General features: G+C 45.8%; 3 protein-coding genes across 3 annotated transcripts; 1 reads left to right on the top strand and 2 right to left on the bottom strand.

Moving 5' to 3' along the window:
* Positions 1 to 6522: 6522 nt before the first annotated feature.
* Positions 6523 to 26851, bottom strand: ZC3H12D (zinc finger CCCH-type containing 12D; the record flags this gene model as incomplete). The annotated part of the gene is made up of 5 exons (XM_080700146.1): positions 6523 to 7250; positions 8867 to 8973; positions 13082 to 13316; positions 15741 to 15880; positions 26538 to 26851. 5 exons carry the CDS (start codon positions 26849 to 26851, stop codon positions 6523 to 6525), a joined length of 1524 nt encoding a protein of 507 aa, XP_080556272.1.
* A 26754-nt stretch (positions 26852 to 53605) lies between these two features.
* On the bottom strand, positions 53606 to 84160 carry PPIL4 (peptidylprolyl isomerase like 4; the record flags this gene model as incomplete). The annotated part of the gene is made up of 13 exons (XM_080700309.1): positions 53606 to 53863; positions 57164 to 57311; positions 62544 to 62640; positions 64458 to 64569; positions 67654 to 67720; positions 70312 to 70436; positions 74734 to 74850; positions 75635 to 75731; positions 77176 to 77318; positions 80692 to 80809; positions 81386 to 81450; positions 81536 to 81603; positions 84091 to 84160. The coding sequence occupies 13 exons, from the start codon at positions 84158 to 84160 to the stop codon at positions 53606 to 53608; spliced, it is 1485 nt and encodes a 494-aa protein (XP_080556435.1).
* Positions 84161 to 85968: 1808 nt separating this feature from the next.
* On the top strand, positions 85969 to 104401 carry GINM1 (glycosylated integral membrane protein 1; the record flags this gene model as incomplete). The annotated part of the gene is made up of 8 exons (XM_080700470.1): positions 85969 to 86085; positions 92499 to 92558; positions 93377 to 93473; positions 95283 to 95434; positions 97145 to 97301; positions 99170 to 99300; positions 101863 to 102026; positions 104290 to 104401. 8 exons carry the CDS (start codon positions 85969 to 85971, stop codon positions 104399 to 104401), a joined length of 990 nt encoding a protein of 329 aa, XP_080556596.1.
* Positions 104402 to 108508: the final 4107 nt, after the last annotated feature.

Consider the following 108508-nt stretch of genomic DNA (forward strand, 5'->3'; position numbering starts at 1 on the left):
ATGTATGTTTTATTTTTGTTCACGACACCATTGTTTAGCAAGAGGTCCCCACTCACCCACGTTACTAATGTTATCAATTTCAGAAGATTTAGAAAAACAGGAGAAACCAAACTGTAGGAAGAGTCACCTATTCATGGCCTGAGAGCCCAGCAGCTATACTCTGGTCATCTTTCGGTGAATTTCCTTTGGTTCTTTTCTACAAACATAATTGTAACAGATCAGATGGTATTATTTTTTAAATAAAGTAACCTACCTTTCTCCTTTACAGTACAACGTGGCTTTAATGGCTCACAATGTCCACGGTCCCGGAGGCCGTGGGTGGATGCCCTCCCTAGAAAAGCCACTGCGGCGGCCACAGTGGACCCAGCGCTCGCCCCTCATTCCTCCCGTTGGGTTTTCACCAATGCTTCGCTCTGGGCCACCACAGCTGGACTCCGTGAGTGTCTCTCTAAGTACGTCGACCCCGTGCACATCAGCCCCCCCGCCATGCCTTCCTGCCCCGGGGAGTTAGGGTGCCAGTTGGCTCATCGGGGTCAATTAAAGGGAGCAGCAAGGACACCCAGGCTCCTCTCTGGGGACAGGGGTCCCCAGGGCTCGGATGGCGGGCAGACTTCCCTGAGGATGAGGAGGTGGGGGGGGCACCATACTGAGAAGGGTGGAGCTGGGTTATGATGGAGCCAGTGGACTGACAAGCGACTATGAGGCTGGAGCTCTGAGGACAGGAAGCCCAGCCTGAGAGAAAGGGGCCCTAGGGGGCAGAAGCCCCACAGGGAGAAGACCCTCAACCCCTTCCCACGCTGCCTGCTCCTCGCTTATGGGAAATTGCCTCTCTGAGGAATGGCGGGGCCACAGCCTGCCTCCTGGAGCTCAGTATGGCTTGTCGCGTACACTATAATCAAATGCAAGTTTGACTGCAGGCAACGTCGAAACTATCATGGTTTGCTAATCTTATCTGAGTAATCACTCCTAACAGCTGTAGGTGCTGAACACACTCCAGCCTCGTTAGTCAGCATCTGTCAGTCGGTCAGTGTCAGAGTCGGTACGTGTCAGTGAATCAGTATCAGTTAGCATCTGTCAGTCAGATAGTGAGAGCCAGTGATAATCAGCGTCAGTCAGTGAACTGGTGACTGTCATATTTGATGTCAGTGAATCAGTGTCAGTATAGTCAATATCAGTCAGTATACTCAATGCATCAGTGTCAGTCAATCAATGTCATCAGTGAACTGGTGACAGTCAGTCATAATGTCAGTGAATCAGTGTCAGTCACATCAGTGTCAGTGCATCGGTGTCAGTCATAATCAGTGTCAGTCAGTGAATTGGTGACAGTCATAACTGATGTCAGTGAGTCAGTGTCAGTCATAATCAAGGTCAGTCAGTGATTTGGTGACAGTCATAATGTCAGTGAATCAGTGTCAGTCATAATCAATGCCGGCCAGTGAATTGGTGACAGTCACATCAATGTGGGTCAGCGCATCAGTGTCAGTTATAATCAATGTCAGTCAGTACATCGGTGTCAGTCAGTCATAATTAGTGTTGGTCAGTGCATCGGTGTCAGTCAATCAACGCTAGTTGTCATCAGTCGTTATCAGTGAATCAAGGTCAGTCAGCATCTGCCCGTCAGTCAGTCAGTGAATCAGTCTGTCAGTCAGTCATTATCAGTGTCAGCAAGCTAGTCAGTGTCAGTCAGTGTCAGTCCCTCCGTGTCGGTCAGTCAGCCAGTGTCTGTTGGTCTGTCAGTCAGTAGCAGTCATGCCTGGCAGTCACTGCCAGCCAGGTGGTCAGGAGCGCGGCATTCGGCTGGCTTGTGAGCCGGTGCTTGTTGATTTCTCACTCACTTGCCCAGCAACTTCACTGATTCTGAGAGTTGGGATGGGTGTGTCATTCCTCCACGGGGTGTCCCCAGGAGCTGAGCTGTGCCAGGCCCCAGCCGCCAGACTGAACTGCGGTGATTCCCAGAACTTCCAGGGCCCCAGGGTGCTGGTTCGGAAGGAGTGAAAGGGAACAGGGTGCACCTTGGGCTCGAAGGAGCCTCTTCCTGCCCCACAGGGCTTTCTGGTAGTGTTCACCAACGTGCTCCTCTGGCCCCAGGCCCGGGACTGGCACCACACCAGATGTTACCTCAGGCCCTGGAGCGGCAGACTCCTCCGCCTTCCTCCCACGAAGGTGGCATTGTCTGCGGATGGGCAGACTCCAGGTTTCCCCACACAGCTGCTCCTTTCTCAGACAGGACCAGCACTGAAGGTGGAGGAGGGCCAGCCATTCTGAGCCTTGGCTCCATCCCCAGGATGGAACATGTTGTGGGCAAGTGTTTGGTCTGCCTGAACAATGTCCCCCTTTCTTTGGGGACACTACTCCTGTCCCCTCAAGCCACCCACCCAGTGGGTTTGTGCAGGGGCTCACAATACAGTCTAGACCCTCTTCCTAGCCAGAGGTGGGTGTGAGACCCAGGCTGGGTGGACGGTGATTGGGCCATGGGGTGGGCACATGACCGAAGCCTGCCTATTAGAACCATTCCCCAGGACTTTTCTGAGGCTGCCTCTTGACTCCTTTGGCTGGAAGGATATATTATGTTTAAGCCTTCGGGCAGAATGGCCCTCATTGTGTTGAAGAAAGCTTCAGAGACAATAAACAGAAGGAAACAGGTGCAGAAGGAAACTAACAAGAGATGCCTGACAGGGTTTCCAGCCTCTAATTCCGGTCAACCCACAGCTGCTTCCATCCCTGGCCCCCTGCCATTTGGTTTTGTGGTCTATAGTTTTAGCCAAAGAACCTTGCCTCATTCAAGCAGTACAGCTTATACCTGCTGCTCTTCCCATGCGGAAGTGGAGGGACCAGTGTGTGGTTTGCCCAAGCCCCTGGACTTCTGTCCTTTCTCTCTTGCATGAGAAATGAGCAGGACAGCTCAGGGGTCCCTTCAGTCCTCAGGTGCCCCCAGGGCAGCCCCTCAGGTGGAGGCCTGGGAGACAGCAACTGCCCCGACACTCACAGCCTTTTCTAGCTCTAAGGTGTGTGTGTCTTGGGCTCTGGCTTCTTTCATTCAACGTCTTGCTATGAACACACTCTAGATATTGTGACTGTCCTCTTGGGTGTCTTGGTAACTCCTTGCAGGGCTGGCTTCATAGGCGTGTGACCCGGGCAGTCACGCAGGACCTTGCACTTTACAAGAATCTCATGGTGGTGTATTCCTGTAATCCCAGTACTTGGGAGGGTGAGACAGGAGGATCACAGGTTCAAAGGCAGCCTCAGCAACTTAGTGAGAACTTGTCTCAAAAAAAAAAAAATGGGGGTAGCCAGGCATGGTGGTGCACACTTGTAATCTCTGCGCTTGGGAGGCAGAGACAGGAGGATCGCACAGGTTCGAAGCCAGCTGCGCTGGCTTAAGAGACCCTGTTTCCAAATAAAAATATAAAATAGGTCTGGGAGTGTAGCCTGGAGGTAGAAGGCCTTCCAGGAACCCCAGTACCACCAAAAAAAAAAAAAAATGGGGGTATATCTTAGAGGTAGAATGCCTCTGGGTTCAATCTGAAGGAGAAAGAGAAGGAGGAAGAAGAGGAGGAGGAGGAAGAGGAGGAGGAGGAGGAAGAGAAAGCATGGGAGAAGGAGGAAGAGGAGGAGGAGGAAGAGGAGGAGGAGGAAGAGGAGGAGGAGGAAGAGGAGGAAGAGGAGGGGGAAGAGGAGGAGGAGGAAGAGAAAGCACAGGAGGAGGAGGAGGAAGAGGAGGAGGAGGAGGAGGAAGAGAAAGCACAGGAGAAGGAGGAAGAGGAGGAGGAAGAGGAGGAGGAGGAAGAGAAAGCACAGGAGGAGGAAGAGGAAGAGGAGGAGGAGGAGGGGGAAGAGGAGGAGGAGCCCGTGCTTGGTCTAATGCTCTCCTGTCACTACCTTGGAATTCTTAATCATTCTGAGCAAAGGCCCCTGCATTTTACCACTGCCCAGGGCCCCACAGATTATGTAGGGTCCTGGCTCCATCAGTCGCTCGTGGTGGGATCTGTGAGTGGGTGAGCTGCTTCAGCTCCTGGGGCCTTTCCTATTCCTTAGTGCCCCCCACTTCTTTCTCCCCTCCATCTCCTGAGGTGGCCTTTTCTCCCAGAAGCCAGCAGCACCTGTGGCCCCCTCCAGAGGGTGCCCAAGCCGGAGCCACCAGCTCATTGTTCTCCATCTGAGTGCTACGCAAACCCAAAGCTGGGGTTCGTGTGATTTGGAGCATGCCAAAGTGAGGCTCTTCTTGCTTCTACCCCTGGACCCCCAGTATCCTGAGATCTGGCCTCGAACCATCCAGACAGGGGCCCCGGGAAAGCTGAGCCGCAAACACGGACAGCCTGGGCTTGACGGGAGCAGCGGAACTCTGCTTTGATGAGACTGAGTCTCAGATCTGCAGAAACGAAGGAAAACCCAGGGGTCAGGAGAGCAGCCCGTGTCTCTGGGAACAGCCTGACAGCCAGCAAGGGCCCGGGCCTGCCTGCCAAGGGCCACCGCTTCTGGGGCAGGTGAGGACTTTAGCCTCTCAACCTGCTCACTGGGGGGCTGGGGGTGACGGTCACCGCAGCTGAGGAAACGGCCGCTCCGGTCCACACCCACAGTGCTGACCCTGAAAGAAGCGGAGGAGGGAAAGGCTCTGGGAGAAACTCACAGTTTGAAGACAGAGTCCAGGTGTGGCAAAAAGTGATTTATTCTGGGCGCACAGTAACGGCTGTGCAGGGAGGAACGTTCCATTTACCCGGCCATCATGGTTTCGTGTCACAAAGACATACTGAGACTTCGGAAAAACTCCAAAGGGGCTTACACTGGGAATGTGCTGCTGCTTCAGATTCTTTTGTCTTATTCACAGTGAACCAAAGAAAATAGCTTTACAGCTTACGAAAACTCAAACGTGCCCTCCAAGGAAGCAGATTAAACTTTTCCAACTGTCAGCGAGCGGATGCTGCGATTCCCCAGCAGGAGACAGAGCCAGAGAAGCCAAAGCAGCTCTCACAGCGCAAGTCCTGTCAGGAGACAGAGGGAAACTGCAGCTGAAACTGGGAGGGCGGGCCCTGGAGGCTGGGTCTGGAGGCTGGGTCTGGAGGCTGGGCCTGGAGGCTGGGCCCTCTGCAAGACAGAGGGCCCAGGCAGCCACCTGCACTGTGCCCACTGGGAAAGGAGGCAGGAGCTGGTCTGGCTGAAGCGGTTCCAGGAATGGGGAGGCTGTCTGTTTATTTGGGGGGTTGTACACGCTAAGTAAGTACTCTACACTGAGCTACACTCCTAGCCCTTTTAATCTTCTGTTTTGAGACAGGGTCTCACAAGGCTGGCCTCAACCTGTGATCCTCCTGCCGCAGCCTACCTAGAATCTGGTTAAAAGAGGAAGATGTCATAGGAAAGCATAACATCGCCTTATGGCCAAGGGGTGGCGTTTACCATGAATCGGAGGGCTCGTCATAGCCTAGGAATAAACTGGAAAGAGCTTCCCCATGCACTTGCCAGGGACTAGGCTTCCACCAAACGCACCTCGTGGGCTCCCTGCATGGCTAAGTAACCAGATGGGCACGTGCCCTCCAAAGATGGCAGGGCCCCTGAGGATGCGGGTCTCTGCTCTGCCTCCACTTCTCATTTCTTGTCTCTTACAAATGGATGGGCCCCTTCTCCCTCCAGAGTGGGAGCTGTCTGCAAGAAGTCACCCTGGTGGAAAGTAAGACAGACCTCAAGAGCCCAGCTCTGCGCTGACCCACCTGGAGGTTTCTGGGCAAATGAACCCCGAACCACTGGCACCAGTTTACTATACGATGTGGCTCAGAAAGGCTTGTTCTGGAAACTCCTATGATGGATGGCCAAAATAAAAGAGAGGTTGAACCCTCAACCCTGAGCAAAGCGGCGTGTACAAGAGGTATGCAGTATGCACACGTGCGTGTGGTATCTGGGCGGTGTGACGCATGAGGAAGGTGAGGGCCCTGTGATCAGGATCGAGTGTGCCCGCCACACCCACCGCTCAGATGGAGCACAAAGCCCCGCACACTGGCTGGGTCCCCTTGGGGTGAGGTAACACAAAGACTCTGACAGCAACCCCCCCCCCAGGCCACCTCCTACATATTGCAAATGTACTTGATGCAAAGAAATTCAGGATCACTTGCCAGCCCCTTTCAGACTTTTGACTATGACCTCCAGTTAAGTGTCCATGACTTCCGAAGGTACACAGACACACACATCTGAACACAGGAGTCCGCACTGGCCTGAGTGGGGCATGCTCTGATATCGCCCATGCTGCTGTGTGGGTGACCATGTGGGTTGCCACTTGCAGCTGGACACAGACGACTTTGTTTGGACACAGCCTTGGTGCTGCAGTAAGACTGGCAGTCTCCCGAGCACAGCAGAAACCACACCCTCCACGCAGCAGGCCCCGCCTCCTGGGGTCACCAAGGGCCAGTGGACGAGGCAGGCTCTTGTTCAAAGAAAAGGAGGTCCCCTGGCGGCTGACTCAAGCCCACCACCCAGGTTGCCAGGCGACTGGCCATTCCTGGCAGGGGTGCGAGTTGGCCTCTAGGGGTTTCCCAGCTACACCGCAGCCCTCTGGGATCTCTGAAGGAGAAGAATGATCCTGGCCAGGTCGGAGGCTGCAGGAAACAAGGCCATCAGGCTGTCCACCTGGTCTGGAGGGAAGATGCTTCCCAGCACCCTGCGCGCCTGGGCTTGGGTGTCCGGCTCGCTGTCAGCATCTCCAGGAGCAGACCCTGAAGGTCCCCCCAAGGTGCCCTCGCCCCAAGCTGGCTCCGTGCAGGCTGAGAGACCCAGAAAGGGGTCAGAGCTGGGCTGGCCGGCCCACGGGTCATCCGGAGGTCTGTGCTGGGAAGGCAGGTCGCCACTCGGGTCCCTGGACTGCAGGCTCTGCTGCCTCGGGAGGCCTTGCGGGCCAGGCCCCAGCGCCCCGAGGTAGGGAGGCTTTGGGGTGGCAGTGTTGTCTGTGCCTGAGGGCGACGAGGCGCCGGGTGCCCACGTGGGCAGCTGGGACGCAAGGCTGCAGGCAGGGTTGTCACTGAGGGCCAGCCGTGAGAAGCTGGCACGCAGGGCGGCCAGGGGTGCCGCCCGCTGCAGGCTGTGCGCCTCAGGCACCGGCTGGGCCGCAGCGGGACGGGCCCAGGTGCCCAGCGGCCTTGGCTCCTCGGCGCCCCCGCCCGGCCAGGCCAGCGTCTTAGCACGGAGCTCATCGGCCACGGCCAGCTGCCTGCGGCGCGGTCTCTCCGGGTGGTAGAACTTGCACTTGACGCCATAGGTGCACTTCTTGCCTACAGGGAGCAGGGGCCAGTGTGAGACCTGGAGTGTGCAGAGCCTGCGGGTCCCACCAGGGCCCGCCCCACCCCTCTCCCAGTTCAGAGTCCTCCTCGGAGGTCTCCAGGCCGCTCTGGACTCTGCCGCCCTGACCCCCAGGAAGGTCTCAGGCTCCAGGAAGTGCCCTGGGGCGCAAGAGAGATGGCACAGTAACCCCCAAGGTTGACAGAGTGCGTGTCAGTCCAGGACTCCCCTGACCAGGGTCTGAGACCAACGCCCTAGATCTGATTAACTTCAGCCTGTAATTTACCAGGGACCCTGTAGATAGGGCTGACCTTGGGTGATGGGGAAGCTGGCTGGGACTGAGCCTCCAGCGCCCCCTCAGTCTCCACTGCTGTCCACACCCCTCATGGTGACCACTGCCCTCCCCCTACCCGCTTTTCTAACAGGTGAAGAAATAACTTATCATTTAAACCCAGACTCTGTGTCTGTGTGTGTGTGTGTGTGTGTGTGTGTGTGTGTGTGTGTGTGTATGTGAGAGAGAGAGAGAGAGAGAGAAGGAGAGAGAGAGAAAGAAATTTAAACACAGGGGCATTCTACCTCCAACTTATACCCCCGTCCTTGAGAGAGAGACACTTAAACACAGGGGCATTCTTCCTCCAACTTATACCCCCGTCCTTTTCTTATTTTTGTTTTCGGACAGGGTCTTACTAGGTTGCTGAGTGTCTCACTACATTGCTGAGGCTGGTCTTGAACCTGTGATCCTCCTAGCTCCGCCTCCCAAGTACTGAGATTACAGGCAGGCATGTGCTACCCCACCTGACTTAAACCCAGCCACTGTAGAAAGTAAAATGGGGAAAGATGGGCCAATCTGAATGTCTGTATGGTTCCACCTAATTCTAACCACAAGAAATTATTTTTAAAGGTCATCAAGGTCTTATTTGGCTTCTGCAAACACAGAAATCAAGACCTGGTGACATTAAATAACTTGCTACAGCAGGTTAGCAAAATTGCTGGCTAGGAGGTGGGTGGGCTGGCTAGAAGGTGCAATGATAAAAATCACTGCCTTTTTTTTTTTTTTTTTTTTGTCTTGGTGGTATTGGGGATGGAACCCAGGGGCCTTCTACCTCCAGGACCTTCTACCTCCCAGACCTATTTTATATTTTTTATTTGGAAATAGGGTCTCTTAAGCCAGCGAAGGCTGGCTTTGAACCTGTTCAATCCTCCTGTCTCCACCTCCCAAGCACAGGGATTATAAGCCTGCGCCACCACGCCCAGCAAATCACTGCCTCTTAATGAATAGCAAGGACCAAAGCCCAAAAGGGGAGGGCCTGGGGGACAGTCTGGCAGGAGTAGATGTGAGGCCCGGGTGGGTGAGGATGCTGAGAACCAGAGCAGGCATGGCCCCGGCCTCTCCTCCAGCCCGCAGAAGCTCCAGGCAAAGGCCCCAAGAGTCATTTCATCCCTACAACGCCCCGTCTGGAAGCTGCAGTCCAGGGGCTGGGTCACCACTGCAGGGTCACACAGCTGGTAAAGGGCGGAACTTGGGCAGGAACCCAGGCTGCCGACTATGCCCCTGTGTGCCCCACGCCCGTCCTGGAACAGAACCCAAGGGCCCGGGGCGGTTACCCACCGTAGGGGCAGTGCTGCCAGGACCGCTCTGGGGTCCTCGGCCTCCTGCTCAGGAAGTTGCTGAGGGTGGGTCCACGGCGGCCCAGGGGGTCATCAGGAGGCATGAACCTAGGAAATAAGCACAGGTGAGTGGCTGCCGCCAGCCAGGGCTCACCACTGGCATCTTTGGTGGGGGGGGGGGGGTTGCCCCGAGCCATCCAGCCAACACCAGTTGCCATGGGCTCTCCACTAGGGGTCACCATCGCTTTTTTTTTTTTTTTTTGGCACAGGTGATTGAACCCAAGGATATTCTACCTAAAAGCTACACACCCAGCCCTTTTTATTTTTAAATTTTGAAACAGGGTTTCACTAAGTTGCCAAGGCTGGCCTCAAACCAGCAATCCTCCTGTCTCAGCCTCCCAAGGACTAGGATTAAAGGCAGGTGCCACCACATGTCGTACCCTCCCTTCAGTGAGCCCACAAAGAGCACAGCACAGCTGGGCTCCCTAATGTGGTCCAAGCCAGCAGGCTCAGAATCACCTAGCAACACGTTAAAAGTGCAGCCTTGCCGGGCGTGGTGGCGCACGCTTGTAATCCCCACCTTGGGAGGCAGAGACAGGAGGATCGCGAAGGTTCGAAGCCAACTGCGCGCGCTGGCTTAGGAGACCCTGTTTCCAAATAAAAATGCAAAAATAGGTCTGGGAGTGTAGCCTGGAGGTAGAAGGGCTTCCAGGAACCCCAGTACCACCAAAAAAAAAAAAAAAAAGTGCAGCCTTGGGCAGACATGGTAGCACACGCCTGTAACCCCAGTACGTGGGAAGCTGAAACAGGAAGATCACAGGCAATTTAGAAAACCCCGTTTCAATTTTTTAAAAACGGCGGAGGTGTAACACTGAGTTAGAATGTTCCTTGGGTCCATCCTCAGTACCAAAAGCAAACAAACAAAATTGCATGGCTTTGGGCTTCACACAGTACCTGCTTAATCAAATTTTGAAGTTGTTCAGGAATCTGCATTTTTAGCAACTTTTTTTTTTTTTTGGGTGGTACTGGGGATGGAACCCTTCTACCTCTGGGCTATACTCCCAGACCTATTTTATATTTTATTTGAAAACAGGGTCTCTTAAGCCAGCGAGGCTGGCTTCGAACCTGTGAGATCCTCCTGTTTCAGCCTCCCAAGCACAGAAATTACAAGTGTGCGCCAACACGCCCGGCTTAGCAACAATTTTTATCTAGGAAAACGGAAGCATAATTACTCACGGATCCCCCTACCCCGGTTAGGAACCTCCAGGGGATTAACAGAAGCTTGGAAGCAGAGCTGAGCCAGGCATAGTGGCGCACACTTGTAATCTCAGTACTTGGGAGGCGGAGACAGGAAGATTGCAGGTTTGTAGCCAGCCTCAGCTACTTAGTGAGGCCCTCTATAACTCACTGAGACCCTGTTTTAAAATAATAGACTGGGTGTGGTGGTGCACGCTCAGAATCCCAGTATTCGGGAAGCGGAGGATCACAGTTCATGGACAGCCTCAGCTACTTAGCAAGGCCCTTCGCAACTCAGTGAGACCCTGTTTCAAAAAATAAAAAGACTAAAAAATAGGGCCGGGGTGTAGCTCAGAGATACAATGTCCCTGGGTTCTATCCCCCAGTACCTCAAAAAAAAAAAAAAAAAAAGCAGAGTTGTGTGAGCAAGTTGGAGTTGGAGCTTACGCCCCTTTCCCTCCTGTGTCCAACTCTGCTGGGGGCAGGTGCAGGCGAAGGGGCAGTGATGACATTGTCTAAAACACTGAAAGGTGAAGAAGCAGATCCCAGAGCTGGCTGCACACAGAGCCTCGCGCCCTCGGCCCCTGCTCTGCAAACCCCTGGGGCTCTGGGCTGGGGCTCAGCTTCCTGGGCCAGCCCAACTCTGCACCTGTGACTCTGTGAGCCCTGCCCGCCCTCCTCCTCCCTGGCATGGAGCCTTCGCAAGAAAGGGATCACATGCTCTGGGCTCAAAGGGCAGAACAAGATTCTTCAGGAAGAAAACTCCTGTTTAGTTTCACCTTTTTATGTATGTATGTATGTATGTATGTATGTATGTATGTATGTATTGTGGTACTGGGGGTGGAACCTAAGGGCTTTCTATCCCTGGGCTATACTCCCAGACCTATTTTCTATTTTATTTGGAAACAGGGTCTCCCTAAGTTGCTGAGAGCCTCACTAAGTAGCTGAGGCTGGCTTTGAACCTGTGCAGTCCTCCTGTCTCAGCCTCCCAAGTACAGGGATTACAAGCGTGCGCCACCACGCCCGGCTTAGAGATTTATCTTTTTAAATGAATACTTTTGCTTTAGGAGATCCTTCCCGAATGAGCAAGTGCCCCTGGAGGGCTATGATTCTAAATGGGGAAGGGGTTATTTTATGGGTTGCTGTCCCTCACCCCCAAAAAAGTCAGAGTCTCACTGAGGTTCTGCCCTGCAGAGAGCTGGGCAATCCCTGGCCCAGCACAGCCTCTGTGGCCTGGCTTCCAGCTGCACGGACAGCTCCTCAGAACTGGCCCCTGACCAAAAATCCCGGGAGCCAGCCACTGCGGTTATTAAAAGCTCCCCAAAGCTTCCCCTCTTGCTCTCTCAGGACGAGGCATTGTGCCAAGAGGGCCCTGTGGACGTGCCCTCGCTCACAGGCAGGCGGGCCGGCCACTGCTGCAGAAGGACTTGGCTTGGGCCCTGGTGTCACCAGGCCAGCCGTCAGTCAGAGATGTGCCAGATTCCTCCAAGCCAGAGCTGGACAGGGAGTCACTCTGACTCTCTAGGGAGGCTGCTGCAGGGTGGCGGCGGCCCAGCATCTACCCTGGTCTCCGCCTCCTCAGCTGCAGGTGCAGGTGGCAGAGCACACAGTGTACCCTAAGGGCACCATGTTCTGGTCTAGCCTGGGAGTAACAGTTGCGGTATACCCTAAGGGCACCTTGTTCTAAGAGGTCTAGCCTGGGAGTAACGGCCACGGTATACCCTAAGGGCACCATGTTCTGGTCTAGCCTGGGAGTAACAGCCGTGGTACACCCAAAGGGCACCATGTTCTGGTTGGGCCTGAGAGTAATGGGCACCCACCTCTGAGGCAGGATGGCTCTAATCCTCACAGTGACCTTGCAGGTAGTACTAGTTACCCTTTTCAAGGTGAAGTCCAGCTCCCTCTCCACACCCACCTGAGCTGAGAGTAGGGCCCCGCTGGGGACCTCACCTGCTGAGCCCGAGGCCCCACCCTTCCATTGCTCTGACTGCCTCCCTGGCTGGAGGCAGGGGCAGCTCTGTGGTGGGCAGGTAGCTCTCCGTCTCCCCTCTCCCTCCTTGCACAGGGCCGCAGCCATCACTGGTTCATCCTGGAACACTCCATTTCCTGTGCCACCATGTGTCTGGCATGCCAGGGACTTGGCAGGTAAACGGAGTCCCTGTCCTACAGAGTTGGGCCGCGTGTCTTAAGCCACATACCAAAGGCCAGTTGGGTAGCCCAGGATAAGGGCTGAGCTTTCATTGCCTGGCACAGAAATGGAAGTGGGGGTGGTGTCCCAGCTTGCTGTGGGCCATGCCCTCGAGTCCCCAGACCCGCGTCCTCTGTGCCAGCCCCCGTGTCTGCCTGGCAGCCGCACAGTGAACGAGCTCTTTTTTCCTCCCTGCCTGCAATGGTCTGGATCTGGGATGTCTCACCCAGATACTCCTGCACTGACAACCCAGCACTGTTCAGAGGTCAAGCAATTGAATCAGAGGGCTCTGACCTCAGCCTTGGACTAACCCAGGGACGGTCATAATCTAGGGTGTCTCCCCGGGCACGTGGCTGCAGGAGGCGGAGCTGAGCAGCCTCCTTGGGCCTGCCACCGTGCATTCTGCCTTGACGCCAGCCAGCAATGCATTGAACCTCTGAAACCATGAACCACGCAAACCTTGCCTCCTCTAAGTTGTCCTTGTCTGGTCCTGTCTGAGAGCAACAGAAAGCTGACTACCACCACCTCGGCGTGGCTGAGGGCCTCGCCCCGTGCCTCTGGTCATCTTTGTGCCCTTCCGTCCTGGTACCCCTCCCCACTACAACTGCGCAGTACAAGGCTGACCTGACCCAGGAGACCAATCTAGGAGCTGGGTCAAAAAAAAACTGCCCTGTGAGGGGAAGGAAGGGGAGGCCCAGAGGGACAAGGCCCAGGCGGCCGGGCCGCTGAGTGGGTGGCCAGGCCGCCCCGTCCACGGGAGCCCCGCTTTCCGCCGTCGGCGGCCCCCCGTACCTGTCGTTGACAAAGGAGAACATGAGCAGCCTCTGCTCGATGAACCGCTTCCACTCGGGGTTCTCGCTCTGCAGGTCGCGGTAGTGGTCATTGGAGACGATGACGCCGTCCTTCTCGTAGGCCAGCTTCACGATGTAGCGGTCGTCGTAGCAGGCCACGCGCCTGCCGCCCAGCTTGCGGGACGGCGTGAACACCAGCACCGCCTGCTGCTCCAGGCGCTCCAGCACGTGCTGCTCTGGGCGCACGCAGAGCGCGGCGCTCAGGGAGGCCCAGCCCGCACCGGCCAGCCCGCCCACCCAACCGACCACCAAAAAGAGGGCCTGCACAGGACGCCGCGACCTTGGCTCCTCTGGATTACTGGTCCGTTGTCTTTGTTTCATTAATTTGAAGAAGCAACCCAACTATCTATCAGGAATCCTTCACCAGTGAGTAATGTGTGATGCACAGCCTGCCCCGACTGAGACTTCCCTTCCTTCTTCTTTTATTTCTTATTTCTGCGGGTGTATATGTGTGTGTGTGATCGTGTGATTTGTTAATAAACAGATGCTTTTATTATGTAGTCAAATGTATTCATCTTTCCACCATAGGGCACCCCCTGGAGCTTGGTGTTTTTTTTGGGGGGGGGTTGGGTTTTTTTTTTTATGGTACTGGGAATGGAACCCAGGGGCCTTCTACCTCCGGGCTACACTCCCAGACCTATTTTATATTTTATTTGGAAACAGGGTCTCTTAAACCAGCTGAGGCTGGCTTCGAACCTGCGAGATCCTCCTGTCTCAGCCTCCCAAGCGCTAGGATTACAAGCGTGCGCCACCACGCCCAGCTCCCCTGTAGCTTGTTTAAAAATTCTTTCCCTACCCCCCAAAATTTTTCTACTTTTTTTTTTTTGTAGTACCCAGGGGCATTCTACCTCTGAGCTACACCCCAGCCCTATTTTTTTATTGTGTGTGTGTGTGTGTGTGTGTGTGTGTGTGTGTTGCTGTGGGTGGAATTCAGGGGCTTTTCTACCTCCAGGCTATACTCCCAGACCTATTTTATACTTTATTTGGAAACAGGGTCTCACTAAGTTGCTGAGATCCTCGCTCAGTAGCTGAGGCTGGCTTCGAACCTGTGTGATCCTCCTGTCTCAGCCTCCCAAGCGTGGGGATTACAAGCATGTACCTCCACACCTGGCTTTATTATTTATTTTGAAACAGGCTCTCACTAAGTTCTGGAGGGCCTCAGTAAGTAGATGAGGCTGGCCTTGAACTTGCAACCCTCCTGTCTCAGCTTCCCAAGTACTGGTATTTCGAGCGTGCGCCACCTACACCTGGCTTAATTTTTCTACTCTTTGTTCACATTATATTTCAATATTACCCAAGTGGGCGTGGCGACACACACCTGTAATCCAGTACTTGGGAGGCTGAGACAGGAAGACTGCAGGTTTGTGGCCAGCCTCAGCAACTTAGCAAGGCCTTTCACAAATTAGTGAGACCCTGTTTCAAAATAATGGGTAACAGGAAGAACTCTAGATGGAGATTCTATAGATGAGCAAATAAGGTGACCACACTGAGGGGATGGGAGGGGGAAGAGGGAAACTCTCTAAAGCACATGATGTACTTTAACATATCAAAGTTAATCACTAAGCCAAGCATGAGAAGGAGGGAGGAGGGGGAGAGAAAGAGGTGGGAAATGGGTAAGGGCTAATTGGGTGACCTGTACATGTATCCACCATCTTTTATCTCATTAAGATGTATAACTAAAATGCACCAATAAAATATAAAAAAGTATAGCTGGGCGCTTTTAATCCCCGCACCTGGGAGGCTGAGACAGGAGGATCGCGCAGGTTCAAAGCCAGCCTCAGCTGGCTTAAAAAACACTGTTTCCAAATAAAATATAAAATAGGTCTGACCATGAGCCTGGAGGTAGAAGGCCCCTGGATTCCATTACCAGTACCACCAAAAAATAAAAAAATTAAAAATTAAAAATATAAAAATTAAAAATTAAAAAATAAGCCGGGTGTGGTGACACACGCTTGTGATCCCAGCATTTGGGAGGCTGAGACAGGAGGATCGCAGTTCACAGACAGCCTCAGCTACTTAGTGAGGCCCTCTGCAACTCAGTGAGACCCTGTTTCAAAATAAAGAAAAAAAAAATAGGGCAGGGGATGTAGCTCAGAGGTCAAATGCCCCTGGGTTCCATCCCCAGACCCACAAAAATATTTTTATTAATATATCACTAATATATATTTATATATATTTGGAACCTAATTATTTGCATTAAAAGATAATTTAGTGAGGCATGGCGGTGCATGTCTGTAAGCCTGGTGCTAAAGAGGCTGAGACATCTCAGGTTCAAAGCCAGTCTCAGCAACTTAACAAGACCCTCAGCAACTTAGTGAGACTCCGTTTCAAAATAAAAAATAAAAAGGGCTGGAGGTGCAGCTCAGAAGCAGAGTCCCCTGGGTTCAATCCCCAGTACCAAAGAAAAGAAAAAGGAAACGGAGAATCTATTCAACAGCTATTGGTTGAGCACCTCCTTTGGGTCTGGAGCTGGGGCCGCTGCTAGATGCAGGGTGCTGAACAGTCACAGCAAGTGTTCTGTGGAGCTGTCAGTGCGTGAGGCGGACAGACACCACTAACCCGGGAGCGATGGACAGCTGAGTGGGCCCGCTCCAGCATACCTCTGATAGGGGTGTCGGATCGAGATGGCTCTTTCCTCCAGGATGGGACAAAAACCTTGATGTAGGTGTGTCCTCGGTCCCTGAACCAGTCCACAGCCAGCTGGATTCCTCGGCAAGAGAAGGCTTCTTTATTTCCATGGCTACAATGGGAAGACAAAGAAATCTGAGAAGACACAGGAAGGGGTCCTTAGAGTGATTTTCTTTGGGAAAATCCTGGCTCTCAATCTCCTAACCAGGAGGAAACCAGGACACCTGTGCTTTAAAGACACGCATTCTGCCAGACGTGGTGGCAGCATGCCTGTAATCACAGTACTCAGGGAGGCCGAGGCAGGGGGTCTCAGGTTCAAGGCCAGCCTCAGCAACTTGGTAAGACCCCCTGTTTAAACTTTTTAAAAGAAGCCAGGCGTGGTGGCACACGCTTGTAATCCCAGCACTTGGGAGTCTGAGACAGGAGGATTGTGCAGGTTCGAAGCCAGCCTCAGCTACTTAGTGAGGCTCTCAGCAACTTAGTGAGACCCTGTTTCCAAATAAAGTATAAAATAGGGTCTGGGAGTGTAGCCTGGGGGTAAAAAGCCTCTGGGTTCAATCTCCAGTAACACACACACACACACACACACACACACACACACACTAAAAAGATATAGCTCAGAGGTAGAATGTCCCTGGGTTCATCCCTAGTATCAAAGAAGAAAAAAGGTATATTCTTTACACAAATGATAGCCTGTAACTAGAACCAGTCGGCTTGTGATAAAGATGTACAGGTTCTCTGGCTCCAAGGAGAAACTTGGAAAATTCCAAGCATTAATTGACCAGATCCTCTCTTTAAATGAAGCTAATAGGGATCAATATAAAATGGATGAGAGAAGCCACATGCACAATTACTCTCTCCCTGAGAGATGGTTATAAATGCATCGCTTATTGGATTTCCCAAAGCCAATGCTACACGCATCCCACTGGAGACAGCAACAAGGCAGCTGGGAAGAGCAGCGTGGGGGCAGGCAGGGGGCTTGGGGACAGGCAGGGCCTCGCTGGGCTCCCTGGAGAGTTTCTTCCTTCCTCCTAGAGGAATGAGAAGCCATGGGAGGGCTTTAAGATCGGAAGCAGCTGTGCTGTGATGATGTGACGTGGTCCAATGTAAGTTTCACAAGGCTCAAACCGGCAGACATAGGACGGATAAAGCAGAAGGACACAGCAGGTGTCGGCGTGGGTAAGAAGCTGCCAATCGGCGGCCACAGCACTAAGCTGCGGGGCTGATGGGGACCCGAGCAGCGAACGAGGGCATCAGAAGGCAGACTCCCAGAGCCCCGCTCTCACTGGATAAGGGGCGGCAGAAAGAAGGCACGAGGCTGCTCCAGCTCTCGGGTATACCTGGCTGTTCACTGACACGGAATTCTGGACGGGAAGGGAAGCTCAGCTCACGTCTGGTTTTGGATAGACATTGGGCAGGAGGCTTTGTGAGCATTGCATGGGGATACTCGGTGAGCTGCGCGGTTCAGAGGAGCGGTCTGAGAGGCAAGCCAGTCGACTGTTTAGCCATCGTGGGCATCACAACATGGACACGATTGTCCAGAGAGGATGCCATGCGAGGCTGGGGCTTGGGGGAGCTGCGAGCCGCAGCTGGTAGAGAGGACAGTCCTAAGGCAGAGCCAGAAAGGATCAGAGACAGAGAAGGCCCAGCCCAGCGGGAAGCAAAGGGACAGAGGCTCTCTGAGGGACCGGTGCTGGAGGCAGAGACCAGCCAGTAGATCTGAGATGTGGGACAGTCACTGGCCTCAGGATCCCATCCATCCACCCCTCCCACCCACTGTGCTCCCTTCAGCTTTACCCCACCAAGCACCTCTCTCCTCTCTTACTCTTTGTCCTAGCTCTTCCTCCCCTTTCCGCCCATTTGCTCCTCCTTCTTCAGATCTCTACTGCATCTTTTTTTTTTTTTTTTTTTAAGACAGGTTATGTGGCCCAGGCTGGCCTCAAACTCCTGGGCTCAAGTGGTCCCTGGCCTCAGTCTCCTGGTAGCTGGGACCACAGGTGCCACTGCACCCTCGCTTCCTCAGGAGGGTGCCCCAATGTTAGCTCCTCTCTCACAAGCTGTCCCAGCACCGCACGCATTCCCCGGCACTCAGGAACGTTGGTCCTTACCCGGGGATGAAGCTCCCTCCCTGCCACTGAGTTCCCCATGTCTTCCTAAACACTGACAAGGGCTCCATGAGGAGATCAGAAGAAACAGCCTAGTCAGCAGCTGGGGCAGGGCTGTGGACTGGAAAGACCCTGACACAGGCGTTCTAGGGACAGGAGGAGAGAGGACAGTGCTCTGTGGCTGGCAGAGGAGACAGGCAGGGACAGGTTCCAGAGAGCCCAGGGTCCTAAGAGGCCTGATAGGAAGCAGCCAGCCCACTTCCGGAAGACAACCATGCTAAGTTTTCTCACCATGCTTGTCTTTTGCATGTGCACTTTCTGCCTAGCTTCTAGCGGGGGCTGGGGACAGTTGTGGGTTTATAAAGAGAGAAGGAAGTCTTTGGGATGCTAATCAGTGGCCTGGTGGTACTCGCCTGAAATCCCAGTACTTGGAAGGCTGAGACGGGAGGATCGCAAGTTTGAGGACAACTGGGACGCTCAGCAATCTAGCAAGACTGTTTCAAATCAGAAACACAAAAGGGGCAGAGGATGGAGCTCAAAGGTAGAATGCCCCTGGGTTCAATCCCAGTACCCCCAAAAAAACAAAAACAGAAACAAACAAACAAAAAAAAACAAGTAGTTCTGGAAGGCAGGCTCTGTGAGGGGGAGAGAGCCTTCAGAACTCCTTCAGCTCAGTCCCCGTGAGCTGGGGGCCAGCTGCCTGCTCCAGTGCTGTTCCGGGTTTAGAGAAGACGTCCCTCTGGCCATGGAGCCTGCGCCAGGAGGCTTGCACAAACAGCTAACAGATAACACCAACAGGATGTCTGTGGGACAAGGAAGAGGAGGTGAAAGGCTGGTCTCCTGCACCCAGCAGAAGCTGAAAGAGGAAAAGAGATCGGGACAGTGGGAGGTCGTTCCCCAGGTCCTGAGTCCGCAGCTCCAGCCTTGTTCCTACAACCTGTTCCTGGAGGGTTGTCTGAGGCCTAGAGCTGGGCCAAAAGGCACCTTCCAGGGGGAGAGCACTCAGCACGGCTCCCCAACGGCCAAATGGGACCAGCGACCTTTCTGAGTCACCGGCCACCCTCGCAGCAGAGCCCAGGGAGGCCCAAGAGCCCCGGTCTCAGCCAACACCAGGTCTCCAAGTCCCCACGGGCTTCTTGGAGAGGAGCTGAGGGAGGGAGAACATGAAGCCTGAGTTGCCCAGAAGACAAGACTTGGAGATACCACCACGCAGATCCTGGCAGAGGTCAGGGTGCCCCCCACCCTGCCTAAAAACTGGGGAAGAAGTTGTAGCCATCAGAAAATGAGGAGCATTTTCTATGTACCTTGAAGCAGGGCAGTGGATGATAAACCCATGCACACTTTGAGTGCAGCAGTCCATGCCCAGTCCTTTCTCAACAAAACACCACTAACATTATTATTATTATTATTATTATTATTATTTTATCAGTAGCAGTATTAGTATTAGTCGCACTAGGGATTGAACCCAGTGGTCTTCTGTCTCTGAGCCACACCCCCAGCCCTATTTTATTATTTTGAAACAGGGTCTTGCAAAGTTGCTGAGACTGGTCTTGACCTGTGATCCTCCTGTTTCTGCCTCCCAAATATTAGGATTCCAGGTATCTGCTACCACACCCAACTATGATTATTTTAAAAGTTACTGCTCAGCCAGTCCTGGTGGCATACATCTATAATCCCGGTATTTGAGAGGCTCAGACAGGAGAATCGCAGGTTTGAGCCCAGTCTCAACAACTTAGTAAGACTCTCAGCAATCTAGTGAGACTCTTTTTCAAAAAAATAAAATAAAATAAAAGGGCTGGGGGTATAGCTTGGAAATATTCCTGAGTTTGATCCCCAGTACCATAAAAAATATATGAATATATTTCTCAGTTCATCTCTTTCCTGTGACTCTTCATGTATCTGAAGCACTATCTAGACCAACTCTCCCTCAAGGTCGCTTTGGTGGGTGTGTGGCTAGCAGTGTGCCGTGCAGACATTTAGTGTGAGGGAGAGGGGGAAACTGAGCCCAGCAGAGCTCCCGGCCAGGAGCTGAGGCACAGACACGAGTCGCCTGGGGTTCACCCTGCAGTGAAACACAGAGCCCAGGGCTTCCAGTCCTTGGACATTCTGCCAGTGCCACATTGACGGACAACAAGCCTGTGTGCCGGCCTGTCTGCCAGGACACTTGGCACAGCTCTTCTTATTTATTATAGCAGCCTCAGAGGAAGTGACCTGCACCCCATTTTACCCTCGAGGGAACTGAAACAAAGAAACGTGCCTAGCTCTGTGACCTAGTGGCAAACCTCCAGGCTGGACTGTTGACTGCAAACTCTCCCTCCCTCGGCCCCGGACCCTGGGATCCAGGGAGAAGCGCCTTTGAAGCCGGGAGTTATCTGTGGTTGAAATGCTCCTGCTCAAGCTGGGCGCATGCCTGGAATCCAGTACTTGGGAGGCTGAGACAGGAGGTTCCAGGCCAGCCTCAGCAACTTGGCGAGACTCTCAACAAAATACTGAGAACGGTTTCAATTAAAAAAAAAAAAAGTGGGGATGGGGTGTAGCATGAAAGGTAGAATGAAAGGTAGAATGCCTCTGGACCCACTACCAAAAATAAATAAATAATGCCTCTGCTGGGTGTCACAGAATAATAATAATTATTATTATAATAATTATTATAATAATTATAATAATAATAATTATTATTATCACTATTATTTGCAGTACTGGGGATGGAACCGAGGGACATTCTACCTCCAAGCTACATCCCCAGACCTATTTTATATTCTGTATTTTGAAACAGGGTCTCACTGAGTTGCATAGGGCCTCACTAAGTAGCTGAGATCCTCCAGTCTCAGCCTCCTGAATGCTGGGATTACAAGCATGCGCCACCACGCCTGGCTTGTCACAGAATTATTAACTAGCACTGAAAACCAGCAAACAAAGAGACAGGCCCTGGGAAGAGGAAATAGGGGCTCAGAGGTTTTGAATATTGAGAGAGTAGAAAAGGGAAGCAGGTTGGTGGCTCAGGCAGATCTTGCCCCTTGACAATGGTCTGCAGGAGAGAGGGTGTTCTCCTTTTACAGAACCAGACAATCACATCACACATCACTGTGTCCATTACAAATGCCCAGGAAGCCCCTGCAGAAGTTAGGGGCTTGCAAAACACCCCCATGGGGCGGGGCGGGGTGGCACACGCTTGTAATCCCAGGCTTGGGAAGCTGAGATAGGAGGATCGCACGGGTTCAAAGCCAGCCTCAGCAACTTAGTGAGACCCTATTTCCAAATAAATATAAAATAGGTCTGGGAGTATAGCCTGGAGGTAGAAAAGCCCCTGGGTTTCACCCCCAGTACCACAATAAACAAACACCCCCATGCAGAGCAAGGTCATGTGTCTATCTCAGAGGTCTGAGATATACAGAAACAGCACCATTTTTACTCTGTTTCTTATGTGGGTCTGAGTCACCAGGAGATCTCTCCCCAGCTGGAGGAAGGAGGGAGGGTACTCAGGGGCTTCCCGGGGTCCGAGCCTCGTAGCAGAACAAGAGGGTGCAGACCTAGTTAGGAGCCCAGGGCTAAAGCTGGTCGGAGAAGATTCAGGGTTCAGAAGTCAGGCTGACCCCCGCTGGGACAGACCTGATGAAGACAGGTGCAGTTTTAGCCTGAACCCTCTCTGCTGAATTCTTCCGTCCTGGAAGGAGAGATTCCCACGGTGGGTGACACTGCCCCTGGGGTCACACTCAAATGATCCGGCCGTGATCGCCCCTGATGCAGTTAGAGGTGTTGAATAAAAAACGGGGGAGGGGGGTTGTAGAAGCACCCACAGGCGTACTGAGTAATTTTATTTTTTCTGAAATGGTGGCATTAAGTTTGGGGACCTGTGCAAGAAGCCAGAGTCTGCCAGATTTTCTGAGTTCAAAAATATAAACAACAGCCAGGCGTGGTGGCGCACGCTTGTAATCCCCGCGCTTGGGAGGCTGAGACAGGAAGATCACACAGGTTCGAAGCCAGCCTCAGCAACTTAGTGAGACCCTGTTTCCAAAATAAAATATAAATGGGTCTGGGAGTATAGCCCGGAGGTAGAAAGCCTCTGGGTTCCACCCCTAGTACCACCAAATATATATATATATATATGAACAACTACTCAAACAGAAAGTTCACTAAACCCCCAAAAGAGACATAGTCACATAGTTGAATGAAACCCTCCTCTGGGGCAGTAAGAGGATGTGAAATTATCAGGTGGCTTCCCCCCACACTCACTATTTCAAATCCCACCTTTTCTAGATTTGCCTACAGAATGTACAACAGGCCAGGCACTTGTGAGCCACTAACACACACACACACACACACACACACACACACACACACACACACACACACCCCAGCTACTGAGAATTCCCATTCTTCTGAACACCATGACACAGCTTTTAACAGGCTCTCAAGGAAAGCTGTCTCCTCTTTTAAAAGTTGCTGGAAGCCAGGCGTGGTGGCGCATACCTGTAATCCCAGCATTTGAGAGACTAAGACCGGAGGATCTCGGTTCACAGACAGCCTCAGCTACTTAGTAAGGTCCTCTGCAACTCAGTGAGACCCTGTTTCAAAATAAAGAATAAAACACAGGGCTGGGGGTATAGCTCAGAGGTAAAATGCATCTGGGTTACATCCCCACTACCACACACACACAAAAAAGTTATTGACATTTTTCTGAAGGCCAGATGTCTTGTAATTCAGGTATTCAGCTGAGTGACCTAAGCTGACCTGTCTGTCTGTCTCTCTCTCTCTGTCTTATATAAGCAAGCAAGTGTGCGCGCGCGCGCACACACACACACACACACACACACACACACACACACACACACACGCTTTTATGTACAGGGTCTGTACCTGGGCCTCTATCTCGGGGCTGCTAGTCCATCAGTCACCACCCAGAGTGCCCATGGCACGCGAGGGACTGGCATTGCTGGCAGCGGGAGCAGGTCCTAGCCCCAAGGCCTGCAGGGCCCCGGTGGGGCAGGGGGACCTTGCACACACTGTCTGTGGTGCCAGGCCCAGGGCTCATCCTGCTCCCGATCCTCCTGGCCAGCACAGGCAGGCCCTGGCCCAGGACAAGGGCCTATGGGGTCAGTGTCCCTTGCCCTGTGGCCAAGCAGGGAAAGCCATAGTGTGGGAACTATTGGAGGTAATGGTGGCATTGCAAAACGCACTGAATCCAGAGCCCGCACCTACTGCTCTGGGACCTTGGGAGAGTCGGTCACTGTCTCTGAACCTCTGAAGAAAAAGAAAAATCCCTTTATGAGAAAAATGTACTTATGTCTTTCTAGCTCAAGTAAAATAATCACCTGGAATCTTAGCATGTCAGAGATGAAAAGGCCAATGTGTTAATTATCCAATAACTTAACTGTGTCAACAGGACTCAAAAAAATCAGGTGCAGCCGGGCATTGTAGGCACACTTGTTATACCAGTACTTGGGAGGCTGAGACAGGAGGGTTGCAGGTTCAAAGTCAGACTCAGCAACTTAGCAAGGCTCTCAGCAACTTAGTAAAAACCTCTTTCAAAATAAAAAATAAAAATAAAAATAGGGCTGGGGATGTAGCCTAGAGGTAGAATGGGTTCAATCTCCAGCAACACACACACACACACACACACACACACACACACACACACAGTTACGTACTTACCAAGGCCACATAACCAGTCTGCTGAAAAGCCAGAGATAACACTGTTTTGCAGGTGTGACCTAGGGACAGACTTCTCGGGTGTGACTTAGGGACATCCCTGGAGGACACAGTAGACCTCACCGTGGGAGGTGGGCAGGGAATGGAACCCAACCCCAGACCCTCACTCCCTGCCAGAATGCGCCTTTGAAAGGAGCAAATTAAATTCCACAACCAAGCCGGGTGCGGTGGCGCACGCTTGTCATCCCCGCGCTTGGGAGGTGGAGACAGGAGGATCGCGCAGGTTCAAAGCCAGCCGTGCTGGCTTAAGAGACCCTGTTTCCAAAATAAAAAAAGTATAAAAATGGGTCTGGGAGTGTAGCCTGGGGGTAGGAGGGTTTCCAGGAACCCCAGTACCACCAATAAAATAAAATAAAATAAAATAAAAAATAAATTCCACAATCAAGTGGTTGTTGTGTAATGTCTTTTTTCTAAGTGCTGGGTCCCGGGCGCGGGGAGAAGTAATGTTCGCGTTTGGGTAGCGCGTGTGCATCGGTGTGCGCCGAGGGCACTGAGCTGCTTTGTGGACAGCAAGCGTGTAAAGGCATTTGGGCTCTGACACATTCTTCGCAGCAAGTCAGGGTGATGGTTTCCGTTTACACCCCACACAGGTAGAACACGCAAGGAGTACAGAGATCGCACTTGGGGGTGCTGGGGTGGAGGCAGTGGGACACACGGAGGTCCCCGGACTCTTCACCGCCTTGTGCAAACACGGGATGTGGTTTAGGTCTGAATTCCAGACAGCAACAGAGACTTTCATCAAAAGAAAGCCCTCCACCTCCACTCTATGACAAGACTGCTCAAAAATATTCTCTGGTCTCCAGAGACAATGCTGACACTCTCCTGTAGCCCCTGAGTTAGTCTTGTTACATTACAGCTATTCTGCTGTTCCAGTCTGGACCGATGGGGTTCATGTGATCCTCAGGCTGGGGAAGTCTTTGATTTATGCAAAGTCATCTTATATTCAAAGTCTCCTTAGCCAGGCGCAATGGCCACGCCTGTAATCCCAGCTACTCTGGAGGCTGAGGCAGGAGGATTGCAAGTTCATGGACAGTTGGGCAATTTAGCAAGAACTTCTCTCAAAATAAATTGTCTTAAAGTGGAGGACAGAAGTCATCTACAGCGGTACATGCCTGCATTCCCAGTACTTAGGAGGCTGAGATAATGAGGATTACGGGTTTGAGGCCAACCTCAGCAACCTAGCAGGACTGTTTCAGAAATAAATAAACAAATAAAAAGGGCTAGGGGTGTGGCTCAGAGGTAGAATGCACCTGGTTCAATCTCCAGTATCACACAAAAAAATAAAATAATAAAATAAAATGGGGCCGGGGCTGTAGGTTAGAGATAGAATGCCCGTGGGTTCTTTTCCAGTACCACACAAAAACATCAGGGGCCGGGAGTGTGGCTCAGTGGCAGAGCGCTCACCTAGCATGTGCAGGGATATGAGCTCAATATTCAGCGCCCACACCCCCAAGCCTTCTGTTATTCTTTTTTCTTAGTACAGAGAATCAAAGCCAGGGGCGTTCTACCTCTGAGCCATACCGCCAGCCCTATTTTAATTTTTATTCTGAAACAGGGTCTCATTAAGTCACAGAGGGCCTCACTAAGTAGCTGAAGCTGGCTATGAACCTGCGATCCTCCTGTCTCAGCCTCCCAAGTCCTGAGATTACAAGTATGTACCACCAAACCCACTAATCATGACTAGACAGGAGAAAGAAGCCTCTTTCAAATCATTCAGAGGCCAGCCTCTCCCAGACCTTCAAGGACTCTACTGGATTTGAAAATCCCTTCAACACCCCAGAGATCTTAAACTGGACAGGATTTTCTAAACTCCCTTGCCTGGTGCCTACAGGAGACTGGCTCAGAATGTCAGAGCAACCCTGTGGATCAGCTCCTAAGTCCCAGGAGGAGGTGGAGGAGGTTCCATAGCTTCTAGATATAACCAAGGCCAGGGAGACCCCAGGGCCAGCCCTGAGGCCAGGCCGCGGGGGCTGGATTATTCCAAGTTTCTTTCCTGCATTGCTAAGTCCAGTGTCAGCCCGAATCCCCAGGGAAACTCAGGGCCGCCTGTTGACGTGTTTGGAGCCACAGACAGCTGCTTTTCTGAGCTCACCCTTAACTCCGCTTTTCAAAAGGGAAGCGCGGCTGTGAGTGAGCGATTTCCTATGGCTCTGCCCTTTGCCTGCCTGCAACTGAGCCAAGCGGGAGACGAATCCGCTCGCTCTAGCGTCCCACCACACCCGGGCGGAGTGTGGGAGGCTGAGACTCAGCGGAGCTCTGCCACGCCATCAGGGCAAACCTGCGGGGCACGATGCCCGCACCCCTGGAGCAGATCAAGATGCCAAGACACAAATAGGAATCCAGTTGTAGCTGCGGCTTAAGGGGGAGGGGAGGACCACAAACCCCTCCCAAGTTTACAAGGGAACTGCAACTTCACCCCCAGCCATCCACCAACAGGGGGCTTCCCATGTGATTCAAGGACTCTCCCCTTCTGTGTCTCCACCCCCAGGGAGACAAAGGAAAGACCCAGTGTCCTCTTTTCCAAAAGAGGAACCAAGTACTTTTGTTTTCCCGACTCCCACAGCTGGTTAGGGACGGAGCCTGGAGAAGAAGCCACAGCTGCCAACCCCTGACCCTGGGCTCCTCGCTGTCACTGCCTCCCCAGGGAGACGCTCCCTCCCCAGGGAGATAGCTCCCACGTGTTGGACCCGTGTTCTGCACCAGGTACTGTCCTCAGCACACTGCGCAGCCCCGGTTCTCACACCACCCTCGCGGAAGGGTTGATCCCAGTATTACAGATGAGAAAACCAGGCTCCGAGAAGGGCAGTGACTTGCTTAGGGCCACACAGCTGCTAAGAGGCAAACGGGGACGCAAAGCCTTACTCACTGGCCCCAGAGCTCTCTAGTCCAAACTCCAGTTCTCAGGCACCACCCCCCCCCCCGAAGCTATAGGATGAAGGAAAGCAGGACAGCTACCTCATTGCCACGTTGCTGCCGTCGATCACTATGGGCCGCAGGGAACTGGCCAGGTCGCCGCAGTCCTCTTCCAGGGCTGGCCCCAGGCTCCGCTGGGCAGAGTCCGGGACCCCACAGGATCCTCTGGAAACGAGCAGGGGCTCAGCACTGCTGGCTGGGCCCTGTGGGGTCCCAGGGCGGCTGCCCATCTGGATCAGCTCCTGCAGCACATCGTTGACCAGGGCATCGTCGCCCAGCTTGCCCAGCACCCTGACCACGTCCTCCCGGCTGTAACCCAGTTTCTGGAAGAACTCCATCTTGCTCGGGCGCTCCATGCCGATCCAGCCAGCACCTGCCACGAGTCCTGCACCCAGCTTCTTGCTGGCAGGGCCCCGCAGGCATGAGCTAAAAAGAAAAGGTATCCATCAGGTATCTGGGGGGTGGCTGGCAGCCAGGCTGCAGGTGACTTGGGGCCAGCTGTGTGTACGCTCCCTCCCTCCTGCTCTCTCTCTCAGGAAACCATGCCGAGCCCTTGGGGATTTTCGGTTGCTCAGTGTGGTTGGGGAGCCGCAGATGCAATCACACAGCTTTTACTATGCATTCTCCAAAGCCTTTGCCCCAGCAAGGCAGGGGCCGAGCAGGGCACCCAGCACTCAGAGTAGGCAAGGAAATATCCCAGAGACTCTGTTAAGGACTGACTAGTGTCCACCCAGGTCTCCGAGTTGAAGCCTTAGCCCGAGCAACTCAGAGTGAGACGGTGTTTGGAGACAGGGCCTTTGACATGAGGTCATTAGGGTGGGCCCGCATCCAAAGACTGGTGTCCTTACAAGAAGAGGGAATGTGGACGCAGACTCACACAGAGGGACAAGACGCAGGGAGAAAGGTGGTCGAGGACAGAAGCCTCCAAGAAACCAATCACGTGAACACCTGGCTCTGAACTTCCGGCCTCCAGCACTGGGGGCTAACCCTGGGTCTCCATCGTGTATGCTCCCAGCTAAGGCGCTCTGCATGGCAGCCCTGGCAGATGAACACAGGGGACACTGCTTCCAGATCTACTTCCAGAAAGGCAGTATTCCCATCTGAATCCAGCTCTGTGCTCTGGTCCAACTGTCATTCATACCACTCTGAGCCTTGGAAACAGAAGGTCCTAACCCAGATTTGATGCTTCTCCACCATGCATCCCTGTCTGGCCTACACTTCGGGGGTGATGGAGAAGGGCCTGCAGCCTGAGTTTTCAAAAAGGAGAAGATGCAAGTGTGATGGTGCCCACCTGTAATCCCAATACTCGGGAGGCTGAGCTAGGAAGATTTAAGTTTAAGGACAGCTTCAACAAGTAACGAGACTCATCAACCCAGTGAGACCCTGTTTCAAAAAATAGGGGCTGGGCATGTAGCTTGGAGGTAGAATGCCTCTGGGTTCAAGAAGGAGAAGGAGAAGAAGGAGAAGGAGAAGAAGAAGAAGAGGAAGAAGAAGAGGAAAAAAGAAGAGGAAGAGGAAGAGGGAGAGGAGGAGGAGGAGGAGGAGGAGAAAACGAAGACGACTAAGCCAACAGAGACACTCTAGACAGACTGGCTCTCTTTTCTATCCGCAAAGCTTTGTATCTTTCAAAAACATCTTTAAAATATGGACATAATCATGAAAACACATTTACTGTGAAAACTCAAACAATGCACAAGTATAATGAATAAGACACACCCACCCCAGCCCCCTCCTAGTGATCTGTTTGCAGCTCGGCAGTGCATTCCTTACTTGCATATTAATGAAGGCATACAAACCTGTTTTCAGGGCTGTTGATTGATTTGTACATAAATGATGCCATACTACGCATAAAAACAATTTCCTTTTTTACAAAAACGCATTTTGGATTTTCTGTGTGTGCGTGTGTGATAGTAGAGATTAAACCAAGGACATTATATCACTGAGCTACACCCCTATCCCTATTTTATTCTTTTTTTTTTTTTTAAACAGTGTCTCACTGTTGCGAAGGGCCTCGCTAAGTAGCTGAGGCTGTCGGCAAACCTCGATCCTCTGGTCTCCGCCTCCCGAATGCTGGGATTATGAGCGTGTGCCCCCACGCCCAGCTATTCTTTTATTTTGAAGGAGGGTCCCACCAAGTTGCTGAGGTCCTCACTAAGTTGCTGAGGCTGGTCTCAAACTTTCCGCCCTCCTGTTGCAGCCTCCCAAGTACTGTGGTTGTGGGTGTGTACCACCATGCCCATGGCACTTTGGAAATCTTTCCAGGCGAGGTTTACCTGTTCGGCTGCTCCTGCCTCCCCAGCATCCACAACGGCACCCAGCACAGTTGGATTCCGATGTGTACTTGTTGACTAAAGAATAAATGTCTGGATGGGTTAATGAGTGGTGTTCTCCAGGGTTTAACCCTATGCTAAACAGGGCCAAGCAGGTTTTCAGAATCCTCTCCCATTAAAGATTCCTGCACCCCTTCCCCTTCTCAGTGTTGCAGGTCTCCATCTGTAGATCCTCTTCTCCTCTCTGAATCCTTTGCAGCCTTGGCACCTCTGTGGTAGGCATCTCTGACTTTGTATTCCTTGCAGGCCTCTCCCTGTAGCGCTGGAGCCAGGACCGAGCCGACAGTGTCAGGGGTTGGCCTGAGAAGGGCGTTTCGTGGCTGACCTCTGGACAGAGCGTCTGCCTGCAGCCCCGCTAGCTCACAACCCTCTCCACCTCGGCCGGTTTAGACACGGAACCTGCCCCCAGGGTCACCAGTCCCGTCTCACCACCAAGTCCAAAAGCATCTCCACAGCCCTGTCTTACATGACGTCTCTGGCCCTTCCACACTTGGACCACTCCCTGACTTGTTTCAAATTAAAAAATGATGCCTGGTGTGGTGGTGCACGCTTGTAATCTCAGTTCTTGGGAGGCTGAGACAGGAGAAATGCAGGTACATGGCCAGCCTCAACTACTTAGTGAGGCCCTCTGCGACTTAGGAAGACCTTGTTTCAAAATAAAGAATAAAAGCCGGGCGTGGTGGCGCACGCTTGTAATCCCAGCATTTAGGAGGCTGAGACAGGAGGATCTGGGTTCGTGGCCAACCTCAGCCACTACTTAGTGGAGCCCTCCGCAACTTAGTGAGAACTGTTTCAAAATAAAGAATAAAAAATAGGGGTGGGGTGCGTGGCTCATAGGTAGAATGCCCCTGAGTTCAATCCTCAGTACCACCAAAAAATTAAAAAATTAAAGAATGAGCTGCCCCCAACTTGAAACACTCTGCCCCCACAGGCTGTAGGATTTGGCCTCATTCTCCTCTGTGGCTCTGCGCTCTCCTCGTGTGCTGGGTCCTGCCCGGGCCCCCCACCAGCCGCTCTGTTCCAATGGGCCCCACAACTGCACATCTGGCTCAGACCTCCTGCTAAGCACCAGGCTCGCACAGTTCCAGATCCATGATACACGCCACCACGCTGCAAGAGCGTGCCGGGGACACAGCGCTGGCCTTCAGCCAACACTTGTTGACCTGTGCTCCTGGGGGGCCCGGGAGACACCAGACGTTTTCAGGGAGTTCATGAGGTAAAAGCTGTTTTTATAAGCCGGACCTGGTGGCACACACATGGAATCCCAGCACTTGAGAGGCTGAGACAGGAGGATTACAGGTTCAAGGACAACCTCAGCAACTTAGTGAGACTCTCATCAACCTAGCAAGCCCCTGTTTCAAAATAAAAAATAAAACATAAAGCACAGAGGTAGAATGCCTACTGGATTCTTTCCCTACTACCACTAAATAAATAAATGCAAATATTTAAAAATTAGTTTGTTTGTTTGTTTTTCAGTACCAGGGATGGAACCAGGAGCATTCTACCTCCAAGTTATACCCCCAGCCCTATTTTTTATTATTATTTATTTTTTTGTGTAGGTGTTTTTTTTTTTTTTTTTTTTTTGGTGGTACTGGGGTTCCTGGAAGCCCTTCTACCTCCGGGCTACACTCCCAGACCTATTTTTTACATTTTCATTTTGGAAACAGGGTCTCCTAAACCAGCGCGCGCGGCTGGCTTCAAACCTGCGCGATCCTCCTGTCTCTGCCTCCCAAGCGCGGGGATTACAAGCGTGCGCCACCACGCCCAGCTATTATTATTTATTTTGAAACACAGTCTTACTGAGTTGCAAAGGACCTCCCTAAGTAGCTGAGGGTGTCCTCAAACTGCGATCCTCCTGTCTCAGCTTCCCAAATGCAGGGATTACAAGCGTGTGCCACCACACCTGGTTAGTTTTAGGTTTTAATGAAGTCTATCTCCTTCTCTCTTTTGTAGTACTGGAGTTTGAACCCAGGGGCATTCTGCCTCCAAACTATGCCCCAAGTCCTTTTTATTTTTTGTTTTGAAAGAGGGTCTCCCTGGGCTGCTGAGAGTTTCACTAAGTTGTCGACCCTGTCCTGGAACCTCCGGTCTCAGCCTCCCAAGTACTGGGATCACAGGTGTGCGCCACCATGCCCGCCTAATGAAGTGCATTTCAATAGATATAGCCTTCATTAACAAAAGCTCTTCGAGGTTCTTTTTTTTTCTTTGCACTTTTTACTTTATTAAATATTCAAGTACACATGGATGCTCCCTTTGGAGGAGACTAAAGGACAGTTCAGAGAAGTGACTGTACTATCATTTCTTTTTAAAACAAACTGTTTCAGTCAGGCAAGGTGGCACAGGCCTGTAATCCCAGGACTTGGGAGGCTGAGACAGACAGAAGGATCATAGGTTCAAGGTCAATCTCAGCAGCCTAGTGAGGCCCTTTGCAACTTAGAGAGACCCGGTTTCAAAATAAAAATATAAAATAGGGCTGGGGAAGTTGCTCAGAGGTAGAATGCCCCTGGGTTCCATTCTCCAGCACCATAAACACACAGATTGTCTCTGCGTAAGGGAGGACAGGGCGCTTTACCTTTCTATTTTTATCACTTCAAAGTCTAAACAACTGCCCCTCAGTTGTCTTCCTCAGACTTGACTGGAAGCACATCGGCACAGAAGGTTGGCAACAGCTCTCCATGCGGGGCTGGGAGCTGGCGCCAGGTCAAAGGTCAGCGCCTTCCCACTTTCCTCCTTGTGACTGCCAGCTGCGCCAGTCCAGAGCTGCAGGGGCCCAGCAGGATGGAAGCAATGGAGGGGCCGGGAGGACTTCACAGGTGGACACAAGAATCAGATCAGGACTGCTTCTTTGTGGAGAGGAGAAAAGTGATATCCCAAAGAGGCTACCCAGGACTGCCTGATTACGAGGAGCTTCCATGGAAACCCCAGCCTCCCTCGTGCTCACTTTGCAGACAAGGACCCTGAGGAAGAGAGGCTTTGGTGACTTACCAGGGTCCCACAGCCAGCAGGTGGAGCCTCTGCCAGCTCCTTGGAAATTTACGACTCCAGGGCCGCTGGGAGTCAGACGCAGTGATGAGAAGGTTCTGGGGCCAGCTTCTCAGCGGGACCGCAGAAGCTTTGGGTTCAGCTCAGACTTCTAAGCTCTCAGCTTTGGGTTCAGCTCAGACTTCTAAGCTCTCAGTGGACTTGTCAGATTTTCAGGAAGTCACAGAGAAGCAAAGGTTTCAGCCCACAGGACTCGTGTGTTAGCCTGTGCTTTTTTTAAAATTTCTCTTTTCCTTCTTTGTTTTTAATTAAGGCAATTTTTAATTTTTAAAATTTTCTTAAATTGTGACAAAATATAACATAAAACATACCATTTTGAGCTGGGCATAGTGGCGCACGCTTGTAATCCCAGTACATGGGAGGCTGAGACAAGAGGATCGCGGTTTGTTGACAGCCTCAGCTACTTAGTGAGGCTCTCTGCAACTCATTGAGACCATTTTAAAATAAAGAATAAAAAACAGGGCTGGGGGGATAGCTCAGAGATAGAATGCCCGTGTGTTCAACCCCCAGTAATGAAAAATAAAACACACACAAAAAAACACATACCATTTTAACCACTTACGTTTTCATTTTTGTGTTTTGTTTGCTTGCTTGCAAAATTTTTGGTACTGGGGATTAAACCCAGGGGCACTCAACCTCTGAGATACACCTTCAGCCTCTTACAGTTTTTTGGTTTTGTTTTGTTTTTGAAATACTAGAGATGAAACCCAGGGGCATTCTGAATCTGAGCTACACCCCCAGCCCTATTTTTTATTCTTTATTTTAAAACAGAGTCTCACTGAGTTGCAAAGGGCCTCACTAAGTGGCTGAGGCTGTCCTCAAACCGTGATCCTCTTGTCTCAGCATCCCAAATGCTGAGGTTATAAGGGTGCACCACCACGTCTGCCCCCTTTTAGTTTTCATTTTGAAACAGGGTCTCACTAAATTGGTAAGGCTGTCATGGAACCTGCGATCTTCCTGTCTTCATCTCCCATTATAACCACTCTGTGTGTGTGTGTGTGTGTGTGTGTGTGTGTGTGTGTGTGTGTGTAGCTTCAGATTGTACCTAGGGACAGTCTACCTTCCTGCCCTATTTTATTTTTTGGAAACAGGGTCTCAATAAGTTGCTGAGATGCTGGGCATGGTGGCTGAGACAGGAGGATTGTGGTTTGCAGACAGCCTCAGCTACTTAGGCCCTTTGCAATGCAGTGAGACCCTGTTTCAAAATAAAGAATAAAAGAAATAGGGCTGGGGTTATAGCTTGGAGGTAGAATGCCCCTGGGTTCCATCCCCAGACCCACAAAAAAAAAGAAAGAAGAAGGAAAGAAAGAAAGAAAGAAAGAAAGAAAGGAAGGAAGAAATAGGGCTGGAGGTAGAATTGGAGGTAGAATCATTGGAGGTAGAATGCCCCTGGGTTCCATCCCCTGTACGTTGCTGAGAAACTTGCTGCGTTGCTGAGAGCTGGCTTCAAACCTGCAATCCTCCTGTCTCCGCCTCCCAAGTACTGGGATTACAGATGCTCACCACCATGCCTGGCTCATTATAACCACTTTTAAGTGTACAGTTCCTCAGCATTAAGTGCATTTACATGTTGGACAACTACCACCACCATCCATCTCCAGAACTCTTCTCATCTCACAAAAGCAAAACTCAGTACCCATTAAATAGCAACTCCCCACTCCCCTTCCACCAGGCCCTGTCATCCATCATTTGACTATCTCAATGAATGTGACCACTCAAGATACCATGTGACTAGAATCATATAGCCTTTGCCTTTTTATCAGAGTTTATTCCACTTAGGGCAATATCTTCAAGGTTCATTCACGTTGTGGCATGTGTTAGACTCGCCTTTCTCTTTGAGGTCCAGTGGGCATCCAAGCCACACATTGTATGGATCTGTTCACCCGCCAGTGGGTACCTGGGCTCTTTCACCTCTTGGCTGCTGTTAATGATGTGGCTGTGTAGCAAGGATCCAAGGGCTTTATTACAAATATACTCTCCCTTTGAAGAGGGAAGTACTAAGAGACAGCACTATTCAGCCTGTCTCTCTCCTCTCTCCTCTCTCCCCTCTCCCCTCTCCTCTCCCTTCTCCCTTCTTCTCTCTCTCTCTCTCTCTCTCTCTCTCTCTCTCTCTCTCTCTCTCTCTGAATTATACTTGTATATCTAACTGGGAGCACTCTGTAGGCACTGCATGAACCATAGAATGATATTCTGTGCAAGTGCTGCCTTGTGAATTTGCTGCTATTTTAGTTTTGTCTTTACTATAAAATTGTAGCACTAAACAATCCTTGCTGTTAAGAGGCTTTGTTTAGAAAGAATTATGTGAAATATAAAGTTGCTTTCATGATAAACTATGGCGTGGCTGTGAACACGGCTGTGCTGGCCAGGCCTTCTTGTTTCTCTCAGAACTGTCCCCTGCTCTTCTGTGCAGCCCCGGGCACTCAGGAGCGTGCACTCAGGCATCTCATCAGCAACCCAGAGCGATTCCACGATATTCTACACCCCGACCAGCCAGGGGGCAGGTGTTGCCCTCCAGGGTGCCATCATCTGGCCTGGAGAAAAGTCTATAATTTTGGGGGGCAGAGCTGAGGTTTCTAATGGCTGCAGAGAGTTGCCTCAAGTTGTCTTTGTAGATTAAGACTTAGTTCCGTTTCCTCAATGGCCTGCTTGAAGCCCACAGAGCCCTCTTCTAGAAGGACTCTTCAGAAGGAGAGCGTGTGGGGCTGCTGCCAACACGTCCTGATCTGCACTGGGCCAGAAAACCAGATGCCTAGGAAACAGAGTCCAGACCAAAAGACGCTCCCATGAGGACAGGGACGGAGCAAGATGAATTCTGTTCCTTCTGATTTCGTAACATTAGAACTCCTGCCAACAGTTTTTTCATCTGTAGGAAATTAGAGATTCTTATCTTATCTTTCATTTGTTTGTTTGTTTGTTTGGTGGTACTGGGGTTCCTGGAAACCCTTCTACCTCCAATCTACACTCCCAGACCTATTTTATATTTTATTTGGAAACAGGGTCTCTTAAGCCAGCGCAGCTGGCTTCGAACCTGCGTGATCCTCCTGTCTCCGCCTCCCAAGCGCGGGGATTACAAGTGTGCGCCACCACGCCCGGCTGTTTTGTTTTTATAATTTGCTCACTTAGAATAATTTCGGGTTTTAAAGTTGGGCAGAGTGGTGCATCGCTGTAATCCCAGTACCTGGGAAGCGGAGACAGGAGGAGTGCAGGTTCAAGGCCAGCCTCAGCAACTTAGCGAGGCCTTCTGCAACTGAGTGAGACCTCGTTTCTAAATAAAAAGTAAAATAGGGCTGAGGGTGTAGCTCAGAGATAGAATGCCCCTGGGTTCAATCCCTAGTACCACACATACACAAAAAGGATGAGGCTTGAGAAGTCAAATAGTTGTCCAGGGCTGCTCTCCAGACTGCCCTGTCCTGCCTCAGGTTCAGGCCTCTCCTCCCCCCTTGGCTGACGTCTGCCATGTTGACTGACAGCCAGGCACACGCACTCACCAGCACTGTGTGTCCTTCTGGGCCTCAGTCCTCGCACTGGATGCTGGCCCGGCACCCGCAGCCTTCATGGGGACGTCCTCTGACCCGTGAGGGGCCAGGCCCCAGCGGCTCCTGTCGTCTGCAGAGGACAGCCAGCCTGGGCCACACCACTGCTAGAAGCCACTGCATGCCAACGCTCCGCTTCCCACGTGGCAAGTCGCGTTCAACTGCAAAGGTAGCTAGGCTTTAGGTTAAAAAAAAAAAAAGAAGAAGAAGGAAGAAAAAAACAATCGAATGAGGAAGGAGAACTCGAAGTTCTCCTCTGCATGAGTCACAGAATCAAGTTCAAAAACCACATGCAAAGCAAACTCTCCTGAGGTGGCGTGTGCCCTCCCGCTCCCACCACCGGAAAGTGAGGAGGGTCCAGAGGAAGAGATCTGAGGTGGGAGTTCCCGCTCCCGCCTCCAGTGGGGAGGACAGCTGATCCTAGATGCTCCTAGAGAAGGTTGGCGCCCACAGCTGAAAGAGAGGATGGCTTGCAGGAGGGATGGTGTCCGGGCAACAGAGAGAACTGAGGTGGCTGCGGGGTGTAGGGGGACATGGGCACACAGGAGGACTCTGTCCCTTCACAAAGGCAGGAGTCTCCAATTACCCAGAAGCTGGGCGTGGGGGCGCCCTTCTGTAACTCTAGTTAGTACTTGGGAGGCTGAGACAGGAGGATCACAAGTTTCTGGCCAACCTCAGCACCTTAGTGAGGCTCTCTACAACCTAGTCAGAACTGTTTCAAAATAAAAAATGGGGCTGGTGCGTAGCTAGAGGTAGAATATCCCTAGGTTCAATCTCTAGTACCACCAAGAAGGGAGGGAAGGAGGGAGGGAGCGAGGAGGAAGAGGCAGAGGCTGGCCTCACACTTTAAACCCTCCTGTTGCAGCCTCCGAAGTACTGGGATTGTAGGCACGTGCCACCACATCCAGATTTCTTTGGGTAGTTTCTTTCAAACTCTGAGTGAACCACATCTTTTTAAGTTCAGGGTAATAACCTAATTAGAAATCCTTTGAGGGGAATGCCAAGCACCACAGTGCTGTATGCGTAATAAAGGATAAACCTGAAAAATGAAATTTAAGAATCCCAATTTGTATTGAGTGCCAAGGGAACAGCGCTTTTGCACAGGACAGGGGTGAAGTGAAGAGGGACAAACTGTTCTCAGAAAAGATGGTGTAAAGCCAGACGTGGTGGCGCATATTTGTAATTCCTGTACTTGAGAGGCTGAGAGAGAAGGGTCACAGGCTCAAAGCTGGCCTCAGCAGGTTAGTGATATTCTTGGCAAGACCCTGTTTTGAAATAAAAAAGGGTTAGGGGTATAGGTAGAAGGTAGAATCCCCCTGGGTTCAATTCCAGTGCCAAAAATAAATAGGAAAAGATGCCAGGTGTGGCGGCACATGCCCATTATCCTAGTACTTGGGAGGCGGAGACAGGAAGCTCCACAGGTCCAGGTCAGCAGATAGTAACTTAGGGAGATCCTGTTTCAAAATAACAAAATAGGGCTGGGGGCATAGTTCATAGGTGTAGTACCCCTGGGTTCAATTTCTAATACCACAGCTGGGCATGGTGGCAAGGACTATCACCCCAGTACTTGGGAGGCTGAGACAGGAAGATCACAGGTTTGAAGCCAGTTTCAGCAACTTAGAAGGCTTTCAGTAACCTAGGGAGACTGTTTCCAAATAACAAAATTGGGTCAGGGGTGTGGTTTAACGATAGAATGCCTCTGGGTTTAATCCTCAGTACCACAAAAAAAAAAAAAAAAGAAGGAAGGAAGGAAGGAGGGGAGGGAGGAAGGGAGAAAGTGAGGGAGGAAAGAAGGAAGGAAGGAAGGAAGGAAGGAAGGAAGGAAGGAAGGAAGGAAGGAAAAGAAAGATCATACAGTCTTTAGAGTGTTTGGCTTAGAGAACTTTGGATTCTCCTACAGCAAAAATGATTCAGCTGTATGACCCAGTGAAGTTGAAAGAACTAAGTCAGTGCTTGGGCTACTTGTTGAACAAGGTGGCCAGGGGCGACAATTTTAGTTGCTGTCGCAGCTGCCCCCTGGCTGTGGTGACTAGCCTCGGACCCGCCTGCCTGGGCCCGCCTGCCTGGAGTGCTAGTGAGTGCTGAGAGGGACAGCCAGCCCAGCCCGCCTCTTCTGCCCTGTGCAATCCTGGCACAGTTCTGCCCGGGGCTACTTCTGCCTCCTCTGCCCTTGCGGTGAGACTGAGGTTGGTGTGTTCAGGAAGTGGGCCGGAGGTGCTGAGACTGTGGATGCACACAGACCCTCCACGGAGGAAGGCACAGGTGCACAGATGCACACCAAGCACCCTGGGGCCCTGGAAGCCATGGGTGGGCTTTTGCCAGCAACCCCCAAGCCCCACATTGCTGTCTACTCCTATCCACAGTGAATGTGTTTTTTTTTTAATCATTTGTTCCCCCAATTAGCTAAAACAGAGTATAGCTCTGTGCAGTGGTGACAAGAACACGTACAGTTTCAACACTAACTCATTGCTGTCAGTCCTCCACAGATGTGGAGGGACAGTTGTAATATGTGAACCCAGGGGCATTCTACCTCTGAGCTATACCTCCAGTCCTATTTTATTTTTATGTGGAAACAGGGTCTCACTAGGTTGATAAGAGTCTCACTACTTGCTGAGACTGTCCTCACATGTGCAATCCTCCTGTCTCAGCCTCCCAAGTACAGGGATTACAGCCATGTGCCACCATGACCTTAAAAAGGCTTAAAATCTTTTAGAAAAGCATCTTCACAAACCAGACGTGGTTGTATACACTTGTAATCCAGTGTTTGGGGAGGCTGAGAAGGAAGATCATAGGTTCAAGGCCAGCCTTAGCACCTTTAGTGAGGCCCTCAGCAACTTAATGAGACCTTGTTTCTAAGTAAAAAATAAAAATAGTGTTGGTAGTGTAGCTAAGAGGTAGAATGCCTTTGGGTTCAATCCTCAGTAACACACAAACACACACCATTTTCACTTAAATAAAATTATTCATTAGAATGAGCTTTCACACACAGGCTGTTTTGTTAAGGTTTTGTGATAGAATTATTTCCACTTCTAGACCAGCATGAAGCCACCAGCCTGGAAAAATTGTTACGTAGTGCTCAATCTGATAAACAGGCCCTGGTACAGGGAGGGGCCCAACCTTCCAAAGATGGGCCAACCTCGAAGACTCTCAGACCTGCTTACCAAGCATGGTAAGTAAGTGATGACATCCCAGGGCACTTCTATCTTAGGAAGACGGAGGTGGGATAGAGTGACCTGCAGCAGTTAGCCAGGAGCACACCAAAGTTGGAAGCATCCCAAAGGGCTCACTCCTGACGCAGCCCCACCTCCATCTTGCCTTTGGACCCCAGCCTGCAGTACGGTGAGACTTTTCTGTGGTTGGCTTGTACTAAGGCAGCCTTAGGGAGCACCTGCCCTCGGCGCCTAGAGGCGACCATTCAGTCCTGCTGCACAGGGGAAGACAGGAAGAGGGGCTGGCAGCAGGGGAGCCTGAGGCGGTGCGGCCTACGCCACACGGCATCTGGGACAGGGAGCAGGGCATCTGGGCAGGCCTGAGAACCCAGCACGTCCATGGTGAAGTCTATAAGGTTGTTTCCCATAAGCACCAGTGAGGAGGAAAGGCCACAGATAAGTGGTTTGGGTCTGTTCTCAGAGAGAATGGTGCAGAACACCCATGTAATAATGAAACATCCTTGAAGTTAAAAATACACACTGCCATCTGCGGAGACTGCAGCAGGCCTGGGGCCGCTTCTGCTGAGGCACGCCTTGCTTGCCATTATGTTGAGTTGAATCACAAGCCGACTGTCCCCAGGGCGCTGGCAGGCAGGCCCACTGCTACTGGGCCCAACAACACAGCAAAGACCCCTAACCAGGCAGCTCCTTTGGCTCTGCTTATACCAAACCAAAGAAGTTCTACTAGAAGCATGTCCGCCACACCCATTCCAAAGACATTCCGACTGCTTTCTATAAGGAAAAATGAGTGATCAGCAAAGACTGCATGACTTTTTGAAGTTTTTATTGTCATGACCATTCTATGTTCCAGCACCGCATCAACTTACGTATCAAATGCAGAAGGTCTCGGTTTGTTTATCATCTCTTTTGGGAAGCTGACTTTGATGTGAAGCCGGATTGGGGGTTCTGTGAGGAATCACATTCATTGCTGTCCAAGGAATTTGGTGAAGGTCCTCCACAACACTCCCAGCGCCACCTCCTTCCTTGGGAATACGCCCAAATCTATTGCCCAAACCCCAGCGTCTGGGTCTTACACTCAAGAGCGCCTGTCCTCATTTCCCCTTGCCTTTTGGCCCTCATCACAGGACTCCCTCTGCGTCCTGCTAATGCCCCTTTCACTTGGCTCTTGACTTCAGTGTTATTTATTTATCTTTTGTGGTACTGGGGGTGGAACCCAGGGGCCTTCTACCTCCGGACTATACTCCCAGACCTATTTTATATTTTATTTGGAAACAGGGTCTCACTAAGTTGCTGAGAGCCTAAGTAGCTGAGGCTGGCTTCGAACCTGCGCGATCCTCCTGTCTCAGCCTCCCAAGTGCGGGGTTTACAAGCGCGCCACCATGCCCAGCAACTTCAGTGCTCTGACTCAGGTTCCAGGCTCTTTGCACCTGACCAAGGAAACAACATGCAACTCACCTGCTTTTTCAGGAACCAGCAGTTACTGTGGTTTGTTCTAGATTCACAGCAACAAAACAACACTTGTATAACTTCTCTTTTTACATAAACCCTCAAGCTAGTATGTTACTACATAAGCAACCTCCTGTGCGCCAGCTTCCTGATGTTCTAGACAATGTAAATAACAGCTTACTTTTTTGTTCTACTGGGGATCAAACCCAGGCCTCACTTCTTCTAGACAAGTGATATACTACTGAGCTACATTCACAGCCCAAGTAATACCTGTGTGTTGTGCGTGTGTGTGTGTGTGTGTGTGTGTGTGTGTGTATCTCTGTGTGTGTGTGTCTGTCTAGTGATTGAACCCAGAGGCATTCTAACCTCTGAGCTACACCTTCAACCCTATTTTATTGTTTTGAAACATGGTCTAAGTTGAAGAGAGCTTCACTAAGTTGTCGAGGCTGGCTGTGAACCTGTGATCCTCCTATCTCAGCCTCCCATGTATTGGGATTACAGGTGTGCAGCTCAACACAGCTTTTCAATTGCACACGAACTATCACTCAAAACTCCTACTTACCTGTTTATTCAAAGAGAGGAAAACATAAAATTGTTAATTGTTGGCAGTGTTCCTCTTCGTAGTCCTGTGTGGGTAAAATAAGTAAGAATAAAAATTGTCCCATTAGCAAGAATAACTAAGGCTACTTGCTTTAAAAAGAGACAATTCTGAAAATGAAGGGGATCTCCACATTCTACCATTTAACAACAGGAAGCACAAGCCTCTCTCAGATTTCCCATCAAAACACGGTTTCACGGCAACAGCCACCGAAAGGTAAGGCTTTCATGATTTCCATTTAACTCTCATGTATTCTTTGTGACTCAACCTAAGTGGGTAAGAAATGTCAAAATTGACATTAAATTTTGTATGATGAGTGGAAAACAAAGATGAACTGTATCTTCCAATAGTGAAAAATACCATGTTGTTTTTATACTGGGAATTGAACCTCCGAGTTCTACATCCTAGCTACACCCTTAGCTCTGTTTTATTTTTATTCTGCAACAGGGGCTTGCTAAGTTGCTGAACAAGAACCTGCAATTCTCAAACCTACGATCCTCCTCTCTCAACCTCCAAGTACTGAGATTACAGGCATGTACTACCACACCCAGCCAAATGCAATCAATTTATTTAAAGCATTTGTAAAAGCATGATGACTGAATATATATAAAGTTTCTCTCTTGTTTCATTTTTAATAGTTTTGACCAATTTTTTTTTTTTTTTTTTGGTGGTACTGGGGGTGGAACCCAGGGCCTTTCTACCTCTGGGCTATATTCCCAGACATATTTTACATTTTATTTGAAAACAGGGTCTCACTAAGTTGCTGAGGCTGGCTTTGAACCTGTGCAATCCTCCTGTCTCAGCCTTCCAAGTGCAGGGATTATAACCCTGCAACACCACGCCCGGCTCGGACCAAAATCTTTGAAAATTCAACTGTTAAGAAAGATTAACTTGGGCAGAGTGGCGTGTGCCTGTGATCCCAGTACTTGGGAGGTTTGGGACATGAAAATAGCAGGTTCGCACCCAACCTCAGCGACTCAGTGAGGCCTGTTTCAAAATAAAAACAGGATTTGGGCGTAGTGGGGCACACTTGTATCCCAGCACACGAAAGGCTGAGACAGGAGGATTGCGGTTCGCAGCCAGCCTCAGCGACTTAGTGAGGCCCTCCACAACTTAGTGAGACCCTGCTTCAAAATAAAAAAATAAAAAGTAGGGCTGGGGGTGTAGCTCGGAGGTAGATGCCCCTGGATTCCATCCCCAGTGACACACACACACACACACACACACACACACACACACACACACACACAGTAAGCTGAAACTATACAGTGAAGTTTTAATTAATAAGTAATTTTAGGCTCAAATAACTATTTTTAATACACATACAAATCTGACTAACCACAGCTCACTCATTTTTTTTTTTCAGCTTTAGTAAAAGTCAGTAGGGCCAGGCATGGTGGCACACGCATGTAATCCCAGCATTCAAGAGGTGGAGACTGGAGGATCGCAGTTCGTGGACAGCCTCAGCTACTTAGTGAGGCTCTTCGCAACTCAGTGAGACGCTGTTTCAAAAATAAAAAGACTAAAAAATAGGGCTGAGGGTGTAGCTTGGAAGTACAGTGCCCCTGGGTTCCATCCCCAGTACTGCAAAAAAAAAAAAAAAAAAGAAAAAGTCAGTATGACAGAGGGCAAGGTAGTACACACCTGTAATCCCAGAGTCTTGGGAGGCTGAGGCAGGATGATCTCAAGTTCCAGGCCAGCCTGGGCAACTCCATGAGACCTTGTTTCAAAATAAAAACTAAACCAGGCATGGTGGTACGTGCTTGTAATCCCAGTGCTTGGGAGGCTGAGACAGGATAGGAAGATTGCAGGTTTGTGGCCAGCATCAGCAATTTAGTGAGGCCCTCCTCAACTTAGTGAGACCATTTCAAAATAAAAAATAAAATAGGGTCAGGAGTGTATCTCAAAGGTGGACTACTCCTGAGTTCAATCCTTAGTACCACACACACAAATAAAATAAACAAAAAGGGCTGAGGATGTAACTCAGTGGTAGTGCCCCCTAAATTCAATCCCTATTGTCCTCCCCAAAAATTGTCAGTAGGAGTTATTACTGAATTTGCTTTTAAGAGTTCACCTGGAAGCCACGCATGATGGCTCATGGTTGCAATCCCAGTACTTGGGAGGCTGAGACAAGAGGATCGTAGGTTTACAGCCAGCCTCAGGAATTTAGTGAGGCCCTCTGTAACTTAGTGGGACTCTGTTTAAAAAAAAAAAAAAAAAAAAAAAAGGAGCTTCCGGGAAGATGGCGACCGAGAAAAGCGGGGCTTAAGAGCCCCGCTAACAACAAATCTCCATTACCACAAAATTAGCGCCTTTCATAGCCAGAAAACACCATCACCAGTGAAACAAAAAATCACCAGGCTCCAGAGAGAAAACGGACTGAGAACAGAGCCACAGAGGAGATACACCGGCCTCGCGCCCGAGGACGCGGCAGACGCGGCAGCAGCGCCATACTGCCGGAGGCACCGGCGAATTCACGGGACAGCTACAGCAAGCCGAGGTGAGCCACTGCGGAATAGCTAGGCGGGATTTCTCCGCGCAGAGAGCACCTAAAGCTCCCAGTGGCCGAGCTCAGCACACGCTGCAGGGATTCAGAGTAGAAATCAAAATCAAGAAGAAAAACGCCAGCCCCATAGCCGAGGGCGTAGCAGCGGCGCCATATTGCCACCGGCAGCAGCAGCAGCGAATTCAGCGAGGCCAGTACAGCTACATCTGCGTACTTAAGAACAGTGAGTCAAATTGCGGGCCACAGAGGAGAAATCCCAGTACTGTACTCCCTGGGACTTGACCCAGTGGGGGAGGGGCGGTGGCAGAGATATCACACCATAGGAGAACGTGCAACCTGGCACCCCCTACAGTCTAAAGCAGCCTCTATCGACTCTCTGGGTCGGAGACTCTGTGATAAAACCCAGTAAAGGAGTAGTGGGGTCCGAGATACTACTGACTCGAGATCCAGAACACCTTAAGGGAAGTCATAGTGACCCAAGGGAAGAACCCAGAGAAGGCACAAACATCGGAAATCATGGGAAAGAGGAATAATACTGGAGCAATTAATGCCCACAACCCCACAACATCAGAACCCGATAAAACTGAAAATCAGAGATTTCTAGAAGATCAAATCAGGAAAATAACTGTAGAAATAATAGAGGTGCTTCGAAAAGAACTCAGAGAGAGCCAAAAAGAGATAAAGGATGCAATTAATGAAGTAAAGGCCTCAATTCAAAGCACAAACGACCGATTAGAACACATGGAGAACAGAATCTCTCTCTTAGAAGATGAGCAATCCAAAAATGAACTCATAGTTTCTAATCTAGAAAAAAATATCCAACAGCAGGAATCTGATATTGAAGAAATATGGGCCCATTTTAAGAGAGCTAACCTAAGAATCATTGGAATAGAGGAGGGAAAAGAAAGTGAAACCAAAGGGATCAACAATCTCTTCAAGGAAGTAATAGCAGAAAATTTTCCAAACATAGAGCAAGAGGTTGATACAAAGGTCCAGGAAACTTATAGAACTCCCTTTAGACAGGATCGGAGAAGAGGATCCCCACGCCACATAATTGTCAAAATGACCAATGTGGAAGCCAAGCAGAGAATCTTAAAGGCAACAAAAACAAAGGGCCAAGTGACATTCAGAGGCAAACCAATTAGAATCACTCCAGACTTCCCAAACCAAGTCATGAGAGCCAGAAGGGCTTGGAGTAACATATTCCAAACTCTGAAAGAAAACAACTTCCAGCCCAAAATTTCCTACCCAGCAAAACTTTCTATCAAATTAGATGGAAAAATAAGAAGCTTTCATGACAAACAGAAACTGAAGGAATTTATGTCTTCAAAACCAGCACTAGAGAAAATACACAAAGAGATTAACTACAAAGAAGAAATAGGTAACACACACCAGAACCAGAGAAACAAGAGTTTCCATCCAACAGACAATTAAGATTGGTTATCTGTGGAGATTCATTATTTATGTTAGTCTTTTACCCATCTCTAAATGGTATTGTTTGCCTTTATTGTTGTTAATTTTTAGGATTTCTAGTTGGAATATTAATATACCTTCAGATATAGCAATTGGAAATATTTTATCCCATTCTATTAGTAACTGTTAACTCTGTTTACATTGTCTTTGGATATACAATTTTTTTATTGTTTTATTTTTTAGGGAGTCTGTATACTCCTCTGTTGCCTGTGTCATTGAAATCATAACCAAGAAATCACTGCCAATTTCAATGTTGTGAGGTTTTATGACCCAGATTTTCTCCTAAAAGTTTATAGTCTTAAGAGTTGTATTTAGGTCTATTATCTATTTTGAGTTAATATTTGTATATGGGATTAGGTAAGGGTCCAATTTTATTCTTTTCCATGTAATTATTATTTTTTAACAATATTTAGTTAAAAGATTATCATTTCCACCACCAAATGTTCTTGGAAACCTTGTCAAAAATAACTTGACAATATAGGGAAGAATTTAGCTCTAGGCTTTTATTTAACTCCAATGGTTTATATATCTGCCTTTAGAATAGTACTACACTGTTTCAATTATTGTAGCTTTATATGGTTTGAAATCAGAAAATATATATCTTCTAGCTTTGTTCTTTTTCAAGATCGTTTTGGGTACCTAGACTCCATATTCCATATTAGGATAGATTTTTTTCTGAAAAATAAATATATAAATATATGATAGTTCCACCTAAAAAATAGAAAAAAATATTCTCTGGTAAGAAAGAAAGCAAAAAGAAATATTGAAATGTTATCTTTAAGTCATCAAAAGCTTGGTATCAGACAAATGAAACTGTTATGTGAGATTATCATTTTTAATTTTAGATAAATTGCCATAATACTAGATGTCAACTACTAAGCCAAGCATGGGAGGGAGGGATAGGGAGAGAATGGGGTGGGGATTGGGTGGGGGCTGACTGGGAAAAGTGTGCATGTATGTTTACAAAAGTATGTAACCTACTATGATATATGAATACAGTGCACCAATTAAAAAAAAAAAAAGTGCTGGGAGAGGTAGAATGCTCCTGGGTTCAATCCCCAGTACCACACCAAAACAAAAAAAAAAAAGAAAAAAGAAAGACAGACAGATAGACAGACAGAAAGAAAGACAGAAAGAAGGAAAGAGAGAAAGAAAGAAGAGTTCACCAAGAGGCAGGCTTTGTAGCTCAGAAGCAGAGTACACGAGGCTCTGGGTTCAATCCCCAGCACCAAAGGAAAAACAGTAAGAGTTCACCTAAAATCTGGAGAAAACCAAAATGAAGAAACAGGAAACATGGTCAGTTTGCCCGAGATATTAGCACTGGTAACACAGAGATGCCCTGTGTCTGATCAGAGGCACCTGATGGACACGACACGGTGATTAGATGTCATCGCCATTAAAACCACTTTCTAAATTATGCAACTCAAGAGTTTTCATAGACACATCTTGTTGAAACCAGTTTCTCATGATTTGCAATTAAGGACATGTTTTCTTTGAAATGCCAGTTCAGAGTTTCTGCTTTGACCTTTCTCACTGAATGTGAAATTGAAGTTCCAGCTGTCCGTAGGTTATTTCTTCTCACTGCTCTTTCAGTCTTTCAGACCCCATTTTATAATCTTCTATATGGGCAATACTTACTATTTCTATATTCAGGTTGAGAGTTCATCTAATGAAGATTTTTTTTCTATGGATGGCCAAAAATTACCTACAACAGTGAAGAGATATCTGCGTTGAGCAGTATGGCAAGCTGGATATGCTAAACTCTAACCGCTAACCCCACCCGATACAACATCAAAATGTCAAGTAAATTACAGCAACTATAATTTTAAATGCCCTGATGAGATTGTCAGACAAGGAAATTGCTCAAAAACCAACAAATACATTAACCAGTGGTGAGCAAACCACCTGCCAGGGTGGCCCTGCGTGTGGGCTGGCGTCTGAGGCCCCAGGTCTCGGTGATGAGAGATGATGACAGAGATGAGGCTTTGGGCCTGGAAGAGCTGGGGAGTGACTGTGACTCCCTCACATACAGCCAGGAGGGCAGGAGGGATCAGCACAAAGACTAGGCTAGAAAAACACATGTGTAGGCCCTAACTCTGCAACGACAGGGGTGGTGAGGGGAGGCCGTACTAACAGACACGTTTCCCTTAGCATTTTGTCAACTCTCACTGGGGCTGATTCAAAAGTATACCCTGAGCCAGACTTGGAGGTGCACACCTGCAATCCCAGTACCCGGGGAAAGCAGGTAAGTCTGTCTGTAACACTTCAATTGCATGTGAATCTATAATTATCTTCAAAATTAAAAATTTAATTAACAAAAAAAGCAGGAAAAAGTCACATTACATCCAAAAGAATGCTATGTAGAATGATAACAAATTTCTCCCTGAAAATAACAAGATTTGAGACAGTCAAAGCCCTGTGAGGTGTTGTGAAATAGTGCATAAGGTGGGGTGGTGCATCTAAAATTCTCAGGATTTGGGAGGCTAAGACAGGGGGATTGCAGGTCAGATACCAGCCTCAGCAATTCAGTGAGACCCTGATTCAAAATAAAAATAAAAAGTCTGAGAGCGTAGATCAGATGTAGAATGCCTCTGGGTTCAATCGTCAATACCAAACAAACTTAAATTGAGCAACAAATATACCATGTATGGTAACTTTTGAAATAAATATTATGTTTTCAGGAGGGCGTGGTAGCTCACGCTTGTAATCCCCGCGCTTGGGAGGCGGAGACAGGAGGATCGTGGTTCACAGACAGCCTCAGCTATTTAGTGAGGCCCTCCGCAACTTAGTGAGACCCTGTTTCAAAATAAAGATTATAAAATAGGGTAAGGGGTGTAGCTCGGAGGTCAAATGCCTCTGCGTTCCATCCCCAGACGCCCCCCCCCAAAAAAAAGGAACATTACCACAAATTCAAATATACTACTAAACATTAAAATGGCCAGGTCTGGTGGTACATGCTTGTAAAACCAGTACTTGGGAGACGGAGGCAGGAGGATTGCAGGTTTGCTGTCAGCCCCAGCTACTTAGTGAGCCCCAATTTCAAAATAAGGAATAAAAAATCAGGCTGGGGGTATAGCTTGGAGGTAGAATGCCCTGAGTTCAATCCCCAGTACCACACACACAAAAAAAATTTAAATGCACTAAACTTATTAGTTTAGATTAAAAACGAATCCAGCTTTGCTATTTATTTATTGTGTACTGGGGATAGAACCCAGGGGCTTTTCACCTCTGGGCTATACTCCCAGACCCATTTTTTATATTTTATTTGGAAACAGGTCTCACTAACTTGCTCAGAGCCTCACTCAGTAGCTGAGGCTGGCTTGGAACCTGCACAATCTTCATGTCTCAGCCTCCCAAGTACTGGGATTACAAACCTGCGCCACTACGCCCAACTCTATCTGCTGTTTATAAGACACACTAAAACATAGGATACTCATCAATAATGTAAATATGAAGCCAGGAGTGGTGGCACACACTTGTGACCCCATTACTTAGGAGGCTGAGACAAGAGGATTATAAATGTAAGGCTGGCCTCAGCAATTGAGAGAGGCCCTCAGCAACTTAGCAACACCCATTTCAAAATAAAACAACAGAATAAGAACAGAGGTGTAAGTCAGATATAAAGTGTTCCTGGGTTCAGTCCCAGTGTCAGACACATGCATACACAGAAAGCAGCCATTTACCACAGAACATTCTTAAAAGATACTAAAATAAAGGGAAAACCTAAAGTTTATTAGGAAAATTCAAAGAACTAAATGGAGAGATACACTAGTTTAACGAACGGAAAGATTCAGTATTATATTCTTTTCCTTCAAAATGATGTACTCTTTCGATGCTAATGCAACTAAAGTCCTAACAATTATTATTATTATTATTATTATTATTATTATTATTATTATTATTTGTGTGTGTGGGGGGTCTGGGGATGGAACCCAGGGGCATTTGACCTCCAAGCTACATCCCCTGCCATATATATATATATATATATATATATATATATATATATATATATATATATATTTTTTTTTTTTTTTTTTTTTTTTTTTTTTTTTGGTGGTACTGGGGTTCCTGGAAGCCCTTCTACCTCTGGGCTACACTCTCAGACCTATTTTATATTTTTATTTGGAAACAGGGTCTCGTAAGCCAGCAAGGCTGGCTTCGAACCTGCGCAATCCTCCTGTCTCCGCCTCCCAAGTACGGGAATTACAAGCGTGCGCCACCATGCCCGGCCTCTATTTTTTTATTCTTTATTTTGAAACAGGGTCTCACTAAGTAGCAGAGGGCCTAGCCAAGTAGCCAAGGCTGTCCGTGAACCAAGATCTTCCGGTCTCAGCCTCCTGAATGCTGGGACCACAAGTGTGTGACACCACACCTGGCTAAAAAGTCCTAACAATTATTTGGGAAACTTGACAAGTTGGTTCCAAAGTGGTAAAGAACATGCTGGGCGAGGTGGCACACGCTTGTAATCCCAGCATTTGGGAGGCTTAGACTTGAGGATCGTGGTTTGAGGGCAGCCTCAGCTACTTAGTGAGGCCCTCTGCAGCTCAGTGAGACCGGTTTCATTTTTTTTTAATTTAATTTTTTTGGTGCATTGTAATCATACATCACATTGGAATACAAGACTTGAGGGGATATACAAACACACATCATCCAATTAGCCCTCATCCAATCCCCATCCCATTCCCTCCCCCTCCCTCGATCCCATGCTTGACTGGTGATTAACTTTGATACAATTGTTTAAGTACCTCCTGAGTTTTAAAGAGGTTCCACCCTCCTCTATCCCATACCCTCTGATTGGTCACCTTAATTGCTTCGCTATGGGGCCTTTTCTATAACTCAACTTCTTCCTGTTACCCCTTTCCTTCTAGTTATTGTTAATTTGGGGAAGTATCTGGTTTTTATTTTCTGTGATATTTCTCTGAGCATGCCGCATTGCAAGTACCGATCCCACTCTTGACGGCCTCAGTAGTGGCCTGGCCACCCAGTGGACTGATCCAGACCTCGCTGGCTCCAGCACCGGCCTTGCCTCATGGGAGGCTCTGAATCTGACCTTGCTGGCCCCTGCACCAGCCTAACCCCTTGGCTGGCTCCGATCCCGGCCTCGGTGGCCCCAGCACCGGCCTTGCCTCAAGGCAGGATCCATCCCAGCCTCGCTGACCCTGGCATTGGCCTAACTCCTTGGCAGTCTCCTATCCTGGCCTTGGAGGCCCCAGCACCGGCCTTGCCTCATGGCAGGCTCCTATCCTGGCCTCGGAGGCTCCAGCACCGGCCATGCCTCATGGCAGGCTCTAATGCTGTCCGCTGGCCCCAGCACCGGCCTAACCCCTTGGTAGGCTGCGATCCCAGCCTTGGAGGCCCCAGCACCGGCCTTGCCTCACGGCACACTCTGATCCCAGCCTCGCTGGCCCCAGCACCAGCCTAACCCCCTCGGCATGCTCCGGGCCTCAGAGGCCCCAGCACCGGCCTTGCCTCACGGCAGGCTCTGATGCCGGCTGCTGGCTCTGGCACCAGCCTAACCAACCTTATTTTTTGGAGATATTACACCAAACATCGAATGCTACCGTTGCACATGCTTAGGAACACTGGACAACATTCAGAGTGGAAAAAGAGCTTGGGAAAGATCTGAAATGGTGAAGGCAGTGGCAATGGCAGTGGCCAGTACTCAGGGGAGGCAGTGATCTGATGCATTACACCTGGAACCTTTGAAGTAATAACCCCAGAGGCAGAATGCTACCACCACGCACTCTTGGGAACATGAGACCCGGTTTCAAAAGAAAGACTAAAAAATAGGGCAGGGAGTATAGCTCGGAGGTCAAATGCCCCTAGGTTCCACCCCCAGACCTGCAAAAAAAAAAAAAAAAAAAAAAGTGGCAAAGAACCAAGAGCCAGTCCTAACAAACAAATGAAAGGACTTGTTTAAATATAAAGGCTTTTTACAAAGCTACGGAAATGTATGTATTTGATATTGATTGGCCTTGGAAAAGACAATAAAACCAATGAAATAGAGAACCTATGAAATAAAATCTGCACATACACAGAAACTTAAATCAGAATTATAAATCAATAGAGAATGAGCTAATCTTTTAATGAGCTTTGATAACTGGTTATAGCCATACATTAAAAAAGACCTAAAGGGTGAATTTGTACCATATACACATACACAATTCCATATGGATTAAAGATTTATATGTAAAAAATTAAAACTTCATAATTTTTAGAATATAGACTATCTTTATTACCTCAGAATAGGTCTTTTTTTTTTCTTTTTAGTGGTGGTGCTAGAGATCGACCTCATTCATGCGAAGAAAGCATTCGTATAGCACTGAGCTATACTTCCAACTCTAGTATATTTCCTAAACAGAATACAAAAGCACAAAACACAGAGGGAAAGTCCAATAGATGTGCCACTAAATTATATATTTTGTGTCTGAAATTATAACCAATCAGCTGGGCGTGGTGGTGCACGCTTGTAATCTCTGCACTTGAGAGGCGGAGACAGGAAAATCGTGCAAGTTCAAAGCCCCTTGCTGGCTTAAGAGACCCTGTTTCCAAATTAAAATATAAAATAGGTCTGGAAGTGTAGCCCGGAGGTAGAAAGGATGGAAATCCCCAGTACCACCAAAAAAATAAATAAAATAAAATAAAATTATAACCAATCAAACAATCTAGACCTAACTTCTCATGTACAGAAAATAGAGGCTAGAGGTCATCATGAAGATTCCTTCAAATAATTCCAGAATGTAGAAATTAGAAACTAATACTGGGGTGGAGGTGGGGACAGGATAGGGTAGGAATCAATCAGTGGAAACAGACCGTAAATGATAAAGGTGACGGAATGCATGAACATACTGCAGATGTCCCCACAAGCAGAAGAAAGCATGATGTGTTAAGAGGAGACATGGGAGCCTGGCGTGGTGGCGCATGCTTGTAATCCCAGCATTCAGGAGGCTGAGACTGGAGGATCACGGCTCATGAACAGCCTCAGCTACTTAGCGAGGCCCTCTGCAACTCAGTGAGACCCTGTTTCAAAAAGGGCAGGGGGTATAGCTCATCCCAGACTGCAAAAAAAGAAAAAAGAGGAGACACCGAAGACAGAAAAAGACCCAAACGAAACTTCTAAGGGCTAGAGATGCCATGTCTGAGGTAAGCATGTGCTAGGGGGAGGAAAATGAAAAAAGATCCTTTTCTCAGGGGAAAAGATGAACAAACACGAGGACGCAGCAATGGGGACTACCTAGCATGCTGGGCCTGGGGCGCAGTGGAGATCCCAGCACTTGGGAAGCTAAGACAGGAGGACCGCAGGCTGTGGCCAGCCTCAGCAATTAAGTGAGGCTTCAGCAACCTAGTGAGACCCGTTTCAAAATAAGAAATAAAATCGGTCTGAGGGTGGAGCTCAGAGGTAGAATGCCTCTTGTTTCAATTCCCAGCACCACAAAAATAAATAAAATAATTAATTAAATAAATAGAAAATGACCTAACATAAAAAAGAGAAAAAAAGGGACTAAACAATGGTTGTGAGCAGAGCAACTCCAGCATCCTAACACACATGTCAGCGGAGCCCAGGAGGGGCGTGAGGAGTGAGCAGGCCAGAAGGTCAGACAAGCAGAAATGAAGAAATGATAGCAAACCTCCAAATCTGATGAAAACATGAGCCCACAAATAAATAGCAGCAGAGGATCATGAAAAAACAGTGAGCACATTATATATAACCTCAAAGCAATTTTATAAAAAAAAATATATATATATATTATATATTATATATATAATGCTCAAATCCAGTGATGTAGAGACACCTTAAGAACAGCCTGAGAAAAAGAAAACATGACACTTACATAGAAAAGAACAAAGAAGCTGGGTGTGGTGGCGCAAGCTTGTCATCCCAGCACTTGGGACGCCGAGACCGGAGGATCACGGTTCGCAGACAGCTTCAGCTACTTAGTGAGGCCCTCCACAACTCAGTGAGACCCTGTTTCAAAATAAAGAATAAAAAATAGGGCAGGGGCTGTAGCTCGGAGGTAGAATGCCCCTGGGTTCAATCTCCAGTATTGCAAAAAAAATAAAGAAAAGGACAAAGATAGGAATAATAGTAGTCTTCTTGCTAGAAATCATACTAAGATACCACACCACTTTAACATCAACTAGACTGATTAAATTTTAAGCCTGGAATTAGCAAGTGTTAGAAATGTGAAATGAAGATAACAGAGTGAAACGTAATGCTGACGGGAATCACGGACACAGCCACTTGAGCCAGTCATCTGGCACGATCCTGTACGGGGAGAGATACTCAAATGGCATGGCCAGCAGTCCTACTCCCAGACAGAGGATGTTCATAGCAGCATTGCTGGCAAGAGCTAAAACCAAAACAAGCAAACAAGTCCCAAATGTCCATCAACAGAGGAATAGATAAATTGCAGTATATTCCTACAATACTCTAGAGCAATAAAAATAAATGGCTCTTTAAAAATGCTAAGCTAAAAAAGAAAGTCACAGAAGTAAACATACTTTATGTCATTTATATAAAGTTCAAAAACATATAAAATTAAGACTTCATTTAGGGATATATATGTATGTTGTAAAGCTCTAACAAGAAGAGAATGACAAACATGAAACTCAGATAATAATTACTTGGAGGGAGAGGGCAAATATGGGACTCCTAAAATGTGGGTAATATTCAATTTCTTAAGCTGGTTTATGGGTATACAGATATTTATATTTATTATTCCTTATACCTTATATATACATGTTCATAGATCTCAGAAGAGTAAAAATATGAAAGACAATGAAAATGACTTTTATAACAATAACATGAGTATTAAAAAAAGCATACACAGAAAATGTTCAATTCTTTACCTTTCAGTGCCCTATATCAGTATTAATCTAAAAGGGCTTTCATCCTAATAAAAAAAATAACGAGCAGGTTCTTTAGCTGCTCTGACATAAAATCCGAGCGTCTGCCCTCCTGGGACTCTAAGCTGGCTAAACCTGTTAGCCGCTCATTTCTGATTCCTCCTTTCACCTGTGCTTCGATTTGTCTTTGTCTCTGGATTTCCTTGGACTCCGGCTTCGGTCTCTCCTTGCGCTCCTTTCTCTCTCGTAAGGCTCCGTGTGGTGTGTGGACTTGTGGCCAGTGCTGTGGCGGCCATCCCTTTCTCGAGATCTGCTGCGACTGCGACTTCGGTTCCGAGGTCGGTCTCTCTTGTCACTCCTTTGTTTCTCCCAACAGCTTTCTTCTTCTTCATAGTGACCAAATCCCATTTCCCTGTAGATATCCTGGCAAATGAATGCAGAAGACTTAAGCCAGCTAGTAAAGAAATGGGTGCTCTTAATAAGACCTAGCAAAATCCACCATTGGCAAACTGTTTTTTTGGTTTTTTTTTCAGTACTGGGGATGGAACCCAGGGCATTCTACCTCCGAGCTACACCCCCAGCCCTATTTTTTATTCTTTATTTTGAAATAGGATCTAAGTTTCACAGGGCCTCACTAAGTAGCTGAGGCTGTCTACGAACAGTAATCCTCCGGTCTCAGCCTCCCAAATGCTGGGATTACAAGTTTGCACCACCACGCCCGGCTTGGCAAACTGTTTTTAATGGCTCAAATTTGTCAAGTATCTTATACAGTAAAAAGCAAAATACTTCATAAAAAGATTTAACCACCTTTCTTAGCCATCTCATTGCTTTGGATCTACTATTTTAGTTGAAATGTAGGATCAGATCCACAAACATGGAACTAAAACAGCCCGAGTGAAACGAGAATGAGTCTTTAAAAGTAATATGGCAAGATCAAAAGTTATGGTTAAGCCGGGCGTGGTGGCGCACGCTTGTAATCCCAGCATTCAGGAGGCTGAGACCGGAGGATCGTGGTTCGTGGACAGCCTCAACTACATAGTGAGGCCCTCTGCAACTCAGTGAGACCCAGTTTCAAAATAAAGAATAGAAAAAATAGGACAGGGGGTGTAGCTTGGAGGTCAAATGCCCCTGGGGTCCACCTCCAGACCCACAAAAAAATTAAAAAATTAAAAAAAATAAAGTTATGGTGATGTATGGTCATATTTCCTCTTTCCCTTCCTCCACTCCCCAAAAATGTGTCCCATTCATGAATCTGCTACTAAAATTTCCATTAAGGATGAGAGCCACTAGGCCCAGATTTATTTTATTTTTTATTTTGAAAAAGGCCTCCAAAGCCGGGCATGGTAATGCATGCTTGTAATCCCAGCATTCAGGAGGCTGAGACCAGAGAATCGCGGTTCACGGACAGCCTCAGCTACTTACTGAGGCCCTCTGCAACTCAGTGAGACCTGGTTTCAAAATAAAGAATAAAAAATAGGGCAGGGGGTGTAGCTCGGAGGTTGAATGCCCCTGGGTTCTATTCCCAGACTCGAAAAAAAAAAAAAAAAAAAAAAGAAAGAAAGAAAAAGGCCTCCACCTGTGAGCCATCTGTCTCAGCCTCCCAAGTACTGGGATTGCAGACATGTGACACCACACCCAACTCCTGACAGCACATTCTCTACTCTGCCTGCCGCACCACACTTCTCCATCCCCGTCTCGCCTGTGGTTGTCTCCCTGCTTCCCTAGCCTATGAAATCCCCATCCCCAGGGCGCAGCTCAAATGTCTTCTGTGTGATAAAAAAAAAGCAAGGCACTGTGCTGTAACTTGTTTTCAACAGAGCCAAAACACAGGTTAGAAAAGATTTCTTCTCTTCCTCATCAATTTTCTCCAGAGGATTTTCATTATCATTTTTAAAAATTTGCTTTTCGGAGTCAGGAATGGTGGCGCATGCCTATAATCCTAGTCCTTGGGAGGCAAGAACAGGGGCACTGCAGGTTCGAGGCTGAGACCCCAGTGAGCAACTCATTGAGACCCTCAGCGGTTGAGCAAGACCACGTCTCAACATCAACAAAGGCTGTGAGTGGAGCTCAGAGAAGAACACCCGGGTTCAAGCTGAGGGTGGCGGTGCACGCCTGCAACCCAATATTTGGGATAGAGTAGGATCCTCTTGAGACAGGAAGATAGGGGCTTTGAGAATAGCCTCAGCAACATACAGAGACTCTCGGCAACTTAGTAAGACCCTGTTTCCAAATAAAAAAGCTTGGAGTGCAGCTTTAAGGTAGAATGCCCCTTGGTTCAATTTCCAGTACCACAAAAACAAACAAACAAAAGAAAAAAAATTAAACCTCTAGTTCAATCCCTAGTACCAAACCAAAGAAAACATAAAAGTATTGTTCAAAAGAAAGTTAGGAGCTGGGCATGGTAGTGCGCACTTGTAATCCCAGCATTTGGGAGGTTGAGACAGGAGGATCATGGTTCGCAGACAGCCTCAGCTACTTAGTGAGGCCTCTGCAACTCAGTGCGACTCCGTGTCAAAATAAAGAATTAAAAATAGGGCTGGGATGTCGCTCAGAGGTAAAATGCCCCTGAATTTCATCCCTAGTACCGCAAAAAAATAAAAAGAATGTTGGGATGATCAATATTTAGTGCTGTTTTCATTCTTTCTTACATACAGGATGAAGGGGAATTAATATTTTATAGGCCATAAACCTCCAGGTCTGTAACTGCTGTACATTAAGAAACCTACTAATAGGCTGGGCGTGGTGGCGCACGCTTGTAATCCCAGCGCTTGGGAGGCCGAGACAGGAGGATCGCACAGGTTCAAAGCCAGCCTCAGCTACTGAGCGAGGTTCTCAGCAACTTAGTGAGACCCTGTTTCCAAATAAAATATAAAATAGGTCTGGGAGTGTATCCCAGAGGTAGAAGGCCCCTGGGTTCCATCCCCAGTACTGCACACACAAAAAAGAAAAAAGAAAAGAAAAAAAGAAAAAAAAAAGAAACTTACTGATAAATTAAGCTAACAACTGGGAAGGACTTTTTAACATAGCCACACTAATTTTTTTGTGTCTTTTTTTTTCTTTTTTGATACTGAGGATTGAACCAATGGGCATTCTACCTCTGAGCTATAACCCCAGCCCTTTTTATTTTTTATTTGGAAACCGGGTCTCACTAAGTTGCTGAGCCCCACCTTAAACCTGCAATCTTCCTATCTCAGCCTCCCAAGTACTGGAAGTTACAGGTATGTGCTATGACTCCCACCTTTTTTACTTTTGATTTTGAAAGAGGGTCTCACCAAGTTGCAAAGGCTGGCCTCAAAACTGTTATCCTGCCAGGTGTGGTGGTACACACTTGTAATCACAGTACTTGGAAGGCTGAGACAGGAGGATCCCAGGTTCTAGGCCAGCCTCAGGAACTTGGTAAGACCCTGTTTCCAAATAAAAAAATGAAATAGGGCTGGGGGTGTAGCTCTGAGGTAGAATTCTCTGGGTTCTGCCCCTAAAACCTCAAAATTAAAAAGAAAAAAAAAAAGGAAAAAACTGTAATCCTCCTGTCTCATCTTCCCAAATATTGGAATTACAGGTGTATGCCATGATACCTGGCTCCATTCTACATTTTAAAACTAGGAACTACATACGTATCCCTGTTTGGAAATACCCATACCACCCAAATTATACCACTAAGATATAACTTATAAGCGGATAAAACATTTATTTCTCCAATCTAAGCCTGGACGTCGGAGGCACCTGGTTGGCATTTCTGACAGGCATGTAGTCCTCCTCTTCCTTCTCTTCGGAGCAGTGCCGGGTCTTCCTCTTGTGTTTTCTACTTGTGTGCGAGTGACTTGATTTTGAGTCTTCCGCCTGCTCATCTAATATAAGATCATATTTTGCACTGCAGCACTTAGTTAAGGACACATACGAGAAATGACAGGGAACACATCCAAATATAAGACTCTGCAACTTAGCAAGACTGTTTCCAAACAAAAAATAAAAGAAGACTCGGAGCGTAGCTCAAAGGTAGAATGCCTCTGGGTTCAATCCCCAACACCACACAAAAAAGAAAGAGAGAGAGAGAGAGAGAGAGAGAGAGAGAGAGAGAGAGAGAGAGAGAGAGAGAAAGAGAAAGAGAGAGAGAGAGAGAGAGAGAGAGAGAGAGAGAGAGAAAAGAGAAAATATAAAACTATACAACCTATTCTGAAAATAATCTCAACTTTTAGAATGGATTTTGAGGAAGGCTGACATGAGCTAGAATATTACTTATCAAAAAGGAAGCTCATAGCAGGGCAAAGTGTGCATGCTTGTAATCCCAGCATTCGGGAGGCTGACAGGAGGATCATGGTTCGAGGACAGCCTCAGCTACTTAGTGAGGCCCTCTGAGACTCAGTGAGACTGTTACAAAATAAAGAATAAAAATAGAACTGGGGGTGTAGCCTGGTGAGAGGGGGGAGAGAGAAGAAAAAAGAAAGAAAGAAAGAGAGAGAGAAAGAGAGAAAGAAAGGAAAGGATGAAGTAAAAACAGGGCTCAGGGTGCAGCTAAGAGGCAGAATGGAATCCTGGTTTCCATACCCAGTACCAAAAAGGAAAAAGAAGCCCCTGAGGACGTGGAACCCACAGGAGCTACTCCAGCTGCACACAGGGCTAACACAAAACTGACACACGTCCCTCAGAACTAGTCTCATGTCCGCTTTCACAAAGGCACAGAGCTCGAGGCTTTTCTCTAGGATATCTCATGTCTATACAAGATAATATAGGAACAGACGACCTCTTCCAGCCTCCAGCCTTCCAAGTGGATGAGGATGGCCGGCCGGCCCTACCATGCCATTACTGCTTCCGGCTTCATTACTGTGCCATGTTGCATCTGGAACAAATCCTCTCAGATCCAAGTCCAATCGCCCTTGCCAGTGACTGCATCTACTGTGTGCTTAGCAAACGCTGCTGCCTCTGTCCAAAGTGCTCTGCAGCAGTGTTCTTTAAACTGAAGGTTGACCGGGCGTGGTGGCACACGCTTGCAATCCCTGCACTTGGGAGGCTGAGACTGGAGAATCGCACAGGTTTGAAGCCAGCCTCCGCTACTTAGTGAGGCTCTCAGCAACTTAGTGAGATCCTGTTTCCAAATAAAATATAAAATAGGTCTGGGAGTATAGCCCGGAAATAGATTGCCCCTGGGTTCCATTCCCAGTATCACAAAAAATAAATAAAATAAAATAAACTGAAGGTTGTAATCCAACAATGGGGTATAAAATCCATGGGTCACAACCACCATTTTTAGAAGTAACATTATAATAAAAAAAGAGAATGTAATGGCATCTAATAAAAATGCTGTTTTATGAAATTTTTTTTTCAACTGCACTGTAGAAATGATTGTATAATACTAGGTTAAGACACATTCTTTCTTTCTTTTTTTTTTTTTTTTTTGGTGGTACTGGGGTTCCTGGAAGCCCTTCTACCTCCGGGCTATACTCCCAGACCTATTTTTACATTTTTATTTGGAAACAGGGTCTCCTAAGCCAGCGCGCGCGGCTGGCTTCGAACCTGCGTGATCCTCCTGTCTCTGCCTCCCAAGCGTGGGGATTACAAGCGTGCACCACCACGCCCGGCTAGACACATTCTTTCTGCCAGGCACAGAGGCACACACCTGTAAGCCTACCCACTCAGGCGGCTAAGGAAAGTTTGTAAGTTGGAGGCCAGCCTCAGCAACTTAGTGTGATCTTGTCTCAAAATTAAAAAAAAAAAAAAAAGGACTGGGATATAGCTCAGTAGTAGGGCACTTGCCCAGCAAGTGTGAGGCTCTGGGTTCCATCCTAGGACCTATACACCAAAAAATATATAATCTGAATCAAAGTTAAAGAAAACAGCATCCAGAGCACAAGTCTATAATGCCAGTATTTGGGAGACTGAGACACAAGGATCGCAGGTTCTATACACAAAAATAATATACAAAAATAAAGCTGGGCATGGTGGTGCACACTTGTAATTCCAGCATTCAGGAGGCCGAGACAGGAGGATCACAGCTCACAGCCAGCCTTAGCTATTTAGTGAGGCCCTTCTCAACTCAGTAAGACCCTGTTTCAAAATAAATAATTAAAAACAGGGCTGGTGGTGTAGCTCAGAGGTCAAATGACCCTGGGTTAGATCCCCATTACCCCCCCACCATATATATATATATTTTATATATATGTAAAATATATATATTATATATACACACACACACACACACAAAAAAAAAAAAATAGCAGGGTGTGGTGGTGTACACTTGTAATCCCAGCATTTGGGAGGCTGAGACAGGAGGATCGAGGTCCGCAGACAGCCTCACTTAGTGAGCGTCTCTGCAACTTAGTGAGACCCTGTTTCAAAATAAAGAATAAAATAGGACTGGGAATATAGCTCAGAGGTAGAATGCCCCTGGGTTCCATCCCCAGTACCTCAATATATATATATATATATGTATGTATGTATGTATGTATGTATGTATGTATGTATATATATACACACACACACACAAAATGGATCAAAGTTAAAGAAAACAGTGTCCAAAGCACAAGCCTATAATCCCAGTACTTGGTAGGCGGAGACAGAAGGATTGCAGGTTCAGGGCCAGATTCAACAATTTAGCAAGATCCTTGGCAATTTAGTGAGACCGTTTCAGAATTAAAACCTAAACTGGGCTGGAGGAGGCTGAGGGTGGTGATGCACGCCTGTAATCCCAATATTTGGGAAGCTAAAACTGGAAGATTGCGAGTTTGAGGCCAGCCTCAGCGCTTAGCAAGACCCTGTTTCAGAATAAAAAGTAAAATAGGGCTTGAGTATAGCTCAAAGGCAGAATGCCCCTGGCTTCAGTGTCCGGTACCACAAAAGTGAGAAAATACTTTATTACCCATTATACTACCAACACACTTGTTCCTTGCGTACCCTCTCTCTTCCACTTAACCACTAAAACCAACACTTTCAGATGTCAAATCTCTCCAAACTCCTTTGTATAAAACACAAATTCGTGATCATACTGATCTGTTTTCTCCAATTTCTTCCCCCCAAATCTAAACTTCCTTTTCCTACCATTTTTCTTTTTATTAATAATTTAATCTATAGCACTGTCTCTTTCTCAAGACCTGTACTGTATATTCCCAGCCTCTGACTTAAGACGACCTACCTACACTCTACGCTGTTACCCTCCAATCCCCTCCCTTGCTGTAAGTAACAAATATATGATGCAACAGAGACTGGGTTTATAAGTATCTTAGATTTTATAAACTCAAGTTCTGTCCTTCTGCTATTCCACCTGAGAATAAAAATGCCTCACCAACATGAAATCTATCAACTAACGAGCACACAAAGACTATCTACGGGTGAGACTCATGAATTTCCTCTTCCTTGTTCAGTACTTTGCCAGTCACTTGATAATGATTAACAGTGGTTTGCACCAGGACATGTCTGTCTTCTCTGAGAAGGCAGAAGATACACTGTTCAATACTAGGAATGTATAGCCATATAACCAAAATTAAACAAAATTTAAAATGTAGCTCCTAGCCCATGCTCACAGGCCACATGTGGTCAAGAGCCAAACTGTGTGAGGGAAACAGAGTGCATTTTTATCACTGCAGAAAGTGCTATTAAGCAGTATGGGAGGTTGATTTTCAAATATGCCCAGTTTCCCTTCTTATCTCTTAATAATGTATACTCTTGAATTTAAGACATTTTAATGCTACAAATTTTAAACATCTTAACACATGCATATCTCCTTTTTGGGTGAGCTACCTCCCAAGGGAAGACACCTTCCTTGAGTTACACTCCATAACTGTTATTCCAGCTACAATTATTAGTGATTAGCCCTAATAGAGCTTCAAATATATGGTAAATGAATCTCAAGTATATTCCGTCCGCACCTTTTACTGTTTTGAGCTCTTAATCACAGGCCCACTAATGTTCTCTCTTCAGACCCAGTCTCGGCTCGCTGGTCTGTCTGCCTGTGAAAGCCTCTTCTGTGCTGAGGTTGTCAGTAGCCTTCAGACTTCTTTTTACCTCTATCACCTCACAATGCTACATGCATTGCAGACAGTAGCACACTGGAAAGCGTGAACACGTAAAAGTCAACCCGATAGTCATCTCTCCTTGACAAGTACTTGGAAGAGAACTGTTTACACAGCACAGGAAGAGAAAATTCCTGACACAACAAAACTAGGAAACAAAGACACCATTTACCAGAAACAATCACAGAAGACCCAGCCTTTGTAATGTGTGGAGTGATCGGTTTATAATGGGAAAAATCAGTGTACAAACTAAGATGACATAACGTGAACAATATGTCTCAGTGCTTTTTATTTGTCTCAACCTAAACTTGAAAGAACCTGAATTAAATGGACTTCTTTTTAATTCTGTAAAACTTAACTCCTAGCTTGGAGCAGCAGCGCATGCCTGTAATTCTAGTACTTGAGTGGCTAAGGCAGGAGGATCGCAGGTTCAAGGACAATGCATGGTAGTAACTTGTCAAGACCCTGTTTCAAATTAAAAAGTAAAAAAGACTGAGTGTGTAGCTCAGAGGCAGAACAGGCCTGAGTTCAAGACCCAGCACCTCACACACTCGTACACAAGCCTACTCCTGCGTTCGACAGGGGTTCACTAATGGTTGCTAAAACAACGAACTATGCAGAAAGAAGCAATGAACTTGTGTGTGTAAAACAAAACAAAACAAAAAAACCTATAGGATTATATTATCTGGATGAGGAGGTTAATTATAAAAGAATGATTAGCACAAACAATTTAGACTAACAATAAATTTCTGTTTATGAGGAATTTAAGCATTGCAATTATATTCACAAAATTAAGACTTTACCTCTAGATCTTCTGACAATATAAGCAGGAAACTACTTAACCTAAGAGTAGGAAGGAAAAAAATTTAGGATAATGATTTCTTTTGAATTTAACTTTCTCCATATAATAAGGTAGAATGAAGAAGCCAAGAATATATAATATACTAAAACTAGATAAACAATAAACTGAGTTATTTCTTCACAATCTGTATTCAAGAACCTTGCCTTCTACAGACTTCATGACATTGTATGGACATAAGAGTGCTTTATGCATGATTGATGGTCAGTACACATTATGAACTGATTCTTGTTAAGGATACTCCTGTTTGGGCTTCACTTTATCTTTCAGAACCAAATTGGATGGTTTGTTCTGTTCCTTTTCATACTCCTTGAAATCACTCTTGGTGTACTTCCCACCTAAGGAAAAAGAGGTTAGTGAGAAAATCAGTCACCTAACTAATCAAGAACAGTGCTTATTTTATAAAAGACATACTTTAAGAGCTATCTTACAAATGGCATCTACTGGGAGATGGGAGACAGAAAAAGGCTGAGGGAAGAACAAAGGAACATTGGTAATTCAATCTCCACTATTGTTTTAACTGCAATGACGTGTGTCTATTCTGCTAAGCAGCCCTATGCTGCCACCTAACGATACATATGGATATTACAACATCCAATTTCAAATAACTGACCTACAAATTGACCATTTGTTTGAGCAAAGCCATTAAATCCAAGAGAACACATCAAGTCCAAGGAAAAGCTGAAGCTCTGAGTTCTGAGTTTGAAAACTGAAAGATTCAGTGGAACTTAGAAGGGATGAGGCTGTAAAGACTTCCGCTCTCTCAGCAAAGCGCCAGGCAGACAGAAGACACGAGAATGTGGACAGAAGTTCACTAGAGAAAGCCAGGCCTGGCGGCACACACCTGTGATCCTAGTACTTGGAAGTCTGAGACAGGAGGATGGCTGGTTTGTAGCCAGCCTCAGCCAGCAACTTAGGGAGGCCATCTGAGACCATGTTTCAAATACAAAATAAAAGCGATCTGAGGGGGCAGCTGAGTGGTAGAATGCCCCTGGGTTCAATCCTCGGTGCCATACCAAAAGTGGGAGGCAATAGGTTATAGTGAGAGGCTCTAAATTCAAATTTGGACTCTAGTGCTCTTGAGGTCCTAGGTAAGACACAACACATCTCTGCAACTCCTTCTGTTCATTCAGAAAGTAAAAATAGCGCCAATATCTCACACTGCTGGTCACATCGTTAAAATTGAGGGAGAGCATTCAGCACTGCAAATAGTGTGTACTATACTTTTTTTTTTTTTTGGTGGTACTGCGGATGGAACTCAGAGGCTTCCTACCTCCAGCCTATACTCCCAGACATATTTTATATTTTATTTGGAAACAGGGTCTCATTAAGTTACTGAGAGCCTCACTAAGTAGCTGAGGCTGGCTTCGAACCTGTGCTATCCTCCTGTCTCCGCCTCCCAAGCACAGAGATTACAAGCGTGCGCCACCACGCCCGGCTTATACATTTCATTTTTAAAATGAGAACCACCATTGGGTGTGGTGGCGCACACTTGTAATTCCAGAAAAAAAAAAAAGGAAAGAAAAGAACAGCTGGGCATGGTGACACATGCTTGTAATCCCAGTATTCGAGAGGCTAAGACTGGAGGATCGTGGTTTGTGGACAGTCTCAGCTAATTAGTGAGGCCCTCTACAGCTTAGTGAGACTCGGTTTCAAATAAAAAATAAAAAATAGGGCAGGGGGTGTAGCTCGGAGGTCGAATGCCCCTGGGTTCCATCCGCAAAAAAAGAAAAAGAAAAAAAATACAAAGAAATTCACTTAAAAGTCATCGTGTAAATAAACTACGCCGAAACAACTTAGGAAAGTAGCATCAGGTCTCGGGGGATGCGCTGGTAATGAGACAGGACTGAAAGGGAATAAATGAGACTAGAATTAAGATCTGCCTAAAATATCAGTGTCTGTCACTCTCGGTAAATCGTGTCACAAGATTATGCCACATAAAATTAGAGTAATACTGTTTCATACATTTGAAACAATGGTAAAATCACATTACATACACACCTCTACCTTAGATACTAGCTAGGAGCTTTGTAAAATGATCTGTGGCAGGCGTGCCATATATAGTCAACATTCTCCTAATTAACAGCACGAAGCCAAGATCTAAGAATACAAACATGCAAAGCAGAACAGAAGGACAGACAGACGAACAACAAACCTTTCCCTTTCCACTTGACCTTGGCCACAGACTGGCTGAAATCCACGTGTATCCTTCTGTCATCTATGAGCACGTTGTCCATTTTGAAGAAAGCTTTCTCACAATCTTCTTCCTAGTAGGAATTACAAAAACTCAGTAAAGTGTTTTGGAAAAGGTTTCTGTAGCTAGAATACTGAAAACAGAAAAAGCTCATTTTTACTGAAATGTTGGAATACTTATACACTAGATAAGGTTAAATGGTTTACATCTACTATCTCATTTAACTCTGGTAACAACCCTATAAGTACTATTACTAGTTCTATTTTCTCAATAAAAAAATAGAATTTTAAAAAGACATATAAGTTGCCAAAGGTAACATGGTCGAGTAGAGTTGAAGCCACGACTTTGAATCAAGGCAGTGTGATGTGGTAGACATAAATGTCCTTTTTTTTTTTTGGTACTGGGTACTGAACTCAGGGCCATTCTACCTCTGGACTATACCCCCAGCCCCGTTTGTTTGTTTATTATTGTTTGTTTATTTTTGTGGTACTGAGGATGGAACCCAGGGGCATTCTACCTCCGATCTACACCCCAACCCTATTTTGTTTTTTATTTATTTATTTTGTGGTACTAGGGATGGCACCCAAGGGCATTCTACCTCCGATCTATACCCCCAGCCCTGTATTTTTTTTTATTCTTTATTTTGAAACAGGGTCTCACCGAGTTGCAAAAGTGCCTCACTAAGTAGCTGAGGCTGTTCATTAACCACCATCCTCCTGTCTCAGCCTCTCCAATGCTGGGATTACAAGCATGTGCCACCACACCTGTTTCCCTTTTTATTTTGAAACAGGGTCTCGCTAAATTGGTGAGGCTAGTCTCGAACCTGCAATCCTCCTGTCTTAGCTTCCCAAGTACTAGAATTACAGGCATTATGCCCAACTGACATAAATATTATTTATATAAGTCCACACTTCTTTTTACTCAAAACCCAAAACTACTGTAGCCTGAAAAGCACAGGTATTTTCTTAAATTTGGTGTGAAAAGTCAACTGGCAGCAACACCTCACCTAATGGAGGCCACAGCCTTCTTAATTCAGTTAGTGTGAATATTGACTTGCTCCACTACAGAAATATTTCTGTGATTAACTGTGGAATGCTGGTCTAGAAAAGCATTATATAAGCCACAGATATAATATGTATTTTATATCCATACAACCAAGTTCATTTAAAAATTCCAGAAAATCTTAAATTTAGAAGTACAACTACTGCCAAAGCATTTGGATAATGGACTGAACTTTTCCTGTTAAAAACTTGAAAAAAAATTTTTTTTTTTTTTTTGGTGGTACTGGGGTTCCTGGAAGCCCTTCTACCTCCAGGCTACACTCCCAGACCTATTTTATACATTTTTTTATTTTTGGAAACAGGGTCTCCTAAGCCAGCACGGCTGGCTTCAAACCTGCGCGATCCTCCTGTCTCCACCTCCCAAGTACGGGGATTACAAGCGTGCGCCACCACACCTGGCAAAAAACTTGAAAAATTTTAAATCTCAGCCAGACACTGTGGCATACACCTACAATCCCAGGCTAACAAAGGAGGATCTCAGTTTGAGGCCAGTGCATGGTAATTTAGCGAGACCCTGTTTCCAAATAAAAAATAAAAAAGAAGCCAGGCGTGGTGACACACACCTATAATCCCAATACTTGGGAGACTAAGATAGGAGGATCACATGTTTGAGACCAGCCTCAGAAACTTTGTGAGATTCTCCAACCTAGTAAGACCCTGTTTCAAAACAAATGAACAAACAAACAAAGGGCTAGGAGTGTAGTTTAGAGGTAGAACTCCCAGTAACACACACACAATAAACAATAATTAAAGCCAGACGTGGTGGCGCACGCTTGTAATCCCAGCATTCAAGAGGTTGAGACAGGAGGATCAGAGTTCATGGACAGCCTCAGCTACTTAGTGAGGTCTTTTGCAACTCAGTGAGACCCTGTTTCAAAAATAAAGAATAAAAAATAGGGCTGGGGGTGTCGCTTGGGGGTAGAATGCCCTTGGGTTCCATCCCCAGTACCGGAAAAAAATGTGTGTGTGTGTGTATAATAAACAAGGGAGCCTGGCGTGGTAGTGCATACTTGTAATCCCAGCATTTGGGAGGATCACGGTTTGCAGACAACCTCAGCTACTTAGTGAGGACCTCTGCAACTCAGTGAGATCCTATTTCAGAATAAAGGATAAAAAATAAAACCAGGCATGGTGGCGCACGCTTGGGAGGCAGACACCGGAGAATTGTGGTTCCCAGACAGCCTCAACTACTTAGTGAGGCCCTCCACAACTTAGTGAGAGCCTGTTTCAAAGTAAACCAGTGTTACAATGTAGATATTAATCTAGGCTCTGTCATTGTCTAGCTGTTATATACTTGATAGTTTAGTCCTTACTTTTCTTTCTATTTCTCAATTATATCTCCACCTAAATAGTCTGTGAAACACTTTACCTAAAGCTGGGAGTGGTGGCACATGCTTGTAATTGATCCCAGAACCTGGGAGGTAGAGACAGGAGGCTGAGCAGGGTCACGTCATCCTCAGCAATTCACTGAGGTCCTCCACAATCTAGTGAGACTGTTTCAAAATAAAAAATAAAATAAGGCTAGGGATATAGCTGAGAGGAAGAACACCTAGGTTCAATCTCCAGTACCCCCTACACATAAACACACACACACACATATGTATGATTAGGGCTTCTCCCCTAGCCCTTTTTTTGTTTGTTTTAAAACAGGGCCTTGCTAGGTTGAACAATCTCATAAAGTTCTGAGGCTGATCAAACATGTGACCCTCCTGCCTTAGCTTCCCAAGGACTGGGATTAAAGGTGTATGTCACCATACCTGGCTTACTTTTTACTTTTTTATTTTATACACACACATATGTGTGTGTGTATATGTATATATGTAATACAAACATATATATGTGTGTGTATAAAATAAAAATTTAAAAAATAAGCCATATATATGTTCAATCAGACTGTATCTAAACCTATAGTAAGAGAATATATGTTAACATCAATAAATGCTATATTTATCTTCTATTTGAATACAATAAAACTAATTCTCTTGGTGCCTAAAATAAGTACAATACTAGAAACCAGAAAGAATTCTGTAATTTTTCACCCTTAATACCACACAAAAATAAAATAAATACCAAACTTAATACACATTATAACATACCTTTTCAAATTCAATAAAAGCATAACAGAGGGACTCTCCTGTCTTCCAATCCCGGATAACTTCACAACTAAAAGAAAAATTGAAAAAGTGACTTTCAAAACAGAAAACACCCAGTCTCACTTTTCAAAACTGCAGAAGAAAGCCAGGCATGGTGGAGCACGCTTGCAATCCCAGTTCTTAGGCTGAGACAGGAGGATCGCAGGTTTGAGACCAGCCTCAGCTACTTGGTGAGGCCCTCTGCAACTTAGCGAGACCATTTCAAAATAAAGAATAAAAAGCTGGACTCGGGGTATAACTCGGAAGTAGAATGTCCCTGAGTTCAAACCCCAGTACCACACACACACACACACACACACACACACACACACACACACACACACGATTAAAAACAAAACAAAGCCGGGCGTGGTGGCGCACGCTTGTAATCCCCACACTTGGGAGGCGGAGACAGGAGGATCGCGCAGGTTCGAAGCCAGCCGCGCTGGCTTAAGAGACCCTGTTTCCAAGTAAAAAAAAAATATAAAATAGGTCTGGGAGTGTAGCCCGGAAGTAGAAGGGTTTCCAGGAACCCCAGTACCCCCAAAAACAAAACAAACAAACAAAAGACAAGAACTGAAGAAGAAAATGAGCCAGTATTAAACAGCAAAATTCAACAGAACCATGCTTCCCCAGATTTCTTGGATAACAATTCTTTTCAAAGATAATTCACTAACATAATAACTAAATTATCTAAATTCTGCGCTAAGTGCCCTATCCAGGCCTATAGTCTTAAAGTTCCTAAGCACTGAAGGAAGAATTAAAATAAAATAATTTAGTTTTCCTTTTATTTTGGTGGGGGACAGGTACTGGGGACTGGAGCCAGGGGCATTCTTATCTCTAAGCTACACCTCAGCCCTTTTTTTTTGTGGTGCTGGGGGCAGAAGCCAGGGGCTTTCTCCAGGCTATACTCCCAGACCTTTTTTATATTTTTATTTGGAAACAGGGTCTCACTAAGTTGCTGAGAGCCTCACTAAGTAGCTGAGGCTGGCTTCGAACCCATGTGATCCTCCTGTCTCAGCCTCCCAAGCACGGGGATTATAAGCATGCACCACCACGCCTGGCTCACCTCAGCCCTTTTTATTTTTTATTTTGAAATAGAGTCTTCTAAGTTGAGGGCCTCACTAATGCTGCCCTAGAACCTGAGATCATAGGATTATAGGCATGCACCACCACGCCCAGCAACTTTTCCTTTAACAAAAACAAACTGCTGCTAAAGTTTCTTTACATTATAATGGGTTTCAAATCTAAACAGAGATGAATTATATCTAATGTTAAAAAATTCTGTAAGAACAATGCATGTACATGCATACATGTATAAATGTTTAGTAAGTCTATGCTTTGAATATTAATAAAAACCAAGATCAAATTTAATACTCTAAGTATAGCTACTACACAGAATTAATCTACCTTATAATAACCAAGTGAGAGGGCCAAAAGCTGGAGATGGAAGCACCTGGCTTGTCTCTATGTCATGTATTGTGTTAAAAACATGAAAGAGCCGGGCGTGGTGGCGCACGCTTGTAATCCCTGCGCTTGGGAGGCGGAGACAGGAGGATCGCGCAGGTTCGAAGGCAGCCGCGCTGGCTTAAGAGACCCTGTTTCCAAATTTAAAAAAATATAAAAATAGGTTTGAGAGTGTAGCCCAGAGGTAGAAGGGCTTCCAGGAACCCCAGTACCGCAAAAAAAAAAAAAAAAAAAATACATGAAAGAACATTCTAAACATATTATCTTCCTACCTTCCTGCTTATTCCTTCCCTTCCTTCCGGGGGCATCCTGCCTCCAAGCGACACCCAGCCTGTTTTTGTTTTGTTTTTGTTTTTGTGGTACTGGGGATGGAGCCCAGGGGCATTCTAACTGAGCTACACCCCTCACATCTATTTTTTTTTTTTTTTGAAACCGAGTCTCGTTAAGTTGCTGAGGCTGGCTGCAAACGCAGACCCTCCTCAGCCTCCCGCGTGCCGGGACTGCAAGTGCGCACCGCCTCGCCCGGCTCGCAACACACTTTTCAATCAGTTACAAGGAGTTCCCTTTCTTATAGAAATACTATTCTTAGAGAATTTTACATTAGTAATGGAGGGGAAATTAACCAAAAGAAAAATTCTGTAAAACAAATTGACATAGATTGTTGGTAATTTTAAGGAGAAAAATTAATAAAAATTACTCATAGACATATATTTATAAATATATATACTCATATATATACACACACATACACAATGACAAAGTCTGGATTAATATATATATATATATATGTATATGTATATGTATATATGTATATATGTATATATACATACACACACTATATCTTCTTCATCTTTTTCCTTTTTTATTTTGAAGCAGGGTCTCACTAAATTGCTGAGGCTGGCCTTCAACCTGTGATCCTCTAGTCTCAGCCTCCTAAGTACTGGAATTACAGGCATGTGGCATTGTGCCTGGCTCACCCAAATATTTCTTCTGTATATATTCTTTTCCTTCTGACTGTTCAAATACTCATTTGTAAAAATTTACCAGTATAAAATACAACCAAAGTTCACAGATTCACCAAAAATGCCATTAGAAAAATCACCAACTAAAACCTAGATTTTTCTACATTTCTCTTTTACTAATTCTAGGGATTACCTTCTTATTGGCCCAAATCTTGAGAATATTATTTCCAGATCCTCATCTGTGGTCACTGGATTCAATTTACACACAAACAACACATTTTCTGGAGGTTTAATATCTGCATCGGGTAAGTCTCCCACCTAAATTATAAACAAAAAGAGCATATGAATTCCTTTACTTAGTTTCCATCCTAAATACCTACCCAGCACACTGACTCCTCCAAAAGATCTAAACTTATACTGTAAACTAAAGGCTCAGGAAGAGAAATCTAAATAATATTCCAAGATTTGAAACTCAATCATTCCTGGTATTAACTACTAATAGCTAATATTTGAAGCTCCCCTCAAAATAATTGAAGAGAATGATAAAGAAGATATAGCAAAAGCTTTAAACACTGGTAATTTGTAGTTCTATACTATTTTTTCCCTAAGTTTGAAATTATCTGAGAGCAAAAAGTTTAGAAAATATGTTAATTCCCACTATTGTGTACAATCATAAGACACTAATTTTATTTCATTTTTGTGTACTGGGATTACAAGTGTGTGCCACTATGCCTGCAAAACGCACTAGCTTTGTGTGTGTGGTACTAGAGATTGAGCCAAGAGGCAGTCTAACTCCAAAATATGTGTGTGTGTGTGTGTGTGTGTGTGTGTGTGTGTGTATACACACACACATACATATATATATAATTTTTGCAGTACTGGGGATGGAACCCACGGGCATTCTACCTCCAAGCTATACCCCTGGCCCTATTTTTTATTCTTAATTTTGAAACGGGGTCTCACTAAGTTGCAGAGGGCCTCACTAAGTACCTGAAGCTAGCTGTAAACATGCAATTCTCCTGTTTCAGCCTCCCAAGTACTGGGATTATAGCGCGTGCCACCACACTCGGCTACGATGTACTAATATTTTTAAATTATAAAAAAAGAAATACCAAGCCAAAACAAAATAAAAGTTAACCTGTTTTTTAAATTCTGGCATAAACTTTATTTTTACTGTTGAAATGTCTGATAGTAATCTAATAATCTTTCTCTTATTAATTACTGGTTCATTTTGCCAGTTGCTCATAAGATCTTTTTGTTTTGGGGGGTTTGTTTAGTACTAGAGATTGAACCCAGGGTTGTTATGCCACTGAGCTATATCCCTGGCCCTCTTTATTTTTTATTTTGAGACAAGGTCTTGCAAAATTGCCAAGGCTGGCCTTGAATTTGCAATCCTCCTGCCTCAGCCTCAGAGTGGCTGAGATTATAGGTATTCAACACAATACCTGACAAGAAATCTTTAAGTCCAGTAATTTTCTTAGAATTTGTCATGGTATTTCTTGTTCTGAGTCAATACTCTTAGATAAAGTGTGCTCAGTAAAATGTCTTGTTTCAATGTTTTAATTCCACTAATGTTTTCTGAAAGCTATAGCCTTTAGTAATATTTGCTAATTCACTCTGATAATACTAATATGTTTGTTTATATATATATATATAAATATATTTATTTATTTAGTAGTACTGAGGATGGAACCCAGGGGTATTCAACTCCGAGCTACATACCCAGCCCTATTTTTTATTCTTTATTTTGAAACAGGGTCTCACTGAGTTGCAAAAGGCCTCACTAAGTAGCTGAGGCTGTCCTCAAACAGCAATCCTCCATATCAGCCTCCCAAATACTGGAATTATAAGCATGCACCACCACGCCCAAATTTATTTTTTTATTTTTTATTTATTTTTGTGGTACTAAGGATTAATCTCAGGGGCATTCTGCTATGCACCCAGCCTATTTTAATTCTTTCTTTCTTTTTTTTTTTTTTTTTTTGCAGTACTAAGGATTGAACTCAGGGGCATTTTACCTCTGAGCTACACCCCCCCCAGTCCCTATTTTTATTCTTTCCCGTTTTTTGGTGGTACTGGGCTGGGGATGGAACCCAGGGGCCTTCTACCTCCGGGCTACACTCCCAGACCTATTTTATATATTTTTTAAAATTTGGAAACAGGGTCTCTTAAGCCAGCAGAGGCTGGCTTTGAACCTGCATGATCCTCCTGTTTCAGCCTCCCAAGTGCAGGGATTACAATCATGCGCCACCACGCCTGGCTTTTTATTCTTTATTTTGAAACAGGGTTTCACTAAGTTGTGGAGGGCCAAAGTAGTTGAGGCTGGCCACAAACCTGCCATGCTCCTATCTCAGTCTCCCTAGTACTAGGATTACAAGCATGCACCATCACAGCCGGCCTTTTATTCTTTATTTTGAAACAGGGTCGCACTAAGTTGCAGAGGGCCTTACTAAATAGCTGAGGCTGGCTGTGAACCTGTGATCCTCCTGTCTTAGCCTCCCAAGTACTGGGATTATAAGTGTCTGCCACCATGCCTGGCCCAATATAGGTTTTTTTTTTTTTAATTTTGGTGGTGGTACTGGGGTTCCTGGAAGCCCTCCTACCTCCGGGATACACTCCCACGGGCTACACTCCCAGACCTATTTTTTAACTTTTTTATGTGGAAACAGGGTCTCTTAAGCCAGCGTGGCTGGCTCCAAACCAGCGCGATCCTCCTGTCTCCGCCACCTAAGCACAGGGATTACAAGCGTGCGCCACCACGCCCAGCCTATATAGGTTTTAAAACAGACCATAAATTGAGTATGGTGGCACGCACTTGTAATCCCAGGACTTAGGAGACTGAGACAGGAGGTTCACAGGTTTGAAGGCAGCCTGAGCAATTCAGCAAGACTTCTAGGAACCTAGAGAGACCCTGTTTCAAAATGAAAAACTAAAAATAAGAGTGGGGTTGTAGCTTGGAGGTAGAATACCCCTGGGTTTAATCTGTAGTACCACAAAAACAAAACAGACCACAAGTTTGAATGCTCTATTATATACGATAATATTAAAAACATAGCTATATTCCTTTCATTTAGTGTTTATTGGTCACCAACTATGTAATAGGTATACCTATTCTACAAAAGCAAGAAATGGAAAAAACGCTTGTGTATCAATTATCATCTCCTAAATAACAATTACACATAATACAATATAATTATGTCTATATACATTTTACATGTTTATGTATCTACACACACACACACACACACACACACACCAGTACTGAGGATCAATGTTAGGAATGTTCTACTTCCAACCTATACCACTAGCCTTATTTCTATCTTTCTTTCTTTCTTTCTTTCTTTCTTTCTTTCTTTCTTTCTTTCTTTCTTTCTTTATTATTTATTTATTTATTTACTTATTTATGGTACTGGGGATTAAACCTGGCGCATTCTACCTCTGAGCTACACCCCTAGCCCTATTTTATTTTTATTTTGAAACACAGTCTTGTTAGGTCAAAGAGAGTCTCACTACTTGCTGAGGCTGTCCCTGAACTTGTAATCCTCCTGTCTCAGCCTGCCAAGTACTAGGATTGCAAGCATGCACCACCACGCCTGGCTTATTTTTTTTCAGTGTGAAGCAGGGTTTCACAAAATTGCTAAGCCTGGCCTTGAACAAGTTCGTGATCTTCCTGTCTCAGCCTCCTAAGTACTAAGATCACACAAACATGTGCCACTATACTTGGCTTCTAGGTATATTTCAACTGATACACAAAACATACAATTTGTACATTCAAAGGAGTATATTTTAGAGTGCTCAATTTCTATATAGGTTTAATTCTACTCTTCAACTACTATTCTACCATTTAATATCAATATTTCAGTATACAATTATATTTGAGTGATACAATGAAGAACATTTTGTGTGTGTGGTACTGGGGATGGAACCTGGGGATGGAACCCAGGGGCATTCTACCTCCGAGCTACACCCCCAGCCCTATTTTTTATTCTTTATTTTGAAACAGGGTCTCACTGAGGTACAGAGGGCCTCACTAAGTTGCTTTGCTGAGGCTGGCTGAGAACCTTTGATCCTCCTGTCTTAGACCCCCAAGTATTGATATGACATGTGTGTGCCACCATGCCTGGCTTAGAATTATTTTTAATACACATAAAATTTAGTCAATTAACACTCTTTAAACTGAGGTGAATAGTCATGAGTAGTGGCACATGGCTATAATCCCAGTACTTGGGAGGTTAAGACAGAAGGATCACAAGCTTGATGTTATTCTCAGAACTTAGCAAGACACTACTTCAAAATAAAAAAATAAATAGGTCTGGGTATAGTTCAGAGGTAGAATGCCCCTGGGTTCAATCCTCAGCCCCCTCCCCCAAAGTGAGATGAATACTGAACAACTGAAATTCATCTTATATTTATAAATCTTTATTTCTTTAAGAAGGCACTGGGATTATAATAATAGTAGAACCAAATTTATTTATTTTTGTATGTGCTATTATGTCATACAAAATAACCAGAGAAAGATTCCTAAATTTTTAATATTTAAGAGCCAAAAATAAACTCACAATAAGTATCTATTAAATATATTGCATAACTATTTGAACAGAGATAACTGTCTTACCATCTCTAGAAGAATAGCTTGAGTTTTGGCCTCTTTTTCAGCCTTTATTTCTTCTACTTCTTCAGCTGACCTTCCTTTAAAATCATCAATCTCTTCGTCTGCACCTATTCGACCACTCTGTAAGGCAGGAGTCATTAATACATTTAAAAAGCAAAAAATTTGATAATAATAGAAGACATGCTTTATTTACAACCCTCTAAAATTAATTTAATTCTTTAATATTAGATCTGGGCTTCTGATTTATTAGAAAATCAAAATAAACATTTATATGGCCACTAATAGAGAAGATCTTAGAATTAAGCACCAATACCAACCATAAAGATAAATTTGGCTTTGAGGAATCCCCATAAACAAAAATGAAGAAAAAAAAACTCCCAAGGTGGCATTCAAAATAAGCTTCTAGAGCTTCTAGAGCTAAAGCTGTTCTGGTGGAAAAAAGATTAAAAACAGGAAGTTAGGGAAGTGAAAAGACAGTCAGAAAAAAGACATCTCTGTGGAAGAAAAAAGTACTCTTGTCCTACTGTAGTTTATCAAGTAGGATAATCATTATGAAGAAATAAGTCTTAGCAGACTAGCATGCTACGCCATGTGCTATTTATTATGTCATAGAAAACAATCCAGAGAAAGACTCCTAACTACATTTTTAAAATTTAAGAGCCAAAAATAGGCAACTCAATTCATACACACATTCAATCACACACAACTCAATTCATACACACATGCAATCACACACAATTCATACACACATTCAATCACACACAACTCAATTCATACACACATGCAATCACACACAACTCAATTCATACACACATGCAATCGCACGCAACTCAATTCATACACACATGCAATCACACACAACTCGATTCATACACACATTCAATCACATGCCGGCTCCACTTACATCTAACTGCTCCTTTGTGGGTTCTGGAGACCGGTCAGGGATTAATAAATCAGGAGGGTCATCGAATGGATCATCTAAAATCACCGTGTGGTTTATCCTTACAAAATAAGTACAAGTCAAATGTTACATTTGATTTACTTCAGAATCCATACTATATTTTCATAGATTATACCAATTTAGGAATCTCTATTGCCCCAACCCCCCATTATACAAGGATATCATTAATGCACAGTCCACTTTCACAATGAGTGCTGCTGCTTTTCATCCTTTGATATATTTATTATTCTGCATTACTTTAAGATGTAAAGTAAAAGCCGGGCATGGCAACACAGGCTTGTAATCCCACTACGTGGGAGGCTGAGACAGGACTGCAGGTTTGTCACTAGCCTCAGCAACTTAGTGAGGCCCTCTGAAACTTAGGGAGACCCTGTTTCAAAATAAAGCATAAAACCAGGCGTGGTGGCGCACACTTGTAATCCCAGCATTTGGGAGGCTGAGACCGGAAGATCACAGTTCGCAGACAGCCTCAGCTACTTAGTGAAGCCCTCCATAACTTAGTAAGACCCTGTTCCAAAAAATAAAGAATAAAAATAGGGCAGGAGCTGTAGCTTGGAAGTCAAATGCCCCTGGGTTCAATCTCTAGACCTGCAAAATAAATAAATAAATATATATATATAATAAAAACAGCCGGGCTTGGTGTCATACCCTTGTAATCCCTGTACTTGGGAGGCTGAGACAGGACGATCACAGGTTCATGGAGAGCCTCAGCTACTGAGTGAGGCCTCTGAAATTTAGTGAGACCTGTTTTAAAGTATAAAATAAAAAATAGGGCTGGGAGTATAGCTTGAGAGTAGAATGTCCTTGGGCTCAATCCCCAGTATTGAAAAAAATCCACATTTAAAAAACAAAAAGAAGCCGGGCGTGGTGGGTGGCACATGCTTGTAATCCCAGCATTTGGGAAACTGAGACCGGAGGATCGCAGTTCGCGGGCAGCCTCAGCTACTTAGTGAGGCCCTCCGCAACCCAGTGAGACCCTGTTTCAAAAATAAAAAATAAAAAATTGGGCAGGGGGTGTAGCTCAGAGGTCAAATGCCTCTGAGTTTCATCCCCAGACCCACCAAAAAAAAAAAGAAAAAAGATTAAAAAATTCTTCCCAATAGAAGCACAACTGTAATCCCAGAACTTGGGAGGCTGAGAAAGGATTGCAGGTTCGAGAACAGCCTCAGCAAAGTAGTGAGACACTCAGCAACCTGGCAATACCCTGTTTCAAGCCAAAAACAATAAAAAAGGATAGAGGAATGGCTCAGAGGTAGAATGCCCCTAGGGTCACTCCCCAATACCACAAAAATATAATAATTAGTACAAGCACAAAAATATAAAAGACCTTTTATATAACAATCTCATAGTTCTGTATTAATTCACATTTCTGAATTAAACAGAACCCAGTCCTTTGCACACCAGTCCTGTTTAAGACACTACATGTTAATCATCACAGCATTAAAACACGCGGGTACATTTAAGATGGTAAATTGTAATCACACCTGATATCTTGATATGGTACGAAATCCTTGTCAACAAAGGTCTCATTAATTTTCTTAACTATGTCCATGCCTTCCGTCACCTCGCCAAACACTGTGTGAACACCATCAAGGTAATCGAGATTTTCTCCTGTAGTAATAAGAAACTATAGAGAAAGACACACAATAAATATAAAAAATCATCACTTATGATAAAAAAAGTACAAAAGGACGACTCTACATTTAATGTACCAACTTTTATAAATTTGTTACTAGAACTAAATAAAAATCACATAGTTTATATGTAAAATACCAGTGTGTATAGACATTTCTTTGATTGTTTAAATTCTTGGACAAGCCAGGCGTGGTGGCACACGCTTGTAATCCCAGTATTTGGGAGGCTGAGATAGGAGGATCACAGGTTCATGGCCAGCCTCAGGTACTTAGTGAGGCCCTTCACAACTTAGTGAGACCCTGTTTCAAAATATGGGCGTGGTGACGCACACTTGTAATAGCAGCATTCAGGAGGCTGAGACCGGAGGATCGTGGTTTGAGAACAGCCTCAGCTACTTAGTGAGGTCCTCCTCAACTTAGTGAGACCCAGTTTCAAAACTAAGGAATAAAAAAATAGGTCTGGGGTTGTAGCTCGGAGGTAGAATCCCTCTGGGTTCTATCCCCAGTACCGCCAAAAAAAAAGAGGGTGTAGCTCAAAAATAGGTTTAATCCTCAGTACTACCAAAAAAAAAAAAAAAAAAAAAAAAAAAAAATTCTTGGACAAATCATGGCTTGTTTTTTTCATGTATAAACAGTGAAATATAAAAGTACCCACAATAATGGAGTTGTTTTAATAATGGAGTTGAGGATTAAATGACATAATGAATGAAAAGTACTAAGTATAATCTATTTATTTGTTTTTGTTTTGGTGCTGAAATTCAAATTCAGGGTGTAGCACACAGTAGGCAAGTGCTTTGCTGCTAAGCTACACCCTCAGCCCCAGGAGTCTGTCTTAAAATAGGTAACAAAAGCCAGGCGTGGTGGCACAGGCTTATAATCCCAGTACTTGGGAGTCTGAGATAGGAGGATTGCAGGTTCTCGTCCAGCCTCCACAATTTAGTGAGGCTTTCTGCAACTTAGTGAGACTCTGTTTCTAAATAAAGAATAAAAAAATAGGGCTGGGGGTATAGCTCAGAGGTAGGATGCCCCTGAGTTCCATCCCAGTACCACACACACAAAAATAAATAAATAAAATAAAAGGAGCTGGAGGTACAGCTCAAAGGTAGAAGGTCCGTGGGTTCAATCCTCAGTACTGCAAAAATAAAATAAAACAAGTTAAAGGTATTGGGACTGTAGCTCAGTGCTAGTGTTTGCCGAGCATGGGAAAAGACCTAGGTTTGATCTCAGAATCACAATAAAATAAAATAAAATAATAAGCACTGAAAGAGATGGGGCTACAAATGTGAGCAGTGATATCATGAGTGGCGAGACGGCGGGTAATAATAGTATTTCTTCTTTGTATTTTCTAAATCCCTCACAATGGACACAGCTGCCATTTAAAAGAACAAAATAATGTGTTTATTTTGTTTCATTTTCTGGTGTGAGGATCAAACCCAAGGTCTTGGGCTCTAAGCAAACCGAGCACATATTCTACCACTGAGCTCTCCCCTACACCTAAGTGTTTTATTTCCTTTTTTTTTCTCTTTTTCTTGTGGCACTTGGGATCGAACTCAGGGGCCTTCCACTGCTAAGCTACACCCCGTCCTATTTTCTTTGTATCTTGAAATAGGGTCTTGCTAGGTTATTGTGTGCTAGCCTTGAACCTGGAATCCTCCTTCCTCTCACCTCCCAAATACTGGGATTACAGCCTGTGATACCACACCTGGCTTAGACCTAAGTTGTGTGGTGTGTGTGTATGTATTGGTTGGTTACTGGGGACTTAACCAGAGGCATTCTACCTCTGAACTACATCCCCAACCCTATTTTTTTGTTTTGTTTTGAAAGAGGGTCTCGCTAAGTTGTGTAGGGCCTAAGTTGCTGAGGCTGGTCCCAACAAACCTGCCAACCTCCACTCTCTGTCTCTCAAGTATTGGGATTATAACTGCGCCACTACGCCCAGAAGACCTATGGGGTTTGTTTGCTTTTTTGTTTGTTTGTTTTTTGTTGTTGTTGTTGTTGTTTTGCAGAACTGAGGATTGAAGCCAGGGGCATTCTACCTCTGAGCACACCCCAGCCCTATTTTATTCTTTATTTGTGTAACAGAGCCTCGCTAAGTAGCTGAGGCTGGCCACGAACCTACTGTTCTCCTGTCTCAGCCTCCCAAGTTCAGGGATTACAAGCATGTGCCACCATGCCCAGCTATGTTTTTTTTTAATATAGATAAAATAGAGCTGGAGCCAGGCATGATGGTGCACACCTGTGATGCCAGTATATAGAAGGCTGAGACGGCAGGTTTACAGGTTCAATACCAGCCTCAGCAAATTAGCAAGACCATTTCAAAATAAAAAATAAAATAAAACAGAGTCGTGTGTGGTGGCACACACTTGTAATTCCAACATTCGGGAGGCTGAGACAAGAGGATCGTGGTTCATGGACAGCCTCAGCTACTTAGCGAGGCCCTCGGCAACTAAGTGAGACCCTGTTTCAAAAATAAAGTATAAAAGAAAAAAAAATAGGACTGAGGGTATAGCTCGGAGGCCGAATGCCCCTGGATTCCATCCCCAGAACCACAATAAAATGAAATGAAATAAATTAAAATAAAATAAAATAAAATGGGCTGGGGGTGTAGCTCAGAGAGAATGCCTCCGAGTTTGATCCCTAGCATCACACACACAAAAAAGAGCTGGGCTTGGTGGTGCATGTCAGTGATCCTAATACTTGGGAGGCTGAGGCAGGAGGATCGCAGGTTCAAGGACAGCCTCAGCAACATAGGGAGCCTCTTAACAACCTTGAGTTCAATCCCAAGTATCCATGCCCCTCAAAAAAATAGTGTAATTTTTTTTCTCTTAACAAAAATATTTGATTACATCCTCTCTTTAATGAATAGTTTAAAAAGTTAACTTTGGAACAGGCACGGAGATACATGCCTATAATCCTAATACTTAGGAGGTTGAGACAGGAAGATCGAAGGTTTGAGGCCAGCCTCAGCAACCTAGCAAGACTGTTTCAAAGTAAAAATTTTTGGAATAGCCAGGTGTGCTGGTATACACTTGTAATACCAGTACTTGGGAGATGGAGGCAAAAAGATCATGGCCAGCCTCAGCAACTTAGTGAGACCCTGTTTTAAAATAAAGAATAAAAAAATAAAAAATAGGGTTAGCTTGGAGGTAGAATGCCCCTGGATTCAATCCTCAGTTATTACAAAAAATAAATATATAAATAAAAATTAAAATTTTTTGTAAAAGGGACTTGGGGAATAGCTTTAAGATAGAGTGGCCCTGGGTTCAATCCCCAGTACCAAAATAAAAAGTTTAAAAAAAAATCACTTCGCAGGCTCCTCCCAGTTCTTCACTTCTGAGCAAGCTCCCGTCACACGCATTTCCTAACCTGAGAGCCATGCTGATCGCTGCCGTTGTTCACCATGGACACAGTGCCTTTCTTCTTGTGCTTAATTCTTGGCACTTTTTCTGCTTCAAAAAAGCTTGCTTGATCACCATACAGCTGACTGAAAACACAATAAGATTATAAAAGATAAGTACTCTCAAGACAAAATGCAGAAGTAGTATAATATATGGCATCACCAACTATCCTTTCCCCCTCGAGCCCACCCTGCTCCCTCCCTGTTCCTATACATGATATTGAGATTCACATCGATAATTTTGTATATTTACATAGAGTCCATTGAAATTCAATTCCTTCATCAAATCTATTTCTCTCTCTCTGTGTGTGTGTGTGTGTGTGTGTGTGTGTGTGTGACTGAGGATTAAACCAGGGACAATATCCCTAGCCTTATTTTTTAATTTTTATTTTGAAACAGGGTCTCACTAAGTTGATGAGTATTATTACTTGCCTAGAACCTGCAATTCTCCTGTCTTAGCCTCCCAAGTGCTGGGACTACAGGCATGCACCACCATGCCTAGCCCAACTTATTCTTTACAGAAATAACACTATGAATCAAAATATTCCTCTTTTGGCTATAGACATTTAGGAAACTTAGAAAAGTTCCCTACATTTGAACCATATAGTAAAATGAAGATTGAAACAATTATTTTTTTCCTGACTTAATAGTAACAGAACTTACCCAAAAATAGATTCTCCTCCCCGGCCAGTCCCTGTAGGATCACCAGTTTGTATAATAAAATCCCTCTATAAAATAAGAATTCTTTGTTAGTTTCAGAGTTTTCTAGATGGTTCCAGTAATAAAGAACATGACTAATATCCACAAACTCACCTGGACATTGTGAATAAGGCAATAATTGTAGTATTTTATTTTGCACAACTTCAGGAAATTCAAGCAGGCTGAGAGAAAGTAAATAAATACTTATTAGAATAATCCACAGATTTAATTTTATTTCGATTATTATTATTATTATTATTTGGTGGTACTGGGGGTGGAACCCAGAGGCTTTCTACCTCCGGGCTATACTCCCAGACCTATTTTATATTTTATTTGGAAACAGGGTCTCACTAAGTTGCTGAGAGCCTCACTAAGTAGCTAGGGCTGGCTCCGAACCTGTGCGTTCCTCCTGTCTCAGCCTCCCAAGCGCGGGGATTACAAGCATGCGCCACCACGCCCGGCTTCAGATTTAGTTTTCAACAAGTCAAATCACAGTATAATTTAATCTCTAGGTTACTATAAAAAAACACAAATAAATAGCCAAACATCCAAGGTCATGAAAAAGGGCAATAAGCCTTTAAAAAGGCAACATATTTTAAGTTATCTTTTTTCTGGCTTTTTGGGCACCTGAGATAATGCAGGAAATTGACACTTAGCTGGGATAAGCAATCATTTATTGTTGGATTGGTTTTATTAAAAGAACAACGAAAGAGGACAATATGATGGGAAAGGATCTAACAAAATATGTGAAAACAGGTATAGATCATATAAATTAGAGAAAATCAAACATCCAGGAACAATTTTTTTTTGCACTGGTTAAATGATACTTCACAAAAATCCATACACTTAAAATAACACAAGCTTTCTCAAAGAAATTATCCAACTCACTTATCCAACAAACATTTATTGTGCACCTTCTAGATACCATCACAGACACCCTTAAACTGTGGTACCTGCTCTCAACAAATTCATAGTGTAGTCGTGGAAAGACAGATTAACAAGTTCTTAAGGCACTAATTAGAAACCAGACAGACAGACATACAGGCAGTCCTGACCTTCATAGAGCTTCCATTAAACTAGGGTCCTTACAAGTGAACACAAATAGTTACAAGGCGAGGCATACCTAATAATACCCCTGTGTCACTTAAATAGTAAAATGGTCCAAGATGGGCGTTGTGGCACATGCTTGTAATCCCAGCATTTGGGAGGCTGAGACAGGAGGATGGCAGTTTGTGGATAGCCTCAGCTACTTAATGAGGCCCTTTGCAACTCAGTGCGACCCTGTTTCAAAATAATTAAAAATAGGGCTGGGGTGTCGCTCAGAGGTAGAATGCCCCTGAGTTCCATCCTGGTACTGAAAAAAATAAAATAAAATAAAAAATAAAATAGCCGGGCATGGTGGCAGCATGCCTGAATCCCCGAGCTTGGGAGGCTGAGGCTGAGACAAGAGGATCGCAGAAGCCAGCCTCAGCTACTTAGTGAGGCTCTCAGCAACTTAGTGAGACCTTGTTTCCAAATGAAGTATAGAATAGGTCTGGGAGTATAGCCCGGAGGTAGAAAAGCCCCTGGATTCCACCCCCAGTACCACCAAGTAAATAAATATAATAGATAGATAGGAAAGTGGAGCAGGGGCAACAGTAAGGGAATGGCAAAGACTGTTGAGGAGTGAGAAGTGTTCTGGGGGTCAGAAGGGGGCAGCCAAGAGTGGGAGGAGAGTAGTGTAGCAGGAGACACGCATGGTACAGTATCAGAGCGTGTTTCATGTTCAGTGGTACGCCTTGCATTCTATTAGGGCTGGACCCTGATGGCAACCAATCTCTCCAGATCTCCAGCTACATCCAACACTGATACATTCTCCACACAGTTGCCTTTGATTACGGTATGGCACACCAGCCATTCAGGGCTTGACCTACCAGACTCCATGCCCGCCATTCCCATCACATACTTCTCCTTCCAGCCACACCAAACCACTTGCGTTCCTTGAAAACTCCAAGCAAACGGCGAAGAAAACCTTCATTTTCCCCTAGTCCTTGAAAGAGTCGGATCAAATGCTCTATCTAGTCTTTGCTTCGCTTCTCCCCACCCGCACCAGGGAAGAACTCCTGCCTCCTCTGGTTTCCATGGCAACTGACATGTGCTTCTACTACCACACTTACAAAGTTAAAGCCAGCTCCCGCCTCGCTCTCTCGGGATTGGAAAATCAAACCCTAAAAGGCATTCGGCTCCTCTAGGGCTCAGCCGACGTCTTGCAGGCTCCGTGCACGCCTCCCGGCACCCCGTTCCTCCATCCGGGCGGGACCCGATGCCCACGCCCGCTGCTCCAAAGCAGCCTACCTGTTTCCATCCAGACTTTACCGATTACACAACACGCAGTATTTGTTGCGTTCCTCTTGAGTAAAGCCATCAGATACCACTGTCACTGCCTATGCTGCCCCCATCACCCACCCAAGCACCCCAGAGGCAAGGAAGGACCGCCGCGCCCCCCACCCAACTGGCCAACACGAGACGGGAGAGGAGGGCTGCCGAGGCGCAGACCAATTCTCCTAACAAAAACTTTTCTAACCAAGGCCCGCTAATCAAAGTCCGATGGCGGACACCCGAAGCCGGGGCCGCTCGCCCCCGGGGAGCGCGAAGGGGACGCGGGGCTGGGGAACTGGCACGGGCCTCACCGCGCGGCCGCTCCTCCGTGTACAAGTCGATGACGACGTCGCCCAGAGTGGTCTCCAGCAGGACCGCCATGGCGTCGGCTCCTGCCAGGCGACGAGCCCCGGGGGTGACAGGCGCGGCCCGTCGTCGCCTACGCCACGCGGCGCGACGCGCGTTGCGTCATCCGCCAGCGCCGCCGCCCCTTCCGGGATTCTACTTCCGGCCGGCTCGGCCAGGACGTGGCCGCCGGGCTTCAACTGGCGCTCCTGTTGGTCCTTCTCCCCGCGCGGCGCTTTTGAAAATCCTGGTCGGGCCTCGGTGACTTGCGCGGAAGCCTGTGGCTCCCGAGGGCCACGGTGTGGGATTTGGGTGCCGTTTTTGTGCCCGTCTCCAGAACGGCGCGGCATTCCCAGTGGCCTGCTCTGCTCTCCGCCAGGGGGCGCTCGCGGAGCGGGCTGCCCGGACCGTCTTTTGGGGAAGAGTCCTACGATTTCCTAATCCGTCTCTTCTCGCAGCTCTCAGTCAGAGGCGTCAGATTCGAAACTCACAATTTGCCTCTCGCAAAGGCGATTCACGAGGAGTTTTTGTTCGTTTTGCTGCTTTTACTAACCCGAGCCACTGCGGGGTCTAGTTATTAGCAGCACTCGGAGAGTCCTTTGTGTGACCAGCTAAAAAACAATAGGCTTCACCCCTAAATTTCTGCTGGTTAATATTAATACTCTAACTTTGAAGACTCAGAAAATGAGTCTTGGTTTCTCTTGGGAGTTTTCGAGCCCAACATGTTTACCTCCCCCTGGCCTGGAGAACTGGATAGCTCTCTCTGCCATTGGAGTCATACTTAAGCAAATCTTGACAGCATGAGCATAGCCCCAGAGGCAAAGGAAGAAAAAGGTAGAATGAAAGTTAGTGAGTTGTTTTGAAACAGTTATCCTTGGCTGGAAGGACCAATAACAAGGGGGGAACTGGTCCAAGGTAGGCTTTCTGGCAGAGGTATTCTTTGTGTAAAGCTGTGCAAGGTTAAGTTTTTCGGAAAGTCTCAAGTTTTAAATTAAAGGCATCTGTTCCTGAGAGTCCTTTCTCTGGTCTCCCAATTTTATTTTGTTAAGGTTTAGCATGACACTATTTTGATTCTGGCAACTTCCACACATATAACCAACCTCCAGTAACTTCAGATCTGACAGATAAGCCACCAAAGTTTCTATAATACTTTATAGGCCGTACATGATCCTTTCCTACCCCATTTCTTTTTTTTTTTTTTTTTTTTTTTTTTGGTACTGGGGATTGAACCCGGGGTATTCTGCCTCTGAGCCACACCTTCAGCCCCTTTTATTATTTTTATTTTGAAACGGGGTCTTGATAAGTTGCTAAGGCCAGCCTGCAATCCTCCTGTCTGAGCCTCCTAAGTAGTGGGATTACAGGTGTGCACAACCTCATCTGGCATTCCACTCCATTTTTTCTGTCTTCTTTCCTATTCCCCTGAACTGACATTAGCTGAGCTGCTGGCATACTGCTGCCCAGGGGACTTTTTCCTTGCTGTCTCCTTGAGCTTGGGTCGTCTTTCTTCATTTATTTACGTGGCTCTTCTTTCTTCCAGTGCTTTACTTGTGTGCCACCCTCTCAATAACGACTTCTGCTGGGAGTGGTGGTGCATGCCTTAGCCCCTCCTCCAGCATCTGTCTTGCTCCTCAGCCCCTCCTCTCGCGCTCCCGCTCCGCCCCCAGCCCCTCCCCTCTGGTGCCCGCCCCAGCCCCTTCCCTCGCGCTCACGCCCCCACTCCCCCTTGGTGCACCCGCCCCGCCCCCAGCCCCTCCCCTCGGGCGCCGCCCCGCCCCCAGCCCCGGAAGGTCCGCCCTCCCCGCGGCCCGCTCCGCCCTCACCTCCCGCGGCCCGGGTAGTCCAAGATGGAGGGTTCTGCCCCGGTTCTGCTCGCCCTCCGGCTGCTGCTGCTCGCGGCGCTGCCGGCCGCGGGGCGGTGGTCGCCGGTCACCCCGGAGCCCGCGCCGTCTGGAGCCCCGCAGGTAGCGCCGGGTGGGAGGTGCGGGGCCCGCGGTGGGCGGCAACGCCTCTCCCCATCCTCGGGCAGGGCCCGACCCCACCGGAGTGAGGGGCTCGCCCGGGGAAGGGGGCGCCGTGGGGCGGACAGGCAGCTCAGGGTGTGGCCGAGGCTCGGCCCGAAACTTCAGATTCTTAGAGCGGTCCCAACTGTCCAACTTGAGATTCTTAGAGCGGCCCAACTCGCCCTGCCCGGCTTCGCCGTCCCAAGGGCGTCATCGCCCGAGATGTCGGGCTGTCGTAATGGCGCCTTCCCGGGTAGAGCCGGGCACACGGGCCTGGCGCTGTTTGTGTGCAGCTGCTCTATTGGAGAGCGCCTTTCCAGGCCACCTGAGTCTGCCCGGCTGGGATGGGGAAGGAGCGCCTCCCTGGGCTCCCCGGACCAAGCAGGGCACTGGCTGAAGGCCTGGCACTGCCCAACTCGGCCCCTTGCCCCAGGTCAGAGAAGTGGTCCTTCGGGGCGACGGGGCGCTGCATCCGCATCCGCATCCGCATCCGCATCCCCATCCCCATCCCCATCCCCAACCCCGCGCGGGCGCCCGTGGGGGCGGGGCCGCAGTGTTTTCCCGGGCCCAGCAGGTGACTGGAGTCAGCGGAAGTGTGAGAAGGATTGCCACAGAGCATTCCTAGGCAGCTGAGTCTTTTGGTCTTTGCCTAGTATGTGCTCCCCCACCCCCTTGTATGGCTAGGCATACTTTGAAGAATTTAAAATGCAAGTTTTCCCAGAATAATAAGAAGCTAGGGAGGCACACTTTTTGGTTGTTGTTGTTACTAGTCAAGACTTGAATATAGTAAATAATATAGAGGTGACCGAAACAATAAATGTCATTTTTTTACTTTTAATGCTTTAGATTTATGACATTACTTTCCCTATGTACAAAGCTGATGAACAAGATGGGTGTGGTGGCTCACGCTTGTAATCCCAGTACTTGGGAGGCTGAGACAGGAGGATCGTGGTTCTTGTGGACACCTTCGGCTACTTAGTGAGGCCCTTTGCAACTCAGTGAGACCCTGATTCAAAATAAAGAATAAAAAATAGGGCTGGAGGTGTAGCTCGGAGGTAGAATGCCCGTGGGTTCCATCCCCAGTGCTGAAAAAAAACGATCTAACAAACATGAATGTCAGTTTTATTTGCGCCGACACATTCCAAGGAGCCACATTTCGAGCTCTAAGAACCACTTACATGTGTAATTATACATTTATCACAGTTGCATCTGCTTAAAAATGGGAATTTTAGGGACAATCCTCAAGAAAGAAAAAATGAAATATTAAAGTTCTGAAGACATAGACATTGTTTTCCCCATATTTTTGCGTGGGTTTGAACCCAGGGGCTTTTTACCTTCAAACTACACCCCTAACCCTATTTTATTTTATTTTTTATTTTGAAACAGGGTCTCTCTAGATTGGTGAGGCTCACTACTTGCTAAGACTGGCCTCTGACCTGTGATCCTTCAGTCTCAGCCTCCCAAGTACTAAGATACAGGTAGATTCATAATGGTCACTTAAGAACCCAGGACACATTTGGGAGTGTCCCTACAATCAGAAAAAAAATCACTAGCTGTATGGTCAAGCACACTGCACTGTAGGCTGATTTTTACTGGTTTCACCATTTCAGTTCTCTCTTCGTGAGTCTTCAACATTTGAGAGGTCAGATCTAAACTCAGAATTTCATATATTAAATGAATGCTGAGTAGCTAGAAGAAGAATCATATCTTGGGTGTGTGCAAAGCTGGTGTGTATATGGAAAGCCATTTGATCTAAGTTTTTTTTTCAACATTTAAAAATTTTTCAAATGTTCATCTCTATTGTTGTATCCAGCCTGATATAAATTTAAGAAAACTGGTGGAAGTTAGGAAAATTTGCCCTATCTTCCTCTAGCAATGCAGGTTCATTTATTCTCATTTTTTTTAAATTTATTTATTTTTGGTGGTACTGGGGATGGAACTCTACCTCCGGGCTACACTCCCAGCCCTATTTTATGTTTTTTATTTGGAAACAGGGTCTCTTAAGCCAGCGTGTCTGGCTTCGAACCTGCACGATCCTCCTGTCTCCGCCTCCCAAGCCTGGGGATTACAAGCGTGTGCCACCACGCGTGGCTAATTTTTCAATTTTTATAAGCCTATTTTTCAGACTACAAAAAAACAAAAGTTTTGTTTCGCGATTGAACCCAGGGGCATTCTACCTGGGTTCATTCTACTTCCAAGGTACACATCCATCCCTTTTCATTTTTTATTTTGAAGCAGGGTCTTGCTAAACTGCTGAGGTTGCCCTTGAACTGTAATCTCCTGACTCAGCTTCCCACGTATTGGGATTATAAGCATGTGCCACCACACCTGGCAGATATATTTATTTATTTGTAGTACTGGGGATTGAACCCAGGACATTCTACCTCTGAGCTACACTCCCACTCTCAGCCTTTTTATTTATTTACTTTTTATTTTGAAACAAGGTTCTGCTCTGTCGCCAGGGCTGGCTGGCTCAGCCTCCCAAGTATTAGGATGACAGGCATGCACCACCACGCCCGACTAGATTTGTTTACGTTAGATCAAGTGTTGAGTCCCTTGTCCTAGGGTGTCAGTTGTTTCCCAGTTGGGCAGCCTATGAATGAAGAACTGAAAATGGGCGGGAAGAAACTTCAGTTTCGCCACCCACTTTCTAGGCATGCCTGGCCCCAGCTCACCAGCCGGAACTTCCAGTTCAATCAGAGGTGCTCAGAGCACAACCTGTGGCCTGGCTCCCCACCTAGTGTCAGAGGCAGTAAGGATGGAAGTCCCTTCTGCAGTGTTGTCATTCAGAAGGATCTAAAATGTATATATTTGTAGCCGGGCGTGGTGGCGCATGCTTGTAATCCCAGCATTCGGGAGGCTGAGACCGGAGGATCACGGTTCCCATTTCAAAATAAAAGACAAAAAATAGGTCGGGGGTATAGCTCAGAGGTCAAATTCCCCTGGGTTCCATCCCCAGACTCTCAAAATAGAATAAATAAAACAAAGTGTATATATTTTACTGGTGCTGGGGATCGAACCCAAGGCCTTGCACATGCTTTACCACTGTACACCCCTCTAGGCCTCCCTCCCAAATTAACTGAACTTTGTTCTCTGGAAAATATAGTGTGTTTGTATTTGTTAACTTTATTTTATAAATTCACTTTTTACTAGGCAAGTGATGCATGGAAGTGCAGCAAATTACTTGATACAGTGTATGTTCGCTGCTAACAAGCAAGGGCTGGGAGATTTCTTAGAATGTCCTCGGAGACTTCTCCGGACTATTGAAAGAACAATAGTCTGTAGTTAACAGACCCTCTAGTTTGGTGAGAGGAATATTTTTTTCTTTTTCTTTTTTCTTGTTTGAACTAGAGATCAAATCTAGGAGCATTCTATCTCCAAGCTACACCCCCCAGCCCTATTTTTTATTTATTTTGAAAGGGGGTCTCACTAAGCTGCAGAGTGCTTCACAAGCTGCTGAGGCTGGCCACGAACCTGTGATCTTCCTATCTCAGCCTCCAAAGCAATGGGATTACAAGCATGCGCCGCATGCCCGGCTTGGTAAGAGGAGCTTTTGACTTAACAGTGGTCACAAAACAACTTAGCTTCCAACTGGATGGCTTACTGAGTCATTTGTTTTAGAGTATCTTTTGGTTCTAACCCAAACTGTACTCTAGAGAAAGGTGGGCCAGGAGGAAGGGGGTTGGTTCTGAGGAATCGCTCGTAAAGGACTTGGGTCGTGCACCAGAGTCAGCTTAAACACACACTACAGGCCTTATATGGCATGAGTCCTGTCCCACAAATTGTCTCTGGAGTCGGCCAACCTCACAGTCTTGTCAGTCTTGCCAACTATGGTGGATCATGCATATAATCCCAATACTTGGGAAGCTTAGACAGGAGGATTACAGGTTTGAAGCCAGCCTCAACAACTTAGCAAGACCCTATCAAAATTTTAAAAATATAGCCGGGCGTGGTGGCGCACTCTTGTCATCCCAGCATTCGGGAGGCTGAGACCAGAGAATCATGGTTTGCAGACAGCCTCAGCTACTTAGTGAGGCCCTCTGCAACTCAGTGAGACCCTGTTTCAAAATAAAGAATAAAAAACGGGCAGGGGGGTTAGCTCGGAGGTCAAATGCCTCTGGGTTCCATCCCTAGCAAAAAAAATTTTAAAAATTAAAAAATATCAGTAAATAGTAAAAAATGGGCAACTGAACTAAATAGACACTTCACAGAAGAAATACAAATGGTCAATAAATATATGAAAAATGTTCAGTATCAATAGCAGTTAGGGAAATACAAGTCAAAACTACACCGAGATTCTTTCTAACTTAAGTTAGAATGGCAATCATTAAGAACACAAAAATAATAAATGCTGGTGAGGATGTGGGGAAGTAAGAACTCTTCTGTACTGTTGGTTAGACTGTGAACCAGTGCTGCCACTATGGAGATCAGCGTGGAGATCTCTCAGAAGATTGGGAATGGGACCGCTGTATGACCCAGCAGTACCTCCCTTGAGCATCTTCCCAGAAGAATTGAAATCAGAATATTCCAGTGGTACATGCACAGCCATGTTTATAGCAGCGCAAGTCACGATAGCCAAACCACGGAACCAGCCCAGATGCCAATCAGCAGAGGAATGGGTCACAAAACTGAGATACATACAATAAAATTTTACCCAGCCATAGAGAAGAACATTATTATGTCATGTGCAGGAAAATGGATGGAACTCAAGATTATTATACTAAGTAAAATTAGCCCCAAATATGAATGGTTTTATCTTTTCTCTCATATGTGACACTAGATAGAAAACGAGAAGCAAGGATAACATCAGGTAGAAGGGAGGAAGGGGGACAGAGACATAAAGAATGTAACAGCTAGGCAAGGTCATGATGCTTGTAATCCCAGTACTTGGGGGGCTGAGGTAGGAGGATCACAGATTTGAGGCCAACCTCAGCTACTTAGTGAGGCTCTCCACAACTTAGTGAGACCCTGTTTTAAAATAAAGAATAAAAAATAGGGCTGGGAGTGTAGCTTGGAAGCAGAATGCCTCTGGGTTCAATCCCCAGTACCACCAAAAAAAAAAAAAAAAAAAAAAAAAAAAGAAAGAAAAAAAATGATGAGTCAATGCTACAAGCCGGGCATGGTGGTGCACACTTGTAATCCCAGAATTTGGGAGGCTGAGACAGGAGGATCACGGTAAAATAGGGCTGGGGGTGTAGCTTGGAGGTAGAATGCCCCTGGGTTCCATCCCCAGTACTGGAATAAATAAATAAATATAAAATAATGCTACATATGTATTTAAATTACCAATTCTATTCTCTAAGACTTGTACAGGGAAGGGGAGGGAGGGGTGAGACCTGGAGTGCTACCATTGAGAAGCCCCTTATCAAGTCCCATCTGGGGTGCCAAAGATGTTACAGTTTTGTTCCTCAAATCAAATAGATAAGTGGAATAAAAAATTGAAGAACTGATAGCTGGGTTGCAGCTCAAGCAGGTCTTTATTTACAAAGCAGTATGGAAGGAGAGAGAATGGCAGAGTGTTAGACACCGGAGAGCTCAAAAAAACAACTCTGCCCCTTGTGGGAGGACTGTCTCTCTTAAATCCAGTTTTTGCTTGTATTTCTGTATCTATGTTACCATGTCAACTGGGTTAGTAACTGGCCTTCCCATGCAGGTGGTGTTATCTTGCCCCATTTACTCTCTTAGCTGCTAAAGGCAGGTACCAATACTCTTATTTTCTCTGTCTCTTTTGTACTCGCTATCTACCAATGACCAGTGCTTTGAAGTAGCCTGTGGATTTTTTTTGGTTTGGTTTTGTATTTTGTAACTGGGGATTGAACCCAGGGGGTTTCTGCCTCCGAGCTCTACCCTTGGCCCTATTTTATTATTATTTTGAAACAGGGTCTCACTAGGTTGATGAAAGTCTTACTACTTCCTGAGGTTGTTCTTGAACCTGCAATTCTCCTGTCTTAGCCTCCCAAATACTGGGATTACAAGTGTGCGCCACCACGCCCAGTTTAGCATATGGATTTTACACCCATATACCAAGGCCTAATCATAGAGAAAGATACTGATTGCAGATGCGTGCAAACTCCAAAGGCAAGTGAGTGCATAAGGCTTTGGCTATTTTTGCAGCTTTAATAGTGCCAGGCAGAGCCACGTGTGATCTCAGGGCTTCTGATTGCTTTTATATTTGTAAGGCTCTAATTGCTTTTACACTCCTGCTATGGGTTAACTTCGGGACAGAGGAGAGGAGAGGAAGCTCTGAAGTGTAACAGTGAGGGCTCAGTCTTTCCCTGCCTGAGTGTTTGCACAGCACCCAGCCTTCCTCATAGTTTTACTACCTGTGTAATCTCTATAGAATTTATTGCCTAGTTTTATCTCTTGTTTTTCAGGATGGCATCAGAATTAATGTAACTGTCCTGAAAGATGATGGGGGTGTATCTGAAGAACAGGTTTGTCCCTTTTGTCTGTGTTTTTAATATATCATGTAGCCAAGTTTGTGCAACCTATTTGTGTGTGTGTGTGTGGGGGGGGGTACTGAGGTGGGACCCAGGGGCTTTCTACCTCTGGGCTACACTCCCAGACCTATTTTATGTTTTATTTGGAAACAGTGTCTCACTAAGTTGCTGAGAGCCTCACTAAGTAGCTGAGGCTGGCTTCCAACCTTCGGGATCCTCCTTTCTCAGCTCCCAAGTACTGGGATTACAAACTTGCACCACCATGCCCAACTTAACCTATTTTATTTTAGTAAATAGAGTACTAGTCCATTTTCTGTTGCTATAATGAAATGCCTGGGCTAGACTACTTTATAAAGTTGCTAAGGCTGTCCTCGAATTTGTAGTCTTCCTATCTCAGCCTCCCAAATGCTGGGTGCCACCACACCCAGCTTAGACTACTTTATAAAGAAAGGTTTATTTAGCGCCCAATTATGGAGGTTCAAGGGCATGTAGCTGGCCTTGTGGCAGATGGCCCCACAGTGGCAGGAGCATGTGATCATATGACCAGGGAGGACACCATAAGGAGATGGGGTTCCACCGCCCTTCCAAGGTGGTGCTCCCAGAGACCCAAGCACTACCCATAGGCCCCGCCTTGAAGGCCCCCACCTCACCACACTGAGGACCAGGCCTCCAACAGGTGGATCCTTGGGAATCATACAGACCACATCCACACCAGAACATTGACACATCTTATTTATTTAGATAATGTATTTTTGACATGAAGAGTTTGCAATAAACCATTGAAATTAATGTATATGCTGCTTTATTTTAAGGTTGTTCTTAACATCACCTACGAGAATGGACAGGTGTATGTAAATGACTTACCTGTAAATAGTGGTGTAACCCGAATAAGCTGTCAGACTTTGGTAGGTGAGTAGTACCAAGTCATTTCCAAGATTCTGTTTTTAATAATGCTGTTAGTAAAAATCCTGTTATATGTTGTTATTGTAAAGTTATAGATACACGTACTTTGTATAGTATGTAACACCCTTGTGTTTAAAATGCTATTCTTAGCCGGGGGTGGTGGGGCACACTTGTAATTCCCTTGTTTGGGAGGCTGAGACAGGAGGATCACAGGCTCGAAGCCAGCCTCAGCTACTTAGTGAGGCTCTCTACAACTTAATGAGACCCTGTTTCCAAATAAAATAGAAAATAAGTCTGGGAGTATAGCCCAGAAGTACAAAGCCCCTGGGTTCCACCCCCAGTACCACAAAAAATTAAAAAAAAAATACATAAATAAAAAAATAAAATAAGAGGATCCTGAAGGATGAGGACCAGTCAAACTACCGCAAGATTCATAGGGATGCCACTGAAACATTGGAGCAAGGAGGTTGCCTCACACAGTGAAATCTGTCTGGAGGAGATAAGCAGTGCGTGGTGCAGCTGGACGGGGAGGGGCTGAGCAGGAGAATAGTCACCATCCTGATACTACCCGCTTAGTGAGCTAGATGTCGGGATATCCCAGACAAAAGGAACAGCCCAGTAACGGCAGAGTCCTTTTTTTTTTTTTGGTGGTACTGGGGTTCCTGGAAACCTTTCTACCTCCGGGCTACACTCCCAGACCCATTTTAAACTTTTTAATTTGGAAACAGGGTCTCTTAAGCCAGCGCGATCCTCCTGTCTCCATCTCCCAAGCGCGAGGATTACAAGTGTGCGCCACCACGCCCGGCGGCAGAGTCCATTTAAACAGCTGGGTCTAGCTTCAGACGGACATCTGGCCTCCCTAACAAGTCCTCAGTGCGTTTGAGGGCCAACAACTAAGATGTTCCTTTCGTGGGGTTTTCATTGCCATGTGTTGCTTTGTCTTTCTCTGCAGCACTTTTTGCCTTACTAGAGTAGAATTGGCGCTAAAAACAGTTGCAACTATTACACCCATCCCCATGGGGTTGAGGGTATTCCTAGCTAAAGAGCAGCACGGCAGATGCTAGCCCTACCTCCTTGTCTACTACTAGGCCGCTCGCATTCCCCTTCCCAGTCCTGCCCCTCCAACACTAAGGAACCACTTACAGGGAAGGATTGAGAAAAACTCTTAAGAACCCCACAACTCATGTTGGGCCCCTGCTTTCATTGGATACTGTGCATGAATGCATACTCTTATTTTGTTAAAACATGGGATTGACTGTGTCTGTGGCCCACCTTGTAAACAGTTACGCTGTGTTGGCTTTTCATTAGCAACCTATGTAAAAGAACAGGAAAGATGTTGCTAGTGTTGTATTTCTTACAAGACCATCAATCATTTCCTTTTTTCTTTTCTTTTTTTATTTTTCTGTACTGGGGATGGAACCCAGGAGCATTCTGCCTCTGAGCTACACCCCCAGCCCTATTTTTTATTCTATGTTTTGAAACAGGGTCTCACCGAGTTGCAGAGGTCCTCCCTAAGTAGCTGAGGCTGGCTGCGAGCCGCGGTCTTCCTGTCTCAGCCTCCCAAATGCTGGGATTGCAAGCGTGCGCCACCACGCCCCCCTCTTCAAATGTGAGTGCAAGCTGCTATAAGAATTGTCACATCAGCTCCTCATTCTCACGCTCCTCCTCCTTCTGAATCTGAAGCAGTATTTATGTTGGGGGTGAAGAAAGCCAGTGACACTGGTTTTCAGCTCCATGTAAATGTCATCAGAATAATCAAATTCAGTAACAGTTCGGGGCAATTTTTGTTCAAAGCTGTCACTATTTCTTTTATAGTGAAGAATGATTATCTGGAAAGTTTGGAGGAGAAAGAATATTTTGGAATTGTCGTGGTAAGGATTTTAGTTCATGAATGGCCTATGACCTCTGGTTCCAGTTTGCAACTAATCGTCATTCAAGAAGAGGTGGTAGAAGTTGACGGAAAACAAGTAAGGGAGCGTGCTTGTAACTGGGAATTGAAGTTAAGGAAGTTTAATTTTGTGCTAGGTATGCAAGTCCTCAGTTATTTTGTTTCTGACTTGATAAAGTCACCCTCATATTACCTATATCTTACCATTTAGAATTTTTATAGCCGGGCGTGGTGGCGCACGCTTGTAATCCCCGCGCTTGGGAGGCTGAGACAGGAGGATCGCACAGGTTCGAAGCCAGCCTTAGCTACTTAATGAGGCTCTCAGCAACTTAGTGAGACCCTGTTTCCAAATAAAATATAAAATAGGTCTGGGAGTATAGCCCAGAGGTAGAAAAGACCCTGGGTTCAACCCCAGTACCACCAAAAAAAAAAAAAGAATTTTTATAGCATTAGAAGTGTGTGTGTGTGTGTGTGTGTGTGTGTGTGTGTGTGTATGTATGTATATATATATATATATATTTTTTTTTTTTTTTTTTTTTTTTTTTTTTTTTCTTGAGGGTCTGGGGATGGAACCTAGAGGTATTAGACCTGCGAGCTACACCCCCTGGCCTATTTTTGAAACAGGGCCTTACTGAGTAGCAGAGGGCCTCACTAAGTAGCTGAGGCTGTCCTAGAACCGTGATCTTTTGGTCTCAGCCTCCTAAATGCTAGGATTACAAGCGTGCGCCACCACGCCCAGCTTAGGAAAAAAAAAAAAAAAAATATATATATATATATATATATATATATATATTTTTTTTTTTTTTTGGTGGTGGTACTGGGGTTCCTGGAAGCCCTTCTACCTCCGGGCTACACTCCCAGACCTATTTTTTATACTTTTTTATTTGGAAACAAGGTCTCATAAGCCAGCGCGCACGGATGGCTTCGAACCTGCGCGATCCTCCTGTCTCTGCCTCCCAAGCGCGGGGATTACAAGCGTGTGCCACCACGCCCGGCTTTAGAAGTATATTTTTAAAAATTACTCATACCTACATGTTTATATTACTTGTTATGAACATCATTAAACAAAGACATCAAGTGAGAAGATTAAATTTGGGTCACAGCTCAGCTACCCTTTCCTTTTACGTCTCTATGTAAATGAAATGGATCTGAGATTAAGCTTATAATACTGAGTTCTAAAGCAGGAATATGGTTAAAGTTGCAAATTAAATGCCAGAAAATAGAATAAGGAAGGAATAAATTAATTGTCTGAATAGGGCAAATTATTATAGCAATTGGAGGACAATTCACTTTTAAATTCTGGTGTGTTGGCTGGGCGTGGTGGTGCACATTTGTAATCCCAATACTTGGGAGGCTGAGACAGGAGGATCACAGGTTCGCAGCCACCTCAGCTACTCAGTGAGGCCATCCGCAACTTAGTGAGACCCTGTTTCAAAATAAATAAAATAGGGCTGGGAGAGTAGCTCAAAGGTAGAATGAAGTCTCCGGTATTGCAAAAAAAAAATTTTTTTCTTATGTACTGGGCCACTGCAAAACTTTGCAACTCAGTGAGATCCTGTTTCAAAATAAAAAATAAAAAGTAAAAAGTAGGGTTTTAAATAAAAAGTAGGTTGAATTAATTCCCCTGGGTTTCATCCCCAGTTCTATCTACCCCCCCAAAAAAAAAACAAAAACAAAAACGTACTTTGGGGGCTGAGGGTATAGCTCAGGGGTAGATCCCCAGCATTACAAAAAAAAAAAAAGCCTCATAATATGTACAAAATGAAAGATATTTATTTTCTATTCACAGGCTCAGCAAAAGGATGTTACTGAAGTTGATATTTTAGTAAAGAAGCAGGGAATCCTCAGACATTCAAACTACACCCTTCCTTTGGAAGAAAGCATGCTGTATTCTGTTTCCCGAGACAGTGACATTTTATTTACCCTTCCCAACCTCTCTAAAAAAGGTAACTTAAAAGACTGTTATTTAAAATATTAAGGAAAGCCGGGCGTGGTGGCGCACGCTTGTCATCCCCGCACTTGGGAGGCAGAGACAGGAGGATCACGCAGGTTCGAAGCCAGCCGCGCGCGCTGGCTTAGGAGACCCTGTTTCCAAATAAAAATGTAAAAATAGGTCTGGGAGTGTAGCCCGGAGGTAGAAGGGCTTCCAGGAACTCCAGTACCACAAATAAATAAATAAATAAATAAATAAATAAATAAATAAATAAATAAATAAATAAATAAAATAAAATATAATATAATATTAAGGAAATAATTTCTTTAATTGGTAGCTTATGTGTATGTGTTTGCGTGTGTGTGTATGTGTGCGTATGTGTGTGCATGTGCACACAACTGGGGATTGAACCCAGGGGCACTCTACCACTGAGCTACACCCACAACCCTTTTTATTTTATGAGACAGGGTCTCACTCATTTGCCCAGGCTGGTTTCGAATTTGTGATCCCAAGTACTGGGATTATAGGATGTACCACTATGCCTGGCCATGTACTCTTTTTTTTGTGTGTGTGTGTCTTTTTGCAGGTCTGGGGAAGGAACCCAGGGGCATTTGACCTCCGAGCTATACCCCCTGCCCTGTTTTTTATTTTTGTATTTTGAAACAAGGTCTCACTAAGTTACAGAGGGCCTCACTAAGTAGCTGAGGCTGTCCACAAACCAGGATCCTCTTGTCTCAGCCTCCCAAATGCTGGGATTTCAAGAGTGTGCCACCATGCCCAGCTCTGGCTATGTACTCTTGATCTTTGTAATTTTTATATTATTTGTAAAAGCTGCAACATATATTTAATTATACTTAGTATATTTGAAAATTAGCTTCTTTAAAAGTACTTTATGGAAGCCAGGTGTGGTGGCACACTCTCGTAATCCTAGCATTTGGGAGGCTAAGAGAGGAGGATCAAGGTTCGAGGACAGCTTCAGCTACTTAGTGAGGCCCTCTGCAATTCAGCAAGACTCTGTTTCAAAATATAAAAATAAAAAACTAGGGCTGGGGGTGTAGCTCAAACGTAGAATGCCCCTGGGTTTCATCCCCAGCTCCACAAAAAAAAAAAAAAAAAAGTACTTCAGTGGCTGAGGGTATAGCTCAGGGGTAGAGCACTTGCCTAGCTTGCATGATGCCCTAGGTTTGATCTCCAGCATTACAAAAAAAAGCCTCATAATATGTATTACTTTATATGAACTTTGGAGTCTGTTTTGAGCGTTAGTAGGATATGATCAATGCTACCTGCATAGTGACATCTTTTAGTAATTACCCATTCTCACTCTGAGTACTCATAACAAAATATATATTCTAAAGGTTCATTTAGAGGAAGGATTTATTTTTCCACTGCAATGGAACTTTTAAAATTTAGGGTTTTTTTTTGTGTGTGTGCTGGGCATGGTGGCACACGCTTGTAATCCCAGTACTTGGGAGGCTAAGACAGGAGGATTACGGATACAAAACTAGCCTCAGCTACTTGGCGAGGCACTTTGGAACTTGCTGAGACCCTATTTCAAAATAACTAAAGTAGGGTTGGGGGTATAGCTTCGAGGCAGAATGCCTGTGGGTTCAACCCCCAGCATAAAAAAGAAAAAAAAATAGGAGGAGAAAAAATTTAGGCTTTCTATGTGACAGAGTGTCACATAGAGTGTCCTTATGAGTGTCTGAGGGTGTGTCTCCTTTCTGGTGCTTAACTCAGTGAACAATACAATATTTTTTTCCTCTCATGGTGAAAGAGACGCGCTTACTGTTGTAAACGTTGTGGGCATAATGATCTAGGACTTGGAGGAGGGACGGCAGCCTGCTGCTGGCATCTTGGCAACCCGCCCTTCCTCCTTCGTAGAAGGTGTTGGCTCAGTGCAGACCACCAGCCAGTATCTGGTCAGGAATGTGGAAACCACAATAGAGGAAGACGCTCTACCCGGCAAGTTACCCGAGACTCCTCTCAGAGCAGAGCCTCCATCCTCATATAAGGTGAGTAGAGTGTTCGATGTCATCATAAGCAGTGATGGTTATGGTGAAGAAGATATAACATTTAAATGAGGTGGAACCATGAGGATCAGAACCTTAGAGCACTGTCAGTAATGGGTTTACCTTGATTTTAATGTGCTGCTTCTAGGTGCTCCTGTCTTTAAGCCTCATTCAGTAATAATATATTCAGATCATGATTATCAAGGCATTGGGTTTCATTTGGTTAGGGGTTTTCAGTTCCCAAATTCTTATATTCCCATTTCTCTTTTGTGCAGCTAGTACTTTTGTACACACAGATGCCTTGTGCCCTCAGGATCAGGCACAGTGATCGAGCACAGGTGGTGAAAAGTGTAATTTTTGGAGTCAAGACTGCCTAGATTTGAAACCTGGTCTCCATTTACTAGTGGCATGACCCTGGACAAATTCTTAACATCACTAACCTGTTTCTTTATCTGTGTTAATCTGTAAAGTAGTGTGAAATATTTAATTTGTAAGGGTTAAATAATATTGGTATTACATAACTCAGATCCTCAGCACTTGGCATGATCCTGTTCCAAAATAAAAAGTAAAATAGGGCTAGGTGTGGTGGTGCACACCAGTAACATCAATACATGGGTGGCTGACACCGGAGAATCACAGATTCGAAGCTAGAATCAGCAATTTACTGAGGCTCTCAGCAACTTTTAAATAAATAAAAATAAGGCTGGGAGTATAGCTCAAAGGTAGAATAGCCCTGGGTTTAGTCTTCAGTACCACATAGATGACTGATTGATAGATATATAGATAGACAGACAGACAGAGAGGCCTGGGGATGTGGATTGGAGGTAGATTGCTCCTGGGTTCAGTCCTCAGTGCCAAAACAAAGAAGATTAGTAATACATGTAAATATGCATTGGTACCCAGGCGTGGTGGCGCACACTTGTAATCCCCGTGCTTGGGAGGCTGAGACAGGAGGATCGCACAGGTTCGAAGCCAGCCTCAGCTACTTGGTGAGGCTTTCAGCAACTTTGTGAGACCCTGTTTCAAAATAAAGTTTAAAATAGGTCTGGGAATGTAGCCCAGAGGTAGAGGTACCGGGTTCTATTCCCAGCACCACAAAAAAAAGAAAAAAAATAAGAAAAAAAAAAATTCATTGGCATCTACTAAATACTCATTTTACCCATGACATTCATACTGCTAACTAGGAAGATATTCACAGTTTAGGTAATATCCTGATATCTCTGCACATTTAGCCCCCTTAACCCAAAATAATTTCCATTTCGATGAGTGGAATCTCTGGTTGGCCTCTAAGAAGTTCTCACTGAAGCAGAATTGCTTTTTGGAGTTGCAGGAGGCACCGCCACCTGTCCGACTGCGCTGCAGCAGGTCAACCCCAGCAGACTTCTCCGTCTGTCTGTCTTCATACCCTGCCATTAGTGCCTCTAGGTTTTTTCCTTTCTCTTTAAAGTATAGGAACATTTTGTACACAGTGAGCTTGCCACCTGTCCTAAAAGCTACTGTAAATTTGTCTCTTGTCCTCCAGCCACTTGAAATAGTTGACTCAGGTCCATTCTGTTTAAAGTGACAAGCCCAACTATTCCCCTTTCAATTAGCATTTTTTAACTTGATTTTGTGGTTAGACAGGAGTGTAAATAATTTTTTAAAAATTGTTTGTGGTACCGAGGATTGAACCTAGGGACGTTCTGTCTCTGAGCTAGAACTCCAGCCCTATCTTAATTTAAAACAGGATGTTCCGAAGTTATTGTGAGTTGGTCTCAAGCCTACAATCCTCCTGTGTCAGCATACCAGTACTGGGATTATAGAGGTGCACCATCATGCTCAGTCCAGTATGAATAATTTTAAAGGATATTAACATCTCTGTGCCTGTATTTTTGAAACATAATTTTTAAGATTGCAAGTAATTTAGCTGGGTATGGTGGCACATGCCTGTAATCCCAGTATTTGGGAGACAGAGATAGGAAGATTACAGAATTCAAGGCCAGTGTGTGATTACTTATTAAGACTATCCCCCCCCCACCCAACAGATTGTAAATAACAATTTAGGAACATTTTTAAATAAATTGCAATTCTTAGCCGGGTGTGGGGTGGTGGCACACGCTAGTAATCCCAGCACTTGGGAGGCCAAGGCAGAAGGATCGCGGTTTGTGGACAGCCTCGGCTACTTAGTAAGGCCCTTTGCAACTCAGTGAGATCCTGTTTCAAAAGAAAGAATAATAATATAAAAACAAAACAAAACAGGGTTGGAGTATAGCTCAGAGGTAGAGTGCCCCTGGGTTCCATACCCAGGAACACACACACACACACACACACACACACACACACACTTGCCCTTCTTTAAAATATACTATTAGTTTTTTGGTTTTGTTGTGGTGGTGCTAGGAATCGAACCTCGGCCTTGTCCAAGCTAGGGGAGCATTCTACCACGCAGCTACGCCCTCAGCTTGACACTCATGTAACCACTACCACAAACAAAAGAGTACTCCATTACCCCACAACTAAAATATGAAGAGATTTAAAAATATAAAGTTTATGGAACTTGCATCTCTAATCAGACTACTTTTTCAGGTCATGTGTCAGTGGATGGAAAAGTTCAGAAAAAACCTGTGTCGGTTCTGGAGCAGTGTCTTCCCAGTGTTCTTCATGCTTTTGAACGTCATGGTGGTTGGAGCTGTAGGAGCTGCTGGGGTCATAACCATCTTAAAGGTGCTTTGCCCAATGTCTGAATACAAGTAAGTATTTCTTAATGTTTTGAAACATTAACTTTTTTATTTATTTATTTTTGGTGGTACTGGGGTTCCTGGAAACCCTTCTGCCTCCAGGGTACACTCCCAGACCTATTTTTATATTTTTATTTGGAAACAGGGTCTCTTAAGCCAGCGCGGCTGTCTTCGAACCACACAATCCTCCTGTCTCCACTTCCCAAGCGCGGGGATGACAAGCGTGCACCACCACGCCCGGCCCAAAACATTAATTTTTTTTTTTTTTTTTTTTTTTTGGTGGTACTGGGGTTCCTGGAAGCCCTTCTATCTCCGGGCTACACTCCCAGACCTATTTTTACATTTTTTATTTGGAAACAGGGTCTCCTAAGCCAGCGCGCGCAGCTAGCTTCGAACCTGCGCGATCCTCCTGTCTCTGCCTCCCAAGCGCGGGGATTACAAGCGTGCGCCACCACGCCCGGCAACATTAATATTTTTAATTATTAAAAAATGAGTTATAGCCGGGCGTGGTGGCGCACGCTTGTAATCTCAGCATTTGGGATACTGAGGCCCTCTGCAACTCAGTGAGACCCGATTTCAAAATAAAGAATAAAAAAATAGGGCAGGGGTGTAGCTCGGAGGTCGAATGCCCCTGGGTTCCATCCCCAGACCTGCAAAAAAAAAAAAAAAAAAAAAGTGATTAATGCTTTCTATATTTTATTTTTGCAGTACGGGGATGGAACTCAGGGTCGTTCTACCTTCAAGCTACATCCCAGCCCTGTTTTTATTCTTTATTTTGAATAAGGGTCTCGCTGAGTTGCAAAGGGCCTAAGTGGTTAAAGCTGTCTATAAACCAACCAGCCACATAGCTGCTTTCTATATTTCAGAGTAGTAGAAAATATAAAAATTAAGCCAGGTGTGGTGACACACGCTTGTAATCCCAGTGTTTGGGAAGCTGAGACAGGACATTTGTGGTTCGCAGACAGCCTCAGCTACTTAGTGAGGCCCTTTGCAACTTAGTGAGACCCTGCTTCAAAATAAAGAAAAAAAAATAGGGTTTGGGGTATAGCTCGGAGGTAGCATGCCCCTGGGTTCCATCCGCAGTACTGCCAAAAAAAAAAAAAAAAAAGTATTGGGGGTATAGCTCAGAGGTAGACTGCTCCTGGTTTCAATCACCAGTACCATACATACAAGAAACAAAATTTTGAGAGTCAAATGTGATTAAGATGTTTTCTCTAAGAACTTAAAGTCTAATTGGGGAAAGGAGATAAATGTGTGTAATGGAAAGAGCAGTGTGTATAAGAAATCAACAGAAGAACTCCATTGCTGGCACAGGGGATTGAGCCCAGAGTTTGAGCCCAGAGTTTTCTACCTCTGAGCTATATCTCCAGCCCTATTTTATTTTTGTTTTGTTTTGTTTTATTTTTGTTTTGTTTTGTTTTATTTTTGTTTTGTTTTGTTTTGCGGTACTAGGGATGAAACCCAGGGGCATTGTTCCACTAGGGATGAAACCCAGGGGCATTGTTCCTCCAAGCTTCAACCCCAGCCCTATTGTTTTTAGTCTTTTTTTTTTTTTTTTTTTTTGGTGGTACTGGGAATGGAACCCTTCTACCTCTGGGCTACACTCCCAGACCTATTTTATATATATTTTTGGAAACAAGGTCTCTTAAGCCAGAGAGGCTGGCTTCGAACCTACATGATCCTCCTGTCTCCACCTCCCAAGTGCGGGTATTACAAGCATGCGCCACCACACCCAGCCAAGGACTGGAATTTCAAGCATGCGCCACCACACCCGACTTGTTTTTCTTATTTTAAAACAGGGTCTCAAGCCGCGTCTCACTGAGTTGCAGCGTCTCACTGAGTTGCAAAGGGCTTCACTAAGTAGCTGAGGTTGTCCTCAAACCATGATCCTCCTGTCTCAGCCTCCCAAATACTGAGATTACAAGTGTGCACCACCATGCCCGGCAATAATCAGATATTTTAATAACAAAAAGAAGTACTGTCTGAAAGACCTAAGATTGTATTCTGGTGAATTTTTATTAGAAAGCTGCTTGGGCTTATTTGCCCGGTCCGAACAATTCTAGGGACTAACGTTGTTTTCCGTATAGTACCAAGCAGTCACGTGCCTGTACTCCTTTCTGCCCCCTCAGGTTAAAGCAGACCTTGAGCTCAGTTTGTAAAACCATTATAAACTATTAGGAGCAAAAGCACTTAGCCAGTTGTACACTTGAAGTAGCCCTCTGCTGGTAGAGGAAACTATTTAATTTTCATACTAATTAATCATTTTATATTTCAGAGGAATTCTGCAGGTGGATAAAATACATGTTGTACCTGTGACAGCTGTCAATTTACATCCAGGTGGCTCTGAGAAAACAGCAGAGACTCTTGAAGATAAAACATGTGTTTAAGACGCCACCTCAGATCATGGACTCTGATTTGTTGTCTACAGATTTGCCATTTGAATATACGTTAAATCATTAAAAATGAATCCTTTCACGCAGAGAGACATTGCCAAAGTCCCGACTGCCTGAAAATCGACCTTTACAGCCATACGTTAAAGTTTATCTGCTATGAAAGCGCTGGATGCTCACGTGAATTCATAAGGAAAATTTAGGCAAAGTGGATGTGAAGACTGAAGTTACCAAAAAGGAAAGAAAGACAAGACAGCATGCCATGTGCCAATAACTTCAAGGTGCCTTTGCAAACGAAATTTCTACCCTTTAATTATTATGTGACTTTATGAAAAGCACTTTACAAAATTCTAATTTAAAAGCTCAAGAACTTAACACTTATTTTTTTATTCAATACAATGTGCCTTTATAGTCAACTGTGATTCAATATGAAATCACCGAAGTATATCATGATTTGATTGTATCCTCTTATACTGAATGCACCGAGGATTTAAAAGCACTAGTGACATGTTCTCACTCTAAAATAAACTTTTTTCTTTTTGAAGAAAGAAGTGTAGTTTTTTTGGTTACAGTTACATAGAAACTGCTCAGCGAAGAATTCTGTACACACGGTGTAGGTATAGTTTCTTTCACATACTCTGGCTGAAGCAAGTCTCAGACCAATTAAGGAATCTATCAGTACCATACGTGAGGGTGCCCTTGGTTTGTAAGTATAGTGTTGCTTACCTCAGCAAATATTTTCTTAACTTTTTTGAACCATCACTCGTGTTGACATATTTTAACAATGTGCCTAGTAGGTCTAACTTATCTTTACTCCATGTAGCATTTGCTATTCTCTATCATTAAAAGCCGGGTTTTAGGCAGGCATGGTGGCTCATGCCTGTATTACTGGCCACTTTGGAGGTTGGGGCAGGATGATTGCAAATTTGAGGCTAGACCGGGCAACTTCACAATGCTCTCAAAAGTAAAACTTAAAAAAGGGCTGAGGGAAGCCGAGCATGGTGGCACACGCTTGTAATCCTAGTACTTGGGAGGCTGAAACAGGAGGATCTCGGTTCGAGGACAGCCTCAGCTACTACTTAGTGAGGCTCTTTGCAATTCAGTGAGACCCTGTTTCAAAATAAAGAATAGAAAATAGGGCTGGGAGTATAGCTTGCAGGTAGAATGCCCCTGGGTTCCATCCCCAAAAAAAAAAAAAAAAAAAAAAAGGCTGGGGGTGTAGTTTGGAGGTAAAAATGTCCAGATTCCATCCTCAGTAACACACACACACACACACACACACACAGAATAAAAAAGGGCTCAGGATGTAGCTCAGTGGTAGAGTACTCTTGGGTTTGATCCCCATGAAAAAGTTTTCCTTATGCAACCCATCTTTTTTTTTTTTTTTTTAGTACCGGGAGTGGAACCCAGGGGCATTCTACCTGCAAGCTATACTCCCAGCCCTATTTTCTATTCTTACTTTATTTGTAAACAAGGTCTCACTAAGTTCCTGAGAGCCTCAATAAGTAGCTGAGGCTGGCTTCAAACCTGTGCTATCCTGTCTCAGCCTCCCAAGCGCTGGGATTACAAGCATGTGCCACCACACCTGGCTGCAACCCATCATTTAAAAAATATTGTCCAAGCCAGGTGCAGTGGTGCAGGTCTGTAATCCCAGTGCTTGGGAGGCTGCGACAGGCGGATTGCAGGTTTGAGGACAGCCTCAGCAAATAGTAAGACTCATTAACCTAGCAAGACCCTGTTTCAAAATAAAATAGGGCTAGGAGTGTAGCTCAGAAGTAGAATACTCCTGGGTTCAATTCCTAGTGCCACCAAAAAAAAAAAAAAAAAAAAAAAAGGAATGGGAAATTCCAATTCAAGGGGAAATACAATTCAAAGGTAGGAGAGGCACTGAATGTCTTTACATCCCAGCCTCAGCCATTTCATGATGCCCTCTGCAACTTAGACCCTGTTTCAAAGAATAAAATATAGGGCTGGGGATGTAGCATGGAGGTAGAATGCCCCTGGGTTCAATCCCTAGTACTGGAAAATATTTTTAAAAAAGTAAATAAAAATAAAAAAGGGCATGGGTATAGGTTGGATGTAGACTACGTCTGGATTCAATCCCCAGTACCAAAAATAGTAAAAACATTGTCCAAGAAAATACTGGCTGTTTTTGTTTTTTTGGCACGGTGTTGGAGATGGAACCCAGGGTCATTCTATCTCCGAGATAACATCCCCAGCTCTGTGTTTTATTCTTTATTTTGAAACAGGGTCTCACTGAGTGCAAAGGGCCTCACTAAGTAGCTGAGGCTGGCCTCAAACCACTACCGTCTTGTCTCAACCTCCCAAATGATGGGATTACAAGCTCGTACCACCACGCCTGGCTACCGTGGCTGTCTTTAACAAGTCTTTCCTATGCTAGGGTTTTAGGCAGGGCCTTATGTGTGCTCAGTATGTGTGCTATCACTGAGCTCCATCCCCAGGTCCGTACTGGCTGGTTTTTAAAACCATTTTATATTCAGGCTTAATAGATAACGTGGGGAAGAAGGATGATGATAAGTAGAGTTAAAGAGCAATGTTTTATTTTGTCTATCTTTTTTTTATTTTTTGGTGGTGGTGCTGGGGATCAAACCCAGGGCCTCTTGAAAGTGCTTCCACTGAGCTAAACCCAACTTGCTGAGCTGGTTTTATTGTTGTCATTACTGGGGATCGAACCGAGGGGCTTTCTATCTCCAAGCTACAGGCTCAGCCCTATTTTATTTTGAAACAGGGTCTTGCTAAGTTGCAGAGACCCTGAGGAAGTTGCTGAGGCTGGCTTCAAACCTGCGATCCACGCCAGGCGTGGGGCGCACGCTCGTAATCCCCGCGCTTGGGAGGCAGAGACAGGAGGATCTCCCAGGTTCGAAGCCAGCCTCGCTGGTTTAAGAGACCCTTTTTCCAAATAAAAATATAAAATAGGTCTGGGAGTATAGCCCGGAGGTAGAAGGGTTTCCAGGAACCTCAGTACCACCAAAAAAAAAAAAAAAAAAAAAACCCCAAACAAACAAAACCAAACAAACAAACATAAAAACCTGCGATCCTCTTATTTCAGCCTCCCAAGTACTGAGATAGATTACAAGCATGTAGAGCCGGGCGTGGTGGCGCACGCTTGTAATCCCAGCATTCGGGAGGCTGAGACCGGAGGGTCGCGGTTTGCAGACAGCCACAGGTACTTAGTGAGGCCCTCTGCAACTCAGTGAGATCTGGTTTCAAAATAAAGAATAAAAAATAGGGCAGGGAGTGTAGCTTGGAGGTCAAATGCCCCTGGGTTCCATCCCCAAACCCGCAAAAAAAAAAAAAAAGATTACAAGCATGTACCACCAGACCTGGCTTAGTTGTTTTTAATTAGTAAATTTCACTGGCTATTATTCCTTTCTTCATATTGTAAAAAAAAAATAATAATAATAATAGCATGCAATTAATAATTTGATCCTTAAGTCACCAGCTACTAATATTCCCTTTTTATATTCTTCCGCATTCTATAAATTGTTAGAAAGCACTTGTTCCAACTTCAAGCAATGATAACCCAAGTATTTAGGAGGCTGAAATAGGAGGATAGCAAGGTTTTTTTGTTTGTTTGTTTGTTTTTTTGGTGGTGGTACTGGGGTTCCTGGAAGCCTTTCTACCTCCGGGCTACACTCCCAGACCTATTTTATATTTTTTTAATTTGGAAACCGGGTCTCCGAACCAGCACGCTCCTCCTGTCTCCGCCTCCCAAGCAAGGGGATTACAAGCTTGTTTGTGGCCAACTTTAGCAACTTAATGAAACCTTCTTTCAAATAAAAAATAAAACTGGGCTGAGGTTGTAGTTCAGAGGTCCAATGTTGGGGTTCAATCCTTGGTCACAACAACAAAAAAGCACAGTGAAGAGTCTTCCCAATGGGAGGCCACCGAGCCTGACACCAGGGGAGGGAAGTCATACTGTGTCTGGCTCAAGTTTCCATTAGCTATTTGTGGAAAAATATTCAGTAAGTTTCAGTTATCCAATGGCATCTAAGAAGCTAGGCTGGTCCTAACTCTCTTCCACGGGAAGAATAATAGCAGTAAACAGTGGGGAGAAGCTGCTGTACTCAGAAGTGCATAAAA

Source organism: Muscardinus avellanarius (assembly GCF_963383645.1).
Source record: "Muscardinus avellanarius genome assembly, chromosome: 8".
Lineage (NCBI taxonomy): Eukaryota > Metazoa > Chordata > Mammalia > Rodentia > Gliridae > Muscardinus > Muscardinus avellanarius.